We start from the raw sequence: 144179 nt of genomic DNA on the forward strand, positions 1-144179 counted from the left end.
TACTGGAAGTTGCTTACAAGAGTAACTAGAATAATACGGTAATTGATTGAGATATCCTTTCCAGAAATGTTGATTTGAGTACTGTTCTGAGAAGGAAATGCTGGATATCAGGGAAGAGGGATGAGGACATTATGGCAAGCTAACCAATCAGAGCTTAGGGCCACAGGGATGGGACAGTCAGTTCCAGACAGAGGTAAAAGCAGATGACACAGCATGTAGGTGGCCAAGAAGAGCATGTATATAGATTAGTCCTTTTTAAAGTATAGTTCCAAATTGTTTGCCACAATGGTCATATTTTATCTATTAATTTTGAAACAATATCCATCAGTAGTATTAATTTCATTCTTTGCTTTATCTCTCCCTGGTTTAAATATTTGGGCTGTATTTGTTTTATAAAAGAAAAATCGTACCCTGTTCTCAACTTCTGAGAATAGTTTGTTTAGTATAAGTATCATTTGTTCTTTTAAAGTTTGATAGAATTCTCCATCTGGGCAAGGAGTTATTTGTTTTTTTCTTTCAATGACTTCAGTTTCTTTTTTTTTTTTAAAGCAATTGGGATTAAGTAACTTGCTCAAGCTTACACGGCCAGTTATTTCTAGATGTGGTGCTAAGTATCTGAGCCCGGATTTGATCTCCAGGTCATCCCAACCCTGGGGCCAGTGCTCTTACTCACTGAGCCACCTGGCCACCCCTCAGTTTCTTTTTCTGATATTAGATTATTTAACATCTCTATTTGGTGTTCTAATATTTTGGGTATTTTGTGCTTTTGCAGGTCATTTATTTCTTTTGAATCCTAAGTTTTGTTAGTGTATATTTGTGTATGGGAGGCTATGCTCATTCTTTTTATTTCTAATAGGTTTATTGTGATGTCATCTTGCCTATATTTTTGTTAATTTGATTTGCCAACCTCACTGGTTAAAGGCTAATCAATTTTAGTTTTAGTTTTGTTTGTTTGTTTTGTTTCCAATTCATCTATTTCTCTTCTAATTTTCAAAATTTTCTCCTTTGTGCTTAATTTTATTTTATTTGTAGGCTTTCTAACTTAAAAAATACATATTGAGTTCATTATTCCTAAAATTTATTGATTTATTTTTATTTCTCAACATTTATTTCCACAAGATTTTGAGTTACAAATTTTCTCCCTGTTTTTCCCCTACCCCCCACCACATACTGAATACCCCTTCCCCCAATATATTCTCTCTTATATCCTCCCCTATCCCTCCCTAACGTTCTAGAAGGACAAGATATATTTCTATACCCCAGTGCCTGTATATCTTATTTCCCAGTTGCATGTAAAAAACAATTTTTTTAACATTTGTTTTTAAAACTTTGACTTCTAGATTCTTTCCCTTCTTCCCTCCTCACCCATTCCCACATGCAATTCAATATAGGTTGTACATGTATAGTTATGCAAAACATTTCCATAGTAGATATACTGTGAAAGACTATATTTCCCTCCATCCTATCCCACCCCCCACTTATTCTGTTTTCTACTTTGACCCTGTCCCTTTTCAAGAGTTTCCTCCTAACCACCCTCTTCCCCAATCTTCCCTGCCTTCTGTCATCCCCCCTCCTATCCCCTTCCCCCCTACTTTCCTGTAGGGTAAGATACCCAATTGAGTGTGGATGTTATTCCTACCTTGAGCCAAATTCAATTAGAGTAAGGTTTACCCATTCCCTTTGACCTTCCTGCTCTTCCCCTCCATTGTTATAGTTTTCTCTTGCCTCTTTTATATGAAATAATTTACCCTATTCTATCTCTCCCTTTCTCCTCCTCCCAATATATTCCTCTCTCACCTCCTAATTTTATTTTTTAGATATCATCCCTTCATATTCAATTGATCCTGTGTACAAGATCAATTGTATATGTATACATGCACACACATATACACACTCATATATGTATTTATATACACATACACCCTCCTATACATACATATATGTATATATACATATATATTCCCTTCAACTATCCTCATACTGAAAAAAGTTTCATGAGTTGCTATTTGTTTTTCCATGTAGGAATGTAAATAGTTCAACTTTAATAAGTTCCTTATGGTTTCTTTTTCCTGTTTACCTTCTCATGCTTCTCTTGCTTCTTGTATTTGAAAGTCAAATTTTCTGTTCAGCTCTGTTTTCTTTATCAAGAATGCTTGAAAGTCTTTTATTTCATTGAATGACCATATTTTCCCCTGAAGAATTATACTCAGTTTTGCTGGGTAGGCGATTCTTGGTTTTAATCCTATCTTCTTTGACCTCTGGAATATCATATTCCAAGTCCTTTGATTCCTTAATATAGAAGCTGCTAGGTCTTGTGTTATCCTGATTTTGTTTCCACAATACTAAAATTGTTTCTTCCTGACTGCTTGTAGTATTTTCTCCTTGACCTGGGAACTCTGGAATTTGGCTATAATATTCCTAGGAGTTTTCTTTTTGGGATCTTTTTAAAGAGGTGATTGGTGAATTCTTTGAATTTCTATTTTGCTCTCTGGTTCTAGAATATCAGGGCAATTTTCCTTGAGAATTTCTTGAAGGATGATGTCTAGGCTCTTTTTTTGATCATGGCTTTCAGGTAGTCCAATAATTTTAAAATTATCTCTCCTGGATCTATTTTCCAGGTCAGTGGTTTTTCCAATGAGATATTTCACATTGCCTTCTATTTTTCATTTGTTTTGATCTGTTTTATAGTATCTTCACTTCTCATAAAGTCATTAGCTACCATTTACTCCAATCTAATTTTGAAGGAATTATTCTCTTCAGTGAGTCTTGAAATTCATTTTCCATCTGGGCAATTCAGCATTTTAAGGCATTCTTTTCCTCATTGGCTTTTTGGACCTCTTGCCATTTGAGTTAGTCTATTTTTTTAATGTTACTTTCTTCAGTCAGGTTGTTGACTCTCTTTTCATGATTTTCTTACATCATTCTCATCTCTCTTCCCAATTTTTCCTCCACTTCTCTTACTTGATTTTCAAAATTCTTCTTGAGTTCCTCTGTGGCCTCCAATCAGTTCATATTTTTCTTGGAAGCTTTTGATACAGGAGTTCTGACTTTGTTGTCTTCTTCTGGTTCCATGTTTTGTTCCTTTTTGTCCCCCCAAAAAGATTCTATGGTCTGATTGTGCTTCCTCTGTTTGCTCATCTTGCCAGCCAATTACTTGACTTTTGAGCTCTTTGCCATGGTAGAACTCTGCTTCCAGAGTGGAAAGAGCTGTGTCCCAAATTGCTGGGGTTTTCTCAGTTGTTGTCAGAGTGGTTGTCAGAGCTATCAGGAAGGCACCCTCTCTACAGCCACCACAAGCTCTGGCACACTAGCATTCCTTACCCCAGGACCACCACCCAAGACTGAACCCAGATCCAAGCAGGTCAAAACAAGAGCAATTACCCTGTGATTGGTAGCTTGGTTCACCTACAGTCTGCAGGCCAGGGACTCCAGAGGCAGCCATGCAGCAGCAGCTGTAGCCACCATGCCACGGCCAACTCTCTCCCCAAGTATAGGGGCCAAACAGTGCTCTTCTCTCCCCCAGTTCCAAAAGAGTTTACCACTGACCTTTTACTTTCTCTTTGGAGTTTATGGGTTGAGAAGTCTGGAAACCACGACAGCTGCCAGTGATTCACTCTCCTGAAGTCTGCTTCGGCCTATCTGTGCCACTGGTCTGGGCCAGTGTGGCCCACGCAGGATGGCACTCTGCTCCCAGCCCAGTATGATAGACCCTTCCTGTCAGCCTGCCAGGCTGCCTTCAGCGGGAGATTTGTTTCTCTCTGTCACTTTCTGGGTTCTGTGGCTCTAAAATTTGTTTAGAGTCATTTTTTACAGGTATTGGAGGTGGTTGGAGAGGGGGCTCAAGCAAATTCCTACTTTTACTCTGCCATCTGGGCTCTGCCCCAAGTTCATTATTCTTCTCTTTCTTCTATTTTAATATGTTTTTAAATTCCAGAATGGCTGGACCATTTAACAGTTCCACCACTATTGCATTCATGTGCCTGTCCTCTCACTGACCTTCCAAAATTTACCATGTTCATCTTTTGTCATCTTTGCTAATGTGAAGGGTGCGTGGAAGTGAAACATTAGAACTGTTTTAATTTGTCATTCTCTTATTATTAGTGATTTTGAGCAGTCTTTCTTATGGTGGTTGAAGGTTTGCATTTCTTCTTTTGAAAATTTGTTCATATCCTTTTACCATTAAACTATTAACAAGAGTCATTCTCTTATTCTTATATATTTGTATCCCTATATATCTTGAATATCAGACCTTTACAAGAGATATTTGCAATAATGACTTTTGCAGTTATGTGCTTCTTTTCTTATTCTAGCTGCATTGATTTTGCTTAAGCAATAGCTTTTTAATTTTCTGTAATCAAAATTTGCTCACTTTATCTTCTAAATCATCTCTTCTAGCCATTGTTATGAAAGCTATCTCCTTCTCATTTCTATTTTTTTTATGGTTGTGACCATTTAGGCAATGCATTTTTGGAGATTATTATGGCATGCTGTATAATATATTCTTCTACACCTGATTTCTTCTAGGTTGCCTTCCAGTTTTCCCAGGAGTTTTTGCTGAATTAAGGCATCTTTACCCCAGTATTACTATACTTGGATTTATCAAACACTATGTAATCCATTTTCTACATGACAGTCTTTCAAATACTCAAAAAAACAGCATTCATTCCCCTCTAACTCTTCTCTCAGCTAAACAGGATCACTTTATCTAGTAACAGAGTTGAGATAAGACCTCAAATTCTCTATCAGCCTAGTGATGCTTTAAGCACATGACACTAACTCAGTCTAGAAGGGAAGGTGAGATAAGTAGACAAAATAGCTACAATACAAGCTCAGAAATAATAAGCATATTGTTGTTTTCCTTTGTTTTAGAAGGCCAGTGACATCATGGGGTCATGTCTTGACCCCTGTGTGAACTGGATTTAAGTGAGGCAGAGTTGCACAAAGTCATCAGCCTTGCTCTCTCTTCCAGAGTCATCAAAGTCCAGTGTCAAAACAAAAGTCAGGACAACTGCCGATGACCCAGGATGCAGTGGATGACCCTTGGCATCTTCAAACTTCAGTCGCCTTCATGGACATTGGAACAAATTGTTTTCGTCTGCCCATTCCACCAGGGGAATCGTTACATGCTTGGGGTAGACACCACCCCTCCAAATTATCAACAGGTCTGAGGCCCATCAGTTACCCTCAACCTGGTTTAGCTGGTCTGTCAAGACTGTTCGTTGGGGTGTGGCCACTGCACATACTTCTTGGAGCCAGAGGTGAGAATTAAGTGCCAGGTGGATGAATGAACAAAGGTGAATAAACAGCCCTGAAAAGAGCTCAGTAAGCAGAAAGAAGAAAATAACATAGCAGAAATCCAGATAGGGAAGTATAAGAAAAATCATTTATAACCTTAGGTGATCTGGGAAGGCTTCAAGGAAGTCTGACACTTAATCTGGGTCTTACCAGATGTGAAAGAGTTCTAAAGGGGGGCAGCTAGGTGGTGCAGTGAATAGAGTACTGACCCTGGAGTCAGAAAGACATGAGATCAAATCCGCCTCAGACACTTAACACTTACTAGCTGTGTGACCTTGGGCAAGTCACTTAACCTCAATTGCCCTGCCTTCCCCCTCCAAAAAAAAAAAAAGAGTACAAAGGGTGGACACTGGGGACAGAAAGATGGGGTAGGAAAATTATTGTCATCAAAGGGTAGAGTATATGATAATGAAAATCTCTGAAATAAGTCTACAAATATAAGTTGGAGTCAGATTACAGGGGGTTTGCAATGCCTGAAACAGGAGTTACACTTTTGTTTCCTAAGAGGATTCTTCTAGGTCAAAGGATTTTTAGCATTTTGTCTAAGGTTATGATTAAAGGGATGGATTAGTCATTTTATCACTTACTTTAAACAGGATATTGTTTCAGTTGTGTCTGACTCTTTGTAACTCCATTTAGGGTTTTCTTGGCAGAGATATTGGAGTGGTTGGCCCCTTCCTTCTCCAGCTCATTTTACAGAGGAGGAAACTGAGGCAAACAGGGTGAAGTGACTTGCCCAGAGTCACGTAGCTATGAAGTGTCAGGTTGGATTTGAACTCAGGAAGATGAGTCTTCCTGACTCCAGGCCCTGCAGTTTATCTACTTCACCACTTGGCTGCCCACTCACATACATAGTAAGCACTTAATCAACATTTGTTGACTTGACTTCGTGGAAACATATTTAAAAATCTCCTTTTTTGTTTCTTGAGAAATACTATTTTTCTCTAAAGCTCTTCCCAAAAGTGAGGGGAAGGGGGGAGGAGGTTCTTAGAAGGGTAGATGAGATAAGTCAAGACCAAAACAATTGTGCATTAAGGGAATAGATTAAAGGTGACAAACAAAATCTCAGCAAAGACTACCTTTCAGTCTAAATAAGAACATTACCTTTCTCTAGATCTGAACCCGACCAGGATGTGTCAATATCTATGTATATTATATATGTATGTATGTGTATATATATATAATATACATACATATGTATATTATATATAGATAAATGATCTGCATAGATATATGTGTCAATATTGACACATCTAGAGACAGTCACCTTCCTCACCTTCCTCTATCCTCCCCCCCCCCCAAATAAATCAGACTAGGCTCCACCCCATGAAAGGACCCTCTTTCATTCAACAAGAGGCACTTTAACTGCCTCCTGCCGAATTTGGCCTCTCAATTTAGATCTTTGGGAGGAACCACATTAATTCCAGAGGGAAGGGGGTAGAGATAGGGTTGCTCACTTCCTGAATGTTAACCCAAGCTATATTTTAAAATATCTTTTCCTTGTTCAAGACTTCTATAAATGTTATCTGAAGTGGTCTTGGGACAAAGAGTCATGTCATGAAGCTTGGGGGATTATGCCAGTTTGGACATCTCTCTCTTCAGACTAGAAACAACTTGGATATAGAGTAACATTATATTAAATAAATCTGTGTCTTGCAAAATTAATGTTAATATTCTTATCAGTTTCTTCTTATTAACTTATATAAGTATATATGTACACATATAGTTATAAATCTTCAAGTATATACATATATACTTACATGTTTATAGGCATACACATATATAAATTTATATGTATTCTATAGATATACACATAGATGTGTGTATATTATATACATAGATATGTATATATTATATATAGATACGTGTATATTATATCGATAAATTATATGCATAGATATATGTATGTACACACAGATATATGTATATTACATAGAAATATATACACATAGATATGTTTATATTATATGCATCAATATGTGTATATAAAATATATTTGTATATTATATACAGAGATATACTTAAGTGTATATATATGTATGTGTATGTATAGTGTGTTATAAACATACATGCATATATATGTCATACAAATGAAAACAGGATGATTTTGGAAGGGAGGATGCCAGCAACTCGGAGTATCAGGAAAGGCTGTTCCTACATAGTGAGGCCATCTTGGACAGGAGTAGTCCTATACACTCCCCTGAAATGGATACGTACATTTGCCAAGCAAGGCTCATTCCCTCATACAAAGTTCTTGACTTTGAAGTGACCTATCTTATTTTTCATCCCTATTTTTCACTGGTTCATTTCCTTCCTCCAACTTTTCTTCATATTCCTTACTTGTTACATGTGGCAGTCAACCCATACCCACCAGATGCCTCTTTATTGCCCTTTGTGTAAAACTCTTTCCTAGTTCCTTGGGGGCAGTATTGTTCCATGACTTGTATCTATCTGACAACACAGGTAGGCTATGAGTGTGTTTTTCTTTCAAAATAGCCTTTGTTTTTCAGAGAAGCCTGGGGTCATTAAAAGAGCTTTGTAATTTTCTCCAGGTAATCCAGCTGGCTCTTCCTTCCCTTGTTTGATTCTGAGCCTGCCTGACTAGTTGTTCATTTGTACTGTCTGTCCCCAGAGATATAGACTGATGGACAGGCTCTCTAGGCTGTCCATTTAACTGCCTACCATAATCTGGACAATAGACATTCTTTGTCCGTTTAGTTTTCCCTCCCTTGATGGTTTGGCCAAAGTCTTTTGAGTAATTACAGGTCTCTTCCAAGAGGCTCCTCAATGCTTGATGCAGCTGACATAATGGCATTCACAAGCAGGATAATCTAAAGGATCTTCCTGCCAGCCAATCAACATTATCCATCCATGGGTGATAGCATAGAGACCTGTTAAAGACCTTAACTTGAAAAGGTCTAGGTTCCCCAGTGAATCCCGGCCCATCTCCAGTCATCCTGATCTATATCTGGCCACTGAACCTAGATGAGAAAGTGAGGCTGGTGACTTTGCACAGCCCTGCCTCACTTAAATCCAATTCACTTGCATGTGGTGGCATCTCCTTCTTGATGACATGGTCTTCTTTGAGAACGAAGGACAAACAGCAGCAGATAATATTATAATAATCTTGGAACAATAATCTTGGAAGAAGTCTTCTACCTCTGCAAAGAAGGGAGGGCAGAATATTTTCTGGTTTCTTTTGGGGGCCAAGATTTGTCATAAGAGCACAGTGCGGTTTCATTTTTGCTGTTAACCATTCATTCTATTTTTGCTGTAAGTGGTAGCTCTGTTTTCCCGGTTCTTCTAACTTGGCTTTGCATCCATCTATACAAGTTTAACAAAAGACTCTCTTGCTATCCTTGTGAGCAAGAAGGAAAAATGTGGGCCAAAGGAGAGTAGTGAAGTAAATTTGGAACTGGTTGAATGATTAGCCGTTAATATCAACTCTGTCTTGTTGTTGTTTAGTTGTGTTCGACTTTTCATGACCCTGTAGACTGTAGCACACCAATATTGTCCATAGTGTTTTCTTGGCAAGGATACTGGAGTGGTTTGCCACTTCCTTCTCCAGTGGATTAAGGCAAACAGAAGTTAAGTGACTTGCCCAGGGCCACGCAGCTAGTGAGTGTCTGAGGTTGTATTTGAACTCAAGGATTCCTGACTTTCAGGCCCAGAACTCTATCCACTGAACCACCTAGCTCAGTCTATGTCAACTCAGAGAGAGGCCTCTAATGGAACGTTCCAGGGATCTGTACTTAGTCTAGAGCTATTCAATACTGTTTTTGAATAACAAGTGAAAATATCACTGACATGATTTAAAAAAAAAAAAACAAAGGTGAGAGGGATAGCTAATATGTTGGACAATGGGGTCAAGACACAATATCTCCATAGGTTAGAATATTGGGACAAATCTAATTAGATGATATCTAATAGGGATAAATATAACTCCTTCTACATCGATGCTGTTACTGATCAGTTGTGTGACTTGCTCTTTCTTTGTGACCCCAATTGGAGTTTTCTTAGCAAAGATACTGGAGTGATCTGGCACTTCCTTCTCCAGGTCAGTTTTTACAGATGAAGAAACTGAATCAAACAGGGTTAAGTGACTTGCCCAGGGTCACACAGCTAATAAGTTCTTGAGGTCAGATTTGAACTCAGGAAGACAAATATTCCTGATTCCAAACTCAGTGTTCTCTCCACTGTGCCACCTAGCTGCCCTTGGATATAAGGAATCAGATGCACAAATAAAGGATGAGGAAGGTGTGGCTAGACAAGAGCTCAAATAAAAAAATGCATGGGGGGAAGATACACATTATCAACAAGATGGTGTACTCCCTCATCCCCAAACCTTGAAATAACAAGAAAAGTACCAAATCTATAGAAACTAAAACTTCTTCTAGGAAGAAGAAAAGATGGGATGTTTATACACAATGTAAATCTTTCTGAAATTCCAGGGGATGTCCAAACTACCCAAAGTCCCACTAATGCTAACCACCTACTTGCTGGACTTCATGAAGTACGAACAACCAGACAGGCTTGCGTTGGGAGTTTCAGATGAAGTGATCTTACTTCATTTCTTACTTACTCTTTCTCCCCACATCAGTGACTCCATCTGAATGCCCACATTCCTAAACAGGCAGAAAACATGGATCCTTCTCAGCCACAAGGATATACAACAATGATGGGGAAGACCTGGAGGAATAAAACCAGCAAGAAGGGATAGGGATTCCATTTTTGAGGGAAATGAGGCTATAAATCTGGCTACAGCAATCTCCCCACGAACTTTATACATGATACAGACTCAGACAAACCCCAATATCTCCTAATTTGAGGCTGAGGCCTCTCAGTCAGAGGGGTCATGAGAGGATAAATGAGTATGTCACTAAAGTGGAAAGGAAAACAGCACGGAGGGAAGCCTGATGTAAACTGCCAAGTATAGAAGAAAAAAGGCTGAAAAACAAAATAGCTAAGAGAGAAAGGCTGGGAATGAGCTCAGCTCCCAAATAGATAAACCAATAGTGTGACTCATAAAGAAAGAAGGAAAAATGAGCAAGCATCCTATAAAAGGCCACACTACTGTGAATAAGTATTATTCTTTAAAGAAAGATTTAAAAGAGATCAAGATAATGAATTTTTCTAAATTCTAAATTCCCCAGAAATAGACAACCAAAACAAACTCTGCAGTGGTTCAGAGGTGAAATAAAACTCTTAAAAGCCAACATTAGGACATAAATTGGGTCAGAAATGAGATCTCTGAAAGACAAATAAGGCAAAATTTACAAAAATAAGAGCCATTCCCCAGTTGATAAATGGTCAAAGGACAGGCAGTTCTCAGAAGACATCAAAGCTATCTATAGTCACATGAAAAAAAAATACTCTGAATTACTTTGATTAGAGAAATGAAAATTAAAACAACTCTAAAATGCTACTTCATACCTTTCAGGTTGGTTAATATGACAGAAAAGGAAAATGACAAATGTTGGAGGGGTTATGGAAAAATTGGGACACTAGTGCACTGTTAGTGGAATTGTGAACTGATACAACCATTCTGGAGAACAATTTGGAACTGTGCCCAAAGGGATATAAAATTGTGCATACCTTTTGACCCAGTAATACTACTAGGTCTATATCCCAAAGAGATCAAAGAAAAGGGAAAAGGACTTCTTTGTACAAAAATATTTATAGCAACTCTTTTTGAGGTGGCAAATAATTAGAAATTGATGGGATGCCCATCAATTAGGATGTGACTGAACAAGTTGTGGTATAGGATTGTGCTGGAATACTATTGTACTATAAGAAATTATGAAGGGCTTATGATGAAAAATGCTATTCTCCTCCAGAGAGAGAACTGATGAACTCTGAATGCAGAGAGGCATATTTTTACTTTATTTTTTATTGTTTTGTGTTTTCCTTCACAACATGGCTAACATTAAGATATGTTTTACATGACTTCATATATATAATTGATAGCAAATTGCTTGCCTTCTAAAGGAGGGGGAAGGGTAGAAGGGAGGGAAAGAATGTGGAACTCAAAAATTTTTTAAATGATTATGAAATTTTTTACATGTAATTGGGAAATGTTTAACAAAATAAATAAAAATAATTTTAAAAAGAAAACAAGAAAAAGGGTAAAGAGTAGACAATTTAGAACATACAAGAACACTTGTCTTTCCAAAACAGTAGAGGCTTTGAAAAAAGTGACAGACTTGGAACTCAGTAATACAGAAATAAAGGAAAAAATAGCAGAACAGAAGCAAAATACAACTTTGAAAGAATACATGCATTCTTTACAAGTTTGAGAAACTTGAATACAGAATGTACAGAAATAATCTCCCAGAAAAAATAAAAGGACTAATCTAGAAATCTCACTATGACTCTGCTGGAAATAATTCAGGAAAATTGTCTAGAAATTTTGAAGACAGACAACAAATACTGCTCAATAAGATACACAGATTACTTACATACAGACATCTCAAACTTAAAACTCTAGGGCAAGTGATGATTAATTTTAGAATTTCAATGCCAAGCAATAAATGTTGTAAGCAGCCAAGATGTTAGCTATGATAGGAAGGATAGCTAGGTGGCACAGTGAGTAGGGTGCTGGATCTGGAGTCAGGAAGACCTGAGTTCAAATCTGGACTCAGATGTTCACTTTCTGTATGATCCTGAGAAAGTCACTTAACCCTATTTGCCTCAGTTTCCTCATCTGAAAAATTATCTGGAGAAGGAAATAGCAAACCACTCTACTATCTTTGCCAAGAAAACCCCAAATGGGGTCATGAAGAGTCAGACATGACTGAAACAACTGAAAAAGTATTACATAATTGGGGTGGGGTGGTATTTGGTACCAACTGTTCTTCTGCCTTGGTAAATACCCCTTTCTAAAAGCTACTTATGTCTGGCCAGCTAAAATTATTTTCAACTAATAATCTTGAGGGAAAGCACACAGATGGCAGCTTGAGTTGATGATACTAGAGAATTGTCCTCAACTCCTCAGAGTACCCCTACAACTGTGAGGGGGAGATTCAGCTTTACTCCAGGCCCCCAAACGAGTGTGAGATAATGATCCTCAAGGTTTATCTAGGCTGCATATGGGGAAATATTCTGGGATAAATATCAGGTCCTCTACATTTTCACAGGAGAGATCATGAGGGTCTAGATTCAGAGAAGGAGTAGAGTCATACAGAAACTAAGCTGGAAAAAACCCCAGCAACCTAGAATAGCCAGTGAAAGGAGAAAGAGAAGGCAGGAGTGAGATGTTGCAAAGGAAAGAGATGGTGAGAAGGGCCATTGGCCCTAGAGGCACCTAAAAGTGGAAGATTTGGGCTGGAAGATGGCGGAGCAAAGTGAGGGACTCACCTGGGCTCTCCCAAACTCCCCTCCAAACAGCTTTTAAATAATGCCTCAAGGTGAATTCTGTAGTGACGGAACCAGCAAACAGAGGGGAAGAAACAATTTTCCAGTTCAAGAAAACTTAGGAGGTTGTCAGGAAAGGTCTGTTTCACTGGGGTGAGAGTGGAGTACAGTCCAGCAAAGGCCATGCCCAAGCAAGCCAGCAGCAATCCTTGGGGGAGACTGAATAGGCAGCAGCTTCCAGAGCTCTTAAGCCACATATGGTTGGACAGCTGGTCAAAAAGAGATGACAGGGACCGCTTGGTGGCCCTGGGCACAGGACTCTGTGGCATTGTTAGTTCCAGGTCACAATCCCAGTGCTAGAAGGAGCACTAGCACACTAGAGTGTGCAGGCCATGGGGGAGCAGTGATACTGGTCACAGATACAGGGCAGAAAACAGTGTTTATGGTAACTCACATACCAGAGTACAGACCAGGAGAGCAGTGACCACACTTCTTACATTATGCCACTTTGGAAGAACTGAAAACTTATAGGCCCCTAGAACTAGCCCAAAAACAGCAGTACAAAAATTTGAAGCTTGAAACAGTGGCCCCTCTACCATGGGAGCAGAACCCAACTTTATTTTTTGAGACAATAGAGGTTAAGTGACTTTGGTATCACATGGCTAGTAAGTGTCTTGAGGCCATAATTGAACTCAGGTCCTCGACTCCAGGGCTAGTGTTCTAGCCACTGTGCCACTTCACGGTCCTTCCCATCATGAAAAAGTCTTCAGCTTGGTAAAGGAGGCACAAAAAAATAATACTGAACTCAATGATACCTTACAAAATAGAATAGGCCAAATGATAAAAGAGGCACAAAAATCCACTGAAGAGAAGAACTTCTTACAAAGCAGAATTGGCCAAATGGAAAAAGAGATACAAAAGCTCACTGAATAAAATAATTCATTAAAAACTGGAATTAGGCAAGTGGAAATTAATAACTCCGTGAGACATCAAGAAATAATAAAATGGGGGTGGCCAGGTAGCACAGCAAGTAAGAGCACCGGCTCCAGTGTTGAGAAGATCTGGATATTGAATCCCGGGCTCAGACACTTAGCACCCACCCAGAAACACCTGGCCGTGTAACCTTGAGCAAATTACTTAACCCCAATTGCTTAGGGGCGGCCAGGTGGCTCAGTGAGTAAGAGCACCGGTTCCAGTGTTGGGACGACCTGCAGATCGAATCCCGGGCTCAGACACTCAGCACCACACCCGGAAATAACTGGCCGTGTAACCTTGAGCAAGTTACTTAACCCCAATTGCTAAAAAAAAAAAAAAAAAAAGAAATAATAAAATGAAATCAAAAGAAGGAAAAAATAGAAGAAATTGTGAAGTATCTCATAGGAAAAATAACTAATCTGGAAAATAAATTGAGGAGAGATAATTAAGAATTATTGGACTACCTGAAAGCCATAGTCATAAAAATATCTAGACATCAAGAAATTATCAAGGAAAATTGCCCTGATATCCTAGAACCAGAGGGTATAGTCGAAATTGAAAGAATCTACTGATCACCTCCTAAAAGAGATTCCAAAATGAAAACTCCCAGTAAGAAGTTCTTCTCTTCAGTGGATTTTTGTGCCTCTTTTATCATTTGGCCTATTCTATTTTGTAAGGTATCATTGAGTTCAGTATTATTTTTTTGTGCCTCCTTTACCAAGCTGAAGACTTTTTCATGATGGGAAGGACCGTGAAGTGGCACAGTGGCTAGAACACTAGCCCTGGAGTCGAGGACCTGAGTTCAAGATTATATCAAAATTCCAGAGCGCCGAGGTCAAGGAGAAAATTCAATAGTCAGAAGGAAGCAATTCAAATATTGTTCTACCACAGCCAAGAATAACACAAGATTTAGCAACTTCTGCATTATTGGATGGAAGGATTTGGAATATATTTTGGAAGGCAAAGGAGGTAAGAAATGACCAAGAATCACCTGCCCAGAAAAACTGAGTATAGTCCTACAAGGAAAAAATGAATATTTAATGAAATAGAGAACTTTTAAGCATTTCTGAAGAAAAGACCAGAACTAAATAGAAAATGTGACTTTCAAATACAAGACTCAAGAGAAGCATAAAAAGTTAACCAGGAAAGAAAAATCATAAGGGACTCAATAAGTTTAAATTGTTTACATTCCTACATGGGATGATGATACTTGTAACTCCTAAGAACTTTCTCATTATTGAGGTAGTTAGAAGGAGTATATATAGACAGAGGGCATGGGTGTGTATTGAATATGATTGTATGATATCCAAAAGAGTAAAATTAAGAGGTGAGAAAGAGGAATTCACTGGATAAGGGCAAAGGGAGAGAGAGAATGGGATAAGTTATCTCACATAAAAGAGGCATGAAAGAGCTTTTACAGTAGAGCGGAAAATGAGGGTTGTGGTGTAGGGGTGTGGACAATGCTTGAACCTTATTCTTATCGGAATTGGCTCAAAGAGGGAATAGCATACACACTCAGTTGTGTTTAGAAATCTATGTTACCCTAAAGGGAAATAGGAAAGGAAGGGGACAAGAGAAGAGAGGGGCTGAAAGAAGAGAAGAGAGAGTAGATTGGGGGAAGTGGTAGTCAGAAGCTAAACATTTTTGAGGAGAGACAGGGTGTAAGGATAGAGAGAGAGAGAAGGATAAACAGGGGAAAATAGGATGGAGGGAAAAATATAGCTGTGAAAAAATTTCAATAGCAAGTTTCTCTAATAAAGGCCTCATTTCTCAAATATATAGAGAACTGAATCAAATTTAAAAGAATATAAGAACACAATATAAATGGTCAAAGGTTATGAACAAGCAGTTTTCAGAAGAAGAAATCAAAGTTATCTATAGTCATATGGAAAAAATGCTCTAACTCACTATTTGTGTGTGTGTGAGAGAGAGAGAGAGAGAAAGAGAGAGAGAGAGAGAGAGAGAGAGAGAGAGAGAGAGAGAGAGAGAGAGAGAGAGAGAGAGAGAGAGACAATTGGGGTTAATCAACTTGCCCAGGGTCACACAGTTGGTGTCAAGTATCTGAGGTAAGATTTGAACTCAGGTCCTCCTGACTCCAGGGCTGATGGTTTGTCCACTGCACCACTTAGCTACCCCTCTAAATCACTATTGATTTGAAAAATACAAATTAAAACAACTTTGAGGTAATACCTCATAACTATCAGATTGACTAATATGACAGAACAGGAAAATGAGAAATGTTGGAGGGAATATGGGGGAAATGGGACACTAATGCACTGTTGGTGGAGTTGTGAACTGATCTAACCATTCTGGAGAGCAACTTGGAACTATGCCCAAAGGGCTATAAAATGATGTATACTCTTTTATCTAGCAGTACCACTACTAGGTCTATATCCCAAAGAGATTTTAAAAAAACAAGAAAAGATCCTCTTTGTATAAAAATATTTATAGCAGCTCTTTTTGTGGTGGCAAAGAATTGGAAATTGAGGGAATATCCACCAATTGGGGAATGGTTGAGCAAGTTGTGGTATATGAGTGTGATGGATTGTTATTGTACTATAAGAAATGACAAACAGGATGCTTTCAGAAAAATCTAGACTTACGTAAACTGATGCAAAGTGAAGTGAGCAGAACCAGAACATTGTACACGGTAATAGCAATATTACACTATGATCAAATGTGATTAACGTAGCACTTCTCAGCAATACAATGATCCAAGACAATTCCAAAGAATTTATGAAAAATGTTATCCATCTCCAGGGAAAGAACCGATGGAGTTTGAATGTAGATCAAAGCATACTTTTTAAACTTTCTTTTTTCTTGGGGGTTTTTTTTTTTTTTGGTCTGTGCTTTCTTTCACAACATGACTAAAATGGAAATATATTTTACATGATTGCATACATAAAACCTGTATCAAGTTGCTTGCCTTTTCTCCTTTTTTTTTTTTTTGGCTCTTTTTTGGAGGGGGAAGGGGAGGGCAATTGGGATTAAGTGACTTGACCAAGGTCACACGGCTAGTAAGTGTTAAGTGACTGAGGCCAGATTTGAACTCAGGTCCTCCTGACTCCAGAGCCAGTGCTCTATTCACTGTGCCACCTACCACCCCATTTGCTTGCCTTTTCAATGGTGGGGGGAAGGGAGTTTGGAACTCAAAATTTAAAAAAAATGAATATTGTTTTTACATATAATTGGAAAATATTTCAGAAAAATAAAATAGAATTTTTCATTAAATAGATTTTGGCTAGTACAATCAATTATACTCTATGGTAGAATTAAATAGGTGGCATGGTGGATAGTGTGCTGGATCTGGAGTTAGGAAGACCTGAGTTCAAATCCAGCCTCAGACACTTACTACCTATGTGATCTAGGCAAGTAACTTAACCTCTGTCTGCCTCAGTTTCCTCATTTGTAAAATGGAAAAATAATAGCACTTATCTCCCAGTTATGAAATAACATTTGGGAAGCATTTCAAAAGCATTAAAGTGTTACATAAATGCTAACTATTATTATTAAGGATTTTAAAAGACCTTTAAGAATTAGAAGGAAATTGAAGAATTGAATTGATGTTTTGAAAACTAAAATCCACATTCTCCTTTCAGTGAATCATTTTTGTTGTCACTGGGGCAACAACACAGAGGAATTGCCTGAGTGGGGAGAGCAGATACAAGAGAAAGAGTGGAGACAGAGATGCCCTTCCACCCAACATGATGTAAGCAGAGAAGTCATAATAATATTTTCATTCTTTTGATTAGCGAGGGGCACTGTGGAGGAGGCTGAGAGCAGTGGAGAGGAGAGCCTTGGATGCAGCTAACTGGAAATTGCCCTAGGAGGGGAAATAATTGGCTACCATTGAAATATGTTTGGGGTAGGGGGGTGGGAAACAAAGACCTCATAACACCTTTCCTGGGGGAGGGAGAGTGGCATATTAGGAGATGCCTTCTCCAAGAAGGGTCATGGCTTCCTAGGGTTGCGCCCCATCCCTAGAGAAGAGTGGGCCTAGGCCTGGCCAGCATCCAGAGTGGAAAGCAGGAGGGCATCAGTAAAGAATCCAGATATACTGACCTTAGGAGAAGAGAATGGTGATAAGCCCCGAGGTGCTGAGTGTCATGGCTCCAGATACAATGACCCCACTCTTACCCTAATGTCTTCTTCATGAATGGATATTTCTAGGAATAAAGGGCAGCAGAGGGGCCTAGACTTTCCTCTATTACTTTCAGTCTCTTCCAGTGGACAGATGGACAAATCTAAGAACCTATAACCAGGCACACAAAAGGGATTAAAATGGCATCAATAAGTCCAGGTCACAGAGATAAGAGTCTCTGCAAGAAGCTGACCCCAAGTTTCTGAGAAACATTCACTTTGCTAAAATTCATAAAAAGAAGGAACTGAAAAACATACAGGCCAACAAATCCAAAGTTACCAATGCCTATGAAGGGGCCATCCAGGCCCTTAGCACCAAAGTCTCTGTATCCAAGTTCCTTAGGCCCAATATCACCAAGCCCAGAGGCCCAAAGGCCACCACCAGATACACCAGCCTCCAAATTTACACCAATATCCATGCCCCAAGACCACCAAACTTGACTCTAAGGTTGTCAGAACTACTGATTCTAAAGTTACCAAGCTCACTGACCAAAGTTTACTGAATTAAAGTTTACTACTGACCCCATAGTCACCAAGCCCAAAGCCAAGGTTATCGTGTCTAACTCTAAGGTTACCAAGCCCAGTGATTCCAAGGCTGATAATCCCACTGACCCCAAGGCTTCCAAATTCAAAATTGCCAGTACAAAGGCTTATGGGACTAAGGCTGCTAATCCCAAAACTTCAGAAAAGACATTTCAGGAAAGAAGGTTATGTTTAAACCCTAACCTATCATTTTTCTTAGGTAGGGTATGATCATTCACTCTTTTGTACAAAAAAAAAAATGGTAAATCACAAGAATAAAAAAAAGACCTTAAAAAAACAAATAGAGAAACAGAAAAATAGAGAGAAGGGAAGATGGGATGAAATGTACAAATGAATCAACTTGGGAATGGAATAGAGAAGAGAACTCAGCTTTGTCTTCTAGAAGATTTAACCTTCATCAGGGATGCAGAACATGTGGAAGAAAATAGTATGTAATAAGCCCAGAAAGGAAGATGAGAGAAAAAGATCATAAAATTATAAAGATTTCTATATTTTTTTCTAGAGAAAATGAGAGTCGTTAGATATTTTTGAGTAGAGAGTGACATGGTCATACCTATGCTTTAGGAATATCAATTTGACAACTGTGTGGACAATAGATTAGTGAGGGGAAAGATGGGAGGCAGGAAGACCAGTTAAGAAGAAATTACAATAATTCAGGTGAGAAGTGATGAGGACCTGCTCTGCATTAAAGGCTTATGTAAGTGGAGAGAATGAGATGGATATGAGAGATATAGTGCAGGTAGAATTGGAAAAATAGCATCTAATTAGATAGGAATGGCGTAATAATGGAAAGGCAAAGGTCAAGGATTATTTCAAGTTTACACACCTGGGGTGACTGCAGGGACGATGGTGCCATCAATAGAAACGAGAAGTTTAGAAGAGGGATATGCTTTGGGGAAAACTTAATGAGTTATGTTTGGAACATGCTGAATTTGTCTATGGAACATCCAGGTATAGGTGTCCAATGGGAATTTGATGATGGGAAACTGGAATTTAAGAGAGATTAGGGCTAGAAACATAGATCTGATAGTCATCTGAATAAAGACTGGAAATATGGAATCTGGTAAGGTCACTAAGGAAGGGAATGTAGAGAGAAGAGAAGAGACCTCAGCACAGGGCCTTAGGGGCACCCACAAGTGAAGGAATAAGGATGATGAAGTAGCAGAGGAGACTGAGACACTGTGGTCCTACAAGTAGAAGAACCAAGAGATTATAATGGTGTACTGGTAGAAGTTAGCAACTGGCTTTTTGGGAGTGTGTGTGGGTGGAAATATGTACAACATGCTTTTAAATTTAATATCCTCATTTTATTAACATTTTCTCCACCATTTAAATCGAGTCAATCAGTAGAATCAATAGGTAAGGTCTGATTTGATGCATTTGCCAATTTCTGGGCATAAGTGCTCACTCTAAAAATTTAATAATCAGCTTCCTTGAGCGAATTTGAGCTGATTCCACTCCTTCCAAGGCATATCAGTGCCATGGAAGCAAAGGAGGTGGGAGGACTCAGTAAGAGGTAGCTACTGACAGGCAAAAGCCACAGAGAAGTCAAGAAGGATAAGGATTGAGAAGAGACCATTAGATTAGCAGTTAAAACATCATTGGTAGTCTTGAAAACAGTCGTTTCTATTGAGTGGCAGATCCAGAAGCCAGGCTGCAAGGGGATTACAAGAAGTTAGTTATAAGAGGTGAGAAAGTAGAAGCAAGTTTAATCCACCCTTTTGTAATGGGAATGTAAATTTTAAAGATCTTCCCTGCCCCTAGGCTAAAGTGTACCTGGAGCCTGGGGTGGGAGGCTTGTTTTTCAGTAGATACTTCTTGATTGGCCAGTGAGTCAATAAGGTTGTTACATTCTCTAAGTCAGGAGAAGGCTATATAAGCCCTGATGTGTAGCTTTGTTTTGGGGCTCACTTTGAGAAGTGTTCTGTGATTTGATATGGATTCTGGGAAGCCGTTGTCCTGAGTCCCCCGGCTTTGAAAAAACCCAGATGTTGAAACCCAGATGTTGACTGGGTATGGATGTAATGGTTGGACAGTTTGAAATCTGTCTACTAGATCTGTTTCTGTCTTGATAATTCTGTCTGTGTACTTTGAAGTTCGGGGTGCCGACCTTTTCCCCTGAACGAGGTAAACGATATATGTCTGGCTGATTAAAGTAAGCTTGTTAACCCATTTTGAGTTGCTTTCCTTTAACAAAGCAGATCCAAGAACCTGTGGTGGCAACAAACCCTGAGGACGCTTGAGGTGCTTGCCGCTACACCTTTCTCTAAAGTTTGGATATAAAAGGGAGAAAGAGGATGATACACTGCAGAAAGATTTTTTAAAATTATTTTTTGACTTTTTCTTTTTGGAGGGGGAAAGGCAGGGCAAATGAGGGTTAAGTGACTTGCCCAAGGTCACACAGCTAGTAAATGTTAAGTGTCTGAGGCTGGATTTGAACTCAGGTCCTCCTGACTTGAGGACTGGTGCTTTATTCATATTCACTGCACCACTTAGCTGCCCCAAATAAGGATTTTTTTAAGGGTCAGGAAGACCTAGGCATGTTTGTAGGGGATGAAGAAGGAGTTGGTGGATAAAGTGAGACTGAAAATGAATGATTGAGGGGAAAACTTCCAGAGGAGAGAGTAGGGGATAATGATTAAGATGGTGAGTGAAGACATTAGCCTTGACAAAAAGATCCATCTTTTCATCAGATTAGAGAAAAGGAGAAAATGGGGAATGATGAAGATGATTTGAGAACAACAGACCATAGACAGAACTGGAAGGGATCTTAGAGTTCATCTAATCCAATCCCTTCATCTTACAAATGAGGAAACTGAGTCTTAGAAAGATGAAGTAACCTGCCACAGTCATACAAATAGTGAGCAGCAGAGTCAGGAGTTTAAAGTTTAGAACAGGCAAGAAAATGGAGCTCATGATGGATAGCCTCCATTTTCTTTCACCTGCTCCCTCCTTTAAGTATTTTTATGATGTCCTTTTAAAAAAAATACATACAACAGTGTCATTTTTCAACAATTCACCATCATTTCCAGTAGAATCTTTCATTGTAATAAATAAATACAATCATGAAGAACAAATCATCACATTGGTCACATTGAAATTCAGTCCTCATTCTTGTATCTATAGTGTGACTGCTGTTTGCCAAGAGGCAAGAACCAAGTTTTACCATCTCTTCTGAAGTCACTCAGTTCAGTTCCTCATTGCCTCTTGCCTGGACTGTTGTAATCACTTCCTAATTGATCTCCCTACCTCAAGTCTGTCCCCACAGACATGATCCATTCTCCACATGGGCACCAAGATGCCTTTCCTAAGGCATAGGCTTAACTATACCACGCCCTACTGAGTAAACACCAGAATGTCCCAATTACTTCTAGAATGACACATAAATTCCTCTGTTTGGTATTGAAAACCCTTCAAAACCTAGTCCCAGTCTACCTGTCCTATCTTCTTTGGTATTTTTCATATCTATATACGCTACAATGCAGCCATACTGGTCTACGTCCTGTACCACATATACAATACTTCGTCTCCCAACTGTCTGTGTTTGAATTGATTGTCCCTCATTCCTGGAGCTCTCTCCCTCCTCACTTCTGTTTCCTAACTTTCCTGGCTTCCTTTAAGACAGTTAAAATTCCATGTCCTGCAGGAGGCCTTTCCTAACACCTTACCTTCCCCTATACTCTACTCTCATCCTTTTCTTATGAGAATGCCTTACATTTATACTGTTAACATACATACATTGTTATTTCCTTGTAGTCTCCATTAGAATGTTCACTCCTTTAGATAAGGAAGTGACTTTTTAAATTTTGGGTTGGGGTTTTTTTCTTTTATCCTTTCTTTATATCCCTAGAGTTTAGTACTATGCCTGGCACATAATACGCACTTAATAAATGCAAGTTGACTAACAATAAGAAAACTTTAAATGTCAATGGATTAAACTCCCCAATTAAATTGATTCATTTGTCACTATACCCTCTGCTTGCATCATCTTCATCCTGCTCATCCAGGATAAATTTATCACCAGATAATCTCATTACCAGGAAATTTATCATTATGGAAGTGCTTCAGTTTTGTTACCCACACCTCATCAGTACCCTCAGTTGCTTCTGCATCTCTGTTTACAGGGCTGGAGAGTAAAGAAAAAACTCCTACTGTATCCTCCCTCAAAATACTAGCCATCTTTTTATATGCCACCAGCTGCTCTGCTTGGTGTCTACTCCACCATCATCTTCATCATGCCCCTGGGTCAGATACCCTCTGAGACTCCTCCCCACTCTCAGCTTCCTTTTGTGTACAGGCATACCTCCGAGATAATTGTGGGTTCAGTTCCAGATCACCTCAATAAAACAAATATCACAGTAAAGCAAGTCACAAATTTTTTGGTTTCCCAATGCATATAAAAGTTAGGTTTATGCTATACTGTAGCCTATTAAGTGTGCAATAGTATTGTGAATAAAAAAAGATCAATGTACAATTACTTTATTGCTAAAAAGAAATTCTAACCATCAACTTTTTGTTGGTGGAGGTTCTTGCCTCGATGTTGATGGCTGCTAGCTGGGCAGGATGGTGGTTGCTGAAGGTTGGGGTGGTTGTGGCAGTTTCTTAAAATAAGACAAAAAAGAAGTTTGCCACATCAATTGACTCTTCTTTTCCTGAAAGATTTCTCTGCAGCAGGAAATGCTATTTGATAGCATTTTACCCACAGTAGAATTTCTTTCTAAATTGGAGTCAATCCTTTCAAACCCTACCACTGCTTTGTCAACTAAGTTTATATGATATTCTTCAATATTTCTGTGTCTCAAGTTAATAGGGAGGCCAGAGGAGAGCGAGAGAAATGGGGAATGGCAGGTCAGTGGAAGAGTCAGAACACACACATTTATCCATTAAGTTCACCATCTTATATGAGCATGGTTCATGATGCCCCAAAACAATTACAACAGTAACATCAAAAATTACTGATCACAGATCACCATGACCTATTCAGTAATAATGAGAAAATTGAAACAGTTCAAAAATTTTCGAAATCTGACACAGATACATAAAGTGAGCAAATGCTGTTGGAAAAATGGCACCTATAGGCTTGTTTAACACAGAGTTGCCACAAACCTTCAATTCAACAAAAAAAAAAAAACCAAGATAAAACAAAACAATATGCATTATCTGCAAAGCTCAATAAAGCAAAATACAATAAATTGAGGTCTGCCTATGTTATTCCTTCCCCCCATTAGACTATAAACTCCATGAGGATAGACACTCTTTCCTTTTTCATATTTATATCACTAGAGCTTTACACAGTGCCTGACACATAATAGGAACTTACTAAATGTTTATCTGATAATAAACAAACAAATAAATAAGTAAATAGATAGATAATATCAAAATGGTTTTTCTCCCCCCCTAAGCCCAATAATTTACTATAGGTAAGTGTAATGGGGATGTAGTTGGTACGTGCTCAGCATGTGTCAGGTGGTATCTCCATGTGGAGGAGGCCAGGAATCTTATTTCTGGGAGAAATTTCATGAATGGAATGAGGTGCAGGGTAATGGTGGCACATGCATGGCTATCTGTAACTCCTTCTTAATCGCATGTTAAAGAGAAGGCTCATTGATCCACTATAGGGGAATTCAATAGGGCCCATCAGCTTCAGCATCTGGCAAGAGATAATTCAGTAAGGAGAGAGGCTTCCGAGTCCCCTAAAGGGGCTTGAGTCCTTGGACTCTGTATTTGTTCTTCTCCAAACTGGATGAACAGGATGAAGCCTTTAAGACCTTGAAAGTTTTGAAAGGACACTCTGGTATCCAGTAGTCCTGTAACATCAGTGCCCTGAGGAGCAAAGAGTGACCTTAAAAATCCCAGGTAAGCAGAAGTTGAGACAAGGACTCATCTGACAGTCATGTCACAACTGGCCATGAACTTAGTAGGACTTAGACTATGTCAGAAGCGAACTAAGCATTGAGATTACTGTCCCAGAGATGGAGATTGTGTAAGGGAGGTATGACTTATTTGTTCTTTGTTTCCACTATATCTTCAAAGTAAATATTCTTTTAGTGAAACTACTTGGTGTTAACTGGTTAAATGAAACTGAGTCCTGCTCACAAGCTCTTTACATTGGGGAGAACACAGCTGGTAGAGGCTTGACTTGGGAGTTAGAGAAAAGAATCTTGTCAATTTCTCAGGGTAGCCTAGAACCCCAGGGGGAAATGTAGCTGGCCAGGCTCTTGGAGAATGAACCAGAGCATACTCAGGAAATAATAAATTCATTAAAAATAAAGAGACATACAGGGGCGACTAGGTGGCACAGTGAATAGAGCACCGGCCCCTTGAGTCAGGAAGACCTGAGTTCAAATCTGGCCTCAGACACTTAACACAAAAACTAGCTGTGTGACCTTGGTTAAATCACTTAACCCCAATTGCCCTCCAAAAAGCAAAAAAAAAAAAAAAAAAATAGAGAGAGACATAAAGAATGAAAATGAAGACCTAGAACAAAATTTAGTATGCATTAGGTGATTCAAAACAACAACAACAAGCAATTATTGCAATCGGGTTCTCAGATAAAACATAAATAAAAATTCACACTGTCAAGTCAGATAAAGGAAATGACTTTATACTTAGATGCATGCTAGCAATGAAATAATATCATTATTAGATTTATATTCACCAAACAACAAATTCATAAGTGAAAAGCTAATCAAATTTTAAGAAAATGAAAATAAACAGTAACAATAATTGTAGGAGATATTAATGTTCTTTTATCAAAGCCATCTAACAGGAAGATAAACAAGTAAAATATAGAACTGAATAGACTATTGAAAACATTATATTTGACAGACCTGAGGAGTCTTCTGAATGAGAACATTAAGGAATGTGCATGAATATATATTTCTTAGTATCATATGGTAAGTATATTTACAAAAATGTAAAAGGCAGAAATATTAAGTTTCTTTTATATTCTATAATGCAACGGAAATAGCGATTTAAAATGGGAATCCAATTTAAAAAAAACAGATCTAAAGGGAGACTAAGTAACAACATCCTGAATAATAAGTAGTCAAAGAACAAGTCATAGAAACAATGTGAAAAATAATGATAACAATGTGATAACATACCCACATATTGGGGATCTAGTTAAGCCAGTCCTCAGAAGAAAAACTGTATTTCTGGAAAAAAAAATTAACAAGTAGAAAAAAAAAAACAGAGTTAGTGAATTGTACATATATTTTTTAAAAACTAGAAAATCAACAAAATAACAAACCCAAGATAAATATTAGAAAAATTTGTCTAAAATAAATAAATAATAGATAAAATGGATAAAAAAATACTCTAGAAATGATAAAACTAGAATATTTTAAAAGGCTAAAAATTTCAATAAACCTTAAGCTAACTTGATCCAAAAAAGGGAGGAAAACAAAATATCAATTTTTGAAAAACATACCAAAAATGCAAAAAAGGTAAATTTACAATGAACAGAGAAGAAAAAGGATAATCAGAAATTACTATGTAGTTTATATGCTTACAAAACAAAATTTAAAAGAAATGAATGATGGGGTGGCCAGGTGGAGCAGTGAGTAAGAGTGCCAGCCCCAGAGTCAGGAGACCCAGGATCAGTTCCGGCCTCAGATACTTGGCACCCACACAAAATAACTGGCCGTGTAACCTTGAGCAAGTTACTTAACCCCAATTGCTTTAAAAAAAAAAAAGAAATTAATGATTACTTCTAAATATAGAAAATATTCAAATAACAAAACAAGAAATGGAAATTTAAGCAACCCAGTCACAGAAAGAAAGAACCGAATAAGGTATAAATTATCAAAATGGAAAAAAAAAACCTTGATCTATATAGATTATTAAATGAATTCTATCAAACATTTAAGGAATAATATTTGAGCTACAAAAATTATTCTGTAGTGGGTAAAACAAAGGTGTTTCCTTAGTGAATTCAACTTGATGAAATTATAGGATGCTTTGGAAAGCATCTACTTATGAAGAATTGGGACATGCCTACTGATACCTCACCGAGAATACTTAACATATTTTGTTATTTTTGAAAAAAAGGAAGAATTAACTAATTGTAGAGATGTTCATTGTTCCAGACCGGGGTGTACCAACATAACAAAATGACAGTGCTACCTAATTAATTTACAGATTGAGTGTCATATTATGGTAGAAGTCTGCCACGAAGGCTAAGCTAGTTTTTCCCTAATGAGGTGGTGAGATTGTCCTTGAATTAGCCCGGGGGGACTAAGGCTCTAGTTGCTGATGCAGCTTCCTGGTGGCCTAAAGTAGAAAAACCAATTTTTGAAGAGTTTGGAGCTCTTCTCCCAGGTCTGATACTATCTCCTAATGGGTAGATGAAGTATGGCCTACACTGAAACAGCAAAGCTATATTCAAGTTAATAAAAACTGTATTCTTGCTGAATATCCTTTCCACTCTATAGCTAAGTAAACCTCTTTTTGTTAATCATCAAATAGTCTATAAAGGTCAAATTTTATTCTAATTCTGAACCCAAACCAGCAGGCTGGCCTGAGTCAAGCCTGTCCCACAACACACACCAATCAAACTTTATAGAACTAGACAAAATATTTTTTTTCAAATTTATTTGGAGGAATGAAAAGGTTAATATCTCAAGGAAAATGGTAAAAATAAGTGGCAATTAGAGAGGTCCATTGCTTCCAGAACTCAAACTATAAAGCAACTATCATCAAACTTTAGCCAGTTTAAAGGAGAAAAAGTAGATCAATGAAACAGACTATAAACAAGAAAGGAATCAACTTAAGAACATAAACTATGTACGAACATTCTCCCTGTTTATCAAGAACTGGAAAAAATGAAAAGTCCATTGTCAGAAAGCAGGTTTAGAGCAGCATCTTATACTATATACCATAGTAAGTTCAAAATGAACATTTGTCCTAAAAAATAAAAGGTTGCATCATTTTTTAAAAATAGAGAATGGAAGAAATCATCTCTTACAACTATGACAGGGTGTGGGGATTTTGAAAAAATTAAGTGTTTATTGATATCATCATAGTTTTCCCCAAATTTCTCTCCCCCTCCCCCTCCCCCTCCCAGAGATCCATCCCATGGATCAAGTATTTTTTTTGGAGGGGGGAAGGCAGGGCAATTGGGGTTAAGTGACTTGCCCAAGGTCACACAGCTATTAAGTGTTAAGTGTCTGAGGTGGGATTTGAATTCAGTCCCTCCTGACTCCAGGGCCCATCCTCTATTCACTGTGCCACTTACCTGCCCCCTCAAATAGTATTTTTAAAGAGGAAAAAAAATCAGCACAACTGATCAATGCATTACAAAAGACTGAAAACATAAGTAGTGTATTACATTTGTGGATTTTATATATATATATATATATATCTTCATTTGAGTCCTGCTTGATTTTTTTAATTTTGTTACATTCAATTTTAATTTTTTTGAAGTACAACCTTTCTTTCCATTTAAATTATTGTAGTTATTTTGTATATTGTTTTCTTGAATTTGCTTACTTCATTCTAAATCAGTTCACATAGATCTTTCCATGTTTTCTTGAATTCATCACACACACACCCACACTATTTCTTACAGCATAGTAATATATCATTCCATTCATATACTACAATTTGTTTAGTCATTCCCCAAATGTTAGGTATCTACTTTGTTTCTAATTCTTTTCTAACACAAAAAGAGCTGCTATAAATATTTTTGTATTTGTGGAGACTTTCTTCTTACCTATGGCTTCCTTGGGATATAACCCCAGTAATGGAGTCTCTGGTTCAATGAATATAAATATGTTAGTCACTTTATTTGCATATTTCTAAATTGCTTTCCAAAATGGTTGTGCCCCTTCACAGCTCCACCAACAATGTATTAGTACACCTATTGTTCCAAAAACCCCTCCAAAAATTACTATTGCCATTTTTTGTCATTTTTTACAATTTTCAGGCTTCAGGGTAAAACATCAGGGTTGTTTTATGGAAAGAATTCTTTTTTATTTTCTAATTTATTTATTTATTTTTAGGTTTCAACATTCATTTCCACAAGATTTTGAGTTACAGATTTTTCTCCCTGTCTCTCCCCTACCCCCCATCCCAGAATAATGAGCCTACTGAATACCCCTTCCCAATATGGAAAGAATTCTTAACAAAACAAGGGGTGGGTAGTGATGAACATAAAACAATAATTAGACTTTTATTAGAGAGATTTGATGTTAAGATTTTACCCAGTTGTCTGTTTCCCTTCTTATCCTAGTTAGATTGATTTGTTCATGCAAAAGCTTTTAGATTTTTTTTGAAATTATCAGATTACTCTTTTATGTTCATCTCTATCCACAGACATAAGCTGGGGGCCCAAAGTTGGAAGGAAGGAGGAGAGGGGGCTGGATTGCTTTCAGGAAATTGTAAAGCATTTTGATGGATTCCAAGTTCCTCATCGTGGCAAAGGTCTATGTTTTCAATAAAAGCATTTTATTGGTGTTATTCTCTGGCAGAGGGACCTGGAGCCTCATGTCTCTGATGAACCAAAGATGACAATGGAAAGAAGTATTGTGGGTGTGACCCAGATGTAGCATATAGTTGATAAAAATCTCCAAAGACAAGAAAGACTAATGCACAACTTGTTCAGACTTTCTGATTTGCCCACAATCACCCAAATGTCTCCTGATTCCAAGTCCAGTGCTCTTCCCAAAATGCCTTTAGGTTAGATGGGAGCGATGGAAACTGGCCAGGAATAAGTCAGAGTCTGAGACCTAGGGGCTCTCTGAAGCGAGCTGCTTATTAGACCTGGGACCTCTTCAACTCTACGGTTCCCTGTTTCTGAAAGAAAGCCTGGCCCCTGAAGCAGCCTGCTTCCCCCACAATCTTGGAAGACTGCTTTGTCCTGAGGAGATGCTGAAGACCCAAGGGATGATAGCTGGCCGATGACAGGAAGGATTGCTCCCTCGGGAAGGCACTTGTGCTCCCAGTATGACCTTGGATGGTAATATGAAAGCCTGACATTCATCAATGTGGACTCACCTAGAAAGATTTCAGGCACACTGGAATAGGAAGAGTGAGAAGAGATGGGAATGGGGAAGGAAATTCTGAAGCATCCTTTGTACTTCCAAGAGCCAAGAAAGGACCAGCAAAGTCTTAGGAGGGTCGAGCAGAAGAAAATGGAGAGTGGGGTTATCTTGAGCAGCTAACTTCTGTGGGACTGGCATCCCAAGGCACCTAAAACACATACATATTTCCAGTATTGAGACAAAGGAGTAGAAACCCATTTTATAGAACAGACCATCAAGGTTTCCCTAGAGATGTCAGGGTAGGGGGAAAGGAGCACTAGCACTTAGCAACCTTGTCCACCTGGGTGGGGCATAGACCCTGGTCTCACCTGTTACTGCCCTGGACACAGCAACCAGAACGATGCACCTCACACGGAACCCAGGAAATGGCGGCAGCATTATGACCTGGTGCAGGTTCTAGCCAATCCCAAGTCCTGCCAACCTGCTCTCCCATCCCACTGAAACCAGAGAGGTTTAGGGGAGAGAAAGGAAGGAAGGGACCTACTAGGTGCCAAGCATTGAGCTTTGCTCCTGACAAAGGGGCTCAGAAGCAGAGTGGAAGAGGGAGAGAGACTTGGTAATAGGGAGGGTAGTAAAGATGTCTGATTGGTAGAAAATGGGGCTGGGGGTGGGAAAAGAGAGTTGAGGACCCCTGAGTAATGACATGGTTACTGAGGACTGCTGAGTGACAGCAGAGGCAACAGACTCCCCACTCCCACCTCCAAGCAAGGGAAGAGATGACAGTTGGGAGCCCTGGGTTAAGAACACAGCTGAGGAAGATTACTATTGGAATCCTGGTAGGACTGAAGCAGGGGTGGGGGGTGGGGGCCGGGAGGAAGTGTCACAGATCACCAGATCTCACAGTAGAACAGGACCTCAAAGGTCATCTAGCCCTCCCTGAACAGGACTTCTCTCTGCAACATTGCTCAAAAGGAGTCATCCAGCCTCTGCCCAAAGACGTCCAGGGATGGGGAACTCACTACCTCCTTTAAAAAAAAAATTATATTTCCCTACTTAACAAACATCAAGTAAAATAGGCATTTCCGAATACATGGTAGAGCAGAAAAAGAGAGTTGTACATAAAACTGCTGGTCTTTTATTATCTATAGCTTGTTTTTCTTTTTAAGTATTTAAGTTCAACTTGAACTTTTCAAAGCCATCTTCTCTTTATGTCATTCTGGTTCCTCATATTCTCTATATTAAAAAAAATGATGCCTCAATTACTCTTCCTTCCTTCATTTCTTTCCTCCCTCCCTCCTCCCCCTCTCTCTCCTTCCCTATTTCCCTCTTTCTCCCTACCTATCTCCCCCCTCTCTCTCTCTATCACTGTCTCTGTCTTCTCCCTCTGTCTCAGTCTCTATCTGTCTCTATCTCTCCATCTTTCTGTCTCTGTTTCTCTCTCTGTATCTGCCTCTGTCTCTGTCTCTCTCCCCCCTTCCCCCACTCTTTCCATGCCCCCCTCCCTCTCTCTCTTTCAATACCCCTGGAACCTGGGGCCTAAAGGCCTTTGAAATTCTTGGGTCCAGCCTTTTGCCTGAGTCCAAGTTTTATAGAACAAGTCCTTTTATTAAGGGGATTTGTTCTGTGAAGTTTGGATTCAGTCAAAGGACTGAACTTGAGGACCTAGAGGGTCACATGTTCCCCACCCCTACACCCTCTCTCCCCCCCAATCATAACCCTTCCACCAACCCCTTGGAGGAACAAAAAGAAAAAAGAAAACCCAGGCCTTTGTACCAAATATACATAAACAAATTCCCCCATTGACTGTGTCTACTATTACATTCTTTTACTTTCTTTATTAATTTTATTACTCTTTTGCTTTCTTATCAAGAGCTGGCAGCCTGCCTCACTATCAGTTCTCTGGAGTCATGGCTAGTCATTGCACTGATCAGAGTTCTTGAGTCTTTCAAAGTTGTCTTTCTTTCTTATAAATTGTCTTCCTGGTTCTTCTCACTTCACTCTGCATTAGGTCATGCAAGTCTTCCAAGGTTTCTCTGAAATTATCCATTTTCTCATTTCCTACAGCACAATACTATTCCATTGCTTTCATAGGCCATAATTTGTTTAAGCTAGCAAGTATGTGAGGCAAGATTTGAATTTTGGATCTTCTTGGCTCTAGGTCCACTTATATAGCTATTGAGAACTCAGATTTCTTCCTTTGAAAACTGTTCTCATTTTTTGATTACTTAAGCACTGCATAATGGTTCTTGTAAAATTGAATCAATTAGTTACATATCTTTGATATGAGATATTTATCAGAAAAACTTACTACAAAGATGTTCCCCAGTTAAATGTTTCTCTTCTAATTTTAAGCACATAGGTTTTGTTTACATAAAACCTAAAGCAATTTTAAAATTTTAATTGTATTTTGTCTATGAACAAAAATGTTTTCTTCTCACTAAGAAAAAAAAAAGAAAAGAAAAACAAATTCCTTGTTAAAAAAAAAACTTGCAGTCAAAACAAATTCCCTCATGGGAGTTGTCCAAAAATGGCATTCTGCACTTAGGGTTAATTGTCTCAATTGTCAGAATGCTTCATCATCAGTTCTCTGGACTTGTGGTTGGTTAATGCATGGACCTTTGCCCCAGTATTCAGGCCAAAGTTCTTGAGTCTTTCTAATTTGTTTGTGGTTACAATATTTTTTTATAGTACAAATTGTACTCCTGATTCTGCTCACTTCACTCTGCATTAGTTCATACAAGTCTTTCCAGATTTCTCTGAAACTTCCCCCTTCATCATTTCCTGGCACACAATAACATCCTATTGCAACCCCAATTTGATGGACACCTCTTCAATTTCCAGTTCTTTATCATTAGAAAAAGAGTTGCTATAAATATTTTTATACACAGAGTTTGTTTTCTTTTCCTTTTTCTTTGACCTCTCTGGGACGTAGGCCTAGTAGGAGTGGTATTTCTGGGTGAAAGTGTATGTACAGCTTAATAACTTTGGGGGAATAGTTCCAAATTGCTTCACAGATCCATCAACTGTGCATTGGTGTGCCTTGCCTATTTGCCTGCAGCCCTTCCAATATTTTTCATTTTCCTTTTTATTTTTGCTAATCTAATGGGTATGAGGTGGAACCTCAGAGTTGCTTTAATTTGCATTTCTGTAAGCATTACTGATTTGGACTATTTTTTCTTAATGACTATTGATAGTTTAGGTTTCTTCACTTGAAAACTACCCGTTCATAACCTTTGACTATTTATCAATCATAGAAGGCTTCTGTTTCTTACAAATTTAAATCAGTTCCTTATATATCTTGGAAATGAAATTCTTATAAGAGAAACTTGCTGAAACGATTCCTTCCTCCAAAAAGCATTATCAACTTCTAATTTTAGCTGCATTGATTTTGTTTGTGGAAAAAATCATCTAATCAAAATTTTTCTTTCTATCCTTTTTTGGATCACAAACTGCTCCTCTATCCATATATCTGAAAGGTAATTTCTTCTGTGCTCCTCTACTTTATATCTTATGTATAAGTCATTTGGTAATTACCTTGGTATACATTGTGAGATGTTCACTTACTCCTAATTTCTACCAGACTGCTTCTAATTTCCTAACAGTTTTTGTCAAATAGAGAGTTCTTGTCCCAATAGTTGGGATCTTTGGGTTTATAAAATGCTAAGCTAGTTCATCTGCTGCTGTATGCTGTGTACCTAATCTGTTCCACTGATTGACCTCTATGTTTAAACCAGTACCAAATGATTGTTTCTTTGTAGTATAGTTTGAGATCTGTTACTAATAGGCCTCCTCATTTTCAACTTTTTTTTTCATTATTTCCCTTGAGATTCTTGACTTTTTGTTCCTCCAGATGAATTTCATTATTATTTTTTCCTGGCTCCATACAATAATCCTTTGGTATTTTTATTGGTATGGCCCTGAATCAATATATTAATTTAAGAGGTATTATAATTTTTACTACAATAAAATGGGCTAATTGGCATGGGCTACCCATTAGCAATGAATGTTTCTCCAATTATTTAGGTCTGTCTTTATTTCTCTTTTGTATTTGTATTCATATAATTCCTGTGAATGTCTTGGTAGATTGACTTCCAAGTATTTTATATATTCTGTAATTGTTTTGAACATAATTTTTCTTTCTATTTCTTCCTGGCAAGTTTTTTTGATATATACAAATGCCAGTGATTCATTTTATATCTTGAAACTTTGCTAATTTTACAAACTATTTCAATTGATTTTAGTTGATTCTTCAGAGTTCCCTCAACAGACCATCAAAACAAAAACAACACTCTTTGCTTATCCTTTGTCTATCTTTAATCTGTCTATTTCTTTTCTTGTCTTATTGCTTTGGCTAGTATTTCTAACACCATGTTAAATACTTCTAGTAATAATGGGCATCCTTGGTTTACCTCTAATTGTCTTTGTAAGACTTCCAAACTTTATTACATAAAATATTCGTTCTTGGTTTTAGAAAGATACTGCTTATCGTGTTAGGTAAAAGTCAGTTTGTCCTGAAAACCCATGTCAGCAACTGTCAGTTTGTCCTGAAAACCCATGTCAGCAACTATTGATATAATCACGTGGGTTTTTTTCGTATTAATATGGTCTATTATGTTCATAGTTTTTCTTATATTGAGTCAAACCTGAATTACTGGTAGAGACACAAGCTAGTCGTGGTGTATAATCTATTAAAATATTGTTGTAGCCTATTTGCAAATATCATATTATTACTTTTATTGTAATGTTCATTAGAAATATTGGTCTGAAATTTTATTTGCTTTGTTTCTCCCTGGTTTCGGTATCAAGACAATATTTGTATCATTGAAGGAGTTTGGAAGGGTCTCCTGTTTTCCTATTTTTGCAAATAGTTTCTTTCTTTTTTCTTTGTTTCTTTCCTTCCTTCTTTCCTTTTAATTTCTCCTGGAGTTGTTCGGGTTTTTGGTTTGTTTGTTTTTTGCTTGTGATTACTCTATGACCTATCTCTGTCCCCTCTCCTTATGCCTACCTATTTCTTTGTTACCCTTCATAACCTAGATCCCTCCTACTTTTCAGTCTTCTTGCACCTTATTTCTGATACCTACTCTTCAATTCAGTGACACTGGACTCAAGGCTGCTCCACAATCAAGACACTCCATCTTTTGGCTCTGGGTATTTTCTCTGGCTGTCCTCCATTCCTAGAAGGTTCTCCCTCCTCATCTCCATCTCCTGCCTTCCTTTAAGTCCCAACTAAAATTCCATCTTCTATGGGAAGTCTTCCTCAACCCCTCTTAATTTCTTAATAACCCCTTCTTTCCATTAATTATCTACTTTTTATCCTCTATGTAACTTGCTTCATATATATTTGTTTACATAGTCTCCCCCATTAAATTGTAAGCTCCTTGAGGGCAAGAACTGTTTTTGCCTCTTTTTGTATCTTCAGTGCTTAGCACAGGGCCTGGCACATTGTAGGTGCTTAATAAGTATTTCTCTATTGATTGATAAAACACTCCTCATAACTTTATATGTTAGCTTAAGGATTATTATCCTCATTCAGGAAAATGAGGGCCATACAGGTGAAGTGATTTGTAAAGTATCACAGCTTATCAGTATTCATCTCTATAGTACTTTAAGGTATAGAAAGATCTTCCCTTATAACAGCCTTCACTGTGAGATACAAAACTGAGGGTCAGGGCTGCTGAATGATTGGTTAAAGGAACTGTCGCTGTTGAGGCTTCAGAAAAGAAGAGTAAGGGGAGGCCTGATCACTACCTTCCACCTGATGAGGGATTAGTCTTGTTCTGTGTGGCCCCAGAAGCCAGAACCAGCATCACTTGGTGGAAGTTACTGAGAGGTAGATTTAGGTTTGCTGTCAGGAAAAACTGCCTTGTCCAAAAGGAAATTGGGCTACTTTGGGAGATAATCAGCTCTGCTCCCTAGAAGTCTTCGAGTGAATGCTGGATTACCTTGCTGAATGTTTGTTGAGGTTGTGATATGGAGGATTCTTGGTCAAGAAAGGGTCTGATGATCACTCGAGTTTCCCTCTAGCTCTCAAATTCTTTGCTTTTGTGAACTTGTCCCTGGTTATACAATCAGTGTATGTCAGAGACCTTAGGGCTGGGCTGAGCTGGGCTGGGTTCTCTATGAGTTCAGGCATCTGCAAGGGTGGAGAATTGGAGCTCTCTCTGCTTGGGCCTCTCTAGGCCTCTTCTGCCCCCCCCCCCATACACCAAGGTTGAGCCTAGGGACCAGTGGGAGCTAGGGTTGGGTGGAGATGGCAGAGGTCCAGGTCTGAGTCACTTCCCTGGCCCTGAGCACCGATTACACTGGTCCTGGCACAGAAGCCGCTCTCCACACCTCCCTCCCCCCATCTTCCAGTTTTCCTTGTGGCTTTGGATAAGTGAGAGGTAATGTCGTGCCAATTCCCACTGTGACTAGAGCAGAGGAGGGCTTGCCTGCTCTTCAGTTCTGCCTAGGGCTTTAGTCTCTTCTACTTCAGGTGGGCCAAGGGCACTACCAGAGTCTACTCAGAAATCAGAAAATCACAGGCTAGAGGTGCGACGGGACTTGGAGAAATTTGGTCCCACCACTTCATTTTGCAGATGGGAAAACTGAGGCCAAGTATAGGAAAGGATGTGGCCTGTGTCACACAGTTTAGTATTTGGAGATGACTTTGAGTTCAGATGCAGGGTCTGCTACTCATTTGCCTGCATTATCCTGGGCAAGTCCCTTCTGTTCTTTGGGCCTCAGTTTCCCCACATATTATATGAGGGGAGTTGGACTAGATTAGGATCAAATCCTTTTAGGGATTTGTTCTGTGAAGTTTGAATTCAGTCAAAAGGCCACACTTGAGGACCTAGAGGGCCACATATGGCCTTGAGGCCACAGGTTCCCCACTCCTGGGATGGACTCTAAGGTTTATCCTAGAAACTCTGGAGCTGGGATTTCCTTTCTCCCTTACTTCCTAGGTCATTTCTCTTTTCTACGCCTCCTCATGCCTCCTTCCCTCTGCCAGTAGGGGGAGCTCCAACGTTAATTCATGAGATGGTGCTAACTTGATGGAGGTGGAAATCTGTGAGATGGGCAAGTCACCTCACCTCTGAGCCTCAGTTTCCTGACCTGCAAAATGGGGATAATAATCCTCAAACTATTTATCTCACAATGTTAGGAGTACCTTCTTTCTCAGCTCAGTTCCTCACTCATCAGACTTTGCTACCTTCTAGCCAAGAGCCCTCTCTCACCCTGGGGATACTTCTGCTCCTGTGTACTCTTCCAATGACGGGGACACTCCTGCCTAGGACCACCAGCAAGCTGTTTGGCCACTGCCTTCAGCACCACCACCCCCATGATGGGGAGAGTCATGGAGACAGAGAGGGGATTGGGTTTGTATTACCAGCCCGGGGTTAGGCAATGCCCATGGGACATTGTCTCCTGGCTGGAGTCCAAGGTTCAGCCATTGATCCACTGTGAGACCTTGAGTAAATCACTGTCTCTATCTGGGCCTTGGTTTTCTCCCCTCTTAAATGAGTGACTTGGTCCTCTAAGGTCCTTTCTAGTAAACAACACCCCATAAACCATCTAGTGCTTTACAAACTCTACTGAATTCTTGCAGGATCATAGATTTATAGCTGGAAGGAACTGTAGAGACTGAGCCGAACTCCCTCATTTTACAGATGAGGAAACTAAGGCTGAGGGAGTTAAATGAAATGCCCAGTGTCACAGTTAGTTAATGTCCATAATGGGATTGAAATGCACATCTTCTATCCACCATCCCAACCAGCAGCCTTGGCACCAGTAACTGACATCTTGGGATGAATTTGTAACCTGATCTGAATGTGGGAAAAGAGAGGTACGTTTGGAGTCAGCTTGAACCAGCTGAAACCATTGTTACATTTTTAGTGTTAGTATTTATACATTTAAATGAGAAAGGGCTATATATAAATCAAGATTTGATTTATTCTTTTGTTGATTGTCTAGACATAAGAAAGTGATCGGGAAAATGTGAATGATGCAAATTAAGCTTAAGAGTGTCCAGGCATACATCTCCTACATCTCTTCCCCCCCACCCCAAGTCAGCACATCACTGGAAAATCCCCAGATGACATTGCAGGACTTAGCCAGTGGAGAAGGGACTTAGGGATAAGGAATGGGGGGGGGGGCTTTCCTATAACCTTTAAATCATCCAGTCAAGGATGATAATGAAGAAAGAATCATAACTTACATTATTTTCATACTCAGAGTCATTCAAGGTTTACAAAACATTTCCCATGCATTATCTTCATTGGACCCTCACAACAAACCTACGAGGTAGATGTTATTATTATGCTCATTTTGCAGATGAGGAAGCTGAGGCAGACTTAAGTAATTTATCCAGGCTCATATAGCTAGTAAATTTCTAGGGTCAGAATAGACTGGCTCTTCTTTTTGACCCCAAGTCCCAGTTTTCTGTCTACTACCATGTTTCCTTCCCAGGATCTGTCTTCAGTGTCCCCTATGACAGCTTCAATGCTCCAGCTGGCATCTACCCAGCTCAATCTCTTCCTAACAGAATGGACTAATCAGACTAAAGAGACTGAGGCAGTCTCTCATAGTATAAAAGATACAGGAATAAGAGTCAGCAGAACTGGGTTCGAGTCTTGGCTCCACTACTGTGAAACTCTCCCAGCTCCTCGCTATGTAACCCAAGGTAGTATCCTTCCAAATGGGACATTCTTTCGACAGTATGACTCGGTTCTATACTCAAACTCATTTCTGTCTTTGTATTACCAGAGCCAGGCACATAGTAGGGGCTTGATAAATGTTTGCTGACTGACTGAAATGGCATAGAAGAGAGTTCTGGACTCAGTCAGAAACACTTGAATTCCCAGTCTGCCTCTGACATTTATCATAGGACATTGGGCGATTCACTTTAACCTCTCTCTATCTTCCAGTCCCTCATCCGAAAATTGAAATTAATAATGGCACCTATTTCACAGGTTGGAGATGATCAAATGAGGTAACATCAAGGGTATTTCAGATCTTAAAAAGATATATCAATGTTAGCCAGTGTTACTGTCATTCTAGACTATAAGGTAAACTAGGACAGGGATCAGATAGTACCCATTTTTAAATAGCCTTCAGTGTGTTCCAGCACACAATAGATGTGAGCATTCGATGTTTGCTGAATGAATAAACTCATGAGTACTTCCGAACGGCCACTTAATACTTTTAGGGAGTTAGAATTAGTATTAACCAAGCCAGTCACTCCCTAGGGATCTGGGCCCCTGGATAGCATCAATGAAGACTAGAAAGTTAGCAGTCCTGGCTTCTATTTTTGACTCCCACACTTAGTAGCTGTGTGACCATGGGCAGGTCTACTCAACCTCTCTGAAACATTTCCCTAATAAGATGAGGCTAATATTTTCACTGTCTATCCATCTCTCCTGACAAATGCACATGTCATAGGAGTGCCTCGAACACCTTTGCCCTGATGACCCTCCCAGGCTGTAAATCGTTTTCCCTTTCTTCCTCTTGGAAGCTCTGATTTTTTTGCCAAGGGCCATCTTCTCTGTGAAGTCTTTCAACTTTGAGTGCTCTCTGACCCCAAAGCTACCTTGCATTCACTTTGTAAATATCCCACATGATCTTTATATGTATGCACACATATACACATATGTTGTATATCTGTTATATGTGCAGCATTTATATAGTGCTTCTTATGTGCCTAGCACTGTGTAAGTGAAAGCAACCTCACAATTTGATTGCACTGGTGTCCACAGAAGATTAACAAGCTTAGAAGAACATCTCTAGAACCCAGGGGAAAATTTCCTTTGTGCATAATGAAGTGTGGATGGATCCAATCTGGAGGCCCTGCCTATGCTGATGAGAAAAAGGATCATCTGTACTTCCTAACTTACAGGGCTGGTATGAAGGAAGCCTTCGTTTATTCACAAAGTTGTTAGGCTGTCAGCTCTGTGAACTTGGACAGATCCCTTTCTCTGGTCCTCAGTTTCCCCACACTTAAATGAGAGGTCTTAGCTAGACTATCTCTTAAGATTTCTTCCAGCTCTAAATCCTTTGCTCTTTCCAAAGCTGTGAGGTCCTCTCACTTGAAGCCCAAGTGAGCTTACACATGTAAGCTATTATCATCTTGGGGCAGCTTGCTGGGGGTTGGGGGGTAGGTGGAGAAAATCTCTAGTAGGTGACAGCATAGCACAATTTGATGGTCAAGTAACAGTCACCATAGCTATGCGTTGGTGGAATTTCGCTTCCTTTCTAAAACCTCTGTTCAGGAACACGAGTCTGAAGCCTTTGAGAAAGGAAGAAATCCGACTCTGCAGCCCACCCCCAACCCTGAGTTACAGGGCCCCCCTAGGAAACCCACACTCCAGGAGGGCTGGGCGTCCAGGCCCCAAGTTTCCGGGTTCTATAATTTCGTGCAAGGATCTGCCAATCAGAAAGCTGACTGCCAGGGGCCCCGCAGGCCGGCCGGCATGCCTGGGCCTCTGTTCCCCACCCCACCCCCCACCATAGGGGCTAGGGGTGGGGGTGGTCCACTAAGAGCTGCAGCCCCCAGCACTTTACGTCAGTGGGGTGTACTTTCCCCGCCCTGCCTGCAGCCAGATGTCCCAGCTCCAGTAGAGTTGGTTCTCCCTCCCGGGGCCCTCTGAACAAATCCTGAACTCTTAAGAATCCCAGGGCTACAACTTGCCGGGGAGAACAACAGCTGGTCCAGTCTGACCCCTCAGAGTGGGGAGAAGGGTAGGGGCAGTGGCCCCCGGACCAGAGGGGAGGGGAGACGGTGGGGAGGGGCTCCAGGCCCCTCCCCCAAGAGAAGAAGCAGGCGGAGCCTGAGCTCGTGGTAACAATACTTTACTGAACAGAAGGTCAGAGTACAGTATTACATACTGGAATGTGGAGTAATAGCAAAAGGGGGGAGGGGGATGGATGGGGGTGGAGGTTTTTTCTTAAAAAAAAAAAAACCAACCCACCCACCACGTTGTTCCCAGTATAAACATAAATAGGGCAATTCGAACACTTCAAACAAAAAAAATAGCTTGAAATTCTGTAAGTGTCACATTTACACTTTGTACAAAGGGGGCGGGAGACTCGAGTTTGTGCAAACCGGACACACGATAGGGGTGAAGGAGAGGGGGCGTAGAAAAAGGGACGGACGGACGAACTAGACGGTAGCGGCCCAAGCAACTCACAGGGCTTGTAAACAGGGGGCGGGGAGCCCCCCAGCAGCGAGAGCCCGGGACAGGGGGTCGGTCTTCAGCGCTCAGGCCTCCCGGGCTGGGAGCTTGTCTAGTCCTGGTGCACGCCACGGCCCTTCTCAGCTAGAGCCCCCAACCCTAAGTCCACGCTCCCTAAGTTTGCCCCCTTCCATTCCGTTTCCTTGCAAGGCCCAGTAGCGCTGTCCCGAGTCCACTGCAGTCCGCCCGGAGGCCACTCTGGATCCGGCTAGAGGAGAGCTGAAGCGCTGGTGGTCGGAGCAGCTGGGGCCCGGAGCTGCGTGCGCGCGGGCTGCTAGAAGAGTGGGGCCTCCAGTAAGGCGTGAGCCCTAAGGATTACTTCTTGCCCCGAGCCAGGCGCCCGGGGTCAGTCGAAGGGTCCTGGCCCCAGGAGGTGAGAGCATGGTCAAGAAAGAGGGGTCGAACGGGCCAGGCATGCGCCCTAAGGAGCAGTCCCCAGAGAAAAGCCGACGGAGCTCTGTCCAAGAGTCTGGGTCCCGGCCCCCTAGGGTTAGGGGGAAAAGAAGCAGCCGAGCATGCGCCCTGAGGGAGAAGCAGTCCCGAGCCGGGCTCTCCAACTCCATCAGTCAATGAGTGGGTGGCCCTGGGACCCCCGTCCCAGGCCCTGGGCCTAGGGGAAGCTTAGGCTCTCGGTCCCCCTCAGTACGCGGGCACCTGGTGCTGGGGCAGGAGCTGGCAGCCGCTGTTGACGTGACTGAGCACCTTCTGCTTGAGCTGCGCCACCTGTTCACGGAGAAGGTTGGCTGTGGACGCCAGCTCCGTGTTCTGACTCTTGAGGCTCTTCACCTTCTCCTCGAGCCGCGAGATCCGCTCCAGCTTCCGCTTGCGGCACTTGGAGGCTGCGATGCGGTTCCGCAGCCGCTTGCGCTCTGCCTTGATGCGTTCCTGGGTGTCCATGTCGATGGGTGACAGCGGCGGGCTCTCGCCGAAGCTGGGCACATCGGGCACGATTTGCGGCTCGTCCTTGAGCGCCTGCAGCCGGGGGTGCGGCTGGGGAGGGCCGGGGCCGGGCCCGGGTCCCAGGCCGGCAGGGGGTGGCGGGTAAGGCACAGTCTCCGTGCTGTAGTTGACCGTGGTGCCGCCCAGCGCGCTCGCGGAACCCGTGTAGCTGCTCAGGTTGGCGTAGACGGGCGGTTCGGGCTGCGCCAGGGACGCGGCGGCCGCGGGCCCCGCGCTCAGCTCCACTCCCGCCCCGGCTGGCGTGGGCGCACAGCCGCCCGCTGCCCCCGTCGGCCCTCCGGCCCCGGCCGGCCCCGCGCCGCCCCCGCCGCCGCCGCCGCCGCCAGCGCCGCTCAGCTGGTTCTGTTTGTGCAGGTCCTCCAGGGCCTTGACGAAGCCCTCGGCGAACTCCTGCTCCTCGCTGGCCGCCACCTTGGGGTACAGGAACTGGCTGCTGGTCGGGGTCGTGGTCACCAGCCCGTTGGACTGGATGATCAGGCGCTCCAGCTCCGGGGACGCCAGCTTCAGCAGACCCAGGTCCGGAGACGTGAGCAGCCCCTCCGTGGCCGCCGAGGCTCCGGCCCCGCCGCCCGCTCCGCCACCCGCTCCGCCGCTGCCGCCGCCGCCGCCGCCGTCCCCGCGCAGGTGGTGGGCGCCGTGGGGCGGCGGCGGCGGGGCGGCCTTCAGGGTGGCCACCACCTGATCGCTGAGGTTCAGGGTGAGGCCGTCCTTCTTCATCATGCTGCCGCCGCCGCCGCCGGCGAAGGGAGACGCGGCTGGGGGGAAGAGGCGGCCGGAGGAGGCGAAGCCGCCGCCGCCGCCGCCGCCGCCGCCGCCGCCGCTAGTGCTGGTGCTGCTGCCGCCGCTCAAGCTGCTTAACACATCATCATGGTAGAAGGGTGTTTCCATTCTCCACCTCCTCCCCCGCAGCGGCCCCGGGGAGGAGGGAGAGAAGGGGGGGAAGAGGCGGGCCGGGAGGGGAGGAGGAGCTGCCCCGGGGGGGAGGGACGGGGGCGGAGGAAGCAAGGGAGGAGGGAGCGGGCGGACGAGGGGGGCAGGCAGCTGCTTCCCCCCCGAGGGGGAGGGGGACTGGAGGAGGAATCACTCGGGCAGCTCCCCCACCCCGGGACACGCTCCCTCGGAGCGGTTGCGGTCTAGTCGCAGCAACCCCTCCTCGAAATTGGACTGGCTGCTCGGTAGGGGTAGCTGCGGACGACCCTCCCCACGGTACGGACGCGCGCGCGCGCGTGGGCCTTATCTTTATCCCTGTCCCCGCCTACGCCTACCCCCCCACCTTCTCGGGTGCCTGGGTTCGGGAGGCCGTTGCCCGCGCAGCCCCCAGCTCCAGCATCTTATACCCTCGGCCAGCTACGATGAGCTCACTTCGCCCGCTCCCCATTGGATGCAGATGACGTCTCCCCCAGGCCCCCCCTCATTTACATAGGGGACAGGGAAGATGGCCACCCCCACCCCCCTCGCGGCCTCCCTCTCCAACCTCTCCGACCCACCCCCCCATCCTCCCCCAAGCTCTGGTTGTCCCGGAGACGCTCAGTAAACTGCACAACAGCGCGCGGCCTTGTGGGTTGATGTCATGGGGGCGGGGCCCCCCGGGGAGGGAGGGAAGAAAAGAAGGGGGTACGGTCACGTGGTATTTTCTGGAGCGGAGCTGGCCTCGGCCCCAGAGCACGTCAGGCCCTATTTATAGGCACAAAGGGAGTTGCTCGGAGCTGGACCCCAGAGCCCCTCCTTGGGCTGAGTCTGGGACCGCCCCCACCACCACCCACAGAACGTCACCCTTGGGGCACCCCACCCGCAGTGGCGTGATGTCCCCTGGCAGCTCCCAAGTCTATCCTGGGCCAGCCACGTCTGGGCTCTCTCCCCCCCACACGCACACATAATATACACACCTTCCTAGGCTCCCATCCAGCCTTCCCCGAGGCTGAGCCCCTTGTTGGCCCCAGCACCCGGAGAATTACACCCCCTCCCCATTATCTCTGGGGCAGGAAATTGTGGGGTGGTACCAACAGGGCCTCTATCCCTCATGCCTTAGCTTAGAAGTTCTTAACCTGGGGTCCAGACCCTAAAAGGGTCCTTGAGCTTCGAACGGATTAGATTTTTATTTTCATTAATCTCTGACTGAAATTTAGCATTTCCTTCCATTAAGAAAATGGGTGACAAACATTATTCAGATAAGGGGTCTACAGAACAAACTATCAAAGGGGCTTATCCCTGGTCTATCTGGCCAGGCACCCCCTTCAGAGTCCAGAGATAGGGAGCTATTAGGACTGCCCCTAAACTCTCTGGGCTGACAGCTTGAAAGCAGAACTTCGTGGCAGCTGGCTATTATTATGCTGTTCTTATCATCATTATTGTGGTTGCTGCCAGTGGGAGTCGAGAGGAGCCACCCCACACCCGGAGGGGAAAAGGAGGGAGGTGGTTGGGGTACTGGGAGAGTGTCTTTAACCCTTGTCCCAGGGGGCCTCCTCCCCTTAGCTTATACTAGACTGGGGAACTGAAACCATAGAAACTAGCCCTGTGGGAGGTACGGAGAAAGCCATGCTCAGTGGGAGCTAAGAGGGGCCCTCAGGCTAGCCAGGTGGAGCCCAGGGCCTGGCATGGAAAGCAGACACTGCCCAGCCCCCCACTACCACAGGACCAAAGAGCTGGTTGCTCTGGGTAAGTCAGGTCTCCCTGTTAGGGGCCCTGGGGCAGAGAGGTTGGCTGATATCAATAAGAGGTGGGGCTGGGAGAGGGGGTACCAGCAGAGATGTCTCCATAGAGGGGCTGCTGGCTGCCTTGCCTGGCTCCATAGGGCCTCAGCCCCCACTCCACCCCCTGTGTTGGCCCCAGCCCCAGCCCTGAGGGCCAAGCCCATCTGGATCCTGGCAGCTGGCACCAGGCTGGGACACTGTGAACTCAAGGGGGTGGGGAACTGGTGTCCTTCTCTCCCCCCACTGCATGAGGCTTCAGTCTGCCAGGCCTCCCCACCCTCTGGTGGTGAAGGAGAAAGGTCTGGAAATTTCCCTGCTCTGGGAGTGGAGAGGGAGGCTTCCAGGGGGAAGTGAAGGTGGGGAGCCCTTTGGACTCTAAAGTGTTAACTTAAAGAGAAGAAATAAAATACTCTTGGGGAACTTGAAAAGCTCTTTCCTCTACAGTTTCAAAAGCACCACTCTAAACACACACTCCCACGTCCACACTGTCACCCACACACTCACTCAGACCGAATCAAATCCACACATGTAGTCACACCCATAGGCAGGTTTATGAGTGGAGGAGGATCATTGAGGGGGTAGAGGGGCTTATGTAGGAGGGAACCCTATAGATGGTCGAAGATAGACAAGATAGGAACCCCTGAGCAGCAAAAGGAGAAGTGATTTAGGGTGGTAGTCAGAGCAGTGAGTTTGAAGTCAGGAGACCTGGGTTTTAATTCCAGCTCAGGCACTAAGCCAGCTCTATAACCTTGGGCAAGTTATTTGCCTTTCTGGGTCTCAGTTTCCTCTTTTGTAAACCGAGAAGAGCAGATGAGGTAGATCCCTTCCAGCACTAAATCCTATGGCCCTATAAATGGGATTGGGGTAGGGGGGCAGAAACAGATGGTCCAGGGGAGTGGGAGCTGAGGACAGAAGAGAGCAGGATGGGATGGAGAGGTCAGGATTTGACCTTTGGAGAGTAAGACATTCTAGGGGTAAGGGTGGGGTGGGGGAAGTCTAGAAGCCTGAGCATCTGCAGTTCTGAGGTTCAGGGCCCAGGAGGTGAGGGTGGGGGTGGGGCAGAGAGAAGGGACTGAGAAGCCAAACAAGGGACTGGTAGAGGGGAGGGCTGGGAGTGAAGAGGCAGAGAGATAGGAAGAGTCTGATGCCAGATGGTGGGGCTGGGGTCTGCCCCTCAGCTCCACCTTCCCTTTCTACTTTTTAAAATTTTTTAATTTTTTTGCTGTTTGGAGGGGAAGGGCAGGGCAATTGGGGTTAAGTGATTTGCCCAAGGTCACAAGGCTAATATTCCACCTTCCCTTTCTGAGGGACCATTAGGAGGCCTCTGAGGACCTTGGTCCAAGGGCGGATCTTGATCCAGGTTAATTTCAGCAAAAAAAGGAATTAAATATGATGATAGAAATGGCGGAGGTTGGGGGTTCAGAAAACCCGGGTTTACCTCCCATCTCAAATACTAACCATCAGTATAACCTTGGCCCAGTTCTTTCCCCACTCTTGGCCTCAATTTTCACCTGTATGAAATGAGAGGTCTCAGGTCTCTCAGCTCTAAATCTGCTGATTACGAGTGCTTGTAAGGCTTACAGCTTCGAAGTCCCAAAGGGGCAGCCTAAAGCCCTCGGAGCTAGACCAGGCAGTGGAGTCCAAACCCCACCCTTTCCCCTTCCTCTTCCTTCACCCACCCCTTCTCCCCTGCCAACTGGGGCCTGAATGATCAGACCAGACAGGGAGGGGTTAAAGCTTCACAATTAGAGGCTTGATTTAGAAATGAGGTTTAACTAGTTTGGGAATCCACCTCAGTAGGGTGGGTGGTTTCCCCCCTCTGGACTGGTAGGAGCAGAGGGCCTCTGTGGGTGTCTTGGAGTATGGTTAGGTATTGGCCCTGGCCTTGTTTGTGGCTGGATGGCTGTCTGTGAGCTTTTGTATCTCTCTGGGTGCATCTCTGTGGATAGCTGTCATCTCTGGTTATGTACATACGTTTTTGTGTAAAACTGTACATGTAAGTGTGTCTGTGCATGGTCTTGGGTGATTGTCTCACAATTTTAGAGTTAGAAGGGACCTTAGAAGTCATAGAGCCCAGCCCCCTCAATTTTACAGATGAGGAAACCAAGGCCCAGAGGTCAGGTGACTTACCTAAAATCATGTAGGTAGAAAGTGATAGGGGCTTGCAGCTTGGAGTATTAGAAAGATTGTAGGAACTGGAATCAGAAAGGACCTGAGATCATATCCTACCTCCTGCCTACACTTAACTCGCTGTGTGACTGTTGGTAAATCACGTGCTCTCGGGTCTTCAGTCTCCTCATCTGTAAAACAAGCAATGTGTTGTTGTTTTTTTTCAGTTGTGTCTGACTCTTTGTGACCCCATTTGGGGTTTTCTTGGTAAAGATACTAGAGTGGTTTGCCATTTCCTTCTCCAGCTCATTTTACAGATTCAGAAACTAAGGCAAACAAGGTTAAGTGACTTGCCCAGAGTCACAGAGCTTATAAATATCTGAGGTCAAATTTGAACTCAAGTCCTGACTGTAGGGCTAGTGCTCTAGCCACTGTGGCACCACAGACCGACTGACCTGGACAAAACTGTAGTGATTCCTAGAATTCCCACCCACTCAACAGGATCATTGTGTGAATCAAATGAGATAATGCAGAAAATGTTTTATAAGCCTTAAAAATGGTACTGTGGAAAGCATATGAAAACTGGAGTCAGAACCAGTTCGAATCCTGTGTGTCCTAAGGCATTCCTCCTCAGTCTCTTCATCTGTGAAATGGGAAGGGTTGGACTTTCGTCCCAAGGTTCTGATTGCGTATCCTCCACAAATGTCAGCCATTATTTTCATCGTGGTTCTTATTGCCCATGTCATCGCCTCAGTTCATGGGTGGGTGTGAGGTAGATGTCTGGTATTGTGGGTGGCTTATGTGTGTGTATGTTTGATTACATGTGTCTTGCTGGGGCTCTGTCTGTGTGTCTGTCACGGTGTCTTTTCCCCACAGGGGAGGGACACATGAAGGGCCTGAGGAGAAGAATCATGAACGGCAGCTCAGAGTTCATAAGAATTTCAGCAGCCATGAAGCCAGGGAATCCTACAAGCTGGTTCCTGCCCAGACCGGTGATGTTTATGTTCTGAACTAACCTGCAGATCAACTCTTCCCCTGAGCTGTTGGCCCCAGGCCCAGCCCAGCCCAGAGAGTTCTGGGCCCAGAGCCAGACCAAGGTTTCTTGTGGAGATACCCAGCCCCCAGTCTCCAGCCTTTCCCCTTCTGCTCCTTTGCTTGTCCCCACACACAAGGGATGTAGAGTCAGAGGATGTAGGCTAGAAGGGGCCTTGTGCATCACTCCCCTTCATGACCTTCGTGCCCAGACAACTGGACCTTCTCCATGTTTCTAACACACACCACTCCATCTCCCCCTCTGTACCATTGGAAGGCTATTCCAACTGTTTGGGACATATTTCTGTCTCTTTCTATAGTTTTCTTCACAGTTCAAAAGCCATCTTCTACATGAAGCCTTTCCTGATCCCCTCAGTGGCCAATGCTCCCCCCTAAAAAATTACCTTGTATTTATTTTGCAGATACAAATATAATAACAGGACTGGCCACTGAGTTCAAATGCAAAAGGATTTATCCTCTCTTCCTCATGTCTTTTGCTGATAGCTGCCAGGGATAGGATGGTTCAGCCACAAGTTGTGTGGTGTATGGTTATGTATGTGGTAGGTTAAGTTATATATGACCTTGCAAGCTCCAAAAGGTAGGAAGAACCATCAGTGGTTCCCCCAGCCACCAGAAGCAGTAGCAGAAACTGTCCAGGACCTACACCTGAGTCCAAAGAGAAGCCAGCCCTGACCCAGCCTGCTTAACCCTACCCAGCATTTGATTTACCCATCAGTTGAAATGCCACATTCTGAAAGGAGCTAGCCCAGCTGAGCAAGGGAGTAGCTTTCCCCATCACTGATGCCTCACCCTGAATTGAACTTGCTGGGGACTCTGCCAAGCGAGAAAAGGATTCCCAGCACCACTATCTCTTCAACAGGATAATGAGGCTCCCCCAGTACTCCACCTCTCTGAGGGACACTTCATTTTGGGACTCTAGGCCAAAGGGGCCTCCCCAACAGGGAAAGGGGGCGGGTGGGAAATTTTAAAAAGGTTCCCAGAATACAAATGTGAATCAGGTGTAGAACAGGCAGTTTTATTCTCACATGTAGAAAAGGGAGCAAAAATGTATATTGAATGATTATGGTCAATTGAGAAGGTCAATTTAAGCCTCATTGGGACATTTGCAATGGAACTGCTCATTCTCTGTGTTAGACTTCATCACTAACCCTCTCAGCATTGAACTGTCTCTTTTCAGTGACCTTCCTCTGTCTTTGTCATTGGGAGGCTTGCCCTCTTGGCAGATCCGCCACTGCTTCTGCTGTCGCCAATGTTGTCAATACAAGTGATTCAGTAACTGCTTGTACCTGGCTATTCCTCGAGGAGGGGGTGGGAGGTGGAGAAGGCACCAGCTGCCATTCACAATCTCACAAGACCCCATGCCAAAAAAGACAAACAAAAGGCAACACTGTCCCAGACACAGGCTTGCCTATGACCCCAGGAGCTCACATTGTTCTGTTGCTGGGGGAGGCAGGGATGAGAGGAGGAAAAGGGCATCTCTTCCCCGGGCTCCGATGACATCCGTATACCTCCCCCCCCTTCACTGACCATCCAGAGGATGCTCTTACACCTGAAAGTCATGAAGAAAGAAGAGCCTTCAGGGAAGGTTTGAGTATATCCGTGGAGTACCAGCTTAGCCAATTCATTCATACAGTGCCTTCTATGTGCCAGACCCTGTGCTAAGCACATTTTACCAGTATCATCTCATTAGAACTTCACAACGACCTTGGAAGGGAGGTATTGTCATCCCCATCTCACAGATGAGGAAAATGAGGCAAACAAGTTAAATAACAGGCCACATACACCGAATAAGTGTCTGAGACTGAATTTGAACTCAGGTCTTCCTAATTCCAGACTCAGTATTCTATCCACTGTGCCACCTAGTTGTCTGAGTCATTATTACTAGATCACCAGGAGGGAATCAAGATATCTGTGCCTTCTCTGAAGGGAGGGGTTGGGGAGGAGGGCCCTTCTATCATGCCTCCCCAAGGGGTACCACGTGTAAAATGGAGGAAATAAAAATCAACATTTATTAAGGTCCTATTATGTGATAGGCATTTTGCTAAGTTTTAGAGAAACAAAGACAAAAATGAAACCATGCCTGCCCACAAGGAGCTTATGTTCTGTAAGAGGAGAAAGCATATGCAAAATCTATTAATATAGTATAAATTATATGGAAAATAAATACAAGGGGGGAGTATTCCCAGCTTCATAGTTGACATGATGAAAGCCCTGAGTCTTACAGATAACTGTGTCATTAATATTTTCTCCTCCAATGCACCCTTAATTTACAGATGGCAAAACAAGCTCCAAGAGCGACTTGTCCAAATGTCCCACATCAGGCAGCAGAGATGGAAAAGAAGCTTGTTCCCAGAGCTCTTTGTGTCTCTCCCTTGTATGCCTGATTCTCTACACTGAGCCAAGATACATTCTTTCCCTCAGGGAAAACAGAAAACTAGTCCTTTGAAGAACCAGGAAACTCCACCCCACCCCTCACCTCCAAATTCTAAGATCTGGCCTTCCAGACCGGAAATTCTAGCTACTATGTTCTCAGACCACCTATCATCCATCCCTGGTGTTCTAGGTCTTGAGGTTCTCCAGTTCTGATATTTATTATAAGGCCAATGTTCTGGAGTCCGTCACGTCTCTGATATTCTGTTCTATACTCTCCAGTCTCTTGCAGCTCTGACATATATTTTATGTCCCTTTGACCTGTCCACTTCTGACCTTCTCTGGCCTACTTTCTCTTTTCTTGGAATTTGACATTCAATATATTAGGTTCCATGCTCTTTAATTCAGTTTTTGTCTAAGTACAAATTTTGGCTTTCTATCCCTCAGCACCTATCACAAAGTAGACCCTTAACAAGTATTTGTCTAATGATTAATTGATTTCCAGCCCTAAGAGTCTATGCTTTGTGTTCTGTGTACTCAGAGCTCTCTCACTTCTGACCTGCCATGCCCTAAGATTCCTCCTCAACTCTTCCATTCTGTGTTCTGAGGGCCCTCCCAGCTCTGAAATCCTGTGTCCTAAGGGCCTTCCCAGCTCTGATATCCTGTGTTCTAAGGTCCCTCCTACCTCAGACATCCTGTGTCCAAAGGACCCTCCTAGCTCTGACATCTTGTGTTCCGAGGGCCCTCCCAGCTCTGACACTTTAAGGCATTCTATCTCCCTCTGGGCCCAGGTAATTGCTGACCTGGACAGAGTGTTTGCCCAGAACATTCCTCAGGTTTGGTGGGAATGTCTTTCTTGCTTCCACTGATCCAGTCAGAATACCTGTTGCAAAGTATAAGGAGGGCAGAAGGGAGCTGTGTGCATATTAGGGGACTTTCACCCCTGAGAAAGGAAGGCTAGGAGCCCCCACACCTCCTCCAGACCTGTCCATGGAGCAGCGACTTCAGTGAAATTAACCTTCTCATTCAGTCCCGGTAACTGTGCAACCTGATCCCAGGCTCAGCTCAGGCCATCTGCTTTCCCCTCTTCTCAATGGGGAGGCAGGAATGCCTCATCAGCCCATGTCCTGCTCTGTTTCTACAAGGCCAGATATGCAGGGAGTGAGACGGGGTCAGGTGTTCCTGGCTAACCCCCCAAACATCTGAGGCCCCCCTCTTTCCTCTTCCTAAGGCTGTTCTCTGGTGGGGGGGGAGAGAAGAGGAAAAGGAGGAGGGGGAGGTGGGGAAAGCGGGAGGGCTACTGTGACTGATGATTCTAGTAGAAATAATGGCTTCTCAATGAGGCTGGAGGAAGGGAGGGAATGAGGAGTTCAAAAGTAATATTAAAATAAATAAATGAAATGCCAAAAGAATAATAATAATGGCTCCCATTTCTATAGCACTATAACATTTACAGAGCCTTCCCCACAAAAACTTAATGAAGTCAGCAGTATAAGGATTGTCACCCCCATTTTACAGATGGAGAAACTGAAACTCAGAGAGGAAGAAGTTACAGCAGAGACAAAACTACTGTCCAGGCCTTCGGACCATAAGACAAGCTTGAATACACTAAGGCTTCCCAGAGGTCTTGTTACAAACCCTTCTGACGCACTTGTTATTGCGTGTTGTAATATTATATATTACAGTTATCTGTGTTTGTGTCTTTCCCCCAAGTAGACTTTTAGCACCATAAAAGCAGGGGTGTATCTAAATATCTCTCTGGTAACTGATCTGCAGTAGGTAGGCACTTGATAAGTATTTACTAAATAAGAATTTATTAAATTATTAAGTATTATGTATAAGTACATATTGAATATGAGTTGAACTGAGGTCTTCTGACTTCTGATAATAATAATACTAAAAGCTAGCATTTATAGTGCTCTAAGGTTTGAAAGTACTTTACAAATACTACTTTCATAGAAATCCTTGGAGGTAGATGCTATTATTATCCCCATTTTACAGATGAGGGGACTGAGGCACAGAGGGGTTAAGTGACTTGTCCAGGCTCACACACCTAGAAAGTGTATGAGGCCAAATTTGAACTCAGATCTTCCTAATTCCAAATCCAGCTCTCTATCCATAGTGCCGCCTAGCTGCCAAAATTCTGACTCTAAATATTGCTCTATCACATCTTTCTGCCTGCTAATAATAATAATAATAATTATGCCTTCTGTTTCTTAACTGCCTCTTTTTTACTCTAAGTTTCCCCTCATGACATGGCATGATGATCAGTTAATGCAACACCACATTTTCCGAAGAATCACTACTTGGAGGAACCCAAAGGGGAAGGCAAGATTCCTTGGAGGCAGGAGAAAGCATAAGTCCCTTAAGTCTGTCCCAAACAGTGACTGATATGCACTGAGGATGGGTACGTCCACTTAAACTGACTCATTGATCCTACTCCTGAGCACATATTCCAAAGCTACCAACAACAAAGGGGAAAGTCCTATAGCTACAAAAATATTTTATTATTGTACGTTTTTAAAAAAAATTTTTTTTTGCTTTTTGGAGGGCAATTGGGGTTAAGTGACTTGCCCAAGGTCACACAGCTAGTTTTGTGTGTGTGTGTGTGTGTGTGTGTGTGTGTGTGTGTGAAGTTTCTGAGGCCGGATCTGAACCCAGGTCCTCCTGACTCCAGGTCCCGTGCTCTATTCACTGCACCACCTAGCCACCCCTATTATTGTACTTTTTGTAATAGAAGAGAACAGGAAACAAAGAGTGGATCCTTTGATGGGAGGATGGCCAAACAGAGATATGAAAAAATAATGGGGTATTGTCATGCTATAAGAAATGGTGGTGAGGAATTCAGAGAAACTTTAGAGGATTAGTCTGAACTGATGCAAAGGGTATTAAGCAAAAACCAGGCAATCAAGTTATGTAATGACCACAATCATGTGAGGAAAGCAGCATTGGAAGACAGCAGACTTTGAATCATTAGGTTGACCAGTCGAGACCCGCTATGGTCCCTGAAGGTGTCCCCGGAGGATAACACCTGAAGGTGAAGAGGACCTTTGTTTTCTCAGTAGATAGATGGTAGACCGTGGCTATGAAATGAAGTCCATGTTGTGAGATGCAGCCAAAATGTGCCGGCTCGCTTCACTTAGCTATACTTATTTGACACAAAAGAAGGTTCTTTCAGGATGCAAGGGATGGCAAGGAGGAATCATCAGGAAGTGACAGTGACATGAAATGTGCCTTTTCTTTTGAAACAAGGTAAAGAGAGGGCGACATGATACAGACAAAAAGCACTGGATTTGGAGCCTCCCAAAATGGAGTTTAAATCTCAGCTCAAGCTACTTGCTTAGCAGGTAGGTGGGCATTTGATAGAGTGTTGGACTTGGAGTCAGGAAATCCTGAGTTCAAATCCAGCCTCAGAGACTTACTAGCTTTGTGATCCTGGATAAGGAACTTAATATCTGCCTCAGTTTCCTCATCTGTAAGATGGGGATAATAGCATCTACATCTAAGGGTTGTTGTGATGATCAAATGAGATATTTGTAAAGGGCTTAGCACAATGCCTGGCACATAGTAAGCACTATATAAATGTTAGCCATTGCTACTAATATTATCATTACTACTACAATAGTTATTCGTTGGATAACTATTTCTCACTTCTGGTGATTGTAAAGACACAAAGCATAGTGCCAGCAGGAATGAAGTCTTGGTAAGAAGATGATGACCTTTGGGATACTGCTAGTGTTTTACACATGATTACTTCCAAGAGTTTCAGCACAAAAAGTCAGATTTGAATAGCGATCAACTGGTTTAAAAGAGAATGCCTAGGGCGGCTGGTTGGTTCAGTGAATAGAGCACTGGTCCTGGAGTCAGGAGGACCTGAGTTCAAATCTAGCCTCAGACACTTAACACACAAAAAAACTAGCCATGTGACCTTGGGCAAGTCACTTAACCCCAATTGCCCTACCTTCCCCTCTCCAAAAAAAGGCAAAAAACAAAAAAGATAATGCCCAAAAAAGGATTAGGGATGTCTGAACCATCATTAGAAACATAGTAATAACAGGCTCCTGGCTAGGTATGGGTTTTTTTTTTTTTTACTATACTAGATCTAGTAGCAACATGTTTGTCCAGAGTTTTACAAATATAATCAAAAAGGTTTTAAACTAAAAAAAGAAAGGAAAATATAGATATAGCCTATGTGTCCCACTATATATATATATATATATAATATACACACATATACATATACATACATACATACACACACATATATAGTTGCTGTTGTTGTTTAGTTATGTCCAACTCTTCATGACCCCACTTGGCAAAGGTACTGAAGTGGTTTGATATTTCCCTCTCCAGTTCATTTTACAGATGAAGAAACTGAGGCAAACAGGGTCAAATGACTTGCCCAGGGTCACACAGCTATTAAGAGTCTGAGGCCAGATTTGAACTCAAGAAAGATGAGTCTTCTTCAGGCTAAACACTCTATACTGTGCCACCTAGATGGATAGATAAATAGATAGATAGATAGATGATGGATAGATGATGGATGGAGAGATGGATAGAAGGAAAGATAGATGGATATAGCTATAGTTATAGATGTGTGTATATATATACTATATGTGGATTACACTAGCTACATTTATATACATGTATATAAATGTATATAAATTTATATACATGTATAAACATGTATATACATATATGTTTATATCTGTGTGTATAAATATATATCACACTAGTTCTCATATATGATAACTACAACATAGGAAGAAGAATGACAGTATAACTACTTTGAAATTCAGAGAATTCAAAAATCAGGAAAGCAAACTATGACAAAACCTTTACTTCAGTTATCTCTATAAATGCACAAAATATGAAGTTGACTTGATTGGGATCACTGAGACTTGGTGGGATGAGATCCAGAAATGTGAATGGTAGTGGAAGGTAGAAGAGTATCATGTATTAGGAAGATAAACTTTAAAGAAAATCCAGGAACTGGGTACATGGTAGAGAAAATTTGGGTGAAGATAACTGGAGAAAGAAAGAGAAGCAACATTGTTGTCAGAATATATCACAGACCACCAGGACAGAAGGAAGAAATAGATGAGGAGGAGAATAATGAAATGAGCCCTGGATTTGGAGTTAGAGGATCCGGGTTCAAATCCAGCTGTAGCCCTCACTAATTGTGACCTTGGGCCAATCTTCATCTCTAAAATGAGAGACTTGGAGGGTCATCCTAGGTTGAAGTATAGGAACTTATATGGATCACCAACCTAGTATAGAATGATGGGGGTCTTGAATTATGTAGATACCTGTGAGACGCAGGTAGGTAGCACAGTAATTAGAGCAGTAACTACTGCTTAGGACTCAGGAAGACTGAATACAAATTCTGCCTCAGACACTTACTACTGTGTGACCCTGGGCAAGTCACTTACCCTTGATCTGTCTTAGTTTCCTTATCTGTAAAATGAAGATAATAGTAGCACTTACCTCAAAGGGTTATTGTGAGGATAGAATGAGATAATCTTTGTAAAGTGCTTTGTAAACCTTAAAATGCTATCTAAGTGCCAGTTTTTATTATTATTATCATAAACCTACAGGTCACACAAAGTTGGAAGGGATAACTTAGAGATAGTATGTTAGACTCAAGATTCAAAAATATATTGGGGGGTGAAGAGAGAGATGGGGAGAAAATTTGGAACTCAAAATCTTGTGGAAATGAATGTTGAAAACTAAAAATTAATTAATTAATTTTTAAAAAAGAAAAATGTAGGCAGTTAGGTGGTACAGTGAATACAGCACTGGCCCTGGAGTCCAGAGGACCTGAGTTCAAATCCGCCCTCAGGCATTTGCCACATGCTACTAACTTTGACTTTGGGCAAGTCACTTAATTGCCTTGCCTTTTCCCCTCCAAAAAAAATTTTTTTATAAAGAAAAAGAAAATGTAATTGGGAAATGTTTAACAAAATAAACTAAAGTACAATACAAAAAAAAACATTGATGGACTTGAGAACTGGTGAATTTTAATAGAAATAAATGCAAAATCTTTTTTTTAATTAATTCATAAGCATACATTAAGGAATGCCTAATAGTTGGAACCAGGTCCCAAAAGTCACCAAACTGTATACCCTTTGATCCATTGATAGCACTCCTTAGTCTATACCCTGAAGAGATCAAATAAAAAAGAAAAAGATTCATGTGCAAAAGCATTTATAGCAGCTTTTTGCATAGTAGCCAAAAAACCCCTGGAAACTAAGGGGGTACCCACCTATAGGGGAATGACTAAACAAACTGTGGTATATATATATAATTGAATATGATTACTCCATAAGAAATGACAAAATGTTTTGGACCAGAGGAAGCTGGAGGAGGACATCTATAAACGGATGCAGGATGAAGGGAGAGCTAGGAGAATGATCTGTACAAAGACAACAACATTATAGGAAAAAATAGCTTTGGAGGATTTGAGAACTCTGACCAATAAAGTGATAAACCAGGAGGCCAGAGGGTTAAAGATGAGGCACCCTGCCCACCTCCTCCAGAGAGGAGGGATCTAAAGGCAGAATGAAGCATACATTTTTGGATATGGTCAATATGCACTTTTGTTTTGCTGGATCGTGCACATCTGTTTTGACAGCTTTCTTTTTCTTTCCTTATTGTTCACATGGGGCGGGGGAGGGGCATGGAAAGGAGAGATAATAAATGTTGTAAGAATAAATACATTTTAAAAATATAAGAGAGGCATTCATCTGAAAGAGATCTGGGGGTCTAAGTGGACTGCATGTATAGGCAATAGGAACCACTATCAGAAAAACTAACATGGGTTGTGTGGATTTGGGACCCACTCCTGTATTTTTGCTGCTGGGGAGGCTGACGGATGTGGATCTCTCCAGTATGAGAGTTCTGAGTTACAGGAATCAAAAGTCTAACCTGGAAACCTAACTCTAATAAGGTGAGCACTAAAGATCAAAGGAGAGGCAAACCAGCCCAGGATGGAAAAATCAAGCCTGTTAAACCTTTGATGCCGATCAATATTGGGATCACGTATTAGTGGCTACTACACTTTCCATATGGGTGACATACTTATCCAATCTCAAAGCATTCCCCCCCCGCCCAAATGTGACATTAGAATGGATTAAGAAAGGCAGTCCCAGGCCTAGGAAGGTGGCAGAGCTGCTATATTTTGCCTTAGACCACATCTGGAGAATTGTGTTCATTTCTAGGCATCATATCTTAAGAAAAGGTGTTGATACGCTGGAGAGAATCCAGAGGATGGTACCAGGATGGTAAAGGGACCTGAAACCAAGTTTCCAGAAGAGAAACCTTGGGGGTTGGGAGAAGGAATGATAACCATTTTCAAGTATAGGATGGACTGTGGTATGGAAGAGAGACTCCTAGATGTTAGAGGGCAGAACCAAGAGCTGTGGGTGGTGATCTCAAGGTGGCAGATTGACGTTGGATGGAGAGGCCATTCTAACGGTGAGCATGATCCCAAAGGGGAATGACCTGCCCCAGGAAGTAGAAAGTTCCCTCTTTAAGCAAAGGATCATAAGATCCTAGAGCGAAGGTTGGCCATCTAGTCCAACCCACCCCATCCCCCATTTTACAGATGAGGAAACTGAGATCCAAGCAATAGAAGTGATCTGCAGTGTCACATGGGGAACAAGAATCAGAGGCATGACTGGAACACAGGGCTCCCCACTCTTTTCACTGTGACACACAGATCCCTTCCAGCTCTGAGATTCCTTGATTCTGACATCTGTGTCACCATGGGCAAGTCACTTAGGTCATTTGACCTCAGCTTTCTCCTTCTTAAAATGAAGTGGGATTAGGTCTGAGGTTCTTAACCTAGGGTCCCAGGACTTAAAAATTACACACACACACACACACACACACACACACACACACACACACACACACACACACACATTCTGATAACTGCATTTCAATCTAATTGGTTTCCTTTGTAATATTCTTTGTTTTACTTTGTGCATTTAAAAACACAATTTTGAGAATGGGCCCATAGACTTCTCCAAGCTGATAGCCAAAAGAAGGTAAAGAAAACCTGGCCTGGGACCCTTCCACCTCTACCTCCTGTGATCCTTTGAAAAGGAAACTGGTTATGTAGCCTGGGACAGGGGACAGGAAATAGCAAAAGAGAGAGAGGAAGGTCTCCAGTCCACTGGGCAGCTCCTCTATGGAGATTTATCAAAAGAAAAGGATGAGATGTGGGCAATAACATGAGAAGGCAATAGGAGAAATGTATGTATGAAGGGCACTACCAGGGCCTACCAGGTGCCAGGTACAGTGTTAGGCTAATAAACAAAGCATTTTCTAAGTACTTGCTCCCTCCAGGCACTGTGCTAAAAGCTGCAGATAAAATTGAAATAAAAAAAAAGAAAGACGGTCCCTGCCCTCAGGGAGCTTACATTCTAATTAATTACAACACAGAAAAGGAGGTGAGAAGGCTAATAAGTCAGAGGTAGAAACCTTCCTAGTCTGGGGAGTCAGGGGCAGAGCCCGGTTAGCTGAAGCATGGTTGGCTTAAGGACTTCCTTAGATGAGGGTATGGAACTTACCAATCAGAAGAGGAGGAGGAGGAAAAGGCTGAGGGCTAGAGGTGTTTCCATTATGAGAAGGCCACTGGGACAGAGGTGGAAAAGTAGTCTGGAGAGCTAGGAGCTGAACTCTGGTTAGAAGAGTTAAAGGACTGGGGATGCAAAGAAAAATGCAAACCAGTTCCAGCCCTCAAGAAGCTGCCATTCTAATGTGAAAATACCCTCACTGAGGAGACCTGTTGACACTATGCCAAGATCATACTGTAGTTGCATCCCAGACCATCTCCAGTCATCCTGACTTTTGTCCTGCCACTGGACTCCAGTGACTCTGAAACAGAGAGTGAGGCCTATGACTGTGCAATTCCGCCTCATTTAAAGCCAATTCACTTGACAGTCAAGACCACCTCATGATGTCATTGGTGCTCTTTAGAAATGAAGGCCAAACAACAATACCTCTATAATAGTCTACAATTTACAAAGCACTTTCTTAACTATTTCCTCCCACCCTGGATTGTCCATCCACTCCTTTCTCTTATTGATGAGTTCCTTTGCAATTTTCCATTTTGGGCCCTGGCTCAGGCTGGTCATGCTCCATTGCCCTCCTGGCTGTGCTTCTGACTGTCTTCATTACCAAATTCCCTGTGGGCACTCTCTGCACTCCCTGCCCACCCCAATCAGCTTCTTTTTACATGCTGTATTCCCCCATTAGTTTCTTGGGGACACAGACTGTCTTTCTGCCTATATTAATATCCCCAGCACTTAGCAACGTGGGTAATAAATGCTTGTGGCTTGCTTGCCTACCTTCCTGTCCTTCCATGTGAGGAAGGCACAATACGGAGTAATATTATCCCCAGGAGAACTCCAAGTCCCACAGAGAAGAAGTGATTTGTTCATAGTCATACAACTAGGAAAAGGTCTAGCTGCAATAGAACCTAGTTCTCCCTGTTTATTCTCAGCCCATTGTGTTTTCTACTGCTGCAGTGAATTAGGTCAAACCCTTCTGAGTTTCAAGGGCTGAAGCATGCCTCTTCCCAGTTTATGACAGGCAGTTGGATGGATGCCTCTAGAGCTTGTCCATCAGTGTGTAATTTTTGGACCAAAATTACAAGAGGACCCAGGCCAGGACTTAAACAATAGGAGAGTGGAATGGATTGCTTTCAAGAAATTTTAAAGATCTCTTAATAACCTTAAGTTTCTCTCTACAGCATAAACCTATCAATTAGTACCAATATTATGCTGGTGGTGGTGGTGTTATATAAGTATGAGACATGAGGTGCCAGTCTTCAAAGTTGTAGAAAGAGTAATACCCAGGAGGCAATGTAAAGGCACAAGGAGGGTGTAAATAGGGTACAACATATTACAAAGAGGGAATGATAAAGGAAGAGTGGTGTGAAGAATGACATCAAAAACATGTATGATCAATGGAAAAAGAAATGGGCTGCTCATATGTCAGAGCAAAAGAGAATCACTGGACAACCTGTGGACTTAATTAATATCTTTTTCATTGCAAGAGAAACTGAGAGAGGATCTAGTTCACATGCAGTGAACTAGACTTATGGGTTGAAAGAGGTGTCCTAGGATGGGCAGGTTTAGATGGATATAAAGCTGCATTGTTTACTTTGATGAGATCAGAGACCCTTGAAGAAGAATTTAAGCAGGAGCTACTAGAGCTTAGAAAAGCCATGAGGGCTAAGGCCTGAGCTCTGGGCAGAGAAAGAGGGAGCCTAGCTGGAGTCACGGGGAGTATATGAGTGAGCTGTGTGGGATGGGCTGACTGGGAGTGCTATGGCCTGGCCTTGGACGCATTCTTGAGAATCAGGTTACTCGAGAAAGGTCAGCTTTTTCTAGGCTGCCTCCTTCCAGACTTGTCTTCCTTGGCCAAGGGCGCTCCTTGAAGACCACACTTCCTATCACTTCTCCTGGAGATCCACTCCCATCTGGCCAGCAGGTGCTCCTTGAGACCCCTCTGTAAGCTCCCCAGGGGATAAAGGAGTGGCAGAAATCCCTACCCTCTGTCCTCAGGGAGCTTATACTCCAGATATGGAGATGAGGCAAAGATGAGTGATGAAACCTGGGTTTGTCATGAAATCAGAGAATTTAAAAATTGGAAGGTACCTAAAGGGTCCTGATCAAGGAATCTCCATTTCAACATAGCGGATAAATGGTCAGCCGGCTTCTTTGTGAAGGTCTCCAATGAGGCAGAACCTCATGTCTTCTTAGACAGTCCATTCCACTTTGGGACAGGGCTGTATGCTAGAAAATTGGTTTGGGAGGGAATATGTGGAAGTGGGTGGGTTGACATTTTAAAAATTGAGTTTGCTTCCTCCATCCACCCCTTTATACTGTGTCTGCCCTCAGAGTTTAATACCATATGCACAGGATAGCCCTCTAAGTACTTAAAATGATTTTAATAACAGCCCTTTAAGTACTTAAAAATGGCTTTAATAACAGCCCTTTAAGTACTTTAAATGACTTTAATGTCAACCCTTAATCTTTCCTTGGCTAAACATCCCTAGTTCCTCCATCTGAACCACCTGGGACATGAATTCAAGGCCTTTGTACGTTGTGGTCGCCTTCCTCCAAACACTTTCCAGTTTATCAAGGTTCTTCTTATAGTGTGGCTCCCATCACTGAACCCAGAACACCAAAGGGGGTCTGACCAAGGCAGAGGATGTTTTCAGTGGGCCTCTCAATGAAGCGCTGAGATGAAATTTGATTTTTTGGCTGCCAAATCATGGTCTCATTGATTTACATGTACTTCATGAGTAGTTTAAAACACATAGTCATGCTTCTACAATTGGTTTCAGTGTGACCTTGGGCAAGTCATTTAACTTAGGAGGTAGCAGGGGATGGGGAAAACAGCATATAGCAGCCAGGTTTAGTGTATCCCACCTTCCTACCCACCCCAACACACACACACACACACACACACACATACACACAAGCATGACCACAGCTACATCTAATGACAATAACAATGTCTCTGTCATGCTTTACAGTTTTTATATTCTGCATTTCCCTCCCATCTCCCATCTCCACCATTCTCTGGTCTGTGGATTTCTCCCAGCTCTGACAACAAAGGAGATAATATTTGTAAAGCCCTTTGCTCTACAGAGAGCAATATAAATGCTAACTATGGTCATGATTTTGTTTTCTAATGCCCCTTCAAGTCCCCTTTCCTATCCCGGAGCTCTGACATTCTGTGATTCTTAGATCTGGGTCTTAGTCTTACCATCTGAAAAATGGTGATACCTGCTACTGGACCTCATTCACAGAGCTCAAATAACAGAAAAGATAGAAAACTGTCTTGTAAATTGTAAAGCACCATGTGTTTGTTGTTATCATCATCGGTGGGTAGGTGTATGTGTGTGTGTGTGTGTGTGTGTGTGTGTGTGTGTGTGAAGCATAAAAGTCTGGCTGCTTTATGGCCCCAGTAAAGCCTCAGTTTCTGAAAAAGATCCTTAAAAATGTGAGCTTGGGGGTATAGGAAGGTGAATGGGTGGGATGAGTCAGAATCAGACTTAGTTGTGAGGGACTGAATCTTCTAAAAGGGAAGAAGGATGTGTGTGGAGGGAAACAACATAGTCCTTAGAGACATTGCCTCCCTGGGCAGGGGTTCTGGCCAGTCCTTGAGTGGGGGCTTGCTGGGAGGGTCTGCTTCTCCAGGACCCTCCCCCTTCCTACCCCATCATCTGCCCATGCAAAATGATCCTGAAGCCTGTGTGTAGGAGGATACAAGAGGAGATTCGACAGATCGCCCTAAATTATGGGAGAGGGGAGGTACAGTGACTCTGAGGTCCCACCTCCCATTCTCCCTTCTGCTTACTACCTTCCCTTTTCTTTCTCTTTCACACCTCCTCCCCCCAGCTCCCTCCTTTTCCTATCTCCTCCTCCCCCTTCCTCCCCCTTCTTTCTCCTCCTCCTCCCCCTCCTCTTCCTCTTCCCCCCCTTCCCCCTTCCTCTTCTCCCACCAGATCCAGGGGAGGGAAGGGGCCCACTGCTAGGGCTTAGTTTAACCCCTTCTAGGCTGAGGACTTCCCCAGCAGGAGGGCTTTCAGGAAGCCAATGGGAAGGGGCTAAAGCCAGTGAATGAAGTATAGCCAGGATGTGTTTCCCTGAGCTCTGCTCCAGTCTGGGGCATGAGGGAAAGATACACCTGGATCTCATAATATCCCAGGGCTAACCCAGGCCAGGCAGCCAGGTCCCATTTTCCCTCACCTGACCAAAGAAAAGACACCCTTCAGCTCCTGCCTAAGGGGCATCTCACTCAAATAGGAGTGGAGAGGGAGGCTAGGTGGCACAGTGAATAGAGCACCAGTCCTGGAGTCAGGAGGACCTGAGTTCAAATCCGGCCTCAGACACAACACAAAAACTAGCTGTGTGATTTTGGGCAAGTCACTTAACCCCAATTGCCCTACCTTCCCCCCTCCAAAAAGAAAAAACAAACAAAAATCAAATAGGAGTAGGGAGAAGAGAGTCTAGTAGTAATAGTAATGGTAACAACAATATGTAAAATGTTTCCATTTCTAAAGAGCTTTAAGGTTTGCAAAATGGTTCCTTTAAACAGCTCTATGAGGTAGTTTGTACCACTATCATCATTCTTTCACACATGCAAAGATTGAGACTTTCTGGAGAGAAGATGAGGAAGCACTTCCCTCTTTTTCATAAGAGAGGTGGGGACCTATGTGTGTGGAATGTTGCCTACACTGTGTCTGTTGGTCCTGCCTGACTACTTTCCTGTGTTTAGGTGGGAAAGCATATCCAGAAATGGTTATGCCGAGAACAAAAGGCATCAATAAAATGTACTTTAAAAAGAAAAGGAAACTGAGGCCGAATGTGATATTACTTGCCTCCTACCCTGGATCACAAAGCTAATATGTAGCAGAGTCAGAATTAGAACCTGGATCTCCTAATTAGCGATGTCAATGATTTTCCATTAGGAAGAAGATTGGGGGGAGGGGGGTGTGTTCAAGGGTGAGAACTGGAGGAAGGTGTCCAAAGTCCACAAAAGGACATTGTGACGGTAAGTTCAGCCCCCATCTTTTCTCCTCATTGTCTATAGACTACACTTCTTCCCTGCCTTCCTAGGACAGCCCAGAAAACTTGTCCCTGGCCTGGAATTCAAGAAGCCTGGCTCCATGTGCAGGTTCCCTCACTGGGGGACCTTAGGCTTCCCCTCCATGGGCCTCCTGGTCCTCAGCTGTAAAATAGGGGTGGGGCTTGGCCTATGTCCCTGGGAACTAGAAGATTAAGAAAGCTCAAACATTGTATGAGTTTATATGAATCAAATGAGTTTTCTCCCTTCTGACCCCTTCATCTTTCTCCTCCTTCTGTCCCTTCTTCTCATCCCTAGGAGAAGGAAGGCTTTAAGGACTAAGAGAGGAGGAAGAGGAGGATTGGGAACAGGGCCATGATAAGAAATTCTAGTAGGACAAATTTTGGGGGGGGGTCGGGGAGAGAACCAGGGGCCCCCTGCTGGTGTGGGTTTATACCTATCACCCACTCAGATCTCAAGTGGCCCTCCTGGCACAGGCCCCCAAACCTGGTAGTCAGCCACAGTTAAGCTGGCCCTCCCTTGGATATGTGTGCCCTGGAACAACGCCCAGGTTGTCCCGTGTTAGTTCCTGCTTGGGGTAGGAAAATGAGAGGTAATTATGAGAGGGCATAGGTAGGAAGACAGGCCAATTAAGATGTGTACAGGAGTGCTGAGGAGGAGGGAAGAGAGGGCTGACAGGTAGCAGGCTGGTATCTGCCCTGCCCTGCCCCAGGGGATCAGCTGGGTGGATGCATCCCTTTTCCAAAGGACTTTCTGAAGATTGCCAGATTGCCAATGACAGGCTTGGGGGAGGGGGTGTATCTCTCTCCCCTGGGGTTGCACACTTTCTCCCGGGGCCAAAGATGAGGGTGTGTGAGATGAGGCGCACCTTGGATAAAATGGGCATAAGGTCTTTTGGAGGTTGGATAAAGCCAGGTGTGGGAGGGGCCATTGTCTGCTCCCCACCAAAGAGTCCCCTGCCCTTGGTCTCTCTGTCCTTCCCAAGGGGAGAGATAAGGGAGTTGAGGGGTGTAAAACACCTTTCACTGGGGTCCCTTAAGTCCTGGACAGCCCAGGGAAGGTAGTGGGACAAGGAGACTCTCATTTTCAGCCCCTTTCTGTCTGGGGCCTCCCTTCCCCCTTCCATCCGCCCACCGCAGGCGGGGGAGCAGCTCCAGGTACCTAAACCCCGCAGGAGTTAAGCCGGGCTGGCCGCGGGAGGCTGAGGGGGCGGACCCGCGTCAGCCTCTGACGTCAAGTCCGTGCCGGAGCCTGTGCGCAGCTCGGTGGCGGTGGCGGTGGCGGCGGCGGGGCGGGCGGGGGGAAAGGAGGAAAGCCCAGAGTTCAGATCGTTACAGATAGTAGCCCCAGGAGGGCCCTCGACGAGGAATAGACGGGGTGGGAGCGTTGGCTCCCGGAGGCCAGACGTGACTTGATGCATGACCACACGATCTGAGAACACAGAATACCAGACCCGGCTGGCTAGGCTCTTAGAACCCACCCTCAGAATGTCAGAGCTTGCAACACAACGAACGTAGTGGGACGTCACGGCTAGACGGGGCTGAAGCGCCTAACACGTCAAAGCTGGAAGAACACTTGGAACGCAGAAGCCCCTGTGCCAGAGCGTGGTGTAATGACATGAGCTGGCTTTGGGTTTAGAGAACGCGGATTCAAATTCCAGCTCTGCCACTAACAGCCCTGTGTCACACAGGGCAAGTCCCTTAACCTCTCCAGGCCTCAGTTTCCACACCTGGAAAAGGAGGGCCTTTAAGGTTTTTTACTTCCAGTGAGAAAGGACCTCAGAGATGATCAACACCAACTTTCTCATTTTACAGAGGAAGAAACTGAGGCAGCCAAACATCAAGCATGTAATAGGGCGACCACTGTGTGCCAGGCGCTGGGAGAGGGTGAGGTAGGGAGGGGGCATGCAAATGCAGAAAAGTGAAACCAGCAAAGCAAAGGGAAGCGATCGCCCAGAGTTAGGGGCCAGAATTCTAAGCCAGGACTCCAGATTTGACCGTCTAGCCCGTTTTGCTTTACACGAGAAAGGCTCTAGGCCTCTGCTGTCCTCTCCACTCTCTAGGGCTTCCACCGACCCTTCCCAGAAAGCCCCCAGGGAGGGGTGTTGGGGCGGGGGTCCCAGACTAAGCTCCTCGAACCCAACAGCTTGGAGAAGGTCCCTCCCTTGGACTCCCCACTCCCCGCCCCTCCTCGGCCTAGGAGTAATCAGACCTAGGAGGCCCCAATAGGAGGAGGGAGAGGGGGGACGCCGGGGCTGTCAAGAACGGGTCTCTTCAGGCCCAAGATTGGGTGTTTGGCCCCGCAAGGGCAAAAGAGAGCGTGGACTTCTGCCCAGCCCGAGCCCCGCCCCGTCCCCCCCCCTTCTCCCCCCCCCCCCCCCCCCCCCCCCCCCCCCCGCCCCTGCCCCCGTTCCTTTCTGCGCAGCGCGCCCTAATCTGGGGCGGCGGTCAGGGACTTCTCTGGCTGGGGCTGGGCCCTGGGGCTGCCCTCCTGTGGCTAGGGGGTGCTGGGAGGGAGGAGGGGTGTCTGCGGGCGGCGCCTCTGGCTGCTGGGAGACTTTAGCTCAGATCCTTATCTGGGGCCCAGTGGGGAGGAAGAGATGGGGGGAGGGACCAAGAGGCCCTATCTTCTCTCCTTCCCCCCCCCCCCCCCCCGCCCCGCCCCAGCAGAGACTGCAACTCGGCCATTAATCAGGGGGAACTGGGGCTAAGTGATAACAGGCCTGAGTCTGGAGCTAGGAGTGAAGGGGGGATGGGGTGGTGGGGGACCAGTGGGAAGAGGAGGGCGTGCTTTGAGTACGTGTGTCCGTCTTTGGATGTCTGTACACTGTGTGTCTGTACCTCTGGCCAGCCCTGGGCAAAGGCAGACTCCAGCTGAACTCCCCTTCCTGTGGAATCCTCTTCCTCCCTTCAGAGGCCAGCCTTTCCTCACTGCTCCCCGGTGATAATACCCTTATTTTACAGACAAGGAAACTGAGACCCAGAGAGGGGAAGGGATTTGGGTAAGGGTATACCTCTATGAAAAACGAGTATTCTCTGTCCGAGTCCCTGTCTTGTCATTAACTGGCTTGGCTGACCTTGGGCCAGCTACTGCCCCCTCTCTTTACCCTCAGTTTCCTCATCTGTAAAATGGGGGATTTGGATGAGAGAATCTCTAAAGTCTTGACATTTTATTCGAAGGTCCCTCCCGGTTGACATTCTCAGGTTGAAAGTTCCTTTCATCTCTGACGTGTGTGCCAAAGGCCCTCCCAGCCCTAACATCATGTGTTCTAAGGTCCCTCCTAGATCTGACATTCTGTGATCTATATTCTAAGGTTCTGCACTAGTTCTGACATTTCATATTCTAAGGGTCCCCCCAGTTCTGATAATCTCAGGTCTAAAGTCCTTCCTAGCGCTTACATTCTATGGCTTAATATTTGTCCTAGCTCTGACCTGTGTTCTAGAGGCCTTCTGTGTTCTGAATACTGTATTCTCAAGTCTTTTCTTTCCTTAAGATTTCTCTGTGTTTATGAGAGAGGACTAAATACCCAGTAAGCTTTTTGCCTTTGGGGGAGGTGTGAGGGAAGGGAGAGGGAGCAGCTCAAGGGGCGCCCCTCTCTATGTTTGTGTTCCCTCTACTTGACCTAGTTTCCCTTCCCTGACTCAAACACCCAGGGACCCTTGATGGGCAAATGGGCTGGTCCCAGGCAGCCAGGGCTCTAGGATTGCTTGTTGCTTCCCATGGCCTTGACCTTAGGAAGAAAGCTGAGAAGGGCCTCAAAAGGAGCAGGCTTAAATCAGCGGGTTCCTGGCAGGCAGTCCTATGTCTTTAATTAAATGCAGGGGCCTGGGAGGGGGGAGGGAAGGAAGGCGGGTCTGGGCTTGGAGCCTGAGGAGCCTCAGTTGGCCCTGAGGCTCTTGGAGGAAGGTACAACCCAGAGGCTTAACTGTTTAGAGAGATCGAGAAGAGGGAGGTCTCCCATCCAAGGCCCAGATGCCAGGCCCCTGGGGAGGCTGTGGCCATATAGCTCAGCTGGGACTCCTTTCTGGGACTGAGGTCCTTAGGAGTCATAGGAAGATGTCCCTTGGAAAATGTCCATTTCCTAGGTCATTTTGTTGCCAAAAGAGGCTGGATTGTGTAGGCCTTTCTCTAGGCCCCAGTTTCCCTCAGTTTCCTCATCTCTAAGAGAGTACCATATTTGGAGTCCCAGGATCTAGGAATCAAATCCCTAGCTCTAATACTTACTTACTCAAGGCCTGGCCCAGTCACAATTATCTGAGGTAGTTTTCTTGTTGGTAAAATGGGAATCCTTGCATTTCCTCCCTCCTGGGATCTTTGAGTCAATCAGACAAGTATTTACAAAAGGCTTCCTAGGTGCCTGGCATGGTATTTTGTAAAGCTGAAAGTACTCTAGGCTTTAATAAGTGGATAAGCCAGGGGGGAAGGCTTGCCCAGCTTGTCCCCCAAGTCCAGCTCAGTACAAATGGTAAAGTTGGACCAGGTTCCATGCATTCCATCCTCCCCCAGCACACACAGACCTCAGGCCTTCCCTAGCTCTCAGTACCTTCTGAACCCCAACCTCACTCACAACCTCACCTCTCCCATGGGATATAGCTCAGGTTGAGGCAGCCAAGGGATGATGGAGCAGGGGAGGGAAGATGCCAGCTTCCCCTCAGGCCCTCTCCATCTACAAATCCCTTCCCCCACCCCCATGGTTTGAGAGGATAGTCCCACGGGGTGGGGCCCCAATCACGCAGGATGTGGTAGGGCCGGAAAGTTGCGACAGGAGGCATGGGGTTTTCTACTTTCTGGGAAAGGAGGCTGGACTCCCTCAACCACTCTTCCTTCCTCCCTCCCCCTGTCCCACAAGGGAGCAGGCTGGGGCTGCAGATGTATGTGGTAGAGGGCTGGGAACAGATCAGGAGGGAGCAAAGAGGAGGCTGGTAGGTCTTCCCCCTTCATCAAGCAGACCCCCCCCTCCAGTTGTCCCTTCAGTCACACCCCTGTCCCCCACCTAGTTCCTCCCAAACTAGGTTTCCTGTTTTGAAATGTGGAGGCTGTGATGTTAGGGGGAGAAACAGCTTTGACCTGGCCATCTATCTATTAGGCATTTTGTTTCTTGATCACTCCTTCCTCCCCTATCCAGGGTGAAGCCAATAGCTAGCACTCAGGGCTTCCTCCCCACTACCCCGGGGCAGAGGAGATGAACCCTGGGTCATAGCCTGTGGTAGGGCAGCTGACTAATCTTCAGGGCCTTCTCATCCAGTTCCTAAAGCCCTGGGGCCCACAGACCAGGTGGCCTTGGAACCTGACTTGGGCATACCTCAGCCAAGAGGTCAGGCTCAGTCTTGGTGCTTCTGAGCATACACCCATCTCCCCTTCTCTCAGCTCTGTTGGGCTACAAGTCTTCGCCCTCCTCCCCCCCTTCCCTATCCAAGGGGAGAAAAGGCAGTGCTTCACTTTGGAAGCCCTCGGCCAAAGCCACTCTTCAGACCTGAGCTCCTACTGTCATTCCCCATGTTCTTCCCCCAAAACTCTGGGTTGAAAATGTCAGGATGAGGAGAAAGGAGAGAAGTTAGCAGAGTTATGTTATAATTCTTCAAAGTATGGATGGGTCGGCCATTAGTGGGGGCACTGGATGGGGAATCTGGCAAGCCAGGTTCAACTCCTGACCCTGAAACCAAGCAAATCACTTCTCTCTGGGTTTCATTTTCTCATCTAGAAAAGAAATGAGAGCTAGTATTTCTTTAATACAAGGATTGCCATTTATTTTGCATATATGTAAGAGGTCTCCCCTCAATACACTTGATGCAGGTTTTCATGCGAATTGTAAGGTTTTGGATGATGAAGTTTTCATGTGTTAACAAGGTATTAACACTGTTGTCCCTTTACAAAGTATGAAGTATTTCTCCAATTGAGTCAGAATTGGCAACACCATTGGCTGTGCTGAAAGTCCCATACCTCTGAGGACCTTTAAAAGACTAAGTTGCTGCTAGTTCTTCAGGCACTTTTAAGGCTGGAGTCAGCAATCCAGGAAGAACCTGGCCCCTGAGAAGGAACTGGTCTGGTTAGGAAGAGGGGGGGGGGGGGAAGAAAAGAAGGGGGCAAGGAGAGAAAGGGGATTTTCTTCTTTGTAAAGAGAAAACATCCTCATCTTTGACTACGTGAGCTGAACTGGGGAACCCCCCCTCCACAAATATCTTGACATATACCTACCTCAGAGCATATTGTCTCCCTGATAGAATGTAAACTCTTTGAAGATAGGAATTGTCTTTTTTTTTCTTCCTTTTTTGTCTTGTCAGCCCTAGTGCTTGGTAAAGGACCTGGTGAATATGGAGAGCTGAATAAATGCTTACTGATAGGTTGATTCTCTTATTTAATTCTCTCACAATAGTTTTATAAAGCTAAAGATACTGTGTGGTACCCTGTGAGGTACCTGTAGGTACCCTGTGAGTACCATGGGAATATGTAATCATCATTTTACAGAAGAGGAAACTGAGACCCATAGGGGTATGGTAGAAGGGGTGCTAGACTGGTAATCAAGGAAGCTCTGATTCTTGGTTTTCTCTTCTTTAAAATGAAGACAGTAGATGGTCCTTAAGTCCTTTGGGGATGTGATGGAACCAGTTCCTACAATCTGGTGGAAAGCTGATTGTTAAATTTTCAGTGTGAGTATTCACATCTCAGAAATGGGTAAATATGACACATCACAACTTGGTTTAGGGTCTTGTTGGTTATCTAGACTTAAGAAATTTTGGAGGAAATTTTAATCATGTAAATTACATTTTAAAGGATGTCATGGCTACTTTTTTTTCTGGAGAGTTTGTGTTAAACATTTAACAGTGTACCCCTGTGAATTTGCCTACAGTCACACAGCTAATTAAGTGTCAGTGGCATCATTTGAACCCAAGTTTGCCTGAGTGGGCCCAGTGTTTTCTCTCCTTAATCACTAAGTTTCCCATAAAAGCTCCTGTTTCCACAGCCAGTCAGTCAACATGCATTTATTGAGCACTTACTGTGTGCCAGGCACTATTCATAAAGTTGGGGATACAAAGAAAGAATAACCGTTCTAGCCCTCAAGGATCTCACATTCTGCTGGGGAAACATCTGGCAAATAACTAGATACAAATAAGATATAGAGGGAGTAAACAGAAGACAATGTCTGAGGGAAGGCACTGGGAGGAGATGGGAGATGGGGACCAGGACAGGATTCCTGAAGAAGGCAGGATTTGAATGGAGTCTTGAAGGAAGCTAGAGAAGCTGAGAGGTTGAGGTGATAAGAGAGAGCATTCCAGGCTTGGGGCAACCTGTGCAAAGGCATGGAGGTAGGAAGTGGGAAGTGTCTGATATGAGAAACAGCAAGAAGGTCAGTGTAGCTGTGTCAGAGAATTTAGAAGGAAGCAAAGCCTAAGGATGCTGGAAGGGTAGAAGGGCACAGGTTGTGGAGGGCTTTAAATACCAAATATCACATAGCTAAGGGGTCAAGCATACTACTCTGGCAGATAGCCTTTAGCACTCCAGAGTAACTAAACCAGATTAAAATTGGGAGATTTTTAACAAAATAAATAAAAATACAACAGAACACAGAGAATATTAATATCTAGGGGCAGCTAGATAGTGGATAGATAGAGTGGCACAGAGGATAGATAGAGCACTGGACTGGGAACTAGGAAGACTAATCTTCTTGAGTTCATATCTGAACCCAGAGACTTACTCAGCTGTATGACATCGGTCAAGTCACTTAACCCTGTGTACCTCAGTTTTTTCATCTGTAAAATGAACTGGAAAAGAAAATAGCCAACCACTCCAGTATCTTTGCCAAGAAAATTACAAATGGGGTCACGAAGAGTCAGATGCAACTGAACAACAACGACAATATAAATAGTTTTCTAAGTCAACATGTGGTCAGCAGGGATCCTTAGGCAGGGTTTAATGGCCCCCATTTCTATTTGTTTGACATCACTGCTATAGGGATTCAATCTTGATTCTGGAGATAATAGGGAGCCACTGAAGATTAGAGGGTAAGTGGTGACATGGTCGACACTATGCTTTAGGAAGATCATGTTGGCATCTGAGTGGAGGATGAACTGGAATGGGAAGAGACTTGAGACCAGAGACAGTTCGAGGCTTTGGAAGCCTTGCCCAGGAGAGTGCCGGGGACAGCTTATACACTTTCCTCACAACAGACAGCATGAGGCAGAGAGACAGTGCAAGCCTTAGGAGGTCCTGGATGTTTGGTCAGGAAATTGAGGGTCCAAGATACATTCGGTGTCTATCTCAGGGTCTATCAAGTAGGAACTGTCTCCACTGGTATTTAAACCCAGGTCTATTCTGACTCCACATACAACTGTCATTAACCCTCTACTAGGTTATGGACTTAAGGAACCCAGAGATTCTGTGACTCTTCCTTCTCCTGGGCAAATGGCCCCACAGGTCCTGCAGGGAGACATTTTGGGGGAGGCCCCCAGGCCACAAGGCCAGGTAGATGGGCCCTTGCACTGACAAGCTTCAGCACTGCTCTCCCTCCTTTCTGTGTCCCTAGCCACCCCCGTGCCCCTAAGAGTGACCACCAAGCTATTTTTACTCATCCCCACAGCTATTTGCAGAGCCTGAGTAAGTCTGTCTCCTGTGACCCAACAATCCTCATGCACTTGTCACCCCTGGCTAGGCAAATGGCTAGGGCTAAGCTCTGAATTGAAGCAAGAGGTTGGGAAGGATCCTTGAATGTTCTCCTTAGATCCCAATGATCTACCTTGAGCGAGGTCCAGCTCTGCCCTCTCCTCCTCAAAAGTTTCCATAACTCTCTATTGTCTTTAAGGAGTAAAAATACAAACTCTTCTGTTGGACTTTTAAAACCCTCCATAGCCTGAGTCACACCTGTTTTTGTAGTCTTGTTTTGGGTCACTTCCCTTTGTGCATTCAGCATTGTGACCAAACTGGTCTATTTCTTGTCTCCATGCACACCCCCCCCCCTTTACACAGTGCCTGGGACATAAGAAGAGATTAATAAAATGTTTATTGATCGACTGATTACTTTGTACATAACATTCCATGAGCTGCCTCTGAAAACAGCCTTTGCTCCTCATGCCTGGAATGCTCTCCCTCCTTACCTCTGCCTCTGGGAGTCTCTGCATTCCAATTTCAACTCAAATGCCTTTTTTTTTGCCTTTTTAAAAATAATATTTTATTTTCCCCCAATTACATGTTAAAACAATTTAAACGTTTTTTTTAAAAAAGTTTTGAGTTAAAATTCTTTCCCTCTTTGCCTCCTCTCTCCCTTTCCTGAGATGGTAAACAATCTGATATAGGTCATATATGTGCAATCATGCAAAACATTCAAATGCCTTTGAAAAGGCCCTTCTCTTTACTCATGATAGTTAGCAAATCCTAGCCCCACCCCACAATAATTACTTTGTATTTATTTCTCTGTTTATATGTTGCTTTTCCTTCATAGGATGTTTAGAAGCAGGTATGTGGCACCATGGACAGAGCTCGACCTGGAGTCAGGAAGACCTGAATTCAAATCCAGCCTCTGATACTTAGAAACTATGATCCAAAGCAAGGCAACTTAACCTCTGCCTCTTCATCTATGAAGTGGTGACAATAATAGGATTGTTGTGGGGATCAAACGAGATGATACAAAGTACTCTGCAAACTATCATTCATATTATTCTTTTTTTCTCTTTGTATGCTTGGTACTTGGCACATTGGGGTGTTGAATTTGTTTTAACTTAATTAATCCTGCCACTGCTAACAGTAGAGTCATGACTTGGAGAGAGGAGGGAGGAGTGGGGAGGGGAGAGAGGATCTAAGTTCAGATTCTGAATGGTGCTTCCTCTCCACTCTCTGGGCCTTGATGAAATGAACAAGCTGGGCTAAATGAACTCTATGGTACTGACCAGGTTCAAACCTCTGAGCCCATGCTCCCCTCCCCACCCCCCACCCCCAGGTTCTGGAGTCAGACCGGTCTCTTCCAGACATTCCTCCTGAAAAGATGTTGCTTCTCAGAGAGGAGGTAAGAGAATCAGTCTCAGCTACAGAAAAATCCTATTCCCTCAATCACCATGAGTTTAGGGGTGAGAATTCCCACCATCTGGATCCAAATTTCAGCTACAGTCTAATGGAATTTGCAAGGGACAGATAGAATGTAAGCTCCTTGAGATCTTTTGTCCAGTACAGGTCCCAGGGCATATGACAGGTGCCAAATAAATGCTTCTTGGTTGATTTTTGGATCGGTAAAGTTGAGAACCAGGAGGTGTGGATTATAATCCTGTCTCTGCCATACACTTGCTATGTGGCCTTGGATAAGTCCCTTCTTTTTGTGCTCAGTTTCCCCATCTGTGAAATGAGTGGGTTGGACTAGAATTGGGTGCAGCCTTTTTACCGAGTCCAGGATTTACAGAACAAATCTTTTTATTAAGGGGATTTGTTCTGTGAAGTTTGGATTCAGTCAAAGGGCCACACTTGAGGCCCTAGAGGGCCACATGTGACCTCAAGGCCGAAGGTTTTCCCATTCCTGAATGAGATGAAGACCCTTTCAGCTTTGACATTCTCTGTTCTAAGGGTCTTCCCAGTTCTAACATTCTGTGTTCAATCAATCAATAAACATTAAGTACTTAACTATGTGCCAGGCATTGTGCCAGATTCTGGGGATATCATAAGAGGCAAAGACAGACCTTGCCCTCGAGGCACTTAAAATCTAAGAGGGAATTCAACATGCAAATACACACATACAGAGCGAGGACATATCCAGAGTAAACAGGAAATAGTTCCCAAAGGGAAGGCGCTAGGATGAAGAAGGGTCGGGGAAGGATTGCTGTGGAAAGTGGGACTCCAAGGAAGCCAGGAAGGTCAGGAGTCAGAGCAGAGGAGGGAGAGCATTCCAGGCACAGGGGACAGCCAGGAGAAGGCTCGGAGTCTAGAGATGTGTCTTGTTCGAGGACCAGCCAGGAGGCCTGTGTCCTGTGTTCTGAGGCACCTCCCACACTCACTTTCAATGAATCTTACTCAGAGATGGAAGGGAAGAGTTCTTTCCCCAAAGGGGCAGGAAGTAGGTGTGTTTTGCTGTTAATTAGCTGGGGGACATCACACCCTCCTAGGGAGCTCAGTCGCCTGTTGCCGATCCCCCAGAACAGCTTGCTCCAGCCCCTCCTGTTTCTTCTCCCCAACAAGGCCATCTCTAACCCTGAACTGAGACCTGAAAATGAAGGAGGTGGGTGTGGGGGCTCAGGAGAGGGCAGAAGAGGGTATAAATAGCATCCTCCCCTTCCTTCCCCCACACTCCTCCCCACGCTGTCCCTGTCCCCGGCAAACCGTCCTTGCCTACGTGGAGCCTGCATCAGCTCTGTGCAGGGCCGCTGGCTGCCATGGTAACGCTGACATCATCAGGGCAGAGGCAGGTACCAAGGCTGGACAGCAGCCCCAGGAGAGGGAAGCTGAGGTCAGGGGGAGCAGAGCAGCAGCCTCACTTGTCCTCAGCTGGGTGCCCTACTGGGCCGGGGTAAGGGACTGCAATGGGCTGGGAGGCTGGTGAGATCTGGGCTAGGGCCTCCTTCCAGCTTACCCAGGCACCCCTGGAAGACAAGTGCTTTGGGAAGGTCTTTATCCATCCTGGCCACTGAACCTTTCGGGGGGGTTGAATGTTTGGATGACCTGAATTCAAATCCTGCCCAGACACTTGCAAGTTTTGTGGCCCCTAAACACATCTCAGTTTCCTCTGATAAAGATGGGAATAATTAGAGTACCTATCTCCCAGTATTGTTGTGAGTAAAAAATAGGCTAAGACATGTAAAGTACTTTGCAAGTACTATGTAAATGCCAGCTGTCATTATTAAAATGATTATTATTTGACGCTCACAACTGTGCTGCAAGGGTGGGTGCTATTATTTCCCCCACTCAACAGAGGAGGAAACTGAAATCCAGAAGATTTACCAGGTGGGATTTAAACCCAGGGACTTCATATCCAGGACACCAGCCTCTCCACACCATATGGTTTCCTCACTGCTGAGGGACAAGTCACTTCTTGGCCTTCTTGGGCATGTATAGCAGGAGACAGCTGAACTAAGAGACCCAAGGTCTTACCCTGGTTGAGGAGTAGGGTGGAAAGGGAGAGTCCACCTAGGGGAGCCTACTTCCTGATTCAATTTAATAAGTATTTCTTAAGCATTTATTATGCCATATGTTAGGGAACCAAAGAGAAAACAAAAAACAGTCCCTCACCTCAAGGAGTTTATACTCCAGTGTGGGAGGAAGAAGACAGATACAGCTTAAGAATTGATAGGTACAGAAATGGTCATACTCCAGAGTCAAATCCTATCCAGCCATCCCACCATTTATCAGCCCAGCTCCTCCCCATCTGCCCCCCACCGGCCGACCTTGCACATACACACACATACACACCACACACACATATACACACATATACACACTTATACACACATCACATAGAAGGCTTGAGACCAGGACCTCCACACTGGCTCTCCCAGCACCCAGATCCCCCCCTAAACCCAGGGAAAGTCAATCCATTCACTTGTGGAGCTCTCCCCTAGGGCCTCTCCAGCTGATTTTTGACTGAGTGTGTGCAAACTAGCCGGGGTTGTGCCAATTGGAGCTGACTTGGGAAATTGTTTCAATTTTCAATCTGAGCATTTCCAACTCAGAAATCAGCTACAATCAGGGCTTGATTTATCGTCTTCATTGTCTAAACTCGAGAAAATGATGAAGAAGACCTTGATAAATACAGATTAAACTTGAAAGTTTGTTGCTCTTTTTGGAGACCAAATTGTTAACACATTAATAACCAGTCCATTTTTGAAACTAGCCTGTTTAGGTCACTACCTCTGCTAGTTGTCCCTAGACACAAATCCATGCTTCAGCATCTCATCTGGTCATTTTTCCAGGCCATCTCATCACCTGCCTGCCACAGCCAGCACTCCAGCCCTTTCCACCTCCACAGCACAAAAGAACTTGTCTTTGCTACCATTCTTCTACTTGTATCTTCCTCCATTAGAATGAAAGCTCTCTGAGGGCAGGGAATTCTTTCTCTCTCTCTCCCCCCTTCTCTCTCTCTCCCTCTGTCTCTCAAAAATATTTGTATCTCTACCTCTTAGCACAATGCATAACACTTCATAATCATTTAATTAATGCCTATTCATTTATTCCGATTTACTCCACTTTTTCCAACATAGTGTTAGGTACTATGTTGGGTGTTAAGTCCCTACCCTCAAGGAGCCTCCATACTGTTAAAGGTAAACAACCCACACATAGAAAATGAAATTCCAAATACATAGAAAATCATTTTGGAGGGAAGGGCAGCCAGGACAGGCTTTGTGTAGGAGGTGGTTGGCTCTTGAACTGACCTCTGAAGGAAGCTGTGTTAACCTGGGGAGCTGAGGCTCTTGCACCTGGGCCTTGCTGAGCTGAACCGTGAAGGAGATCAGGGATTCTGAGACAGGGAAGTGTGCAGGAGGTGCATTCTAGGCATAAGAGATAGCTTGAGGAACAATTCTGTGTCAGGAGAAGAAAGTCATGTAGGAGGGACAAGCAGGCCAGCATGTGACATGCACTGAGCCTGGGCAGGTGGCTGGAGCCGCATGGAGAGTGGCTTTCAATGCCCAATGGATACGTTTTGTGTTTTATTCTAGAGGCCTACACAGAGCCCCTGAAGGAGCTTCAGGAGGGGAGTGGCAGAGGCAGAGCTGGGAGCTCGGAACATCAGTTTGTCAGCTTTGTTGGGGAGGGATTAGAAATGGGGAGAGGTCAGAGGCCTGGAGCCAATTTGGAGGTCATTGCAAAAACCCTAGTCAGAGGAGCCAAGGGATCAGACTGGGGTGGGGGCCCAGGGGCACAGAGGAGAGGAGATGCTGCCACCATGACTGACTCTGCTCAGACTGCCATTGGCTGATTGCTGCGCCTTCCTGTTTGGGGCTTTATACTTTGAAAAAGAAAATCACAAGCTACAAATGTGGCAGGACCCAGGATGACAGTGACTGCCTAGAAGAGGCAGCGTCTTGATCCTTGGATACCCAAGTGGGTGAGAATTTTCCCAGGCAGAGACCTCTGCAGATAAATTATCCCACACTACCCTGGCATAGACATCCAAGTAGCTCAGGGTTTTTGCATCAGAATTGAAGATCTAGCCCATGTCTTTCAGGCTATACTGCAAGGAATCTTGAAACACCCTCAAGTTTTGTTTTTTAAATGAATCTTATGTTGTTTGCTAATAGGTATTTTAAAATAATAATTTCAGAGGATTTTTAGTACAAAGTTTAAACTGAAGAGTAATATCACTGGGGAAAAATTTGAGAACCACCGAGCTAGTCAAACTCTCCCATTTTTTAGGTGGGTAAACTGAGACCTGGAGAAAGCCAAGGTCACAGCTTCCTGAGGGCAGAACTGAGATTTGAATAGGTCTTCTGACTCCAAATCTGTGTTCCCTGGAGACTTAAAATCATGCTGTCAGAGCCAGGAAGGACCTTAAAGACTGTCATCCAACTCTCCTTAATTTATCCATGAGGAAAGAGGGGCTCAGAAAGTCCCAGGTCCCAGAGCCAGCTAATGATAGAACGTAGGCCTCCTGAATTACAGTTCAGTGTTCTTTATAGCATCTCTCCCTTGACATTTGACTCACCCACTGGCAGCCTCCTGAGGGCTTTGCCCTTGCCCCAGCCAACAGTGGGCAGGAATTGAGGCTGACTTGGCACAGCTTGTCCCCAGGCTTCTCTTGTACCAGTCTTGGATGGGGCAGGATGCTGGGCTCCTGGTATCCAGGTTGTTTGGGCTCTCTGGTGGTGCTCTGTTGCAGGGGCCTTGAATGGTATGAGCAGATCACCCTCTTCAGGCTTTGTCAGACATTGTGGCTGGCAGAGCCACCCTTGCCTCTTGGTGGGCCACAGCTCAGAAACACTATACCTCTTGGGGGGCAGAAAGTAAGGGCCAAGAAGAAGTCTAGAAGGTGAAGAGACACTTAGACATCCCAAAGGGGCTGAGGGGTGTGTGTGTGTGTGTGTGTGTGTGTGTGTGTGTGTGTGTGTGTGTGTGTGTGTGTGTGTGTATGTGTGTGTGTGAATTAAGGGGGAGAGGGGTCAAGGGGACTAGAGGGGAGAAGAACATGGTGATAGAGTAGCTGAGGCTAGTAACTTTATACCTTAGCTCTTTATGCCCTGGAGGTAGACGCCAGAGAGAAGGCTACCAGGGTGCACAGGCACCCACATCCCTCAGCTCCCATATCCAATCAATTTGCCAAATCTTTGTGAGGCTTACCGACCTCTGATCACCTCTCCCAATCTGTCCCCTTCCCTCCACACCCAGAGCCACCACCCTAGTTCAAAGCCTCAGATTACCTCTAGCCTGGACTATTATAGCCACCCTCATTGGTCCCCTTCTCTTCAGGCTCTCTCCTATCCATCCTCCACATGGCTGCCCCATACACGCTCAGACAGCAGCAAGTGCGTCACTCCCTTTCTCAAGGACCTTTCATTATTTCCACACTGTCTCTGGGATGAAATAGAGAAACTCCTCAGCTTGTCATCTAGTCTGCTTCCAGTCTACATCTCAGAGTTTCTTATATCTCCCAGGCCTTCACGAATACCAGCTGCCAATCAAACTGGGCTACTAGTTAGCTCCCCACCCAGAGGCCTCTGCACAGGCTGCTCCCCATGCCTGACATGGGCTCCTCCTCAGAAACCCTGGCTTCCTTCAAGGCTCAACTCATGGGGAGCCTGCCTTTCCTCATCTCCTCCTCATTAGCTCACTCTTTTCAGCTTCTTCATCAATAAAACAGAGGGTAATAATAACCCTACCTCCCAGTCCTTGTACGGATCAAATGAATGAATATTTGTAAAGCACTCAGCATGGTGCCCGGTACACAGTAGGCACCTGATAATATCTCCTTCCTTTCCTTCTCCTTTTACCAAATAATCCCGCCTATGCTTACTAGAGTCCATTTGTAATCTGCTGCCTGGAATTTAAACCTCTTCATAAACTGGTCCCATTATCCTGCCTTTCCAGCCATCTTATACATTAATCATTCCCCTCCACTGTCTCTCCAATAAATCAATACATATCTATTAAATACTGACTGTGTTCTAGGTGTTGTGCTAAGCTCTGGGGACACAAAAAGAGGAAAAAGATAGTTCCTTCCCTCAAGGAGCTTACAGTCTAATGGGAAAGACCACTTGTAAATAAATATATTACAAAGCAAGATACAGACAGGAAAAATGGGAAATAATTAAAAGACAGAAGGCACCAGAATTAAGAGGAGTTAAAGAAGTTTTATTGTAGAAGGTGGGATTTTAGTTGGGACTTAAGGAAGCCAGGAAAATTAGGAGTAGAGTGAAGGAGGGAGAGCATTCAAGGCATGGGGAAGAGCCTGAGAACACTCCAGGAGCTGAGAGATGGTGGGTCTTGTGGATGGAAAAGCCAGGAGGCCAGAGTCACCAGATGGAAAAGTATGTGTCAGGAAGTTAGATGTAAGAAGACTGGAAAGGTAAGAGAGGACCAGGTTATGAAGGGCCTTGAATGCCAAGCAGAGCATGTTGTACTTGCTCCTATAGGTAAGAGGAAGCCATTGGAGTTGAGTGTGTGTGTGTGTGTGTGTGTGTGTGTGTGTGATAATCAGACATTCACTTTAGGAAAATCTCTTTGGTGGCTGAATAGAGGATGGATTGGAGTGGGAAGAGACTGGAGGTAGGCAGACCCTCTGGCACCTACTACAATAATTGAGATATGAGATGATGGGGAGGTGCACCAAAGTGGTCGTTATGCCAGAGGAAAGAAGGAGGTATATTCAAGAGATGTTGCAATGATAGAATTGACAGGCCTTGGCAACAACTTGTTGCAGGGGGGATGCCTGGGAAGTGAGAGATAATGAGGAGTCCAGGCTGACTCATAGGCTGTGAGCCTGGGGGACTGGGAAGATGATATGGTCCTCTACAGCAATAAGGAAGGTAGGATGTGGGAAGGGTTTGGGGGAAAGATAAAATGTTCTGTTTGGGACATACATATACAGCCATACAAGTCTTCATGACCCATGACACTCCCATTTCCCACTTCTTGCCTTTCCATTGACTGTCCCCTCCTGCCTAGAATGCTTTCCCTCCTCACCCCTTCCTCTTAGAATTCCTGCTTTCCAGGGTGGCTAGGTGGCACAGTGAATAGAGCACCGGCCCTGGAGTCAGGAGGACCTGAGTTCAAATTCGACCTCAGACACTTAACACTTACTAGCCGTGTGACCTTGGACGAGTCACTTAACCCCAATTGCCCTGCCTCCCCCCCGAAAAAAGAAAAAAATATTCCTGCTTTCCTTCAAGACTCAGTTCCAGGGTCTCCTTCTGCAGGAGGCCTTTCCTGGTCTCCCTGGCTGCTGGTGCCTCCCTCTCCAAGATTCCCCCCGTCTGTTTTACTTGCGCTCTGCACATAGCTCCTTGAAGGCAAGGATTACTTCTCATTTTTACTGATAACTAGAATTTATATGAGCAGCTAGGTGGTACAGTGGATAGAGCACTGGGCCTGAAATCAGGAAGACTCCTCTTCCTTAGTTCAAATCCAGCCTCAGACACTTACTAGCTATATGACCCTGGGCAAGTCACTTTACTCTGTTTGCCTCCATTTCCTCATTTGTAAAATGAGCTGGAGAAGGAAATGTCCAACCACTCTAATATCTTTGCCGAGGGAACTCCAAAACGGGTCCACAAAGAGTTGGACAAGACTGAAAAAAAAAAGACTGGACAAAAACTGAGCATTTTTATGATATTTTAGGGTTTGTAAAGTATTCTACATGTTAGCTCGTTTGCTCCTCACAACCCCTGGAAGTAGATGCTATTTTCATCTCCATTTTACAGATGAGGAAACTGAGACAGACATGGGTAAAGTGACTTATTCAGGATGACGAAGCCACTGAGCCTCATGATTCCAATTCAGGTGTTTCCCGCTCCACGTCCCAGCTTCTATCGGCTCTGCCCCCTTGCTGCCTGTCCTGGCCTCCTCAGTGCCCAGCACAAAGCAGATGCTCAATGCATGCTAGATCTTGTGGAATGTAAGCTCTTCGAGGGCAGGGACTATTTTTCCGCTTGTCTTTCCTCTTCTCAGTACAATGCATGGCAGTCAGCGAATAAGCATTTATGAAGAACCCACCAAGTACCAGGCACTGGGCTAAACACTGCAGATAACAAGAAAGAAAAAAAGACAGCCCCTGCCCCCAAAGGGCTCCCAGTCTAAAGGGAGAGCACATACAAACAAGGCATAAATAGGACAAACTGGGGACAGTCAACAGAGAGAAGACGCCGGTGCTTAAGGGGCATTGGAAAGGGTTATTGTAGAAAGTGGGGTTTTTAGCTGGAACTTCAAGGAAGCCAGAGAGGAGGAAGGAAAGCATTCTAGGTAGGGGGGACAGCCAGAGAAAAGGCTCAGAGTCTGAAGACAGAAGCAGCCAGGACACACAGCAAGCATTGGATGAATGCTGCTGGTTCTGTGGGCCTGTTTGCACATTGTTATTTCATCGGTAGAATGGAGGCTCCTTGAGGGCAAGATTGTTTCTCCCTCATCTTTCTTTTTCTACTCAGCCCAGTGTGTCTGATGGTTAGCTTCGTGTATGCTTTAGGGATTGGGCTGGATTAAAATGGATTGGGTGAAGAAGAGACCACTTTAGTTTTGCAGTGTTTGGCCCTGGCAGCCCCTGGAACGAGAGGCAGGTTCCCAGGTCCCTGAGCTCTCCCAAGCAGTCATTCAGGGCCTTATTTTGCCACCTGCTAGCAAGGCTGTAGCACAGCTATATTTATCTTGTAGTCATCAAAGAGGAATTCTTAAACTCTGGTGGGCCATGGCAAGCACCACTCCCCATGCCCTGTGGCTTGGAAAATACAGTGGAAGATTTAGCACACTCCTTGTGTTTATTGCTATCAGACTCAGAGCTTTCCAGACTTGAAAGCAACCTGAGACCATTGACTCTAACTCCATCATTTTACAGAAGTGGAAACTGAGGCCCAGAGAGAGGAAAAGACTTGCTAAAAATCACAGAATTGGGCCCGGGACCTCTAGCTGGATCTCTGAATACCCATTTACTTCAATTGCAAGTCATTCACTTCAATAACCATTTAGGAAGGATCTTCTAGGGCAGTTAGGTAATATAGTAGATGTAGTGCCAGGCCTGAAGTCAGAAACTCATCTTTGGGAGTTCAAATCCAGGCTCAGACACTTGCTAGCTGTGTGACCCTGGGCAAGTCACTTCACTCTGTTTGCCTCAGTTTCCTCACCTATAAAATGAGTTGGAGAAAAACATGGCAAACCACTCCAGTATCTCTGCCAAGAAAATCCCAAATAGGATCACGAAAAGTTGGACACAACTGAAACGGCTCAACAACAAAAAATCTGCTAGGTGGCTCCATAGACAGGGTGCTGTGCCTGTGATCAAGAAAACCTAAGTACAAATTTGGCCTCAGAAGTTTAGAAACTGTGTGACCATGGGCAAAAGTCACTCAACCTCTCAGCCTCTGTTCTCCCATTTGTAAAGTGGGGATAATGATAGCACCATTGTTCCAGGGTTGTTGTAAAGGATGAAATGAGATAATATGGGTTTTTTGCAAACTCTAATACACTATACAAATGTCAGCTGTTATTTACTATCAAGCACTAAGTGCTAGGGATACCAACAGTCACTTTACTAGGGGAAAGTTCAGTTCCACACACACACCCACACATACAGCCTACCCTTGCCCTCTGACCTTGGACAAGGTGTCTCTTCCTCTGCAAAATGAGGCTTTGGGGTAGGTCTCTGACACGACCCCTAGCTCCCAAACTGCAACTACCACTTGAGACAGACTAGGCTAGAGCCATTACCAGGAAAAACATATTCACAGAACATAAGAGTATCAGAGCTGAGAGAGATCTTAGGAGCTCAAAGGGACCTTTGGGACCGTCAGATCCAACCCCCCTCATGCTATATGAGGACAGAAAGGCTGCTTGTGGTGAAATGAATTGCCCAGGGTCACACAGATGGAAGAGTCAGAGGCAGGATTTGAAGCCGATGCAGCAGGCCAGCCATTACACCACCCTACTTCTTGACCAAGGGAAAGGACTTTATTATATACACACACACAGGTAGGTCTGACTCTTTGTGACCCCATTTAGGGTTTTCTTGGCAAAGATACATTTCTTTCTCCATCTCATTTTGCAGATGAAGAAACTGAGGCAGTGTGAAATGACTTGCCTAGGATCATATAGCTAGTGTCTGAGGCCAGATTTGAATTCAAGTCTTCCTGACTCCAGGCCCGGTGCTCTATCCACTATGCCACCACGCATGTTTGCACACACATATGTATACGTCTTATATATATACATTCATGTACATGCGTGTGAGTGTGTGATATGTGGCAGAGATGACTCCAATTTGAAGGGATCTTTCCCACACACTTTCCTGGGGGAAAAGGGTGGCAAAGGGGAAAGAACCTGCTGGTGGAAGGGGAGAAGGCATGATGGCTGTCCTGGGAAAGAGTCAGCAAATGTGTTTTGTCATTCCTTTTCTGCTGACCTTGGTCAAGTCCTTGTCCCTTCTCCAGGCTTTCTTTTTCTCACTTATCAAATCAGGGGGTTGAACCAAAGGATCTTGAGGGCCCCCTCCAGACCTAACATTTTCTAATGAATTCTAAGGCAAGCTAGCTCAGAAAGAAAGGGACTCTGCCATCTGGCCTGTCCCCTGGGGTCAAGTGCGTGCTGCTTGTGGCTGGTGCAGGCCTCAATCTTGTCTTCCATAGAAGGCAGAGAGCACTCATCTTCCTCATGGACAGAGGGGAGAGGTCTTGTACTTTGACTTCTGCTCCATCCCAGGCCTCTCAGACAGTTTTATTGCCAGGAAAATTTGCTGTGATTGTCATGGAATGAACCTAGGGGGAGGGGGTGAGGGACACTTAGGCTCCTTTAATAGGGGTCTAGGGGGTGGAAAACTGAAAGAGTATCTCCCCTCTTGCCCTAAGGCCAAAGTCCCCATGTTCAATACAAGGGAACCCTAGGCCATAGGCCATAGTGGGATGCCAGCACAAGGTGAGAGTCAGAGTCTGAGAGGGAGAGAGGTCCTAGAAATCTCTGGGGTGGAGTGGGAGAGCCCTGGCTCTGCTGGATCCCTGGGTCTGCCTCCACCCTGTTCAGTTGATGACTTGACATGTGACTTGGTGAAAATTCATCCTTTAGAGAGAGGCATTGGTGGGCCAGTGGAGAAGAGCACTGGACTTGGAGTCAGAGGACTCTAGCATGAATCCTGCCTCTGTCATATACTAGCTGTATGACCCTGGCCAAGTCATCTTACCACCTACCCAGGGCCTCTGCCTCCTCATTTGTCAAATGAAGGAGTTGGACTTACTGACCTCCAAATTCCATTGCAGCTCAAAATCTATGATCCTTAAGCCAGTTTACTCATTTGTGAAATGGGAATACTACTATTCATCCCAAATGAAGGAGGTGATATTTCTGTAGCATTCAGCTCTGGTTTCAATCATGTCTTTAGGCCTGAGTCCAGTTTTAGAACTATATTTTTAGGAAGGACTTTGAAAAGGGGGAGAGCTTGCCTCCTGAATGGGGTACCAGGATGGCAAGGAGTCTGGAAGTCATGCTATGTGTGGGGATGGTTAGCGGAGCTGGGGATGTCACCAAGGGAAAAGGAAACAAGCATTTATTAAATGCCTACTATGTACAAATGCTTTACAGATGTTATCTCATTTGATCTCACAACCACCCTGGTGGGAGGATAGGTGCAATTATAATCTTCATTTTACAGTTGAGGAAACTAAGGCAGGCAGCGCTTAAATGATTTGCCTGGGATCACACAGCTCGTGTCTGAGGTCAGTTTTCTATCCACTGAGCCACCTAGCCACCTGGAGGGGATTTTGTGGGGATGGGGGTATGAGCTGGACTAGGTGGCCTCTGAGATGCCTCCCAGCTGGAAAATACCACAATTCTGAGATCTGGGGGAAGTTTGGGGGCCAATGAAGGGGCTGGATTTTCATTCCTTCTAATGTCTAAAGAGCCATCCTGAGGAATAGGGAGTAGATTTGTTCTGTGTAGCCCCAGAGGACACAGCCAGAAGTCATGCTGGGGGGGGAGGGGAGTTAGAAGGATGAGAGCTCAGATTAATCAATATAAGCAGGAAGGTGTAACCAATCAGAGCTGTCCAACATTGGTATGGAAGTTGGCAAGAGGTGCGGGGAGGGCATGACAGAGAGAATAGGAGAAGCTGGTAGTGAGCTTGCCAGCACTGAAAGTATTCAAGCAGAGACTAAGGGACCACTTGTCCAGGACTCTGGATAAGAACAGAAAACTCCTCTTTCTGTGGATAAGGACAGAAAACTCCTCTTTCTTTACCTTCTCCAACCCCAAAGTTCATGAAGATACCAGATTTAATGCCTGCTTATTGCTGTGATTCCATGCTCTTGCTGCCAGCCTAAGCAAATTAATATTTTTAATGACGAAATGCAAAAAACATTCCTGAAAAAAATGAAAAAGAAAAAAAAAATCCCACCATTCGCTCAGTCGAGACCTTCCAGGGACAACGTCACTGGGCTTAAGTAAGTGCCTGCCCTCCCTCTCTCCCTTTCCCTCCCAACAGCCGAATCTTCTGTGGGATTTGTGGAAAAAAGACCCAGCCCACCAAAGAGCAGGATTCCTGATGAAAACATCCATCGTCGCCGTGGTGATGGGGAGAAGCACAGCTGTGAGGGAGCAGCCCAGCTCCCTCTCCACCCCAAGGATGCTGGGCAGACCAAAGGCCCCCATACTCTGTTTTCGGAGGGTAGGGGAAAGATTTTACATACATGGCTGGGGCCCCCTCTCAAGAAGGAGGAGAGGAAGGGTGAGGGCTTGAGATTTCTGGAGAAAAGGTTTAAAGAGAAAAGGATGGGGGGGTGGGGAGGAGAGGTTAGGAAGATATGCTGTGTATTTTTAGACACTGAACACAGGCCTGAGTTATTTCTACAGCCCCTCCCTCTGGCTTTCAGGACTGGCTGTGGAACTATTCCTGGGTTCCCTCCCAGCACAGAAGGTATGAGTCATTGCTGGTCCGAGTCAACAGAGCTGTGTACACTTTGCAAAATGAGTGCTCTTATAAAATGAAAGATCATGTGGTCCCCAAGGTAAATACTTGCTTAAGCAAGTATACAAAGTTAGGCTCAAGAGGGCTGAGGGTCAGGCCATTCAAGGGTGAAGGACAAACAGAAGAAAAGAGAAGGCAAGCAGAACTGTCATCACCAGCCACACCACTAGAATAAGGATTCAAGTAGTTTATGTGGCACTATTATCCCCATTTGACAGAAGAGGAAAACTGAGGCCAAGAGAAAGAAAGCAACTTAGGCTCAGTCTGGTAGAAGTCTGAGCTGGAATGAATGTAGATGGCCTAGATTGAATAAACTAAGCAGTATGCAAAGCAGGTCACTCCTCTCTAGAGGATGGGAATCCGGGACTATTGGAGATGGAAGGGGTGCATTTTACAGAGGAAGAAAGCAAAGAGGATCAGAAAGATCACAAAAATTCATGGTGAGGAGGGCCCTGAGTCTTCTGACTGGAGTGCGGTGCCTTGAATCCTCACATAGTACTGTGAAAGATCTGAGTTTTACTGTCAGACATGAGCCTGGAATCAATATCATTTGATTCCATATCAGAGTAAAGGGTAACAGTGGGGAAAAGGTTGGATTTGGAATCAGAGGAGCTGAGTTCTAATGCTGACCTTTGGTAAGTCACGGAAACTCTTAGAGCTGGAACTTGATCAGAGGAGGCTTACCTTTTAACATGTCCTAACACCCTCTGGCAGTCAGTCTGGTGAAGCCTGTGGAGCCCTTCTTAAAATATTTTTAAATGTATAAAATACAATACAAAGGAAATCAATTATGTTGAAATATATTATCAAAATATCTTTTTTTAGGAGCCCAAATTCGGGCAGATAGGTGGTACACTGGCCCTGGAGTCAGGAGGACCTTAGTTCAAGTTTGACCTTATACACTTACTAGCTGTTTGACCTTGGGCAAGTCACACAACACTGATTGTCTTCCCCCTTCCCCCCCAAAAAATACAAAACAAAAAAACACCCAAGTTCATGTACTCCAGGCTAAAAACTCCTGGACTAGGTGGTCTCTGAGGCCCCATTCAGCATTAAATCTCTGATCCTACAGTTCCTTGGCTCACCATTTGCAAAAAAAAAAAAAATCAATGTGGGCTGATTTCATTCTCTGTGATTCTTCCTCTCAAGCAAGCTGACACTGACACAGGGCCTTATTACTCATGTTTCTGTCCTTGGGCCAGAAGCAAATAATATTCCCCATAATTGTTCAATACTGGCACTTGGAAGCGGCCTAAGAGGTTACATAAATCCAACAGCCTCTGCTTACAGATGATGAAAATGAGGCACATGGAAGGAAAAAAGGTCTGGTCCACATTCTTGAAGCATGTCAGTGGCAGGTCATGGCTAGCGGAGCCTCCTCTTGTCCTCCCAGCTGGACTTCCTAAACCCACTGGTCCAAGTTTATCCACTGTAACCAAAGACATGGAATATTAAATTTCAAAGCTGGGCTGGACCTTGGAACATGGAGCAGAGAATGTCAGAGTTGGAAGGGGCCTGGGAACACTGGTGATGGAATGGCAGAGATGGTGGGAGGGTGGAGGGGGGACCTTAGAATGTAGAACACTGAATATCAGAGCTGAAAGGACCCTGAAAAGATGGAACATATTAGTTGAGAGGGTCTTTCGAACATAGGAATGTTCGAAAGACCCTCCCAGCTCTGACATTTTGTGTTCTAAGGTCCCTGGAAGAGGTTTTAGAACAGAGTAGCAGAGTTAGGAAGGATCTTAGAAGACAGAAAGTCAGAGTTGGAAACATTCTTAGAACATTGAATGTCAAAAGCAGGAAGGTTCTTAGATCATAGGATATAAGAGTAGGTAGGGACTTTATAACAAAATATGAGAGCTGTGGACCTCTTAGAAAATAAAATACCAGAGATAGGAGGGATCTAAGAACCCAGAATGTCAGAGTTGAGAGGGCCCTTAGAACCACTGAGTGTCAGAACCAGAAAGGTCCTTAGAACAAAGGATATCAGACTAGGGAGAGACTTTATAACATAGAATGTGAGAGCTGTGGACCCCCAAGAAAATAAAATACCAGAGACAGGATAGCCCTAAGAACACCCAATGTCAGAGCTGGAAGGGCCTTTACAATACAGAATATGGAATCTTACAACAGAAAGGGACCTTAGAATACAGAATATCTGAGCTGGAAAGGACCCTCAAACATTGATTGTCAGACATGAAAGGTCCAATAGAACAAAGAATACAGAATACAGATTGTTGGAGTTGGAAGGAACCTTAAAATACAGAATAAAAGACATCAACACTGGAAGTCACCTTAGAACATACTGTCATACCTAGTTGGGTCTTTAGAACATAAGAGTATCATAGCTGGAAAGAACCTTAGAACATAGGATAAGAACATTAAAACATAGAATGTTAGAGATGAGGAGCCTTTACAACATGAAATGCCAGTGCTAGAAGGGTCATGAGTACAAAGAATGTTAAGGCTGGGGGGTCTCTTAGAACCTAGAATGTCAAAGCTAAGAAGGCCCTGAGAACCCAGGATGTCAGGGTTGGGAGGGCCCTTAGAACACAGGATGTCAGGACTCAGAGGGCCCTTAAAACACAGAATGTCAGAGCTGAGAGGACCCTTAGAACCCAGGATGTCAAAGCAGGGAGGGCCCTTAGGACAGAGAATGTCAGAGATGGGAGGGCCCTTAGAACAGAGAATGTCAGGGCTGGGAGGGTCCTTAGAACCCGGGATGTCAGAGCAGGGAGAGCCCTTAGAACACAGGGTGTCAGAGCAGGGAGGACCCTTAGAACCCAGGATGTCAGGGCTGGGAAGGCCCTTAGAACAGAGAATGTCAGAGCTAGGAGGGCCCTTAGGACATAGAATGTCAGCCATTAGAGACCACCAGTCCAGCTCTCTTATCTCTACTTCCCTCTGACATTCAGCCTTCTCCCCTTGTTATTTGGTTCCCCACAAGTTCTGCTCTGACTGATCAGAGGTATGGCCCTCCTGCCCTTTCAGTGTCTGTCACCAAATAGGGAGTCTGTCTAGAACACCCTTAAAATAACCTGGCGCTGCATGAACTCTCAGTGTATCCATGCCTGCTATCTGAATGCCAGGGGCAGCAGGGGGCACTCCCAGCTCCAGTGAGTCATGCTGTCATAGTAGCTTAGAGTGCTATTTACAGTATTTTAACCTGTAGCAAAAGTCAAGAGTTAAAAGGGGCACCAGGGACTCTTCTGCCCCCACCTTTTTATCCTCCTTCCACCTGCCAGGACAGGTAACTCACCTGGGACTCAGGTCTATAATAGTCGGCACCATGATCAGGCTGAGCTAAGATACAACGTCTGGACTTGAAGCTTATTATCAACCAGATAATAACTGGTTAGGACTGCTCTCTCCTGAGCAGAAGGGAAGGGCCTCACAGTTCTAAGTGATCATTACATGGCAGGGAAGGCCCTGAAAGCCTGACATTAGGAACCGGTTCCTTTATGTTCAGTTTCCCTTCTTGTTCTGGGGAGCTGTGAGTGAAGTTTCTCAGAATCCTGGAGGGGAGACTTGGAGATGAGGTCCTTGGTATCTTGCATGGGTGTGTCTGTGCTAGTGAAGATGACGGGTTCCAACTTGCTGCTTGGTTAGCTGCCAAGTACCGGGGCCCAGTGGAAAATCAGAAGTCTGAAGGCAAGGGGGAGAGAAGCACAGACTCTAGGGGAGTTCCACTGACCATCCCCAATGAAGAAACCATTCCCTCAGTGCCCGCACCAATTAACTCCACCATTGGACCTACCCTGATTGAACATTACAACCCAAGTATGCAGAGCCCAATGCTGAGTTCTGGAGGGAGATAAAGGTTTAGATAAGATGCCAAGCACTGTATTTGGCAAGAAGGATGAATACACAAAACACATTGTCTACCTTCAAGGAGTTCACAAAAAACAAAAAACAAACCTTACATGTATCAGAGAACTATCTACAAATATTAAGTACAAAGTAATTGGGCACTAAATTGAGGCACTCATGAAACGCCTCCTGTAGGAAGAGGCACTTAAGCTATGCCTCAAAAGAAAGCCAGAATTCTAAGAGAAAGCAGTTAGGGTGTGCATCCCCAGTAGGAAAAAACGGCCAGCACAAAGGTATGGTGAGAAAAAGATGGTTGGTCGTGTAGAGGGGATAGCAAGGCCAGTTTCACTAGGTCAAGCATGTGAAGGACAGTAATACAGTTGTCTGAGAGGAAGGCTGATCTTCCTCCCTCTACCACTCAAGGTATCCCTGTTTATTCTCTGAATTGTTTGTACCTCTCCCATGATTTTCTCATGGTCTACCTGGCATTGTGGTTATTTTGTATACTTGCTTTATTCCCTTTACAAGATTGTAAGCTCCTTTGGGGCAAGATTTGGGGTGAATTCTTCTTTAAGATCCTGTACAGTGCCTCTCCTCCTTGCCTCCAGTACAATACCCAAGGCATTTAGTGAATAAATTAAACAATTTCCCAAAGAAAGGTCAGTTGGGAAGAATGTGAGACTCAAAGTTAGGATCTCTACTCAACCAAGAAGCTAGATGAGCTCAGGAATTCTTAGTGGGGTTATTGAGCTAAGAATAAGGAGAAACAGAGGGATCTGGGAAAATAGTATGGCTAACTCAATGTTAGAGAGCATTAACAGAGGCATTAACAGTATACAGAACAAGGAAGGGCACTGTCCCACTATCCTGCCCTGGTTGGGCTCTGGGAGTCCAGATTACAGAATGTGGATGGCGATGGGCCTCATATCTGTGCCACATAAGGATCGATTAAAAGAAATGGGAACCTTTAGCTTGGAGAAGATGGTATTTGAAGGTCTATGAGTTGGAAGAGATCTAGCTATAGTTACATGAGATGTCAGAAACTACCCTGTTTTCCCAAGGAAATTGAGGTCCAGGGAGGTTGTGACTTGACCAGGATCACACTAGGAATGCGTCAGAAGTGGGATTTGAACCCAGGTCCTCTGACTTCAGACAGTACTCTTCCCAACCTTTATCTCAGACCAGAATAAATAAGGGAAGCAGTAGAGCCAGAAGGAAATATTTCATAGTGATTCCAAAAGTGGAATAGACTGCCTATAGGTAGTGAGCCCTCCATCGCTAGCACAAAGGCTTGGGTATATTATGGAGAATTCCTTTGTTTTTCAGTCGTGTCTGACTCTTCATGACCCCCCTGGGGTTTTCTGGGCAGATACTAGTGTGGTTTACCATTTCCTTCTCCAGCTCATTTTATAGATGACAAAACCGAAGCAAATAGTTAAGTGACTTGCCCAGGGTCACATGGCCAATAAGTGTCTGAGGCCAGATTTGAATTCAGAAAGAGGAGTCTTCCTGATTCCAGGCCTGGCATTTTATCCACTGCTCTACCTAGCTTCCCCAGGGAAAATTCCTACCCAGGGTTAAATTAAACTAAGGTCTTTTCTCATTCTTGGATTTTATAAAATGATTCTGGGCTAAATCCATTATTTAAATATTAGGTTAACTAGGGAGAATTTCTGTAGGCAGAAAGGGGTGACTCTCATCAGCAGAACTAGGGTAGGCCAAGTGTAAAAGACCTGCGGATTTTAGTGGCCATAAACATGAGTCCATAGAATAACATGGTAGCCAAAAAAGATACTTTGAGCTTAATATTTGTGTAGCATCAAGAACAAGTAATAGACATACCATACCCTGCCCAACTGGCACACTTATTCTGGTTACATTTTAAGTCTATGACAGGGCAATGAGGGTGGGGAGGGGACTGGAGGCTACGCTAAAAGGGCATGTTTAGCTTGGTGAAGAAGGCTTACATGATCAATGTCTTCCAGTATTTGAAAGGCTGTTATAGGGAAAATGGAACAGACTCTGTACTTTACCTGGAGGGTAGAACCAGGAACAATGGGGGAGACTACAGAAAGGCAGATTTTGGCTCAATAAACCATTTGTCAAGAATGCTATGGAGGAGATTTCTGTACTGAGTTCTCTAGTAACATCATACAAACTTAGAAGATAATCACTTATGGCAGCTTAATTACTCTTGTGGGGAGGACAAAGATTCAAAACAGCTCATTTTGGGGAAGGAGTTATAGCTACTGAGTTGAGACTGGATGAGACTGAGACCTCCTGCCAGGGATGCTGAAGAATTGTGGCAATGGGTGGGAGGTTGGACTAGCTGACCTTTGGGGTCACTTTCTAATTCTTAGTAACATGATTCTAAGATCTGAAACAAGCCCCTTATTCTGTCACATAAAACGTTCCAAGTGCAAAGACATGGGGGATGACATGGGCACAGCTTGGCTGAAGATAGAAGAAGGAAGTAATATTCTATAGGTCAACATTGCATTTATTCCATTCACCATTCAGGATGGATTCAACGAAGTCATCATCGAGAAAATATGCATATATAAAATCTCGTTAACCTAGGCTTCTTCTTGCTTACAACACTGGATATGGTTTGATTTTTTTTTCATCTTCATCTTTTAAAAAAGGGAGAGTTGTCTCTCTGATAAAACCTTCTTGCTGCCTGTAACATCCCTCTCACTCCTACTCTCCCCCCCAAAAAAAAATTCTGGCTCTATTTTTCAAGATAAATTATTGAGACAAAATATACAATCTCTTATTTCTAAAGGAAATAGGTTTCTTATTTCTAAAGGAGTGTGGAAAAACTCACTAAGAATATTTTCTCAAGTATTTCTTGCAGCATCTCTATGCAGCTTCAGTTTGAGGTTTTCCCAGGATAGCAACTACAAACAGTACATCCAAAGGGCTAAAGTCTGCCCATCCTTCAGATGTCTCCAAAGGTTCTTCTTCACATACATTTCAGAGAATCATTTCAAAGTAAAATCCTGGCTGCAATCTTGATAAATGAAATGTCTCTGCAAAAGTGGAAAGGAGGAGAAAGGAAGGTGAAATTTATTCCCCTCCCCCCGGAAAATGGAATGAATGTGCAGGATGATGCTAGAATTTCAAACCACTGAAACAGAAAGACATAAATCTATTTCTACCCCCAGAATCTTGATGTTTAAAAAGTTCTGTGAAGTAACAAGTGTTTCTGTATACTAGTTTAACTTCTGAATGGGACATGTGTCAAAGAACCAGGAGACAGGAGGTTTGCCAGTGGGACAGCTCTGGTGCCACAAAGAAAGTGTCCAGTACAATACCCAAAGCCGCCATCTTTCTAAGGAGTGGGGTTTCCTGAGGGGCAAGAGTGGAAATATGCACCATGGTAGCCTGAGAAGGAAGAAATCACATGCTCATCTGCTGAGCATATAGAAAGGAATTATTAATTTTCAGCTTATGGTTGTATTATTTTTATTTCAGTCACACAAACTAAAGTGGTTTCCTCAAAACAAACATTAGGAGAAGGGAAAACAACTCTAATAATTATTCTCTGAAACAAGTTCCAACCTCTATTTTTAGTTAAAAAAAAAAAAAAGAAGAAGAAGCAAGGTTGGGGAACAGACTTAAAAGGAAACACCTCCCTGACAGTTTCGGGGCTTGTAACTCTGAAGGAAAAAACCTGCCATGTGTCAGAAATGCCCAAATCTTAAAGCAAACATCACAAGACAGACGGCAGCACAAGAAAACCACTCTGGAAATGCCTGAAATACCCTTAAAACAGGAACAAAGACCACCATGTTTGGCTACATTTTAAAAAAGGGTTCAGAATCTTTCAAATGAAATAGCATTGAACTTTTCCTAGGAATCAAGTCCCCAGGAACCAAGGATGTCAAAAAACTGAAAAGCCCCTGCATGTTTTTCAGTCTGGAATGGCAGATAAAACAAGTGAGCCAATGACTATTCTAACTTTACCTAAAGAAGAGGATTTCAAAGGATTACAAAAGACATGATTCATGGGATTCTTCCCCAACACCTGCCCAGCCCCCAACTTTCTTTTTTTAAAAACAGATTCATTAACTGAAAGTTAGAAGTAAGACACCAAATTTCGAGGCCAGTACAAGGCAGCAGCACAGGGGTCTTCCCAGCAAAGTCTCTGGCAAGGCCAGGCCAAGGCCAAGGCCATGCCTTCACTGCTTTCCGGCCTGTCGACCTGGCTTTTTCTCTTGTTGTCCTCTTCCGCTGCCAGGAATCCCTCCTCGGCCTCGACCTCCAAACACACCTGTGGGAGCACAAAGATCCTAAGAACCGAAAGTAGCTGGTACTTTCTGTAACTGGCTGAGTTTTCTCATAAAGCAAGGTACCCTGCACCCCTGGGTCTGGAGCTATACTCAAGCCCACATGCAAAGGCCACTGCCAAGGTGGCCGGACAGATTCAACCCACATTCCTGGTGAGAAGTCTTGACCTGTTCAGGCACATTCACCTTGGCTGGGCTACTTCAGCTGCCCTGTGAGAAGCAGAGGAAGAAGATTCTGCTTGTTTAATCACAAAAGCAATGAGAAGGGCTGGAGGAGGCAGCTCACAGACTGTCACAAGTGGATCTCTATCTACAGACTGCTGTCTGGAAACTCAATCTGGTCCAAGTTTCATGGACTTCCTATTGCCCTCATACCCACAGATCGGAAAAAGGCGACTGACAAGACTCTAGCTACTCCCAAAGTCATGTTTTCTGAAGGTGATGGGATACTGGATATTATGCACAACAGACATTTACTATATAGCTGGTAAATGAATGACAACAACTGGATTTCTCTTTTACAAATCCTTATAATGGAGCAATGTGCTCAGAGAGTTTATAGTCCATGATTACTGTCTGATGGGGAGGGCTTGATGGGAGGCCGAGTGCTGGAGCTTAACACCCCAAAAACTTCGATTCTTGTTCTTCCCTTCTGGGCCGACCCTCCTTGCTAAGAGACTGGATAAGCAAGGCAAGATGAAACTGTCTTAGCCTTTGTCCCAGGCATTTAGTAAGCTAAAAACTGGTAGATTCTTGAGATGCCTTCCTGACAGAACATAATACTGTCTAAGGGAATTCAATAATTGAATTAATTCATAGTATTAAAATAAGAGAAACAAATCCCTGGAGGGATGGGGGACAAGGAATGCAATAGAACTTTGGCAAAGAAGCTGCAAATATTAGACTAGGAGGTAGCCCATCCCAGACCAAGCTCTATCCATCATGTGATCTCACCATATCACAAAGAAACAGATTTAAGCTTAATCTCAGGAAGAATGTCCTCACAATGAGAGCTGTGAGAAAATGGAATGGGCTGATACACAAGCTAATGAGTTCCCCAATACTAGAGGAGAAGCAGAGCCTGGACCCTTTATTGGGGGCATTGTAAGAGAGAAGCGGTGCCTCTCATCTGGCTTTCTGTATCTGAAAGTCCCTCCCAGCTCTAAGGTTCTAGGTTCTAAATCCCCTCCCAGCTCTGATACTCTGTATTCTAAATTATTTTAAATCTCTTCCCGCTCTCACATTCTATGTTCTAAGGTCCCTCCCAGTTCTGACATTCTGTGTTTTTATTCTAACCAACCAGCAGAGCCTGGGCTTTAGTGAATAACTATTGTTCTCAATTTATTAAGAAGTAAATCCTGACAGAGATTTTTGGAGGAGCCAAGTCCCCCCTAAACTCCTCAGAGCCAGAACTTTCTGGACTGGGCAGGAAATCAGATCCCTTCAGAAACGGGCACAATGTGGGCAGTATTGACTGAAACGCCAGTGTCAGCTAAGGATGTCAACGCATTTAGAAGATGGAGCCACTCCCTTCACTGCTGCCACTCTCTTTTCTAAAGGCCCCTCTTTCTAAAGAGCTCAACTTTACAGACCAACGTGAAATCAAGGGTCAGTGCTGGCCACCCTGACCAGCCTACCAGACCCAGGTGGGGATCTCACCTCGGCCAGCTCCGCCTGCACCACGCCCCTTCTGCTGCTTCTGCTGCTGCACGCCACCTCGGCCCCTGCCCTTGGACACCACCTCTTCTTTCACCATGTCAATAATCTCATCAGGAATCCGCAAGTACTTAATGGTACTGCCTCGGATGTAACACTCAGGCATTCGCCAGAACTTGTCGCCATCCTGGGGAAGAAATATCAAAGTTTTCAGGCTGGAGGGCAGCAAGAGCTGGGGATCTCACTGTCTACCACGTAGCAGTTGCTCCCTCCCTCCATCCTTCTTCCTCCCCAGGCTGGGGATGGGGGTGTCTCTGGTTATTCGGGAGTTAGTGGGGGATGGTTCTGTTCACGTCAAATACAAAATGGAGAGTAGATCCCATGGGGAGGAGAGCTCCCTCTGGGGCCTGTGATCATTTCCAGCTCAGAGTCCAAGCCACTGTTCTTTTCTCTTTTCCCTCCTTTCTACTTGGCAGCCCCAAAACCCCTTCAGGAAACATTTCCCAAATACTGCAGCCCATGATCATCTCTTCTGTCAGGAAACAGCAAAGTCAGGAGGGCCAGAGACTGCCTTGTGCAACCCTCTTATTTTACAGATAGAGAAACTGAGGCCCAAAGAAGGTAAGGGCTTTTATTTTTCTCATCTGCAAAATGAGAAGCCTAGCCCCAGTGATCTCCAAGCCCCCCTCACCTTCCAACCCAAATCTCCTTCTGCTCCCTGGGAGCTTGTTCCAGCCAATCTAACATATCACCATGCAGCACTTTGGACTGTTCTCTTGTCATTTTACATGTCTTGCTTCCTCCCCCAAGTCTAAGAGCCCCTTGAAGGCAGTGATTGCATCTAATCTTTCTTTCCTCTCCTTGTAGTACTCAGGACAGTGCTGGTCATATAAACCGACAACTCAATAAACACAAGACAAAGGAAATTAAATATGCTCAAGATGGAACAGCAGTATGAGGCTAGGAATCAGCGTTCTGACCCTAGCCCTGGTCCTACATTCTGACCTAGCTAACTCAGGGAGGGGTCTTGGACATCACACCTTTGGCGCCTAGAATCTGCATTCTATGGTTAAGTTTTTCCAACTCTGCCATTATGAATTTTAATAACAGTTCTAAACTGCTCTAAGATTTGCTAGGCATTTCATATATATTATCTCATTTGATCCTCCCAACTATGAAACTGGCACTAAAGGAATCATTATTCGGTTGGAGACTAAGAGGAGAAGCATCTTGGGGTCACGTGGCCGGCAACTAAGTATCAGAGCCAGAATTCAGACCATGGTCTCTTGTTACTCTAAGCAGAAAACTTTTTTCACTAGTGAGTTTATTTAAACAGGTCAAAGAATTTTAACCTCTGCTTTCTCCTGCCTTTTAAAGAGGCAGTTGGGTGGTACAGCGGACAGAGCTCTGGAATTAGACTTAGGAAGACTCGAGTTTAAATCCAATCTCAGACACTTAACTAGCTGTGGGACCCTGGGAAGGTTACTTCACCTCTCTTAGCCCCAGTTTCTTCAATGGCAAAAATGAAAATAGTAATAGCACCCACCTTAAAGAGCTGTTCTGATATTTGTAAAAATACTCTACAAACCTTAAAACACTGTATAAATGCTATTTGTTATTATTATTACCATTATTACTATTACCTGTACTCTGTCCCTTTCCATTTCTAATCTGAAATTCAATTAATCAGAAATGTATCATGGACCTTCCATGTTCTCAGGGCCTCCCCAGTTCTGATATTCAACATTCTGTGGTCCTTTTAGCTCTAATCTGGCTTCAGTTACTAACTCGCTATATGGCAAAGAGAGTCATCTCCCTTCCTGGGCTTCCATTTCCCCATCTGTAAAGTGATGGGATAGGGACCAGATGATTTCTAAGCTTTAAAGCTCTGTTCATTAAGTGTGGAGGATATTTCAATGAACTCCAAGACGAATCTAAGAGAGAATTTGAGCACTAGAGAAGAAACTTCTGCCATCTTCATGAACCTAGGTTAGGTACACAGAACTAACATCTACTCTTTGGTGTTGCCATAAGGAGTGAGCTTCTCATTTTCTGTAAAGACAAAGGACAGGGAAAAATCTTGCTAAATTGAAGACAACTTTCCCAAAGGGGTGTTTGGTCTTGGACCATCTTGGGTGGCACTTAGCTTAGTGGACAAGGAAGGTTGTCTTGTCTCTTTACTTCCTTCTTTCAGTTCTCTGCTAAGGAATAAACAAACTAATCTCTCTGGTGCCAACAAATTGTGTTCGACTTCCAATGCTGTTTTCTGCACCATCTAGTGGCCATTACTGGGCTCTGTTACCCCTCCCTCATCTCCAGCTGGTATTTTCCACCTTAAAAAACAAACAGCATTAGAACTGATAGGGGCTTTGGAGATGACCTAGTCCAGGGTTTCTTAACCCACAGTCTGTGAACTATAAAATCTTTTGGATAACTGTATTTAGTTATACTTGGTTTCCTTGGTAATTCTACATATTTTTATATACTTAAGATCATTATTCTGAGAAAGGATCCACAAGCTTCCCTAGATTGTCAAAGGGGTACATGACACAAAAAACGTCCAACTCTGACTTTGGCAAGAGCTTCCTTTTACAGATACGGAAACACAGCAGGGAAGTGATCTGCCCAAGGTCACACAGGGAGTCTAACAGAGCTACTAGGATTTAGGTCTTCTGAGAGACTTTGGGTTACAAAAATCAAAAGTTAAACAAACAACTAAACTTAAACTCCAACCAGCTAGTGCCAGCACTACATCGTCCAAGTAGATAGAAGGTGGGGCCTGGAGTCAGGAAGACTTAAGTTCAAATCCAGTCTCAGACATATCTTAGCTCTGTGACCCTGGGCAAGTCACTTCACCTCTGCCAGCCTGTTTGTTCAACTGTAAAACAGGTAACAACAGTGCCTATGTCCAAGAGTTGTTGTGAGGATCAAATGAGCTATGTGTACAATGCTTAGCACAGTGCCTGGTACCTAGCAGGTACCATATAAATGCTTATTCCCTTCCCTTTCCCTTTCAATTCTACTATGCCATGACCCTTCCAAAGTTAAACTCCTCTGCACTGAAACTAACATCAGCAAGTCAAAAGGTGGCAGGTCCTTTAGAGGCAGTCTTGATGAGTGAGGGAGAAACAATATTATATTAACAAGTCATAATATGGGGATGGCATCAGGGAAGAAAGATGGAAAGTCCTTTAAAATCCACAGTCTTCTCCATGCATGTGGTAAAAAGGACCCCAGTTTTGAAGGTGAAAGCCCAGTGCTCACAGCAAGGCCCTGCCACCCTCAAGTTACACGAGCCTGGCCAACTTCTGTCACTTTCCTAAGCCTCAGTTTCCTCCTCTGTAAAATCAAGATAGCAATCCACTATCAACTTCACAAGAGCTTAGGAAATCAGTGCTTTAAAAAGCATACAACATTTTAGAAATCCTAGTTCTCATTATTAATAATGGTAGCAGCAGCAACAAGAGCAAGTGATTCTGCTGGGTGCCCCAGGGTGTGCACATATGGGTGAACAAAATGGATTTGCCAACTAATGCTTCCTAGGGAAAAAGCCAGAGGAAGAAGTCCAAGTGAAAAAATGTTCCAAATCACTAATAATTAGAGAAATGCAAATTGAAACAACTCGGAGGTTCGACTTCACACCCATTAGACTGGCAAAGATGGCAAAAAAAAAAAAAGGAAAATGATAAATGTTGGAGGGGTTGCAAGAAAGGTACTGTACACTAATGCACTGCTGGCAGAGCTGGGAACTGGCCCAACCATTCTGGAAAGCAATTTGGAACTACTTCCCCCAAATCACTAAACTGTGCCTACCCTCTGACCCAGTGACACAATGACTTGGCCTGCCCCAAAGAGATCAAGAAAGAGGAAAAGGACCCATAAAAATATATTTGTAGCAGCAAAGAACTAAAATGAAGTGCCCACAAATTGGGGAATAGCTCAACAAATTATGGTATATGAATGCAATAGAATACTACTGTGTTTTAAGAAATGACCACCAGCACTAATGATGAACGCTACTAGCAATTCCTGACAGAAGTACTGGGATTCAAGATGCAGAATAAGACATACATTTTATAACATGGCCAATGAGGAAATTGTGAATTTTTGCTAAAAGCATTTCATTTTTCTTTTCTTCTCAATAGGATGGGGAAGGATAGATAGGAGAAAATAAATTTTTGTTAGTTGTTTTGTGTGGTCAAAGAAAGTATGGTCCAGTAGAAATAGCACTAGCCTTGCAGAGGGAGGACCTGGGGCTTGAATCCCATCTTGGCATTCTATTTCAAGACAAGCTCCTTGAGGGCAGGGCCTGCTTTACTTCCGTCTTTGCATCCCACTTCCTAGCACAGTTCCTTACACATTTAGGGTATTTACTAAATGACTGTTCTCTCTGTGACTTTCCCTTTCTGTTTCTTAGTTTCTAGAGGTATAAAGTATGGAGGTTGGCCTAGACGACCTCTAAGGTCCCTTCTACCTTGAAATCCAGTGAGCTCCCATGAAGTTGGCTGGGGCATAGACCACCAGGCAATGTATTCTGCAAAGGCACACTTACCCTGGATGTACAGATGACTTCTCTCAAATTGATGTTCATCCAGTTATCACAGCTTACAAGGTGCCCATTGTAGGTTTCACCATTTTTTAGTTCTACCAACTAGAAAAACAATAAAATTCAAGTCATACACTAACTAATCAACTACCAGCTATTTACTTTATGTCTGTCATATTCTGCCTTCAAGAAATTTAACTAAGCATCTATGTAAAAAAACTATAAAATAGTATATAATTAAGCACTAATGGTTCTAAATTCTGTTTAGTAGGAGGGGAAGAGGGAGGGATCAATGAGAATTTAGAATACTCATTAAAGAGGCAGACTTAAACCTGGGCCATTTTTTTAAGAAAATGGCTCTAAACCCATGTAAATTATCAGCATTCCTATACATAACCAACTAAAATCTACAAGAAGAGATAGTAAGAGATACCCCATTTAAAATAACTCAAAACACTACAAAATACTTGGGAATACACCTGCCAAAACAAACACAGGAACTATATGAACAAAATCATAAAAACCTTTTTATACAAATAAAATAAGATTTAAATAACTGAAGGAATATTACTTGTTTGTGGGTAGGTATGGCCAATATAATAAAAATGATAATTCAACCTAAATTAATCTATATATTCAATGCCATCCCACTTAAATAATCAAAAAATTATTTTAACCAACTTAGAAAATATCACAAAATTAATCTGGAAGAACAAAGGGTCAAGAATATCAAATGAATGAATGAAAAAATGTAAAAGAAGTAGGTTTAGCAGCACCAGATCTTAAACTATATTTTAAGGCAGTAATTATCAAAACTATCTAGTAATGGTTAAGAAATAAAAAGGTAAATGAGTAGAATATGGTAGACATACACCCTACAGCAGCAAGTGACTATAGTAACATTGTGTTTGATAAAGGTAAAGACTTAAGTTTTGGGGATAAAAAGTCATTATTTGGTAAAAATTATTGGGAAAGCTGAAAAGGAGTCTGGCAGAAATTGGGCTTAGACTAATATCCTACACCATTAACCTAAATAAGGTCAAAATGGATACATGATCAAATATAAAGGGAAAAATAACAAGAAAATCTGAAGAACATGGAACATATTACTTATAAGATTTATGGACAGGCAAACAGCTTATGAATAAACAAAAGATAGAGAGCATTGTGAGGTATAAAATGGAAAATTTCAATTACATTAAATTAAAAAGGGTTTGTATGAGTAAAACCAATGTAGCCGAGATCAGAAGGAAAGCAGAAAATATGCCAAAAATTTTTATAGATGGTTTCTCAGATAAAGTTCTGATATATCAAATATATAAAAAGCTTTATCAAATCTATATGAAGATGAGTCTTTCCCCAATTGATAAACGGCCAAAGTATATGAACAGGTAATTTTCTGATGAAGAAATCAAAACAATTTATAGTCATATGAAAAAATGCTCTAAATCATTGTTGATCAGAGAAATGCAAATTAAAGCAACCTTGAGATAACATTTTATACCTATCAGACTGGCTAAAACGATAGAAGGGGAAAGCAACAAATGTTGGAGGGGATGTGGAAAAACTGGAACACTAATTCACTATTGGTGAAACTGTGGACTGGCCAACCATTTTGCAGTAATTTAGAATCATGCCCAAAGAGCTATAAAACTGCCTATACCCTTTGACCCAGCAATATCACAATTAAGTCTGTTTCCCAAGATGATTAAAGAAATCAATATACATGTTTGAAAATATTTATAGCAGCTCTTTTTGTGGTCTCAAAGAACTGGAAATTGTGAACATGCCCATCAGCTGGGGAATGGCTAAACAAGTTGTGGTATATGACCATGATGGAATACTACTGTGCTATAAGAAATGATGAACTCAATGATTTTAAAAAAACATGGAAAGACTTGCATGAAATAATGAAGAGCAAAAGGAGCAGAACCAAGAGAACGTTGTATATAGTAAGAGCAATATGGTTTTAAAAACAGCTTTCAGCAACCAAGTCATTTTGACTATATAAATAACCAAAATAACTATGTGAAGATGCTTTCTGCATCCAGAGAAAAATGTGAATGAGAAGTATGTACAGTATGGATTTACATATATATGCATATTCTTTCTAATGGTAGCCGTCTCTAGGGTGGGGGATTGGGGGGGGGAGAGTTACAGGATACCTTTATTATATATTTAAAAGAAAAAGCATGTCATACGTAATAGACTTACAGTTTCATATGCAGTCCTCTTTTTTTTCTATTCTACTTTGTTATGGAGATGCTTGTTTTATTTCTTGAGAATAAAAGTACAAAAAAATACAAAAAAAAAAGAAAACGTCTCAGATTTTAACAGGAAGGAATGGGACAAAGGACAGCTCATCTAAGGGCACTCAATATTAATGAGGCACAGGGGTGAGAATGAACAGACCTAATTCCTGGGACAGTGAAGAAACTGACCTAACTGGGTAAAAGGTATGACTTGGTCATCAGTCAAATAAGGTCAGAAGGAGGTAGGGTGAGGCTTCTTTCTGAAGGGCCTTAGAAGCCAGGCAGCTTTGCTTTAATCGACAAGGAACCACTAAAAATTTTGGGATATATGGTTGGAAGATTAATTTGACATTGGTACAAAGAAGGAAGAAAGGAAAAGGGAGACACTGGTGATAGGAAGGCTCCCTTGTATCCAGCAGAGAAGCCACTACAGCACACTGGGGAGAACAGTCCATTTATAGTCTGAGGAAACAGATTAGAATCCTGGCTCTGTATCTTACTACCTGTGTGACCTGAGCCAAGTCAATCCCACAACCATTTATTCTTCTTCTACTATGTATGTGCTAGGAGAGGGGAAGGAATAGAACTGGATGTGAAGGTGATGTCAAAACAAAAGGTCTCAAGATAAAACATTTTTAGGAAAAGAAAACATGGATATTCTCATTGCCAACCAAAGATTAAGAATAAAGACAGAAAGACTTCCCACATGGAGGGTTTAAGATCCCTCTTACTCTTTATATCCTTCCTCCTGGTGTCTGAGATTCAAGGTAATCAAGTGGCCATCACAATGCCTACTCACCATGGGATGATTCTGGGCTGTCTTCAATAAGGATAAGGGCAGCTAAGAAACAAAAGACAATTGAGAATTCCATCAGCTAAAGCATAAGCCTGTCTTTCTTCCAACAGAGATCAGTTTCTAAAAGGTTAGAGCCTTGGACCCTTAAAGGTCACCAAGTCCCTCCCCCTCATTTTCCAGGTGACACAAGGTTTTTAAATTAGTGGAGATACAAGCAGTGATTCTGGATTCAAACAATGAGGTTTTATCTGGACACTAATCTGCCCACTTTCACAATGCTACATTTGTGTTCAAAACAGAAGCCAATACCAATAAAGCCCCCTTATAGCTGTAGTTCAGGTTTATGAATTTAAATGTGCTTTGATTTCCTTTCCTCAGACACCACAAAACTTAGAATCTTTTTCGTCTTCCTAAAAGCCCCAGGATGCTTGCCCAAAGCAGCCAATCCCTTCATAGACCTTGCCATCAAGGGAATGTTACTTTTTCCTCCGTTCAAGATTTTATCTTTTTGCACTATCGATTTTAATTTTCACACATATCACAGAGTAGTGTAAACAGCCCTGGTCTGGCAGCTTGCTTGATATGTAGTCCTGGGTACCCAGTTTCAGTTTCTTCCTCTGTAAGATTAAAAGGCTGGAGAAGATGTTCTCTAAGCCTTTTTCAGTTCTAACAATCTCTGGTCCAAAGCTATACTTGGGGATGTCTGAGAAGGAAGCCCATGAACTTTCTAATTTTAGTATGTTATTAGAACTAGTATCTGAGGGTTTTCTAAAGAAAAGGAAAAAGAGCTCTGGGGAACCCCCTCCAAAGGATCACCCATTGGTGAGTGTGGGCCACTGCTCCACAGGAAAATGGACCAAAGTCCACTTCCCCAGTTGGTTTCCTGTAGGAGTTCCATGACGGCCAAATGTGCATGTTTGCTGTTATATAACTCAAGGGAGGCCCGGCACAGGAAGAACATGGAAAAGAGAGATGGGAGCTTATAGAAGTCCAAACAGGAGGAAGTAAAGAAGCCCTACCTTTTTTTTTTTAATTAAAGAACAGCTCGATTATGCAAGTTCCCAAATCCTACCTTCCTCTCCCAACCCAAGGTGGAAGGAGGAAGAGACTGGGGTGGGTGAGAGAGGGAAGTAAAACTGCTGAGGAGAGATAAGAGAAAAGACAGGGAAAGAGAAGAGATAAAAGTGGTGGTGGTAAGAAGAAAGACATGAAGTAGTAGTGGGAAGGAAGAGGAAAGGGACAAGTTGGAGAGGAGAATAAGGGGAATAGGAAATGAAGGAAGGAAGAAATGATGAATAGAAATGAAGAAGGAATGAAGACAAGATGAGGAAATGAAAAAGAAAATGAAGGTACGAAAATGAAGGGTAAGAGGACAGGGGAAATAGGAAGGATAGGAAGAACAGTTGAAGAACAAGAAAGATTACAGGATCTAAGGAATATCAGAGGTGATCTAACCTAAGCCATCATTTTACAGATAAGGAAACTGGGGCTCAGGTGGTTAAGTGACTTGCCCAGGTCATATAAGTAGTTCATGAAGGGATGAGGAAAATGGGTCAAGAGGAACAATGAAGAAATGAGATTCGGAGATTATGAATAGGGGTAAGATTTAGACAGAGAAGGAGAAAGGGGAGATAATGGGGCAGGGGAGATGAGGATGTGAGGTGAAGGGGTAAAGAAAAGATGAGGAAGGGAAAAGAGAACGATGAAGAGATGACAGAGCATGAGAAGGGGGGGATTGGGGAGATGGGGATGAGGATAATGAGGAGGTATGACAGAGCAAGAGGGAAAATAAAGGAGAGGAAGCAAGATAAGGAAAGGATGAAAAGGGGGGGAGGGGGATGAAGAAGAGGAAAGAAGACGGCGATCAGTCAGCCAAGAAATATTTACCAAGTGTCCACTAAGTGCCAGGGGGATAAAAGCAGGCAAAAGACAGCCAGGGCCTCAAGAAGTTCACAGTCTAACGGGGAAGACGAGAAATAAACAAATGTGTACAAACATACCATACATAAGACACAAAGGAAATAATTAACAGAAAGGAGGCACTAAAAAGAGGCGGAGGTGGGTAAGGCTTCCTTCGGAAGAGGAGATTTTAGTTGGGACTTAAAGGAGGTCAACAGACAGATGGAGAGGGAGGGCTTTCTAGGCATGGGGGACACGGAGGAAATGCTGGGACCGAAAAGATGGGGCGTCTTGTGCCAAGAACAGCAACCCCAGTGCCTCTGGGGTGAGGAATACACGGTAGCGAGTAAGGCGTGAGAAGACTCGAAAGGGACAGGGGTAGGTTCTGAAAGGCTTTGAATGGCAGGCAGAGAATGCGGATGGTGACAGGAAGCCACCGGAGTTTACGGAGTATGGGCAGGAGGAGGGGGATACGGAGGAAAATGCGTAGAGAGGAAGGAGGAGGAGGAGAGAGATGAAGGAATGGATGTGGAGGGGGATGAGAAGGAATGGGGTGAGCAAGTGAGACGAGGAAAAGGGGATGAAGGAAGGGATTAGGAGGGTGATGAAGAGGAGAGGGAATGAGGAAAAGGGATAGGAAGAGGAAATGGAGATGAGAAAGAGGGGAATAAGGAGAGAGATGAAGAAAGGGATTAATGAGGGAGGGGAGGACGAGCAGGCCAGGTAGTGTCTCCGCGCCCCGGCCCACGTGAAATCCCCTCCACCCCCCATAAACTGTCCCGGGGCTCACTGAAGACCAGCCCCCTCCCCGCCCTTTCTCGTGCCAGCGCCGGGGACTGAGTTCCAGAGTGGACCCCGCCACCACGTGCCGCCTCCCTCAGTATCCCCTCACCATGGTGCCGGCCGAGCCGGGGCGGGGACAGGACCAGGGCTGCTCGGGTCACTTCCACTTCCGCCGCCGCCGCCGCCGTAGCTCAGGGGACTCAGAATTCCCTCCAGGCCGCCCCTCACGGAACAAGGCGGGTCGACGTTTCCGCCAGCCAGTCACTACCCGACCCCTCGGCACATTGACCAATCCTGAGTGGCGGGGGGGCGGGGAAAAGAGGCCGAGGGCGCCGAGAGGTGGAGAGTGACCTCGCGCCCCGGGCGCGCAACTGCCGTAAAGCCAATCCTCTGTCAGGTGCTGAAAAGAAGCGCTCGGCTTGAGGCATTGTGGGTAACGGTGGCTGGTTGTGCGCGCGTCCACGTCCCGCGAGGAAGCCGGTTTGTGAGGCGCCCTCAGTGTCTGTGGGCTGAGGGCCTGGGCTGCCCAGCCCATCTTAGGAGGGCCCAGAAATGAGAAGACAGACCCTCCACCCTACATTTTCTTAGGGGGCAGCTCGGCCTGCTCTCTGACCTGAACACCTCCACCCTCAAGTCACCCAAACTGGACCTCAGTTTTCCCATCTGTAGAATGCAATCCATACGCCTCCCACCCCGACCCCCAGGGGAAAGTGCTTGATAGCCTCAGAGGTAATGGGATCTGGGGTTCAAATGAGCCCCAAACCCTAGGCCAGGTGGCACAGAGATAGGCGATGAGCCTGCTGCCTTCTACCTGGTCACGCCACACCTGGAGGGTTGGGTTTAGTTGTGGGGAGGGGCGTATTCTAGGAAGGGCCCGTGGACCAGCCTGAGGGTGACCTGGACGGTGAGAGCACTGGACCCCCTAGAAGCCCCCTCCCCCCCAAGAATTGGAGGTGGCGGCGGCGTCTGGTAGCATTTCCTGGGCTATCACGTGAATCGGACTCGGCCCCTGGGGGCAGAACTAGAAGCCCAGGGTGGAAGTGGCCGAGGGTCTGATTGGGGCTCTGCGTGAAGGAGTTCCCAGTAATCTTGCAGCCCTGAACAACCTGGAAGGTTAGGAAGAGAGACGCATGTCACTGGAAGCCTTCATGCAGAGATGCTCGAGAAAGAATTCCCGCTTCAGGGAGGGGTTGAACCAGATGGAGAGATGTTCTCTGAGCATCCTTGCAGGTCTGAGAGTCTAGGATTTCTGGAGTTAATTTGAGTGAGGATTTTGTGAAGTGCTTTGCAAACCTTAAAACTCTAGTAATTGTCAGGGTTTTTTTTTTTGTTTTGTTTTGTTTTTTGGTAGAGAGTACAGTGTTGGACCCTGGGGGGAGAGTCTTGTTTTTCAAGTTGGAAGGGATCTTATAGATCCCTTTTCAGATGAGGGAACTGAGGCCCAGAGAGGCTAAGTGATTTGCTTGTAATTAAGACATGATTCCCGAAGTGGAAAGAGCACCAAATTTAGAATCGGTACCTAATTTTGGATCCCAGCTCTTCTCCCTGATAGCTGTGGGGTAAGTCACTTAGAGTTTTTGTGTGCCTCATTTTCTTTATCTGTAAAATGCGCAGATATGACTTCCAGTGCTCAGTTCTTTGTCCAGTGTCCAAATAACTGTAACTCTATGATAAGCGTGAGAAAAGTGCATAATGCTGTGTGTGGTAGCTGAGGGGGAAATTTTAACTGCTGAAGAGATTATGGATGATTTGGTGGAGGATGCAATTTGGATTGAGCTTTAAAAATGGGTTGGAATTATGAGGAGCAGTGGAGAGGAGGGTATCTCAGATACAGGGAGCAGAATAACATTAGCCCACAGGTGGAAAAATGCTGAGCACATGACGTGGGGTCGAGAGAGGAGTAGAGGAGGAGTACTTCTGTTTGGCAGAAACACGGGATAGTATGAGTCAAGGCTAAAAAAGGCAGATTGCCTCCAAATGGTGAAGGGCTTCAAAAGAGTTTGAACTATAATTGTATCATAAACTTAGGACGAGAAGATCTTGAGTCAACTTGCAGATAACTCCTCTTTGGGAAAATGAGAATGACTCCTCACTTCCATGAATACAATTCACAGTATTACAGAGGAAAATTATGAAAGAAAACAACATAAGTGAGCAACCATTAAGGTCCACAATATATATTAAACCCCCCAAATCATTTACCCGTAGAACCACTGTAGCCTCTAACCCACCCCAAGTTCTGCACTCATCTGTTCTTCTGATGGTTGAGAGAACTGAAAGGTGGTCCTGTTAATAAATTTTCTCAGTCAAGATGGGGACAATCTAGATCTGTAGTCCTTCAGTGTCATCTCCCCTATACAAAATGACAAAACTGCTAACGTCCTTTCCCTCAAAGGCTTCTATTACCCTCTCTACAACTCTTTTTCTATCCACGTTCATCAGTTAGCAACACTAAACAGTGACTAAACACATGAGTCATTCAGGTAATGGAAAGAAAGGAGAAAAGACCTCAGTATCCACTAGATACGGTGACATTAAAGGATATTGAGCACAGGAGTGACCATATGTGGAAGATTAAGCTGATATTAGGGAAAGGATGGATTGAACTGAGGTTTTTTTTTTTATTTCAAAGATCAGGAAAAAGTAAAACAACCAAAGAAAAGAAGATGTTTTAAAGAGTAGATTTTAACACTGGCATACAGAAATAAAATTTCCTAGTGACCCTGTGCTGTCTCCCTTACTGTGCTTTCACCACTTAATCACAGCATCTCCCTTTCTTTCCCCCTCTTCTCTCGGGTCCTGTTTTCTCCCTCTGTTTGTAGGTTGTAGGACCTCATCCGTCACATACCTTGGTTGTCTTGTTTTCTGTATTAGGGATAAAGTTCCCCACAAAGATACTCTACAGTTAACATTTCTGAAACTGCCCTACAGAGAACTTGTACATCGTTCACCAACAAGCAATATGTGCCCTCTAGCGTCCAGTTTTTAAAAAAGCTTTTGAATTTCCTTACTGAATGGTTTGATAGGTATAGTTTTCCTCCAAGAAGTTCAAGGAATAAACATAGTTCTTAGTGATTCTCCAACTTTACTTTCATCTCATATTCTCTCAAGGTTGTCTTTTTTCCAAAGGAAGACCCATCTCCATTCTGTTCCTTTTGCCTAAAAATGTCTCCACCTCTGTTGAAATCCTACATGCTTTAAAGTCCAGTTCAGATGCCACCTCCATGCATCTTCCATGATCTTTGCTTTTTATTGTGCCCCCTTAGATCTGGCATTACATATGATTTGCATCTAATGCATCTTACATATATTATATTACGGTTTTTTGCATGTATGTTGGACTATATTGTGAACATCATGAGGCAGGACCATGTCATTAGTCAGTGCTTTATGTTTGTTGAAATGAAGCCTTTTAACATGTATGCAAAAATTCTATCCCTTCATTGTTTGGATGGAGAAAAATGACAAATTAGTTCATTAAACAAACTACTGTGTGCAAAGCTAAGTAATCTATATTTAAATATGAACAAGAGCCAATCTCTGTCTTCAGGGAGTTTACAGTCAACTTGAGAAGATATCATTTATATACCTAAAGATAGAACTAACAAAATGTAAAACAGTACCAATCTGCCAATATGCTGATTTTCTTCAAGATTCAGCTTTCAAGAACCCTTTTCTATAGGAAGCTTTTCCAGGTCCCCACAACTGCTACAGCACTTCTCCCCAAACCACCTTGTATATATTTTGTGTATGCTATATATACACGTTGTCTTACCTATCTGAGTGTAAATTCCGTGAGGGCTGGAATGATATCACTTTTGTGCCATGCCTAGCACATACCAAGGGTTTAATAAATAACTGTTGATTGTTGCAAATAATAGTGTTATAAGAGTTGATAGGAGGAAGAAATCTATCCGCAGTAGCCCAATAATATTTTACATTCATATAGCAGCTATTATTTATTTAAATTCTTTCATTTGAACTTTCATCTTTTCCCCAGCAGTCTTCTTTGGCCTTTCTGCTACTTTAGACACTCTTCCATTGTATAGCCTCTCCTCTCTTGGCTTTCCTGACACTGCCCTCATCTGGTCCTAAATTATCTGACTGTTCATTTTTATTTTTCTTTAGTGGATCATCATCCACCTTTCATCTCCTATGCATGCATGTCCCACAAGGTTCTGTCTTAAGTTCCTTCTCTTTACATTCTCTATTATATATTATCCCCATTATCTCCTGTGAATTCAGTTATCTCTATGTAGATGATCCTGGATCTACATATACAACTCTAATGTCTCTCCTTAACTCTTTTCCCGTATCACCAACTGCCTTTTGGACATCACCACTTAGATGCTATTTTAGTATCTCAAATTCAACATATCTAAGACAGAAGTGATTATCACCTACTATAAACTTTCCCCACCTGCAGGCTTTACAGTTTGGATCAAGAGTACCACCATCCTTAACTCAATTCATAACTTCAGAATCATTGACTCTTCTTTCTCCCTTAATCCATCATAGCTAATCAGTTGCAAAGTTTTGTTGCTTCTATTTCCACAATACCTCTTCCATCCACCCCTTATCTTTACTCATCTGGACATCAACATAGGCTTCAGAGTGCCATACTTGGAAGGGACGTGGAATAAATAGAGCCTGAGAGAGGAGGAGACAGACCCTTCACCCCACTTCTTTTGAGGGGGGCAGCTCAATTTGCTCTCTGACCTGAACACCCCCTTTTACAGAATTCTGGGTCAGAAGCCTGGTGTCCAGCCTTGACTCTCCACCCTCAAGTCACTTACCTAATCTGGACCTCAGTTCCCCCATCTGTAGAATGCAATCCATACACCTCCCACCCTGACTGCCAAGGTTTTTGTGGGGGAAGTGTTTGATAAAAGCCTTAGAGGCACTATAGAAATGGGATCTGCAGGTTCCAAATGAGCCCCAAACCCTAGGCTAAGTGGAGAGAGGTATAGTATGTACCAAGCAAGATGATCCTGTTGACTTCTACCCTGATCAGGCCACACCTGGAGTATTGTGTTTGGTTTGGAGGGCCCATATTCTAGAAAGGACATGGATAAGCTGGAGGGTAACCAGTATGGTGAGAGCACTAAAGACCCCAGGATAAGCTGAAAGAATTGGAGATGGTTTTAGCCTGGAGAAGAAAAGATTTGGCCAGGTTGAGGGGACAGCTGTCTTGTAGCATTTCAAGAGTTATCATGTGAATTAGATTTGTCCTGCTTGTCCCTTGGAGGCAGAACTAAAAGCAGTAAGTGGAAGTTGCAGAGAGTCTGATGGGGACTCAACATGAAGGAGTTCCCAATAATCATAGTTAGGGAGATGCATGTCATTGGAAGTCTTCAGAGATGCCGAAGAGGGAATTCCTGCTTTAGGTAGAGTTTGAACTAAAATCATAGGTTCCCAAAGTGGATGATACCACCCCCTGGGGATGCTGGAACGATGGAGGGGAGGAATAGTAGCCTAAGGTGCAATTGGGAGGCATTGAATAAAAAGGGAGTAGTAGAAACATAAGGAAAGAAAAGATAAGAAAATTTTGAAAAGTCGTTCATACATGTTTCATCTATTATATAACAGAGTGAAAACATTTTTCAAATAAACACAAAATGCAAGTTATAACTGATCAGTGGTCAAGTCCACCAACAGGTCTTAACAAGCAAGTGTTGACAGGCAAGCATATCACACATTGTTGGGGAGTCTAACATGCATTGGCAGGAATATGTGCATGTAATAACTTGTTTATAAATGATACTATACAGTTACATGACAGTATTGTGTCATCAAAATTTCAGTGCAGGAAAACAAATTTATAATTATTAAATTTAAGATGCGCCCATTTAAAAATTTATTTTATTTTGAAATGTTACAAATTTTTAAAAAATCATTAAGGGTTAAAGAAAATAGATTTCCAGGGTGGAACTGAGTAATTTTTTTTAAAGGGGGCAGTAGGTCAAATAAGTTTAGAAACCTCTAAACTGGATGGATGGGTGTTTGTTCTCTGAGCATCTTTCCAGGTCTGTGAGTCTAGAATTCCTAGAGTTATTTTAAAAACCTGTGTTTGAGTGAGGTTCAAACCAGAGGATTTTGTGAAGTGTTTTGCAAAACTTAAAATACTAGTAATTGCAAGTTTTTATTGAACTGGTATCCATCTTTTTCTGTGTAGAGTACTGTGTTGGACCCTGGGGAAAGGCTTGTTTTTGAAGTTGGAAGGGATCTTATAGATTCCTTTTCAGGTGAGGAAACTGAGGCCCAGAGAGGCTGAATGACTTGCTGTTAATTAAGACATGGACCCTAGGTCTAACACAAATGTTCTGAAGGGGAAAGAGCACTAAATTTCGAGTCATTACCTGCTATGGATATAATGCTGGAGTCAGGAAGACTTATCTTATGGAGTTCAAATCTGACCTCAGATACTAGCTGTGTGGCCCTGGACAAGTCACTTAACTCTGCCTTAGTTTCCTCAACTGTAAAATAAGCTGGAGAAAGAAATGGCAAATTATTCCAAACTTAAATCTTAATTCCAGCTCTGTTCTCTAATAGCTGTGGAGCAGGTCACTTGAGTTTTGTGTGCCTTGTATTCTTATCTGTAAAATGAGAACATGTGACTAGATGATTTCCTTTCTAATGCTCGAATTTTTTTGTCCAATGTCCAAATAACTATAAGATACTATAGGGACTCTGTCTTTTCTTTGTAGGCATGTAAGACAATATTATTGTTGGAGATGATACTCTTAGAGAAATATGGTGGGAGAGGCTTCCCAGTCTCATTGAGGTCCTCTATTTCTCCTCCCAGCATACTCTCTGAGGAATCCAGCTAGAGGTGGGCATGGGATATATACCTGAGCACAATCTTTGTCTTCAGTGCTGAATACCAACAGAAGTACTACCAAACATCCCCTCTGATGTGTGTAGCAGAGACAGTGTTTGCTCAGCCCATGGAGGGTGGCTCTGACAAAGCCCTTTATACAAAGGGCAACTACTGATACAAAATGAAAGCAGAAATTCCAATAAATGAAATTCAAAATAATAGATAAAGAAAAAGAAGAGAAGATAATAATTTACAAAGTACTTTCCTTACCACAAATGTTTTAAGAGGCAGGCATAGTATGGGTTATTAACTCCATTTTATAGTTAAAAAAAAAAAAAGAAACGTCAATGAAATGACTCAGGGTCAGAGAAGCTGTGAGTGGCAGCACCAGAACTCAGATATGTTCTTTTGGTTCTCAGTCAAGCACTTTCTGCAATAAAACACCACTGCTGAGCCAAAATGGCAGAGAAAGGGAGGGATTCACCTGAGATCTCCCCCAGACCCCTTCAAATACCTTTAAATAATGCCTCAAAACAAATTTTAGAGTGGCAGAACCTACCAAAGGACAGGATAAACAATTTTCAGCCCAAGAAAACTTAGAAAATCATCAAGAAAGGTCTGTTGTACTAGGGTGAGAGTGGAGCATAGTCCAGTGCTGGCAGACTGGACCCTAGCAAACCAGGAGCAGGCCTTGGGGGTGACTGAATCAGTAGAAGAAGTCATAGTTTCCAGACTTCTCAGCCTATACATGGTAAGGGGATCAGACAACTGGTCAGAAGGAGATTACAAGGGTCCCTTTGCTGGCACCAGGGGCAGGACTCTGTTGTACTGCCCATACTTGGATCTGGGTCACAGTCCAGGGTCTCAGTCCCAGGGCAAGGAGAAGCAATAGTACACCATAGCTTGACAGCCACAGGGGAGAAGAGACCCTGGTCACAGTTCCAGGGTAGAAAGGAAGAGAGTAGTAAATACACCTCTCCTTATATCATACCACCTTGGAAGAACTGAAAACTTAAAGGTAAAAGGCTGGAGTAGAATATATTATACCTCAGCTAAAGTAAAAAAAAAAAAGCAGGGGAAGCAATCTTATCTCAGATAAAGCAAAAGCAAAAATAGATCTAATTAAAAGAGATAAGGAAGGAAACTATATCCTGCTAAAAGGTACCATCAAGAATGAAGCAATATCTTTACTTAACATAAATGCACCAAGTGGTATAGCATCCAGATTCCTAGAGGAGAAGTTAAGGGAATTAGAGGAAGAAATAGATAGCAAAACTATACTAGTGGGGGACCTTAATCTCCCCCTCTCTGAACTTGATAAATCTAACCTCAAAATAAACAAGAAAGAAGTTAAGGAGGTGAATAGAATTTTAGAGAGGCTAGATATGATAGATCTCTGGAGAAAACTGAATGGGGATAAAAAGGAATATACTTTCTTCTCAGCAGTTTATGGCACATACTCAAAAATCAACCATGTTCTAGGGCATAAAAACCTCACGATTCTGTGCAGTAAGGCAGAAATATTAAATGCATCCTTCTCAGATCATGATGCAATAAAAATTATATGCAATAAAGGGCCATGGAAAGACAGACTAAAATCTAATTGGAAATTTAATAATTTAATCCTAAAGAATGAGTGCGTCAAACAAGAAGTTATAGAAACAATCAGTAATTTCATTCAAGAGAATAATAATGAGACAACATACCAAAATTTGTGGGATGCATTAAAGGCAGTTCTTAGGGGAAGTTTTATATCCCTGAGTGTATACATGATTAAATTAGAGAAAAGGGAGGTCAATGAATTGGGCATGCAATTTGAAAAACCTAGAAAAAGAACAAATTCAAAATCCCCAATTAAATACTAAACTAGAAATATTGAAAACCAAAGGAGAGATTAATAAAATTGAAATCAAGAAAACTATTGAATTAATAAATAAAACTAAGAGCTGGTTTTATGAAAAAAAAAAACACAATAAAATTGATAGACCCTTAGTCAATATGATAAAAAAAAAGAAAGAAGAAAATGAAATTATGAGTATCAAAAATGAAAAGGGTGAATCTGCCTTCAATGAAGAGGAAATCAAAAGAATAATTAGGAATTATTTTTCCCAATTGTATGCACATAAATCTGACAATCTTAGGGAAATGGATGAATATTTACAAAAATACAAATTGCCCAGATTAACTGAAGAGGAAGTAAATCACTTAAATAACCCCATCTCAGAAAAAGAAATTGAACAAGCCATCAGTCAACACCCTAGGAAAAAATCTCCAGGACCAGATGGATTTACTAGTGAATTCTATCAAACATTAAAGAACAATTGATTCCAATACTCTACAAACTGTTTGGAAAAATTAGTGAAGAAGGAGTCCTACCAAATTCTTTTTATGACACAAATATGGTACTGATACCTAAATCAGGAAGAGATAAAACAGAGAAAGAAAATTATAGACCAATATCCCTCATGAATGTAGATGCAAAATTTTTAAATAAAATATTAGCAAAAAGACTACAGCAACTTATCTCAAGAATAATACACTTTGATCAGGTAGGATTTATTCCAGGAATGCGAGGATGATTTCATATTAGAAAAGCCATCAGTATAATTGATCATATCAACAATAAAACTAGGAGAAACCACATGATTATCTCAATAGATGCAGAAAAGGCTTTTGACAAAATACAACATCCATTCCTGTTAAAAACACTAGAAAGTATAGGAATAAATGGAGCCTTCCTTAAAATAATAGGTAGCGTCTATTTAAAACCATCAGCAAATATTATATGTAATGGGGATAAGCTAGAAGCATTTCCAGTAAGATCAGGGGTGAAACAAGGATGTCTACTATCACCCCTCTTATTCAATCTGGTACTAGAAATGTTAGCAGTAGCAATTAGAGAAGAAAAAGAAATCAAAGGAATCAAATTAGGCAAAGAAGAGACCAAGCTATCACTCTTTGCAGATGATATGATGATATACTTAGAGAATCAAGTAAAAAACTACTTGAGACAATAAATAAATTTGGCAAAGTTGCAGGATATAAAATAAACCCACACAAATCCTCGGCATTCCTATATATTTCTAATGAAATTCAACAGCAAGAGATAGAAAGAGAAATACCATTTAAAGTTATTGTAGACATTATAAAATATTTGGCAATCTACCTGCCAAAACAAACCCAGGACCTATATGATCACAAGTACAAAACACTTTTCACACAAATAAAGTCAGATCTAACTAATTGGAAAAATATCAATTGCTCATGGCTGGGTTGAGCTAATATAATAAAAATGGCAATTTTACCTAAATTAAATTGTATATTCAGTGCCATACCAATAAATTTACCAAAAAACTATAGAGCTAGAAAAATAGTAACAAAATTCATCTGGAAGAGCAAATGGTCCAGAATATCAAGGGAATGAAAAGAAATGCTAGGGAAGGTGGACTAGCTATACCAGATTTCAATCTGTATTATAAAGCAGCAGTCATCAAAACTACTTGTTACTGGCTGAGGAATAGAGTAGTGGATCAATGGAATAGATTAGGCACACGAGATTCAGCAGTCAATGACTATAGTAATCTATTGTTTGATAAACCCAAAGACCCCAGTTTTGGGGATAAGAACTCACTATTTGACAAAAACTGCTGGGAAAACTGGAATATAGTATGGCAGAAACTGGGCATAGACCATTATCTAACACCATATACCAAAATCAAGTCTAAATGGGTGTGTGATCTAGGTATAAAGGTTGATACTGTAAGCAATCTCAGAAAACAAGAAATAGTTTACCTGTCAGATTTGTGGAGAAGGAAAGACTTTATGACTAAACAAGAATTAGAGAGCATTATAAAATGCAAAATGGATCATTTTGATTACATGAAATTGAAAAGCTTCTGTACAAACAAAGCCAATGTAAACAAGACTAAGAGGGAGGTGGGAAATTGGGAAAGAATTTTTACAACCTATGTCTCTGATAAAGAACTCATTTCTAAAATGTACAGAGAATTGAGTCAAATCTATAAGAATACAAGTTATTCCCCAATTGATAAATGATCAAAGGATATGAATAGGCAGTTTGCAGAGAAAGAAATTAAAGATATCTATAAGCACATGAAGAAATGCTCTAAATCACTATTGATTAGAAAAATGCAAATCAAAACAACTCTGAGGTACCACATCTCACCAGTCAGATTGGCTAAGATGACAAAACAGGAAAATGACAAACTGGAGAGGATGTGGACAAATTGGAACACTAATGCATTGCTGGTGGAGTTGTGAACTAATCCAACCTTTCTGGAGAGCAATCTGGAATTATGCTCAAAGGGCTTTAAATAATTTCATACCCTTTGACCCAGCAATACCATTTCTAGGATTATATCCCAAAGAGATCATAGAAGTGGGAGAAAGACCCATATGTACAAAAATATTTATAGCCGCTCTTTTTGTGGTAGCAAAGTATTGGAAATTAAGGGGGTGCCCATCAATTGGGGAATGGCTGAACAAGTTATGGTATATGCATGTTATGGAATACTATTGTGCTATAAAAAACGAGGAGCAGATGGACTTCATATTTACCTGGAGAGGCTTATACAAACTGATGCTGAGTGAGAAGAGTAGAACCAGGAGAAATTTGTACACAGTTACAGACACAATGTATGTGTGATGACCAACTTTGATAGACTGAACTCTCTCAGCAATGCAGTGATATAAGTCAATCCCAAAAGACTCATGATGGAGAGAGATGTCTACATCTAGAGAAAAAACTAGAAAGAACTGAGTTTGAATCCAGATTGAAGCAAACTACCTTATCTTTTTCTTTTTATTGTTTGGTTTCATTTCCTCTTTACCATTTTTCATTCCATCTGATACAATCCGTCTTTATAACCTGACTAATGTCTAATGTGAAAGTATTTACAGATCCTATACTTGACTTTATGCCGCCATGGGGGGAGAGGGGAGGGAGGGGGACAGAATTTGAAACTCAAGGAATTGTGGAATTGAATCTTGTAAACTAAAAGTAAACAAACAAATTAATAAAAATTTAAAAAAGTCAAAAAATAGCCTGGAAAATTATCAAACAGTAGAAAAACATCCTGTCTATAGAAAGTTATTATGGTGACAAGGAAGATCAAAACACAAAATTCAGAAGACAACAAAATCAAACTCCTATATCCAAAGCCTCAAAGAGAAATATAAAGTGACTCCAGGCCATGGAAGAGCACAAAAAGGGATTTTAAAAATCAAGTAATAGAGGTAGAGGAATAATTGGGAAGAGAAGACAATGATACAAGAAATCATGAAAAAAAGAGTCAATAGCTTGGTAAAACAGGCACACACACACACACACATGCCATACTGAAGAAAACACCTTAAAAAAACAGAATAGGCCAAGTGATAAAAGAGACACAAAAATCCAATGAAGAGAAGAATGCCTTGAAAAATGGAATTGACCAAATGGAAAAAGATATACAAAAATTCACCGAAGAGAAGTACTCATTAAAAAGTAGAATTGGCCAAATGGAAAAAGTTTCAAAAGCTCACTGAAGAAAATAATTCCTTAAAAATTAGAATTGGGCAAGTGGGAGCTAACAACTTTATGAAACATCAAGAAACAATAAACAGAAGAAAATGTGAAATATCACATTGAAAAAATAACAACCAGAAAAAGAGATCTAGGAGAGATAATTTAAGAATTACTAGACTGCCTGAAAGTCATGATCAAAAAAATAACCTAGACATCATCTTTCAAGAAATTATCAAAGAAAACTGCCCTGATATTCTAGAACCAGAGGGTAAAATAGAAATCAAAAGAACCCATGGTCACCTCCTGAAAGAGATCCCAAAATGAAAATTCCCAGAAACATTATAGCCAAATTCCAGAGCTCCCAAGTCAAGGAGAACATATTGTAAACAGCCAAAAACAAACAATTCAAATATTGTGGAGCCACAGTCAGGATCACACAGGATTTAGTAGTTTCTACATTAAAGGATTGGAGAACTTGCAATATGATATTCCAGAGGACAAAAGAACTAAGATTATAACCGAGAATCATCTACCCAGCAAAACTGAGTATAATGCTTCAGGGGTAAAAATAGATATTCAATGAAATAGAGGACTTTCAAGCATTCCTAATGAAAAGGCCAGAGCTGAATAGAAAATTTGCCTTCCAAATGCAAGACTCAAAAGAAGCATAAAAAGGCAAACAGGGGGACTCTCAGCTTTTCTCCCAAGCTTAGTGCCAGAATATGCTGCTTCATTCACATCCCTGAAACAAGATGGTGAAGGTTGGAGTCAAAGGATTTGGCCATATTGGGCACCTGGTGACCAGGGCTGCATTCACTTCAGGTGGAGTAGACATTGTGGCCATCAATGACCCCTTCATTGACTTCAACTACGTGGTTTCTATGTTTCAACATGATTCCACCCATGACAAGTTCAAGAGCACTGTCAAGGTTGAGAAAAGGAAGCTGTTGATCAATGGAAGAGTGATTACCATCTTCCAGGAGTGGGATCCCATCAGTATTAAATGGGGAGATGCTGGAGTCAAGTATGATGTAGAGTCAGTCCACTGGAGTCTTTACCATCATGGAAAAGGCTGGGGCTCACATTAAGGGTGGAGCCAAGTAGGTCATCATCTCTGCCCCTTCTGCTGATGCCCCAATGTTCATGATGGGAATGTACCATGAGAAATATGATAATTCCCTTAAGATTGCCGGTAATGTCTCCTGCACTACCAGCTTGGCTCCCTTGGCCAAGATCATTCATGACAACTTTGGCATTGTGGAAGGACTCATGACTACAGCTCATGCCATTATTGCTACACAGAAGACAGTAGATAGTCCCTCTGGTAAGCTGTGGCATGATGGGCGTGGTGCTGCCCAAAGCATTATCCTTGCTTCCACTGGTGCTGCTAAGGCTGTAAGCAAGGTCATACCTGAAGTGAATGGAAAACTCACAGGTATGGCCTTCTGTGTTCCTGCTCCCAATGTATCTGCTGTGGGTCTGACCTGCTGCCTGGATAAACCTGCCAGATATGATAATATCAAGAAAGTGTTGAAGCAAGAATCAGAGGGACCCTTGAAAGGCATCTTGGGCTACACAGAGAACCATGTTGTATACTGTGACTTTAACAGCAACACCCACTCTTCTACTTTTGATGCTGGTGTTGGTATTGCCCTCAATGACCCTTTTGTCAAGCTCATGGTATGACAATGAGTGTGGTTATGGCAACCTCATGGTCTATATGACCTCCAAGAGGTAAAGTTTGGAAAGCCATGGACCTTCATCCCTAGCCAAAAAAAAAATATCCACCACTGGGGAGCCTACATCCCTAACCCATGTTGCTATACTGGGGATCTCATATCCCATTCACAGCCTTATCCCAAAGCATCCCTATAGTAGGGGGGAGAAGCCTAGAGTCCTGTATTGTGTATCATCAATGAAATCACATTTAGTACAAAAAAAAGGTAAATGGGAAAGAGAAATCATACTCATTATAAGGTTAAATTGTTTACATTCCTCCATAGGAAAATGATACTTGTAACTCCTAAAAACTTTCTCATTATTAGGGCAGTTAGAAGGAGTAGACATAGACAGAAAGCACAGGTTGAATATGATAGAATGATATCTAAAAAAATAAAATTAAAGGGTGAGAAAGAAGAATGCACTGTGGGAAGGGGAATGGGAGAGGTAGAATGGGGTAAATTATCTGATATAAAAGAGGCCCAAAAGATACTTTATTTGGGGAAGATGGAGGGGGGAAGCAGGAAGGAACTCATGAATCTTACTGTCAATGGAATTGGCTCAAAGATTGAGTAATATATGTTCTCAGCTGGGTGTAGAAATCTATCTTACCATACAGGAGAGTAAGAGGGAGTCCTTATAAAAGGGAGGGCAGATTGAGGGAGGTAAAAGTCAGAAGCAAGACACTTTTGAGAGAGGACAGAGTAAAAGGACAGAGAGTAGGATAAATAGGGTATCAAAGTTATATGAAAAAAAATGCTCTAAACCACTACCAATTAGAGAAATTAAAATTAAAACAACTCTGAGGTACCACTTCATACCTATCAGATTGGCTAATATGACAAAAAAGGAAATGACAAATGTTGGAGGGGATATGGGAAAATTAGAACACTAATGCACTTTTATTGAAGCTGAATAAGTCATTTGACTGTGCCGGATAGCAATTTAGAACTATGCCCAAAGAACTATAAAACCATGTATACTCTTTGACCAAGCAATACCACTGTTAGCTCTGTATCCCAAGGAGATAAAAAAAGGAAAAGAACTTATGTGTACAAAAATATTTATAGCAGTTCTTTTAGTGGTGACAAAGAATTGGAAATTGAGGGGATGTCCATCAGTTGGGGAATGGCTGAACAAGTTGTGGTATATGGTTGTGATGTTACTGTGCTATAAGAAATGATCAGGATGTTCTCAGAAAAACCTGGAAAGACTTATGTGAACTGATGCAAAGTCAAATAAGCAGAACCAGGAGAATATTGTATACAGTAACAGCAATATTGTACAGTGACCTACTGTGAATGACAGCTATTTTCAGCAATACAAAGACCCAAGACAATTCCAAAGAACTTATGATGAAAGGTACTGTCCATCTCGAGAAAAAGAGCTTGTGGATCCAGAGTACAGATTGAATATACCTTTTCTTTATTTTTCTTGGTTTTCTCTTTTTTTGTTCTGTGTTTTCTTTCACAACATGACATGCATGGAAATGTGTTTTGCATGATTACACATGTATAGCCTATGTAAAATTGCTAGCCTTCTCAATGGGGGGGGCGGGAAGAGAGGGAGAGATTTGGAACTCAAAATTTGAAAAAGTGTTAAGATTGTTTTTACATGTAATTGGGAAAAAATAAAATATTTAATTAAAAAGAAGCTCAGAAAAAAACAAATCACCATTGCCAGGGAAGATGAGGCAGAGGGATATGGTGTCATACATGGCAAGAGCCTTGGATTCAGGACTAGGAGACCCAAGTCTGAATCCTGGCTTGGCTACTTATTATCTACATAATTAACCTAGTCAATTCACTTTCCCATGTCCCAGTTTTCTCATCTGTAAAATAAGGAGGTTGGACTAGATAGTTTCTAAGTGTCCTTCAAGCTCTATGTGCCATGAAACTATAAACTGTATTTATCTCCTACAACATCATAGGCATTTATGGTCTAAGATCAAAAGTAAAAACCCCATAAAGGGACTAAATAAAAAGATGACAATCTTAGAGAAAATTCCATTCCTATTTAATTACACAATTTTACTATAAACAAGAGCTGATTTTACTTTCATGTCTTGATTTCTCATAGTGGGAATTTGTTGGAGACCTGCTTTCACTATGTAAAATTGGTGGTTCCTAAACCAGCCTTAGAGCACACATCTCTGTATCTCCCCCACTTCCTCCTGAGCAGTTGGAAATTCCACCTCAGCTAGGCACTGTAGTACAAAATTTGAGCAGTATTCAGATAAGAACAGACTTCAGAGGAGATGGCTTTTTCAGCAGCCACCCAGCTTCTCTAGGTAAAATATACACAAGCCAAACCAAGGGGTTCAGTGGAAAGGGTATTAAGATTTGAAGATGAAAGACATTGGTCCTAGTTCTCAGCTGCATAACCTTAGCCAAGTCATGTGACCTCTCTAGACACCCCCCCACACACCTCTTTCCCCCCTATAAAATGAGGATAAAATCCTTGTATTTCCTACCATACAGTGTTACTGTGAGGAAAATATGTCAACTGTTAAGTTGAATTAAGAGAATTATGGTTATTGCAATTTCTGCTGTAATGAAATGATGAAAATGGATGAAATACAGGATGAAAATACAGGTTTGCATCTACAGAAAAGGGTCATCGGCAAAATCTGAAATACAAATTGGATGTACTTCAGCCTTTTTCTGGGAAGTGGATACTATAGCCTAATACTTCTATTTCTGTTCAGTATTTTAGAACAGCAGGATTTGACCCTTAGTCTATTTTTATTTCTCAGAATGAGAAGCAGAGTAATTATACTGCTTCAGTTTTGAAAATATTCATGTATACAGAGACTTCCCATCCCCTCCTGTCTCCTTTAACCAGCACACCAGGGACTGTTAGGCATATGGTCAGGAGGGCAGTTTACAGAGAACAGTCTATTCTTTTGGCTCACTTTGTGCTTTCACTCCCAAGGCCAAGCCCAGGCCTGCTTTCATATTTCCAACATATGCAGAGTAGCAAGATAAATCAAAATAGTGACTTTTCTACCCATGTTCCTGAATTTGCACAAGCCAGACCCAGGGTTCTGCTCCATCAAGTACAAGCAAATAAGACTATTCAGCAGAATAAGAATGAACTCTGTACTTGGTCTTATCCAGATCCCTACTTAGTCAGGTGGGCCAATAATTAGCCAACAAATTTGAAAAACAAGAAGAGTCCAACTTTGCTCAAAATGATGTGTCACCCCATCAGTTCTAGGGCTAGGACCTCCCCTGGAAGAGTAGCCAGGAATCGAGGCTTTCTGAATCTGTGTGTCCTTGTCCCCACCCCCTTTGGAAAGAAGGCATTATAAAGAGACAAACCCTGTGTTTACCTTAGGTCCCTTCACAGGGCGAAAACAAAACTTTTAGGGGCAGGACAGGCCATTGGCCCCGAAAAGTTGGAGTCCGGGCCAAAGTCTTTATCAAAGCAGTAAATCACTATGATGACTTTTTCAGAACCAAGACAGAAGGCCACACAGATCCTTGCACTGCAGAGCTAGAGTTCAGGCAGTAGAAGATAAGTCTTTTTTGTGGTTCACTGTTTATTCATATTTATGTGAAGGCAGAACCTCCAGAAATGTGCAGCTGTGTATGCAGAAGCAAACGTTTCTGCAAGTTTTCACTAAATCTTCCAAAAGAAAATTATTTCAAGGAACATGATTGTGCATTCAATGTTGCCTCTGAGGCTGGAATGCAACAAAGTATGGATTCTTTGTTGCTTGTGCTAAATTGGCCTAACAATACTAAGTACATACAAGTTCTTCACCAGTCAGTGCCACACCTTCCATATGTGGAACTGGTGGTTACAGCAAATGGAGAAATTTTTTATGCTGTGGATATAAGTTAACTTACCTTGGCAATATACTTTCCAAGGATGTACACATAGATGATGAGGTTGACACATGCATTGTCAGAACTAACTCAGTGTTTGAGAAGCTCCAAAGAAAAGTTTGGGAGAGAAGACATTATTAGGCTGCCTACCAAACTGAAGTCCTCCAGAGCCATTGTGCTGACCTCACTATTGCATTCCCATGAAACCTAGACAGTCTATCATGCCAGGAAACTAAACTGCTTCCATTTGAATTGTCTTAGGAAGATTCTGAAGGTCAGGTCACCTGACAAGATAAACCGTACACTGAGGCTGTTTCTTTGAATTAAATTGCCAACCATTCAAACTCTGCTGCAGAAAGTATAACTCGGGGTGTCTAGGTGGTGCAGTGAATAGAGCACTGGCCCTGGAGTCAGGAGAACCTGAATTCAAATAAGGCCTCAGACACTTAACACATGCTAGCTGTGTGACCTTGGGCAAGTCACTTAATCCCAATTGCCCTGCCTTCCCCCCTGCAAAAAAAAAGTACAACTCCTATGGTCTGGCCACATTGTTCAAATGTTAAATGTACATTTAAATGTAATACATTAAAAGACTACTTTATGGAGAACTCACAAAAGACAAACATTCGCATGGAGGTCAGATGAAGTGAGGTCTTAGGGTCTCTCTGAAAAACTTTAGAGTTGATTGCATCACATGAGAGAGAGTGTCAAAGGACTACCCAACATGGTGTGCCTGCAACAAAGAAGGCCCTGTGTTCTGTGGGCAAAGCAGAATTGCAGTCCCTCAAAAGAAATGGGAGATGCCCAAGTTTAGAGACATTTCCACTCCAAATGTTCACATGGATTATTTGTGCCTGATGTGTAGTAGAATCTTCTGAGCTCATATTGGTCTGATCAGTCACAGTGGGACACATAATGATGTCATTTTGGTCCTCTCTGAGAATGAAGGACGACAACCAACCAGCCAATTTCAAGGAATAAAAAAGGTCACATGATAGAATGGAAAGAGCATGGGATCACAAGTAGGGACCAGCATTCTCCTTTTGTCTCTTCTACATAATTAGCTATATGACCTTAAAGGAAAGCCTTCTTCCCCAAGGGGCTTCAGTTGCCCCATCTGTCAAAATAAGGCAATTGGATTAAATTATTTCTGCTCTTCCACGTTCTGAGGTCATTTCCTCCACTGACATTCCATGTTCTATGATCTAAGGCCCTTATAGCTCTACTATACTTTGGTCCTAGAATTTCTTCTAGGTTTGTCTAAGTATAGTAGAAATCAAAACATTGACTCATGACCCTAGACTTTCATGCAAGACTGGCCTTCCTAGACCCCTGCTATATATATATTTCTGGCCTAGCCCTGTCTTACAAGAAAGAGACATAAGGAGGCCCCCTTCTTGGGGACCAAAGTATGGTAAAGGAATCTATCTAGTGTGGAATTACCTTGTCTTCGCATCCCTAGAGTCTCCAACAATTTGGCACATATTAGGGGCTTAATCAGAGCTTGTTTTATAGGCAGTTTCAGAGTTAGTTTGCCTTGAGTACTAAGAAGTTAAGCAGTTTACCCATGGTCACATAGCTAACATGGGATAGAGGTTAGACTTAATTTTAGCTTCTCTGATTAAATTTTAGAGGAAGAAAATATGAAGACAAAAATGAAATTTATCTCTGCCCTCAAGGAGTTTCCATTATTGGGGAAGAGAACAAGCATAAAGTGCCTACTATGTTTCAGGTGCTGCACTAAGCATTTTACATAGATGATCTCATTTGATCCTTTATTTATTGGGATAAAACATCCTGTACATTGATCACTAAACAGTAAGACAGTAAAAAAAATTCATTAAGTAAAAATTTATTCACAAAAGTACCAAATTTTTAAAATGGGGGGGAGGGGTGTGAAATGGCAAGTTATTCAGTCAACAAGCATTTATTAAGCTCAAGGAAGCTTAATGACCCTATATGACTGTAGCAAGTCATTTTTCCTTTCAGAGCTAGTTTCTTCTTCTGTAAAAAGGCAGACACTGTTGGGCTTCCTTCACAATGTTATAACTTTTTTATGACATGTCTATGAAAATTCTTTGAAAACTATAAAGATCTTTTAAGGTGTCGATGTCAACTCTGTTGAGCTTTGTGGGTGGGATGGAACAATGTAAACCTGGAGGATTCAGAGTGAATGAGATGGGAGAGAGGAAGAGCAGGTGGAAATCCTTCACATATATTTCTTGAATTGGGCTTTCCTTTTTATTTCCATTCCTTTCAACTCAGTACTTACAATGTGCCAGGCACTAATTCTAAGCTCTGGGAATACAAATACAAGCAGAAAGAAAGCCGGTCCTCAGCCCTTGAGTTTACAGTCTAATGGGGGAAGACAACATATAAAAGGGAGCTGAAGGATGGGGGGATGAGGGGCAGGTGCCTGGCAGGAGCGATGGTAGAGAAGAGTCCTGTGGAGACTAATGAACTACAGCCTGGAGAGGAGTGAAGACAGTTTGCCCAGGCCTCCTTAAAACAGAAGGTCAAAAATTTTAAACCTATGCAAGTAAATGTTGAAAACTAAAAATAATTTTTTTAAAATAAGTCAGGGAAGAACTATTCAATCAGAGGGAGAGGCCAAGGAGTATGAGGGTACTTCCAGTATAAGTAGTCCAGATGTGGAATGAGTTTCCCAGGTAAAAAGGATTCTGTGACATGGTAGAGAAGGTCCCATGGAGATGAGACAGCAGTGAAGCCTGGCTTTTGGAGGAGAAGAAAGGGTTAAAAGTTCCTTTCACTCTCTTCCTCAGGAAATTCAAGAGAAAAGGAGACTGATTTGCTCAAGCTTGACCCATTCCCAGAGGCCTCAGCTCTGTTCCACTACTCTGGGGTGCTCCCTCTACTTGCTGTGGCTGGCTGTCTCCATCTCCCACTATGCCTGGGCTTAGTAGCTCCAGCTCTCCTTCCCCCTTCCTCCTCCTCAATCCTGTCCTGGTGGCTCCTGGACCCACCTGGAAGCAGGACCTTCTCTCATCTGAGAAGGAAGCCTGAATTATTATCAGAAAGTGGCTGAGCCTCCTTGGGTCCAGATTCTTATCACCTCTGGACTAAAAGCTGGACAAAATTGATTTCTACTTGCCTCTGGTTTCTTCATAATAGAATTACCTTCATAATGGCTTCAGTGCTTTTGCACTGTTATTTAGTCATTTCAGCCGCACCTGACTCCTCACAACCCCTTGTTTCGGGGTTTTCTTGGCCAAGGTACTGGAGTGGTTTGCCATTTCCTTCTCCAACTCATTAAGGGACCCTTTCCCAGAGTCACACTGCTGTATCTGAGGCTAGATTGAAATCTACTGCCACCTAGCTGCCCTGGTTTTACATTGCCGACTGAAGAAAATACAAACTGCTTAGTCTGACATTCAAACCTTTCTACCTTTCCAGCCCTATCTCCCGATACTCCCCTTCAAAAAACTGCTCTCTGGCCAAATAAGACTGGGACTCCCAGCCTTCAGACATCTAAATGAATGTCCCTTCCTCCATCTCCCTTCAATACTGTTGAACTGCCCAGATTACATTCCAGCTTCCTCCCATGAGGCTTTCTGTGGTGGAAGAAAAATAATTAATACCGTGGAAACACATTTAAAGCCCTTTTTAGAGTTAAACTGAAAATGTTAAGAGATGTTCTGAAAGGGGCAGCTAGGTGGTGCAGTGGATAAAGTGCAGGGCTTGGAGTTAGGAAGAAGCATCTTCTTAAATTCAAATCCGACCTCAGACATTTAGTAACTATGGGTCCCTGGGCAAGTCACTGAACCATGTTTGCCTCAGTTTCCTCATTTGCAAATTGAGCTGAAGAAGCAAACCACTCCAGTATCTCTGCCAAGAAAACCCCAAATGGGGTTACAAAGAGTTGGTCCCGACAGAATAATAACAATGTCCTGTAAAGCAACCTCTCTTCCAGATTCTCACATAGCACTTGGTAGCACCTCTCTCCAAGGCACTTGCCATGTTTTAGTTATTTCTGATATTCTTATCTCGCCAACCAGACTCTCTATAAGGCGGTGAGAAGATTCCCCTAAATTTGACGTCAGGACCTAGATTCAGGTTTATCTTCTCCGACCCATTTTCCATTTCTGTAAAATGAGGGGGACTGGCTAGCTAGATGATCAATCGCAGCCCCTGCCAGCTCTGCATCCGATGCTTGTTAATGACAGGCCACTTCTGTTGGTCAGTGCAGTCCCTAGAGCCAAGCCCAGGTAAGTTTGATTCATAATAAACACCTGTTGAACTCAACTGAACGAAATCGTAGGTCAAGTGCCAAGAGTCGCATGGTTTGGGACTAGCCCTGCCCGCAGCTAGCCTCTTATATCGTCCTCGGTAGCTTCAGCATTCCAGAACCTCCCCGTCCGGGATGGAAGGAACCCGAGGCTGGAGGGAAGGTCCCTAGGTGAGAGTCTGGTAGGCTCGACTTACTGACCTGTACAACCTGGGGAAGAGCCAAGAGCCCTCAGATTTCTCATTTGTAAAACGCAAAATTACCCCCTGGTAAGGGCGCAGCCTGAGAGGTGCCCGCACAGCCTTAGTGCATGGGGTGGGAGTGGAGAAAGGGGGAAAGAACCCGTAACCCCACGGGAGAGGGGGAGTGGGGGTGGAAGTGAAGCAAGGGGTGAGAACGCGCACGCCTAGTTCTCTGTCTAGGGGGCGCGCACGCCTGCGTCCGTTCCGGGTTGGGGAGGAGAGGGGGCGGGACACAGGGGGCGGGAGCGGGGGCGGGGGTAGGTCGGGTGGGTTAAGACAGGACCGCAGCCGAGAGCAGGCAGCGGCGACAGCGGCGGGGTCGGTGTCGGAGGCGGCGGCGGAGTTGGCGGCTGGAGCCAGTGTCTGCGATGGAGCAGCCCAAGAAGGCGGTGGTGGTGACGGGTAAGAAGGGTCCCGTTGGGGAAGGGGCAGTTCTGGCCTGGGGAGCGCCTCCTGAGCGAAGGGGCAGCCCTGGGGACACCTGACCAGTCTTCCGATCAATGTCCCTTGGGCTTGAAGTTAAATCTGTTCCTTCTCTGTCCTTCCCCTCCAGCCTTTACTGGCTTTGGAGAGGAGGGAGCTGTTTCTCAGCAGTTGTGGGGAAGAGGTACTGCACTCTTTCCCCTCCATCCCCATTGCCCCCAGCACTCGACTCCAGGCAAAGGTCAGAAGCAACCTCACCACCACCCCCGGGGGGCTACCTCAGAGTGACAGAATGGAGCGGACGGGGGGGAGGGGGTGACCAGCCTTTGGAAGGAGTGACCGGCTCTTGCCCCGCTGCTGTGGACTTGTCAGAAAGTCGCCTCTCCCCACCCCCACGTCCCCCAGAGTACAAAAGGAGAGGTTGATTTGTGGGGAAGAAGGCGTCTCGTTGACAAATGAACCCTCCTAGGGAATTGTTTAGTGTTCCCTTCACTGCCCAAGTCGAGATTTGTGTTTGAGATCTGTAGGATGGGAAGGGGGAAAGGACGTGTTGCTCTAGGTTTAAGACGGGTGACTCAGGGGAGAAAGTGGGAGGTACTTTGGACTCTTGCTCGTACCTGAATTGTTCATTACGGGGGGCACCAGTGCCAAAGGTCCTGTCTCCTCCAGATGGGAGAGAGAGAGAGAAGCACCTGTCCCAAGGGTTTCCCACACACAACTTTTTCTGCCTCTAGAAATATGGGAGGTGGGGCTGGGTAGGAAAGTTTAAAAGTCGTGACTGACCTATTTGGCCCTCCCCCTTTTTAGTTCTCAGTCTAGTTTACTATCTCAACTAAAGTGAAATGGTGCTCTCTCAAAATAAAAGCAGTTTTGTTTTCTGTTAAGAAAGCTGCATGAGTTTCATTTGGGGGGTGGGTAGAGGAGGAGAGTAGGAAAGGAGGGAGAGGGGAGGGGGCAGTATCTTCAAGGTTTTTGCAAGTGGCAAACTGCTAATTATTTTATGTCAAGTTCTTGTCTCTCCAATGAGATGATGCCAGGGTGCTCTCTGGGTGTCCTGGGTTGTTTATCTGATGACATTGACTAAGACCGTGTGCAGACTCAAAGGGTGAGGGTTTTCAAAAGTTCACTCGTGAACCAGAATAAGGCTTTGGCCATCCTCACACACTTACTGGTTTCCTAGTGCTGCTGAGAAGCTTGCAAATTAAAAATGGACTTTCTCCATCTGTAATGCTAATGCTTCATTTCTGTAGCAAACCAGTTTCCTAACAGCCCCGATGAGGTAGGAAGTGTAACTATTATTTACAAATGAGTAAACACTCAGAGACAGAAAGTCAAAAGCAGCAGTCAAACCTGATTCTTTCGGCTCTTTTAAGTCATTTATTCTTTCTCCTTGCCATGTTGCCTTCCTGTAGGGAATGTCACCATTTCACCAATGAAAGAAATGCCAATTCAGCAGCAAGGCAATGTCTTTATGTCTGTCTTTCCTATAATTAAAAGTTTCCTTTCTCTTCTTCTGAAACGAGTTTATTCATTGGAAAGATTTTATAACAAATTTTTGTGGGGATGGCCCAAGACCATTTTTCTTCTTGTGACTGTTAATCTTTTTGTTTGTTTTCTTATAGCATTTTGTGTGCCAGAGTTAAAAAATGAAGCATGAATAAATAGGTTTACTTAAAGTGAAGTGAAATTAATGTAGGGTAGTTACCAGTCTTAAGGGAGTGCTCAGGTAACAGGTATCTACCTTGTCCCCTCATAAGGCACTTTACTAACAGAGCCAGCTTCTATCAGGAGTAAATCCAGAAGCCAGAGACTGGAGCCTTTCCTCTGGTACTTAATAGATAGTTGGTGTGGCAGTGGATTAGTCACTTAACTGTTCAGTACTCTGGCCAGCTCTGTTAAAAAACCAAGACAATATGTAGATTACAGAAGTGTTGAAAAAATTCACAGTTGTTTCTATACCCATAGCACCCAAACTGATAAAATCACATATCCAGGTCAGTTTATGAACATTCCCCAATCTGAAGATGATGATCCTGTCCAGGTATGTGCACATTTACCCAGTAGTAATGGCAGAGTAATGAAATGCTGGATTCTTAATCTGGCTGTGTATGAACCAGGGTAAATCTCAAATTCTCTACACCACATTTTACACCTTTGTATAATTAGGAGATGAGAGTGGTGAAGTGAAAAAAAAAAACCCAACCTGGAGTCAGAGGACCTGGGTTTGAGTAGCGCTCCCTCCCTGTGTGACCTTGGGAAGTCACTTCACCTCTTTGGCCTCAGCTTCTTCATCTGTGTGACTAGGGGATGGGACTAGATTATCTTTAGATTTGACTTTTTATCTCACTCTCAATTCTGTTACCTCTAATGCACAGACTAGGCTTGATTGTAGAGGTCTGTTGAGGAGGCATCACCTTTTTCTCTCTGGAGGTGTGAGGATAGGGTCAGGTGAACAGCTACAGAATGTCAAACATGATGCCAGGGGTGAACTTGTTTTACTGAAATGTGCTTCTTTGTTAAAGAGAGGGTTCTAGCTGTGGCCAGGGCAAGGGGACCAGGACTTAAAAACAAAATCCTCTGATAGATTAAAGCCTCTCAACTCATTACATTCTAGAACTGTAGGCCTCTACCTACTCCATTGTTGATAAGATGAATACTTTCCATGTGGCTTAGAATATTTTTGGATATCCAGATAGTTGTTTTATGCTTACAAGTCCCTTCTGGATACTTTTGTCTGCCAAATTTTGATAATGTCCAAGTAATTTAATTCACATTGACATCAACAAGAAAAATAGTTATATTGGAAAGCTGCTTCTCTTTGGTTCTTCATCAAAAGGAAAGAACCTAATGTGGGCTCAGGTTTTTACCAAATGGCTCTAGCTCCTGGAAGAGCCATCAGCAGCATGCTGTCTACTTTTCCTCATGCTTTCAAGCCTGTCTGTCAGGGACTCAGACCCTGTTTCCTTGTCTCTACTGTGAGCCCTCCACACTGCCTTTCTTGACTTCTTTGAAGCACATTTCTGTGGAAAGAGCACCGGACTAAGGAGCTCCAGAAAGAAGTCCAGAAGTCTCAATCCTGCTGCTTACTAGCCGGGTGACCTTGGACAGGCGGCATCCCCTCTCCAAGACTCAGTTTCTTCCTTTGTAAAATTGGAATGCTAACCCTTGCATTACATTTCCTCAGAAGGCCGTTGTTGGGATAGAATGAAATAATTTGTGTGAACTATAAAGAGTTGTACTCATGATTAAGTGTTGTTATTTTGTGGATTTGTTGTGGAGACACAGATCCATTGCGCTGATGAGTCAGGAAGCAGGACTCCTAAGAACAAAAAATGCTTGCTTTTATGACAGCAGCTGACTTCTCTGTTACCAGAAATAGTGGAAGGTAGTTCAAATACTATTTCATGATTCTTAGGATGTATATTTAGAAAATTCATGGTTCTTTTCCATTTGCTTTTTGACTTGGATAAATCAGACCATTTTGGGGAGCTGATTATAATAGAGTCATAATTAGGGTTGGAAAGGATCTTAGCTGTCATAAAGTTTGATCCCTTCATTTTGTAGATGTGTAAACAAAGGCTCAGAAAGAGGAAGAAAACAGTTCATTAATTACTGAGCCCAAACTGATAGCAGTCATTTCTATAGTACTCAAAGTTTACAAATCACTCTCCCCACAACAACCCTATGGTTTAAGAAGTAAAAGTGTTACCATCCCTCCCTTACTGATAAGGAATCAGAGATTAAATGACTTGCATGTCGTCACTCAACTGTAAGTGAGGAAGGTAGGCAGGATTTGAACCCAGGTTGCTGAGCTGAGTCTTCAGCTCATTCTACTACCTCTGCCTCAGTATTCTATTCATATTTCAGTTCAGTTCTCCAAAATCCTCTTCTAATGTTATGTTATTTCATGCCATCTTTCTGGGCAGGCATACATGGAACCTGGTCTTGGGAAAGAGTCCTTGACCTGCTACGGTATTCTACAGGCTCTCTAAGGCAGACAAAGATGTAGTACACTGAGTCCTGTTGGTTGGGTGGGAATGATAGCATTCTCATGATACTCTCCTTTTTTGCTTGCAGGATTTGGCCCTTTTGGAGAACATACAGTTAATGCCAGCTGGATTGCTGTTCAGGTAATAGTATACTTTCTAATATTGTCTACATAGGCAAATATGCTCCCTTCAGCCTGAAAATATTATGTAGTAAAGAAAGACACCCCTGGCTAAGAGTGTCCATTATGAAATAGTGAAGAATTTATTTAGAGAACCTAGAATAGGTTATAATCCTATAGATGCAGTTTATAATTTCCCTTATTAAATCTTGACCAGTATATATGGGCATTTGCTATAGATTTTGTCATTTGGACATTAGCCCATGTGCTGCTTATAGGAAACTGTGCCACCAAGGACAGGAAACAGTGGATTCTGGAGGTTAATATTCTTGACCTGCCACTTTCACAGCCAGAAATAGGCAGTGTTCATTCCTTGGAATATCACGATGTGTAAGCACCTCTCTGGTATCATTGCCTCTGCAAGAATTGTCCCCCAAAACAGTTTTATAATTTAACCAACTTACCTGAAAAGTGGGCTTAATAATATCAGTATTCATGATAAATAATGGAGGCAGTGTGGGATAGTGGATAGGGAACCCAGCCTCAGGGCCTGGGAGACTTGGGTTCAAGTCCTATCTCTGACATGTATTGTCCTTTATGTCCCTGGGAAGTTTCTTAATCTCTCAATGCTCTCCCCAGAGGGTGTCCAATTGGTGCCTAAATCAAATTAAAACATAATTGGGAAATGTCTAACAAATTACATAAAAATGCAGTAGAGCACGGATAATGCTAATATATGGTTTTTCTGAACCAATATTTAGTGGTCCCCTTTCAGTTTGAGTTTGACTCCACTTCTCTGCAGAGAAGATGTTGACCTGTATTGGGAGAGGAATTTCCTCATCTGGGAGCTCCCTATTACAGGTCTGGTCACTAGCCCCCTATAAATAATGCCTTTGTATAAAACTTGAATAAAGCTCTTTCATAGTCATTATCTCTATAACAGAGGGAACTCATTAAGAAAGTTTATCTGCTGCTCATCCTGTCTTCCTCTAATAGCCCATGCTATCCTGGATAATACAAAGTTCTATCTTTATCTTTACATATAGAATCTTAAGGGAGAACTTTCTGTTCTTTACAATGGAATTTGGGCCTTGTCAGACCAAAGTTCTTCATACAGGTATACCCTAACTTTGTTCAGTTTAGGTTCAGATGAAATATGGTGAAAATTGGCCCCCAGATGACTGACGCAGCCTTTTCACAGTCATGCCCTGTTTAATCTCTTTGCCACTTTGCACCTCTGATCCTGGAGCTTTGGGGAGACCTAGGCACCCTTCTAAGGTTCCATGCTTAGCCCAACTTGGAGAGAAGAGGAATCATTGAAATGTGGAAGGGCACACCCCAGTTTAGTTGGCTCAGGACAACTGCAGACTGGCTACTGTCCAGCTGGGGTTTAGTCCAGCTGTCCTTAGTCCAAGGTCAGCCTGGGCAGCCAACTCCTATTTCAGGGTAAGAAGAGGTGTTAAGTGGGGTGGCATGAGAGAAGACAATACTGAGCTTGGGTGAGGAGAAGAAAGAGAGAAAAGAGAGAGAACAAATGTTTTCCTGCCTCTTGTCTAAATCATATCCATTGAGTTTGCTGCAAACAAACAAACAAAAAAACCCATATTATTCCTGACCTCGTCAGGGATTCCCATTCTTCCTCCTCCGTCTAAAGGCCTTGACTCTTGAGAGATCTCAGAATTTGTAATTGATCAGAAAATCAAAGTTACACATCCTATTTCCAACCTAAACACTGGTTTTTGTAACCCTCTCTCGAGTGGTGGCCTTTCAGTGGCCCTCTTTCCTCCAAGGTTAGTTTGACACTCAGGTAAGGAGCATCTCAAACTCCAAAATCTAAAATGTTCAATCGGCGTGGAAGAGATTTGCCTTTCCTAGCTAGGTTCCCGTCCCAAGAGTCCTAGACAAAAAGGAACAGCATGTCTCTGAGCACGTGCACGCCTGGCATTGTGCGAGCCTCAGACAGGGGACTCACGGAGCTGCGCGGACACAAAGACGTGTGTCTGAGTTTCTGAATCCCAGACGGTGTGATCTGCATCTTAATAGAAGAAAAATCAATTAAACAATCTTTGTAAACCCTTGCTAGCTTTGGGGCTAAGCTAGTTCTGGTTTATTGCATCTTTTATTATCCTGTGACCAGAGGATAAAATTCTTCTCCCCACCCCCATCTCTCTAGCCCTCCCCTTTCTAAGTTTTCCTCTCTGTGTTTAAATGTAGGAAATACAAACTGTCTACACATTAGCCAAATGGTTTATTTTCAATCAAATATGTTCCCCAAGAAAACGTTCCGTACCTGCTATTTCTTGTTTTCTTTCTGTTGGTGCAAAGTCACTCTGATAAGCAGCCACGGACATCTACACCTGCTTTGAGGAACGCGGTTTACGTTGTCAGCTGTGATGGCAGTGTGTTTATGTGTCAACATAACAAGAACCCTTGTTTGCAGGGGGGTTAAATGTTTACAAAGTGCTTTCTTTAGGAGAGTCCTGTGAAGCAGGCCACAGTGCTATTATCCCCATTTTACAGAAGAAAGAACTGAGGCCTACAGATAAAAAGTGAAATGATCACATCTACCAATCCTAGTAGATTTCAGCAGAGCTCAAACCCAGCACCGCTAACTAACTTCCAGTCCTTTGCTCATTCTGTCCCAGTCGACACCATTTTACCATTTGGAAGGCACTTTACCATCTATTATTTCATTTAATCACAACAGCTCTTCTGAGATCAATGTTGTAAACAAAATCCTCATTTAGTAGATGGTAAAACTCGCAGAAAATAAGTAACTTGCCCCCAATAGCACAGTTAGCTAATAAAAGCAGGTGCCCTGATCTGATTCCAAGTTTAACCTTTAATGTTAAGATTTCTGCTTGTCTGCCTCAAACTGCTCTTCTGAGGCACAAGCTGTTCTGTGCTGAAGAAATCCCTTTTTATCACAAATGTGTGTTTGTTTTCTTCTGAGCGCTCAACTTAGGCTCCGTCTCAATGTGCGCAGTGAGCTTGTGCCGTCGCACAAAAACGCACTCTTTCCCACGGGCTGCATTTGGCTGTTGGATGTTTGGGGCACTGAGGGGTGACCCCCTTGTTTTCAGGGTGACGGCCCTCTCTTTTCTCTTTGGCTCCCCAAGCTGCTGCATTATTCATGTAGACAATTTCCTGTTTACACCAGGTCTGATCATTCTCCAGTGTGGTGGGTGGGTATGTATATGCTGTCTTAAGATGTATAATTCATCGTAGACTCAGGTGTGTCCTGTGGACTGTGAAGCTAATTGTATCATGTGGCCAACCTCTTGATGTGTTTCTACTTGAGGCGGATGATGAGTAGATGGGTCAGAGGGCATTTTGACATTACCAGGGACAATTGCTGTCAGGGTGTCTAGACAGACCTGATAAGGATATTAAAGGCTAACAAAGAGGCCCATTGTCGAGGGGTCAGGGAATCGGTCAAACATGTTCGTTTTTCTATATTTGTCAGGTATACAAGGCAGTAGACAATAAGTTGTCTGGGGTCCAGAGGACTCCTTTTCACTCCTGAATAGCAGTGCGTGTGCACTCTGTTTGGTAAAATGTTATTTTGATTTTGAATTAGTAAAATTGCACTTTATAGAATACACTGAGAGAATGATGAGATCCATTCTTGATTAACTCTCAGCAGATATGTGAAGGCTCAAGAGGCATTGCTGCCTACTCAGGGGTTTTGAAAGTGGAATTTTAAAATCGTAAGATGTTAGAGCTAAAAAAACGACCTTAGAATACATTAGTCCAGCTCCCTCATTCTGCAAACAGGGTAACTGTTTCGCCCAAGGTCACACAGTGGGTTGGGAGCAGAGCTGAGTCTTGGGATTTAGTCAAGTTCGGTTTAACTCCAAGTATAAGTTTTCTCTATTCTCTGAAGAGGATGGAGAGAATTCTCCAAAGCTACCTATGGATTCCTGGCTACATCAGTTTCTTTTCAAACATTCAGATTCTGTTTATAGGACAATCTAATAATGCATCAAATTTAAAATCTCCCCATTTAGGGCAGAAAAACATAGGAAGGGAGTGAACCTGGATCTGCAGTGGGGAGATGGGCTAGACCAGTTCTTAAGAGTCCATTTCTAAGAGTGGATCTTGATATGTTACAGACACCAATCGATAGAGCAAGGCTTTACTATCAGAGGGCTGAGTCCCAAAGCACCAGCTAAGTCATTAATCATGGCTGTTGGTCAGTACACCAGTCCCGTATAAGATTCTCTAGTCAATTATTAATCTTTTTGCTTTGCCAAATTTTGTTTTGACTAGAAAAAATTAACATAAACACAAACAAAAAAAAGATACCCCCCCAAAAAAAAACTTGGACAAAAGGGTACTTTTGTTTAAAATTGTGTGCCTTAATTCTAAGTAGGAAGTACCAACTTTTCCTATTCTACAAGCATTTGTTAAAGACCTACTGTGTGCTAGGACTTGAGGATATAAAGCCAGATTTTCTTTAACCTCAGCTCTATTATCATTTAATGTTGTCTTTAATTACATAGTTGTACATAGTGTATATTGTTTTATTTACTCACCTTGTTATCACCATAACTATTGCAAAAACGCATGTTGAAAGGATCTTCAAGGGTCAGTTTAGTCTAGTCCTCTCCCCAGTGAGTGTAGGAATTTCCTCTATAGCATCCATAGCAAGTGGTCACACTGCTTCTGCTTGATGACCTCATCCACCATAAATCATAGAACTGGACACACAATTGTATGGCCTGCTCTGGCTTGTCCTGAAGTAAAACCTACAGGTTCCTCTGCATCCAATTAAAGAAAATTCAGCATATGAAAGTTTCGTTAAAGTGGAATTATTCACAATTCAGAAGCACAGACTCTCAGGGTCAGACTGGACCTTATAGGCCTTCCAGGTTCTGCTCCAAGACCTCAGGGAAGAGAGCTCAGTTTCCCAGAACCACCCAATCTTCCTTTCTACACTTCTGATGGTCAGGGAGCTTTTCCTTGCAAACCCAAAATTGACTTCTACGATTTCTACTCATTGCCCTGGGTTCTGCCCTCTAGAGCAAAGCAGAATGAGTCTGACTCTGACCCCTCCACATCACAGTCCTGGAAATACTTGAAGCTGTCTATTTTGGGACTGCTCCCACCCCTCACCCCCCTCCCTGCCTGCCATCTTCTCCAGACTAAACATTTCCAGTTCCTTTAACTGATACTCATATGGTGTGTGTGGTAAGGTCTCTAGGACCCTCGTTGCCATGGTTTTCTTCCTCTGCATGGGCCTAGATTGTGAATGTACTTTCCAAAATTCTGTACCCAAAACCGAACACATTACTCCCAACGTAGTCCGACTTGCGTAGAGTATACCTAAGGCTCTGAGTTTTACAAAAGGATTTCTTTTTCAATAGTGAGCTCTATTCCTTTTTCCTTTCTCATGTTCCCCTACCCTCTTCCATGCTTAAGTATGTCCTTTATATATTTTCCACTAGGGAGCAAGGAAGAAAAACTTAGAATCATAGAATCTGACAGAAAATCCTCAGGAGTCATCTAGAACAGGGGTGGGGAACCTGTGACATCAAGGTCACATGTGACCTTCTAAGTCCTCAGGTGCGGCCTTTTGACTGAGTCCAAGTTTTACAGAACAAATCCTTTTATTAAGGGGATTTGTTCTGTGAAGTTTGAATTCAGTCGAAGGGCCACACTTGAGGACCAAGAGGGCCACATGTGACCCACCCCTGCTCTAGAATAACTCCTAGAGTATTAGATAAGTCTCCTCCACATGCTTCCCTCCAAGAGAGACAATCACAAGGCTCTAGCTGAACATGTACAGTAAGAGGAAGGAGTTTATTTCATTTTCAGACAACCCAGTAATTAAGAAGTTCTTCTATTGAACTGAAAACTGCTTTCAAAAACCAAAATCCTGTAGTGATTTTGTTGTAGATTACTTATAAGTTAAGAGAAAGCAGATCTGAAATTCTAATGCAAGTCAATTGGAAAATATGATTTGATTTACCCAGAAGTCTGCAGGAACACATCTATTGTGTAAATTCCAGTACACCTGTGTTAACATTCATTACCCCTGACCTGACATCCATTGTCAACAGTTATTGGCCCTGGGCAAGCGACTCTTTTGAAAGTCCTTAGTTTGTTGTAACTGTGTCTAGTTGTACTACTCTATAAACATTCTTAGTTCCTTTCATTTAACCATGCCTAGCTTTTCTTCAAGAAAAAGGATATAGAAAGTGATTTAGTTTTTTTAAAATAAAAAGAATATTAAAATGTTAGAGGAATTCCTACTATTCTTTTTATAAAGGTTTATTAGCTTATTATTGTACACGAATGAACTTGGACACAGTGTGTGTAGAAGTAGCAAGTAGCACAGAGTTTTAACAGTTATCATTTATTTAATCATTTATTTATGGTGGTTCTTTTTTTTTACATTTTGAGTTTTAGATTCTCTCCTTCCCTCCTGCCCCTCCCCCATCCATTGAGAAGGCAAGCGATATGATATCAATTATACATGAGAAATCATGCAAAAACATTTCTGTGTTAGACATGTTAGCACAGAGTTTAAGGGAAATTAGAATGGGATGGTTTTGCTCGTCAGTTTTTAGGTCTAATCCAAGGGTGCAGAACCTTCAACCTCGAGGCTACATGTGGCCCTCTAGGTCCTCAAGTGCAGCCCTTTGACTTGCTGCACTTGAGGACCTAGAAGGCCACTTGTGACGTCAAGGCTGCAGGTTCCCTATCCCTGGTCTAATGCAAAAGATGGATTTGGTAAAAGAATTAGAAAGAGAAACAATCATAAATATTTATCCAAAGCATTTAAAATTGGAATCAAGAAAATCAGAATCATAAAAAAAACATAGTCTCTCAGATTTGGAATGTCCATTAATGGTCATTTGGTCCATCTCCTTTCCCACTGAATGAACCTTCCGTTATGTTACCTTGTACAAGTGCTTCTACTTGAATATCTTAAGTGTTCAGTGTCTGCCACAGTAACTAGGTAATAAATGTTGATTGATTGACTGATTGATAGTTACAAGAAGACTGCTCATTGAGAGGGCAACCCATTCAATTTTCAGTAGTGCTAATTGTTCAGGAGGACTTCCTTAGTTGGCCTTTACTTAGTGATCAAATGCTGTTGCGGGTTATGATGAACCAGTCTTACATTTATATCATTTATTGCATGTATTTCCAGCCTTTGAGAGTCTACAGACATGGACAAGAAAAGCTACAGGTGTTAGATGTGGGGAGCAGTATTTACATTGTTGTATAGGAAGCCAGGAAAGAGCTTTTCAATGATTGTCATTTATCTCTCTTCTGATACTCATATGCTAGTCTTTGACATTAATGGGAATTATGTTTATTAGCTGTGAAATAAATCAAATACCAAGATTTAGACTGGAAGGTTGTTTTTGAGAAGTCTTTACCTAATTGTAGGCCAGTCTGTGACCATGCTTAACGTAATTCAGATATAGACAATTGATAGGCAGGCTGTGTATGCCTCACGCTGGATCAGAGCTAGAAAGCCATCATCCGTCTCTCTGTTCCGTTCCGGCAGCATTGTGCCCTTTGGGCCAGAGGTTGAGTGAGGCAGGACCATCACACTGGCAGTTCTGGATGAACCAAGGCATCAGTCCTGTTAAAGTCCCAAAGAAGGTTTAGGCAGATGTAGTCCGAGTACAGATGGGAACAATGATTTGCTGTGTTTTGGAAAAGCAAAAGAGAAAAATGCCTAATAATGTCTTACTTTACACTATTTTTCCTTTTTATCAGCCAGCTTGCATTTGTTAACCACCAGGCACTGGGCAAAGTGCCAGGGACATAAAGAAAGGCACAAAACAGCCCCTTCTCTCATGGAGCTCACAGGCCTATGGGAGACACAACAAAAACCTTGTACGAATAAGGATAAATTGGGGACAATCAAGCATACGAATTAAGAGGGCATCAGGAAAGGTTTCCTGCAGAAGGCAGGATTTTAGCTGAGACTTGAAAGAAGCCAGGGAAACCAAGAAGCGGAAAGGAGGAGGGAGAGCATTGCAGGCATGGGGGACAGCTAGGGCAAAGGTGCTGTCTGGAGATGGAGGTCTTGTGCAAGGAACAGCAACAAGGCCAGTGCAGTGAGAAGGGCCCAAGTTATGACAGGCTTTAAAAGCCAAACAGAGGAGTTTACATTTGATTCTGGAGGTGATTGAGAGCCACTGGATTGTATTGAATGGAAGCAAGATACGGTCAAATCTGTGTTTTAGGAAAGTCACTTTGACAGCTGAGTGGAGAATGAACACTATATGATGTTAGCTGGTGTTAATATCATTATTAAGGAGAAAAGGGGACCTATGTGAGAGTCATTAGGGTAGAAATGACAGGATTTGACAACTGATTGGATGGGGGGGGGACACACAGGAGTTGAGGATAACAGACTGGCCACCTACGAGACAGATGTGGCCTCGAGGTCACAGGCTCCCCACCCCTGGGCTAAGTCATGCCTGAATCGAACATTGAGAGCAGATCCAGGAGCAAATATCTCATTCGAAGTGTGTGGAGCTGGAACAGACAGAGAGAGCTAGAAATAACCTTGCAGATCATTTAGTTCAACCCTCTAGGAAATGAGGAAACTGAGGCCCAGAGTGGCAAAATGACTTGCCCCACTGATTGACTGTGAGAATTTTGGACCAGGTCCTTTGATATCTTCTCCAATGGTCTTTCCATGTCTGAATCCAAGTTCAGAATTATGAGACATTGACAGATGACATTGACTTTGGCTCTCCAGAACAGAACCAGAATTGGTAGTTGGAAGCGATAGGAAAAACTTTCTCAAAGAGCTGTCCAAAATGGAATGAGGTGCATTGGAGTAGGGAAGGACAGTGTAGAGGGGGATGTTGCCTTTGGGAGGAGCTGCTCAAGACCTGCTGTTGTTTGTCCTTCATTCTTGAAGAGGGCCATGACATCTAAGATTCTAAAAATCGATAGTCTAATAAAAACAACTCCCCAAACCTGGCCAGATGATAGGCGAAAGATTGCCCAGAACACAGGCAAATGTTGATTAAAATTTCTGATTTGAATTTAATGGCAGTCCCAGCTAGTTTCCTTTCTAGAATGAAAGTGGTATGGATGGGGGCTGCCAGGTAGCACAGTGAGTAAGAGCACTGGCTCCAGTGTTGAGAAGACCTGGAGATCGAATCCCGGGCTCAGACACTTAGCACCCACCCAGAAACACCTGGCCGTGTAACCTTGAGCAAGTTACTTAACCCCAATTGCTTAGGGGCAGCCAGGTGGCTCAGCAAGTAAGAGCACCGGCTCCAGTGTTGGGACGACCTGGAGATCAAATCCCCGGGCTCAGACACTCAGCACCACACCCAGAAATAACTGGCTGTGTAACCTCGAGCAAGTTACTTAACCCCGATTGCTAAAAAAAAAAGAAAAAAAAAAGAAAGTGCTATGGATGAGAGGCAGCCTGGCATAGTGGACAGAGGGCAGGCCCCAGAATCCAAAAGGCTTGGCTTCAGTTTGGTCTCTGACACATACTGCCTGTCTTATCATGGACAAGTCACAACTCCTCTGGATTCTTGGACAATTGCTAAGATTAGAAATTGCAGATTTGTAATAGTGAAGGTGTTTTCCTCACCAGCAGCTTCTCCTCACCGATGAAATTACAAAACTGTTACCTCCCCCCTCTTGCTTATCAACCCATTCCCCTGATAACTCTCCCCCCACAAAAAATGTTGGCACAGGTTTTCAGTGTAATTTTCTGACCCAACCCCTACCTGTATTCCAGTACCTTAAAAGGACAATTCCTTGGACTTCATATTCCTCAATTCTGAAACTTTTTTTCTTGGCAGCAAGATAATAAGAAGAGATTAAGGCCTAATTACTATAAAACCTCAATTAACTAGAACTTCTAAATGACTGTGATTTTTTTTTATGAGAAGTCAAGAAACAATTTATTTTATTTTATTTAATTAAATTGGTTTGTTTATTTACTTTTAGTTTACAACATTCAGTTCCATAGTCCCTTGAGTTTCAAATTTTCTCTCCCTCCCTCTTCTCCCCACCCCCCAATAATGGTGGCATGCACTTGAATATAGGATCTACAAATATCTTCACATTAATCATTAGTCAGGTTGTAAAGAAGGATTATAACTGATGGAATGATCAGTGGGAAAGAGGAAACAAAACAAAATGAGAAAAAGAAACAGGGCAAGTAGTTTGTTTCCCTCTGCATTAAGACTCCACATCTCTTTCTATCATGAGTCTTTTGGAGTCGTCTTATAACCTTACATTGCTGAGAGGAGTCCAGTCTATCAGGGATAGTCGTCACACATACGTTGTGTCTGTGATTGTATACAGATTTCTCCTGGTTCTGCTCTTCTCACTCAGTATCATTTTATATAAGTCTCTTCAGGTTGTTATGAAGTCTGTCTGCTTCTCATTTCTCATAGCACAGCAGTATAATGATTGTGATTTTTCTTTACTCCTCGCATTCTTTTTTCAGAGGCAGACTCATTTAGTGGAAAGAATACAAGACTAGAATCCGGAGTTGTGAAGATCTCGCTTTACCACTAACTTGAACTATGATTTGGAGCGTATCATTCATTAGCCCTCTTTGGACCTCATTTTCCTGATCTGTACAAGGAAAAGGTTAGGCCAGATGGGTCCTCAAGCCCCTTCCAGGCCTAATGGAAAGGCCTTGAGTCTAGACTTTGGAGTTAGTGGCCCTAGGTTTGTATACCAGATCTGACAGTAGCTGTGACCATGATCAAGGCATTTAAAATGAACCTCTTTCCTCATCTGCAGAATGGGTATGGTGAAAATACATGCCTCTCTTTCTAAACTATTGTGAGGAAAGTATTTAATCCTTGTTAAATTGAATTTTCATTTGGACCCTCTGTCTGTATTCTTCAAGAACTTCACTC

General features: G+C 43.1%; 3 protein-coding genes, 2 long non-coding RNA genes and 1 pseudogene across 5 annotated transcripts in view; 3 read left to right on the plus strand and 3 right to left on the minus strand.

Moving 5' to 3' along the window:
* Positions 1-40102: 40102 nt before the first annotated feature.
* On the minus strand, positions 40103-43137 carry JUND (JunD proto-oncogene, AP-1 transcription factor subunit). The gene has a single exon (XM_069065116.1). The coding sequence runs from the start codon at positions 42347-42349 to the stop codon at positions 41141-41143; it is 1209 nt and encodes a 402-aa protein (XP_068921217.1). The 5' UTR covers positions 42350-43137; the 3' UTR covers positions 40103-41140.
* A 23991-nt stretch (positions 43138-67128) lies between these two features.
* Positions 67129-73949, plus strand: LOC138143893 (uncharacterized). The gene is made up of 3 exons (XR_011163823.1): positions 67129-68216; positions 69857-69941; positions 72728-73949. It is a non-coding gene; the product is annotated as an uncharacterized lncRNA (long non-coding RNA).
* A 13182-nt stretch (positions 73950-87131) lies between these two features.
* On the minus strand, positions 87132-89861 carry LOC138153802 (uncharacterized). The gene is made up of 2 exons (XR_011166466.1): positions 89610-89861; positions 87132-87776 (listed from the first exon to the last, which is right to left on the minus strand). It is a non-coding gene; the product is annotated as an uncharacterized lncRNA (long non-coding RNA).
* Positions 89862-93596: 3735 nt separating this feature from the next.
* Positions 93597-106639, minus strand: LSM4 (LSM4 homolog, U6 small nuclear RNA and mRNA degradation associated). Its single transcript, XM_069065281.1, has 5 exons — positions 106494-106639; positions 103706-103747; positions 100661-100759; positions 96112-96295; positions 93597-94436 (listed from the first exon to the last, which is right to left on the minus strand). Exons 1-5 carry the CDS (start codon positions 106494-106496, stop codon positions 94345-94347), a joined length of 420 nt encoding a protein of 139 aa, XP_068921382.1. The 5' UTR covers positions 106497-106639; the 3' UTR covers positions 93597-94344.
* Positions 106640-117885: 11246 nt separating this feature from the next.
* On the plus strand, positions 117886-120493 carry LOC138153860 (glyceraldehyde-3-phosphate dehydrogenase-like; annotated as a pseudogene).
* An 8516-nt stretch (positions 120494-129009) lies between these two features.
* Positions 129010-144179, plus strand: part of PGPEP1 (pyroglutamyl-peptidase I) — a 32894-nt gene continuing 17724 nt past the window's right edge. The window contains exons 1-2 of the mRNA XM_069065365.1: positions 129010-129173; positions 133272-133324. Of these exons, the coding sequence (XP_068921466.1) occupies positions 129140-129173; positions 133272-133324 (87 nt within the window). The 5' untranslated portion in view covers positions 129010-129139. The remainder of the gene's footprint in view (positions 129174-133271; positions 133325-144179) is intronic.

The sequence above is a fragment of the Petaurus breviceps genome, unplaced genomic scaffold (assembly GCF_028583685.1).
Source record: "Petaurus breviceps papuanus isolate PSGF00001 unplaced genomic scaffold, PetGlider_PUasm1.0 108, whole genome shotgun sequence".
In the NCBI taxonomy this organism is placed as follows: Eukaryota; Metazoa; Chordata; class Mammalia; order Diprotodontia; family Petauridae; genus Petaurus; species Petaurus breviceps.

Coding starts and splice junctions, on each gene's coding strand:
- JUND (XM_069065116.1), bottom strand. CDS start 42,349: ATGGAAACACCCTTCTACCATGATGATGTGTTAAGCAGCTTGAGCGGC.
- LSM4 (XM_069065281.1), bottom strand. Junction 96,296..100,660: donor AAGTCATCTGTACATCCAGG/GTAAGTGTGCCT, acceptor TTTCTTCCCCAG/GATGGCGACAAGTTCTGGCG. Junction 94,437..96,111: donor TGCAGGCGGAGCTGGCCGAG/GTGAGATCCCCA, acceptor GTGCTCCCACAG/GTGTGTTTGGAGGTCGAGGC.